Here is a 144,179-nt window from a genome sequence, read left to right on the forward strand (position 1 = left end):
CTCCCCCGCGAACGGCCGCCCGACCCGACCTTCCGTCCCCTGTTCCTTTCCCCGCGGCTCGATGGGGTCACCGTCTACCCTGGAAGTCCCGGATCGAGCAGTGAAACAGTTTCCTGCTAAATTGATGACGGAACTCTGATCTCAGTCTCTAAGTTGCACGGACTCATTTGGGTTGACAGGAAGGCGAGACCAAGCCCGGGCCCTGACCCACCCTCGGTGGGGCCCTCACAAGTGCTGGGCGCCGGGTGCGGCGAGACCCCGTCCTCCCTCCCGGGCCCGGGACTCTGAGAACCCGGAGACAGGGCGCCCGGGACGTCAGGCCGGGGGCGTGGCGTATGCAGATGAGCATGCGCGCAGAGGCTGCCGGTCGCACTCCGCCGGCGCCCCCACGTCCCCGCATCCCGAGATGGACGCGCCCCCGGGGTTGCTGTCGCATCGGGCGCGGTTGCCGCTCGGGTCCCTGGGGCAGCGGGGGCGCCGCGGCGTGTTGAGGGTAGTGAGCGTGTGTGAAGGGTGTGTGGCGCGTGGGGGTTGGGGTGTGGGCGGAGGCGGCAACTCATACTTACCTGGCAGGGGAGATACCATGATCACGAAGGTGGTTTTCCCAGGGCGAGGCTTATCCATTGCACTCCGGATGTGCTGACCCCTGCGATTTCCCCAAATGTGGGAAACTCGACTGCATAATTTGTGGTAGTGGGGGACTGCGTTCGCGCTCTCCCCTGGTCTCTGCGGTTTCTAAGAATAGAAGCGGTAGGATGCTGTTCAGGCCTTGTTGATACCGGCGTTCTTACTTCTTTTTCTGCGCTACTTGGTGGTGAGTTTCCAAACAAGGGGAGCTGTGAAGTAGGTGAACGGGGTGTGAGCAGTCAGCTCCATCCGAGTCTCCCGCTCTCATTGTTCCTCACCTGTAGTCAGAGTCAGACTAGGTTTCCTTCCCCCGTCGCACCTGGTTTTCACGTTCCGCGTGAACAGAACAAGGATGGGCGCGGGTGGAGGCGGCCTTCCAGACACAGTTGGAATCTAGAATCGCACTCCTTGGCTTAAGGCCCTGAGTAGCTCGCTCCCTGTTCCCCAGGGCACTTTTCTTTTTAAACCCTTGTCGCGTCTCCCATTTCACTGTTCTCTGCAGAGTGCCCCACTTAAAAACGGTCGCTTTGAGCCCAATTCCTATAGTTTTACTACAAAACATCAAGGATATTGAATAAGGGTTTCCAAACTAGGTATCACCAGTGTGAACCTCAGTGGTCTACTGGTCTACAGGCCTGATCCACTTACTTTGTTAAGAGAGAGAGAGAGAGAGAGAGAGAGAGAGAGAGAGAGAGAGAGAGAACCAGGCATGTGAGACCCATCAATTGCTGGCCTGGTGCGCGATTCCCGGCGGGGCGGGGAAGGAACCTGCAGTCAAGGGAGCGCCCCGACCGGGATCATTGACCCGGGGCCCTTCCACGCTCCACGGCTGAGCCCTCGGCCGGGGCCGGACCTGCTTCCTTCTGCAGCCTCTCCCCCTGCTTCCCTCCGCTCGCGGGGAACCAGCCCCTCGCCGCACAGCCCCCCGGTTCCCTCCCAACTGCTGACTCCGCCAGACCCTTCCGGGTGCTGGGCCGCTCCTGTTCCTCCTTCTCAGAGCACAAAGCACCGGTTTTTAACCTTTTTTCATCTCGCGGCATACAAACTTACTAAAGTTCTGCGGCACACCATAAAACAGATTTTTTTGCCAATCTGACAAAATAGAAATAGGTATCATTTTGATTCATTCACATCCATGGCTGTTATTTTGTTTGTTGGCTGTTGTCTTATTTTTATTTATTTATTTTGACGATCTAAGGGAAAGAGGTCAGTGCCCCTGAATAAACAGGCAGGTATTAGATGTTTTAAAAACTCTCGCCACACAAGTGTTTGGAAATCGCTGGCATAAAGCATCACCAGAGGGACCCATAGACCATCCGTATAGGGCTTTGATCCCTGCCAATAGGTGTCTTTTCTTTTCTTTTTTAAAATTTTTTTATTGATTTCAAGAGGGAAAGGGAGAGAGAAACATCAACATTGATGGGCTGCCTCCTGCAGGCCCAATGGGGGATCTAGCCTGCAACCCGGGCTGTGCCCAGACCAGGAGTAGAACCGTGACCTCCTGCTTCATAGGTCGATGCCCACTCACTGAACCACGCCCGCGGGGCAGGAGGTGTCTTTCCTTCTGTGTCACTGTTGTGTCCCACAGTCAGAGATGGTCTACAGATGCTTTATCAATGGCACACAACTCATCGCAGCGAATCCAGGGCTGCTGTTTTTATCAGGGACAAACAAGCATTGAGCTGTGGAATAACAAATGTTTGTTCTGGAGATGCAAAGTAGAATCTTTCCTTTGTATGTCCTCAGCGAGTAACATATTCTTTACCTCATTTGTAGGGTTTGTCTGTGAGAAGACCCTTGCAAAGTGTGGTAGTCAGATCATTTCTATATGAAGTATCCCTCCCCGCTCCCCCACACTGCTGCTTCCAGCCGACCCCCACCCCCAACAAGTACTCTACAAATGTAAGAGGCCAAGGGAGGTACCATCCACGCTAACACCTCCCCCCAAAGGCCACCGTGGTACAAACAGATGAACCGTTGGGTATGTATAGCTTTTTGCCCTGTATCTGCCATTTCTTGGCATTTACAGAGCATCTTCACATTTCCCAAGCACTGTACCAACATGTATTAATCCTCACAACACCCCAGTGAGGTAGGTCAATGTGTCTCGTGTAGTAGAGAAACCGAGGCAGAGAGAGAGGTCAAGTGAACCTGCCTGAGGCCACAGGGCACCCCGTGAAGGAAGCCACCCCCCCCGAGTCCTGAGCTAGGGCTCTCCATCCCACGTTCACCCGCTTGGTGAGCACTGCATGGGCAGACTGTCACCAGTGAAGGTGACCCGAAGGACAAAGCACACAGATCTCCCGGTCAACAGAACAGCCAACAGCTCACATGGCACCGGTGAGCAGAGTGACGGAGAGAGATCTTCACCAGCACAGCAGCGAGGCCGGGGGAAGGCGGAATCCTCCGGGCTAGGCGTGGGGCGTAGGCCAGGCCTTCTTCAGAGCCCACCCGGCGGTGACCAACCCAAATGCCTGTGGTTTCCAAATGGGAGAAAACCCAGAAAAAGACGGTGGGAAAAGCCAACCACTCAACCTAATTTTAAATAGGCATGGCATAGTGTTCACCCACATTAGGAAGGCCAGTTTGTTGGTCATGTAACTACTGACAATTAGTAGCCTTTATGGTACCCAAACTTTATTCCACCTGTTTCTATTTCTTTTCCACCAGCACGAGTTGTTCCCTACAGCAGACCTCTCTCTCTCTCTCTCTCTCTCTCTCTCTCTCTCTCTCTCTCTCCCCCCTAATCTATTACTGGCATAACTACCAAGTACGGGCTCAGTGGCATATGTCACGTGGTTCATTGGCGAGCTAGGGACGGAATCCAGGAAACCTTAGCAGGCCATATTCTCAGCTCCTGGATTTTAGAAACAGCTGTCTCTAACCGGCCTCTGCCCACTCCATCCTCTAGGAAGTGCCAAAGCACAGCAGCAGCCCATGGTTTGTGAAGGGATGGGTGAGCCTGGCTCACTCTGTCACTCCGAGGGAAGGAAGGGAAACTGAGACCTGCTCTGTAAGAATGAGGGAGGAGCAGATTCAGTAGAGCTACCCCAGATGTCAGTGATGCAACGACCACAGAGTGAGAAACCATCCTGTTATCACCGTTTATTTGACAATAGTTGGTTTAGTCTACAAGTTTAAGGCAAACATACTAACGCATTTGCTTTTCTTCAGAAATCATACTTAGAAAGATTACATAAAGTCTGTCCCAAAACTTCTAAGAAATATTCATTAATTAAAAATAAGTCTGATTAAGATGCTTTACCAGGATACATGAATGAACTAAGGTGGTATGCCATGTTTCCTTAAAAACAAAATTCAAAAAAGGTAGTGGCAATCTTTATCTTGTTTGAAGAATATATTTTGAAAGGGTTAAACTTCAGAAATGACTGAAAGGTAAGTAAGATTGGCAGCCATAAGGAATACTATTCATAAAATAACAGAGCTATAGAGGCTACTGTAGGAAAGGACTGAACTTTGGGCTTTTGAAGAGGAGGAGCAACCCCCGCCCCGGGGAGCTGCAGGTGCGGGAGGCAGGAGGGCAGTGCCCACCACAGGCTGGGCTGGCAGTGCCCGTGGGCCGCACCGCTCCCTGGTTTCTCAGAAAAGAGGTGAGTAGGTGCACGTTGTCAGCTGTTTCTTTTGTTTCCAGTGAGCAGTGAATGCCGAACATCATGAAGAAAACAAACGTAAAATCTGAAGGAAGGCAGCCCTTTTTGACCCCGACGGTGGGGTGTGGCTTATGTGTCTCCATTTAACACTGCCAGGCAGTTCTGCAGCAACTGGAGGTTACCCTAAACAGGAAGGGAGAGTCAAGTATGAAGTTCAAATAGTTTGGGAGAGACTCACTCAAAATATAAAGTATGAAAAATCGCCCAAATTTTAATTTGTTACAACACAGGAAGTTTGGATACAGCTACTTATTATACACAAATAGCCAAAGCATTATAGAATTTGTTTCATGTACAACATTTTCCACATACTACGTTCTTCAGTAAACTTCCAGCTAGACCAATGTTAATGCTTTGATCTGGAATGTTCGAATGAAGGAGGAAGTATGCCCTTTGTGTCCAGGTTAAATTACTGAACACTTTCTGGCTGTAAGATAGGTTCCTCTCACTGTCCTATAGCCATTAACAAATACACTCACATAGATATATAGCGGTTTTGATAAAAATGGTAAGATTACAGGCAACAGTATTGTATGAAGTTCATACCTAAGCCCCATTTGTAAGGGGCCAAGGGATGTACCATCCACTCTAAGTATTGCAGTTTTGATAAAAATGGTAAGATTACATACAAAAGTATGCAATTCATACCTAAGTACCCATTGTAAAGCATGTACACTGCCATCCAAATTTGGAGAGTTGTAAAGGCAAATTTAAGTACAGGGAGAGGCAAAAGTAGGTTTCCAGTTGTGAGTATGTGAAGAACAGTTTATTCTGGTATTATTATTATTATTATTATTACTTATAATTCTTGTATTATTTTCTAGACAAACAAATGGAAGCCTACTTTTGCCCCAATATTTAGGTTACATAACATATAAAATGGGGGTGAAAGAAACCCCCTCCTTCAAGTAGAAAGTCAACCGAAATGTATAAAGGATGATGGAATTAGAGAATGACCACTTGGCAACCATCATATTAATATCAAAGTCAGGCAAAAATCATGAGTAGATGATAAAAACTGTATGATGCTAAGATGCCAATGCTGTAGCCATTAGCTATGTGCAGCTACGTAAAATTTACATTTCTGCTGGTCAAAAGTAAACATGCACTGGAGGGGGGAGGGGAGTCAATTGGGGAAAAAGGAGACATATGTAAAACTTTAGACTAGTGGTTCTCAACCTTGGCTGCACAGGCGATTCTAATGTGCAGCCAAGGTTGAGAACCACTGCCTTAGACAAATAAAAACATTAAAAAAAAAAAAAGTGAACATGCACTGGCTGGTGTGGCTCATTTGCTTGGGCGCTGTCCCAAGAACCGAAAGGTTGTGAGGTTTGAGTACTGGTCAGGACACATGCCCAGGTGGCAGGCTTGATCCCCGGTAGGGGTTGTACATGAGGCAGGTGATCAATGTTTCACTCTCACATTGATGCTCCTCTGTCTCCCTCCCTCTCTCCCTCTCTCTCCCCTCCTCCTTTCCTCTCTCTCTAAATATCAATATTTAAAAAATAAAAAAAAAATTTAAACATAAATAAGAACTCAGTTCCTCATTTGCACTACCCACATCTCAAGTGTTTGATAGCCACACGAGGCTAGTGGCTACCACACAGGGGAGTGGTGGCTGAGCCATGGGTATGCACGGGAGGCAACCAATCGATGTGTCTCTCTCGCATCAATGTTTCTCTCTGTCTTTCCCTCTCTCTTCTCCTCTCCCTAAAAATCAATGGAAATTATCCTCGGGTGAGGATTAACAACAACACCACCACAAAAATTAGCCTTTCTTGGTGCCATGTACTTTTATAATTAGATTAACAAATATTGATTCCTTTTGGTGCTGGATCAATCTTTTACATTAAAATTTAGATGAAGTTATAAAAGGGAAGTTCATACAAATTACAAATGTCCACCACTATGTAGGAATAATTAGTTTAATAGTAAATTCTATGAGATCAAATCCATAGTTTTAAAAGATATGAGTGCTCTAGGCTAAAACTAGCAAACTAAACTCTAACAGCTGTAAATGTAGCCTGCAATTACATTTTAAAAATTAAATGCTCAAAATAAAAAAATCCGAGAGAACCAAGATGGTGGCATAGGTAAACACCAGAGAATGCTGCCTCGCACAACCACTTCAAAAATACAACTAAAAGACGGAACGGACATCATCCAGAACCACAGGAAAGCTGGCTGAGGGGAAATTCTTCAACTAGAAGGAAAGAGAACAGCATACCGAGACTCAGAGGAGGCACAGTGTGGAAAATACAAAGGTGCGGAGGTACGCGGAGCAGGTTGGTGGCTGAGGGCGCGGTTGTCGTTTTCAATTGGGAGGGAGGCTCAGGCCCTGAGCTCCAGTTCTGGGCGAGTCTCTAGGGACCCAGACTCATACAGGAGAAGTGGGACTGTCTGGCATTGGTCGGAACTCGAGGGAAGCTTTCTCTCAGGTTTGCAGCGGTTGCTGGGACTCTGAGAGGCAGAGCCTCTGGGGACGGAACTGAGAGCAGCCATAACTGCTCGCTCCGCCCGCCCTGTAGATCCTCGGGACCGCCCCGCCCAAGCCCTGCACAGAGGCATTTGCCGGATAGCCTTAGGCAAATGCTAGATTAGCACTGCCCTAGAGATCCAGCACAGAAGTTCTCCCACTGCAGACACAGCTGACTCTCATAGCTAGTTAGCCTGGAGGTCAAATCACCCCCAGTATTGCCAACAACAATCAAGGCTTAACTACAACAAGACTGCGCAGAAAGACCACAAGGGGGTGCACCAAGAAAGCATAAAAAATGCAGAGACAAAGAAACAGGACAGAAATGGAGGATATAGAGCTAAAAAACGCACTTTTAAGGTCTTTCAATAATTTTCTAGAAACTGCCAATAAATGTAGTGAGATCCTCAAGAAATCTAATGAGACCCTCGATGTTGTGATAAAGAACCAACTAGAAATTAAGCATACACTGACTGAAATAAAGAATATTAATCAGACTCCCAACAGCAGACCAGAGGAGCGCAAGAATCAAGTCAAAGATTTGAAATGCGAAGAAGCAAAAAACACCCAACTGGAAAAGCAAAATGAAAAAAGAGTCAGAAAATACGAAGATAGTGTAAGGAGCCTCTGGGACAGCTTCAAGCATACCAACATCAGAATTATAGGGGTGCCAGAAGATGAGAGAGACCAAGATATTGAAAACCTATTTGAAGAAATAATGACAGAAAACTTCCCCCACCTGGTGAAAGAAATAGACTTACAAGTCCAGGAAGCGCAGAGAACCCCAAACAAAAGGAACCCAAAGAGGACCACACCAAGACACATCATAATTAAAATGCCAAGAGCAAAAGACAAAGAGAGAATCTTAAAAGCAGCAAGAGAAAGAAACTCAGTTACCTACAAGGGAATACCCATATGACTGTCAGCTGATTTTTCAACAGAAACTTTGCAGGCCAGAAGGGAGTGGCAAGAAATATTCAAAGTGATGAATGCCAAGAACCTACAACCAAGATTACTTTATCCAGCAAAGCTATCATTCAGAATTGAAGGTCTGATAAAGAGCTTCACAGATAAGGAAAAGCTAAAGGAGTTCATCACCACTAAACCAGTATTATATGAAATGCTGAAAGGTATCCTTTAAGAAGAGGAAGAAGAAGAAAAAAGTAAAGATACAAATTATGAACAACAAATATGCATCTATCGACAAGTGAATCTAAGAATCAAGTGAATAAATAATCTGATGAACAGAATGAACTGGTGATTATAATAGAATCAGGGACATGGAAAGGGAATGGACTGACTATTCTTGGGGGGGAAAGGGGTGTGGGAGATATGGGAAGAGACTGGACAAAAATCGTGCACCTATGGATGAGGACAGTGGGTGGGGAGTGAGGGAGGAGGGTGGGGTGGGAACTGGAAGGAGGGGAGTTATGGGGGGGAAAAAAGAGGAACAAATGTAATAATCTGAACAATAAAGATTTAATAAAAATAAACAACAACAACAAAAAAAATCCTAGAGACCTGTTGCACAATGTGAACATACTCAACATGACTGAACTGTACACTTAATAGTTCTTACAGATGGGCCCTGGCCTGTGTGGTTTGGTGTTTAGAGCATCGCTCCCAGTCAGGGCACATACCCAGGTTGCAGATTCAATCCCTGGTCAAAGTGTGTATGGGAAGCAACCAATACATATTTCTCTCTCTCTCTCTCACCACCCCCTCCTCTAAAATACATGAAAACAGCCCTGGCCAGTGTGGCTCAGTTGGTTGCGTATTGTCCTATGCACAGAAAGGTCACCAGTTCCATGCCTAGGTTGTGAGTTTGATCCCTGATAGGGGTGAATGCAGGAAGCAGCCAATCAATGATTCTCCTCACTGATGTTTCTCTCTCTCTCTCTCTCTCTCTCTCTCATCAATAAAAATATATTAAAAATTATTTTTCAAGTGATATCTGTATATATTTAGAAAGATTATTTGTTTATTAATCCTTACCCAAGGATATTTTTCCATTTATTTTTTATTTTATATTTTTCCATTATTTTTTATTTTATATTTTCCCCCCATTTATTTATTTATTAAAATATATTTTATTGAATTTTTACAGAGAGGAAGGGAGAGAGATAGAGAGTAAGAAACATCGATGAGAGAGAACCATCGATCAGCTGCCTCCTGCACATCTCCCACTGGGGATGTGTCCGCAACCCAGGTACATGCCCTAGACCGGAATCGAACCTGGGACCTTTCAGTCCGCAAGCCGACGCTCTATCCACTGAGCCAAACCGGTTTCGGCTCCCCATTGATTTTTTAGAAAGAGTGGAAGAAAGGTAGAGAGGGAGAGAGGGAGAGGGGGAGGGAGGGGGGGGAGAGGGAGGGAGGGGGAGAGGGGGAGAGAGAGAGAGAGAGAGAGAGAGAGAGAGAGACAGACAGACAGACAGACAGACAGACATAGACATCGATTGGTTGCCTACTGAACACACGCCAACCAGAGCTGGGGATGGAACCTGCGACCCAAGTACATGCCCTTGAGTGGGACTCAAACCAGACCCTTCGGTCTTAGGGCTAAAGCTCTAGCCCCTGAGAAAAACTGGCCAGGGCAGAAAGATTTATTATTTTTTAAAAATATATATTTTAATTTTTATTGATTTCAGAGAGGAAGGGAGAGGGAGAGAGAGATAGAAACGTCAATGATGAGAGAGAATCATAGCTTGGCTGCTTCCTGCACGCTCCCCACTGGGGAACGAGCCAGCAACCTTGGCAGGTGCCCTTGACCAGAATGGAACCTGGGACCCTTCAGTCCGCAAGGCAACGCTCTATCCACTGAGCCAAACCAACCAGGCGAAAGATTTTTTAAACAACTAGTCAAAAAAAAAGAGAAAAAGACACTGGTTTCTATATTAGATACCAGAGTCATGCAGAACTGACCACCAGAGTCATTATAGATATTATTCTTGTTTGAATGACATCAGTTAAGAAATCTCTCTCAATTCTAAGATTCTCTTTTAATATTTACTGTAAGGTTTGCGCTAAGTTTTATGTTAACTACAAGAAAGAACTTAAGAGCTGTAAAAAACTCTGTAAGAGGATAATACTAAAACCAAATATTTTAAAGGAGTGAAATAAATGTGGAAAATTTAATTTCAATTCAGTAATATTTCTTTACAGTATCCTTTGGAATCAGTTTTATAACTGACTCCTTTGTAAATTATAAGTTCCTGAAATTGTTAACCCTTTATGACATTACCTTTGCATGCTTTAATTCCAACTCTGCCAATTCCACTAAGTTTTTTCTGAATGCTGCAACTCTTCTTGTCTTAAAATCTATAAGTTCTGTGAACAAAAGAAATTAGGATTATTTTATTTACATACTAGTATAAAACATACCTACCTTATTAAAGGATAATGTAACAGTACCTTGTTTTGCAGACTCTGATATTTTTTCAAATTTCTGACAACATAATTGTTGGGACGTTTCTGCCTGTAAAACATCTTTATTTTTGGCTCTTGCTTTATCCAGTGCTTTATTAGCATTTTCATAATCCACTAGTGACCTAGATCTTCGATAGAGGAGATCCTATAAAAGAGAATGCTTTACAATAATAGATGCTGCACATTTCTGGTAGCCACACTCAACCACCTCCACCACTTCCACCTAATCTTCCTCAGAGATAACACTTACACTGTGAATACCACATGCCAGCTACTCTTGTATTTTTTTAAATAACAGCTTTAGTGGGATATAATTCATATACCACATAGCTCACTCATTCAGAATGCACAGTACAATGGTTTTTAGGATGCTCACAGAGTTGTTGAACCATCATTACAATCAATGTTAGACTATTTGTTGTCACCCCCAAAAGAAACCCCATATCCATTAATAGTGACTCTCCATCCTCAACCTCCACTCCAAACATTAATGGTTTCTTTCTCTACAGGTTTGTCTATTCTGGACATGTCATTAAAAAGTGTATGGCTTTTTTTTTTAAAGTATGTTTTTATTGATTTCATAGAAAGGGAGAAGGAGAGAGAAACTTCAATGATCAGAAAGAATCATTGATTGGCTGCCTCTTGCATGCCCCCTACTGGTAATGGAGCTGAAAATTTGAGTGTGTGCCCTGACCATGAATTGAACAGTGATCTCCTGGTTCATAGGTTGACACTCAACCACTGAGCCACACCGGCTGGACTTTCATATGGCCTTTTAAACTTTGCATAAAGTTTCAAATTCATCTGTGTTACAGCATGAATCAGTACCTTCCTTTTTATTGCTAAACTAGAAGCCTGGTGCACGAAATTTGTGCATGGGTAGGGTCCCTAGGCCTGGCCAGCGATCAGGTTGGATTTGTGGGGTGACTGGTGGGGTGATTGGGGTCCCCACTCATACCCGGCTTGGCCTGGTGCTGCCTGCTCGCTGGCTCCACCCTCTGCCATGGGCCACAGAGTGACTGATGGGGCGATCAGGGGGCCCCCCACTTGCACCTGCCTTGGCTGGCCTGGTGCTGCTCACTCGCCGGCCCCATCCCCTGCCGCCGCTGGTGGGGGCCTGTGGGCAGCTTCTGTGTTGAGCGTCTGCCCCTTGGTGGTCAGTGCACATCATAGCGACTGGTCGTTCTGCCATTGGGTTGATTTGCATATTAGGGTTTTATATAGATAGACTAGAGGCCCGGTGCACAAAAATTTGTGCACTCGGGGGGAAGGGGGGGTCCCTCAGCCCAGCCTGGGACCCCTTGGGAGATAACGACCTGCTGGCTTAGGCCTGCTTCCAGGTGGCAGAGGGCAGGCCTAATCCCTAGATGCAGACCCTGGTCGGGCTCAGAGCAGGGCCGACTGGGGAGTTGGGGCGCCGCCCCGTCATGCACAGAGCAGGGTGGATAGGGAGGTTGCGATGCCACCCTCAGTCACGCTCAGGGTAGGGCTGATTGGGGGGTTGGGGCACCGCCGCCTGTCACACTCAAGGCAGGGTTGATGGGGAGGTTGCGGCGCCACCCTGTCACACACAGAGCAGGGCCAATCAGGGGGTTGGGCGCTGCCCTCTGTCACGCACAGAGCAGGGCTGATCAGGGGGTTGGGGAGCTCCTCCCTGTCATGCACAGAGCAGGGCCGATCAGGGGGCTGGGAAGCTCCCCCATCACGCACAGAGTAGGGCCGATAGGGGAGTTGGCACACCGCCCCCTGTCACACACAGAGCAGGGCGGATCAGGGGGTTGGGGTACTGCCCTCTATCACCCACAGAGCAGGGCCAATGAGGGACTTGGGGCGCCGCCACTGTCACACTCAGGGCAGGGCCAATGGGGAGGTTATTGCTCTACCCCATCACACACAGAGCAGGGCCTGTGGTGGGGGGAGGGGGGTTGGGGCGCCGCCCTCTATCACCCACAGAGCAGGGCCAATCAGGGGGTTGGGGAGCTCCCCTGTATCAGGCACAGAGCAGGGCTGATCAGGGGGTTGGGGTGCCTTCCCGTCAGGAACAGAGCAGGGCGGATAGGGAGGTTGTGACCCCGCCCCCTGTCACACACAGAGCCGCAGGGCGATCAGGGGGTTTGGGCGCTGCCCCCTGTCACGCTGACCCCGGTGCCGGGAAGCATCTCAGCTCCGCTGATCCCAGTGCTGGGAGGCATATTACCCTTTTACTATATAGAATAGAGGCCTGGTGCATGGGTGGGGGCTGGCTGGTTTGCCCTGAAGGGTGTCCTGGATCAGGGTTGGGGTCCCCACTGGGTGCCTGGCCAGCCTGGATGAGGGGATGATGGCTGTCTGCAGCTGGTCACACACCCTTCAGGGTGGGGGTCCCCACTGGGGTGCCTGGCCAGTCTGGGTGAGGGGCTGAGGGCTGTTTTCAGGCTGGGACTGAAGCTCCCAACTGCTCCTTTTTTTCTTTTTCTTTTTTTTATTCTGGGCCAGCTTTAGCTCTGAGGCTTGGCTCCAGCTCTGAGGCCTCAGCTGCTGAAAACAGGTATCTGGTTTGTTTCGGTTCTATAATCGAAACTCTGTATCAACTCCAGCTCTGAGATCCCAGCCGGCTGAAAGCTGGTTTCTGGGGTTTTGTTTAGCTTCTATATTTGTTACAGTGTTTCTTAAACTGCAAGCTCAGAGGCCGGCAAGGCAGGCGGGGAACGTTGGAATCCTCTGTCACTGAAGCAAGCAAACCTCATGTTCAGTTTAAGCTGCCTGGCTGCCGGCCGCCATCTTGGCTGGCAGTTAATTTGCATATTGCCCTGATTAGCCAATGGGAAGGGTAGCGGTTGTACGCCAATTACCATGTTTCTCTTTTATTAGATAGGATTATATATATATACACTAGAGGCCCAATACACAAAATTCGTGCACTTGGGGGGGGGGGTCCCTCAGCCCGGCCTGGTCCCTCTCACAGTCCAGAAGCCCTCGGGGGATGTCCAACTGATGGCTCCTTAGTGCTGCCACAGAGGCAGGAGAGGCTCCTGCCACTGCCGCTCTGCTTGCCAGCCGTGAGCACGGCTTCTGGCTGAGTGGTGCTCCCCCTGTGGGAGCACACTGACCACCAGGGGGCAGCTCCTCCACTGAGCGCCTGCCCCCTGCTGGTCAGTGAGCATCATAGTGACCGGTTGTTCTGCTGTTTGGCCGATTTGCATATTAGCCTTTTATTATATAGGATATTTAATTCCCATCTGAGGATATGTTTTCTTTATTGATTTTAGAGAAAGGAAAGGGAGAGTGAGAGAGGGAGGGAGGCAGAGAGAGACAGACAGACACTGAGGTGAGAAACATGGATCAACATGGATTGGTTGCCTTCTCCATGCACCTCGACTGCACAGGACAATGCTCTAACCAAGGGAGCCACACTGGCCAGGGCCATTTTGAGTGCATTTTTATATGTGATGTGAGGAAGGGGTCCAACTTTATTCTTTCTCATGTGACTATTCAGTTGTCCAATATCATTTGTTAAAGTCTTTCTTTTTTTAAAAAAAATACTTTTATTGATTTCAGAGAGGAAGGAAGAGGAAGAGATAGATAGAAACATCTATGATGAGAGAATCATTGATTGGTTGCCTCCTGAAAGTCGCACCAAGCTTGCAACTCAGGCATGTGCCCTTGACTGGAATCGAACCCAGGACCCTTCAGCCCACAGGCCTACGTTCTATTCACTGAGCCAAATCAGCTAGGGCAAAGTCTTTTATTTTCTCCACTACACTGTGTTAGCACCCTTGTCAACAATCAATTGACTGTCTCAGAAAACTAGGAATAGAAGGAACTTCCTCAACTTTATAAAAACATCTACTAAAAACCTACAAGTAATATCAGATTTAATGGTGGGAAATTATAAACTTTCCTACTAATATTAGGAACAACACAAGGATGTCCAATATCACCACTCCTTCTCAACATCGAACTGGGAGTCCTAGCTAATGCAATCAGAAAAGGAAATAAGAAGTATACAGATTTGGAAGAAATAAATAGATGACATGACTGTTTATGTAGAAATCTGAAAAAAAACAAAAACCACATAAAAAAACTTCTCCTGAACTAATAAATAAGAATAATAAGGTTGTAGGATACAACATTAATAAACAAAAGTCAACTGCTATCTTATATACCAGCAATGAACAAGTAAAATTTGAAATTAAAAATACAATACTATTAGCACTCCAGAAAATAAAATACTTAGGTATCGATCTAAGAAAATATATACAAAACCTGTAGGAGGAAAACTGAAAAACTGATAAAAGAAATCAAAGAACTAAGTAAATGCAGAGATATTCCATGTTGAAGGATAGGGAAACTCAATATTGTCAAAATCAATTCTTTCCCACTTGAGATTTAGATTCAAATCAGCTTTATTTGTAAAAGCTGAAAACTTTTTTTTTGTAATTATCAAGAAAATGGTCCTAAATTTTATGTGAAGAGGCAAAAGACACAGAATAACCAACACAATATTAAAGGATAAGAACAAACTCTGAGGACCGACATTACCTACTTAAAATTGAAGCCTTACTATTGTGAGAATAAACAAGTAACTTTTTCTGTCAAAGAACAGTTTAGGCCCTGACCGGTTTGGCTCAGTGGATGGAGCATCAGCCTGCAACTGAAGGGTCCCAGGTTTGATGCCAGCCAAGGGCATGTACCTTGGTTGCGGGCACATCCCCAGTGGGAGGTATGCAGGAGGCAGCTGATCGATGTTTCTCTCTCATCGATGTTTCCAACTCTCTATCCCTCTCTCTTCCTCTCTATAAAAAATCAATAAAATATATTTTAAAAAAAAAAAAAAGAACAGTTTAAGCAGCTGCCATGCTGGTCGCATGGCTTGCAGCTCCCCTGGGGGCCGCCACCTTTAAATGGCAAAGGTCGCCGAGACCGGTTTGGCTCAGTGGATAGAGCGTTGGCCTGCGGACTGAGGGGTCCCGGGTTCGATTCCGGTCAAGGGCATGTGCCTGGGTTGCGGGCATATCCCCAGTGGGGGATGTGCAGGAGGCAGCTGGTCGATGTTTCTCTCTCATCGATGTTTCTGGCTCTCTGTCTCTCTCCCTTCCTCTCTGTAAAAAATCAATAAAATATATTTAAAAAAAAAATGGCAAAGGTCAATCCCTCCCTTCAAATTAGCCAATCGCGAAAGACTGTGCGCCTGAGCTCCAATCAAGAGTGAGGGACAGGTCACGTGTGTCAGAATTAAAAAGCCAAGTAGACAGCCTGCTCAGTGTGCATGTGCTTCTAGACCAGTGGTTGTTAACCTTCCTAATGCTGCGACCCTTTAATACAGTTCCTCATGTTGTGGTGACCTCCAATTTCATTGTTACAAATTGAACATAATTAAAGCATAGTGATTAATCACAAAAACAATATGTAAGGAGAAACTAAGATGGCGGCATAGATAAACACCGGGAAATTGCTGCTTCCCGCAACAATTGATAAATGCATCAAAAACACAAGGTGGACATCATCCAGAACTACAGGGGGGCTGGCTGAGCGTAAATTCTACAACTAGAAGGAAAGAAAAGCACACTGAGAGCCAGAGGAGCTGCGGAGGTGGAGTGCAGAGGTACGGGGGCTCGCGCGCGCGGAAAGGGTCTGGCACCTGAGGGCGCGGCTGTCTTTTTGAATCCGGAGGGAGACACAAGCTCCCGACGGCTCTGAAATCCGGTTCCGGGAAGTCTCTGGGGACCCAGGACTCATACGGGGAGAAACTGGACTTTCTGGCAGCGGGCGAGCTTGAGAGCCGCTTTCCCTCAGAGGTGCTTGCAACCATTGCCGGGACACTGGGACTCGCGACTCCTTAGGGCGGGGCTGAGGCTCCGACATAGCTGCTCTCTCCGCCCTTTGATTCCTTGAGACCCCGCCCCGCCCAGGCTGCGGCAGAGGCTAACAAACTGCAGCTGGGCAAGACAGACCCAGAACTTCCAAGAGAAGGCCCAAGGCCCCACAGCGGGTTGCATTGCTTCACAGCTGAGCCTCATCAGGGCACCTCCAAACTCCAAAAAAGGAAGGGGAAGCTGCAGTTCTCTTCATAGCTCCTGCTGTGTAACCTCAGGCAGAGGCTAAATTAGCACCTCCTTAGATCCAAGAGCCACTGTGCCCAGTGGTCAGAGGGGGGCCATCCAGATCACAACTCCTCAGATCCATAAGGGACACACTCAGGGTGCAGTCTCAGTGAGCACCAAAGCCCCACTGAAGCAAGTCTTGCCCCAGAAGGGTGTCTCCAGCACAGAAGTTCTCCCACTGCAGACACAGCTGATTCTCACTGCCAATTGGCCTGGAGGTCAATTCCTCCCAGTGATCCTGCAACAACCAAGGCATAGCTACAACAAGACTGTGCACAAAGCCCACAAGGGGGTGCACCAAGAGTGTCCACCTCAGGTAACTGGGGAGGCTGAGCCACTGGGCCCTACAGGACACCTAGCACACAAAGCCACTCTATCAACACAGGGAAGCAGCCAAAATGCGGAGACAAAGAAACAGGTCACAAATGGCAGAAATGGAGGAAAGCAAACAACTGGATATAGAGTTCAAGGCCACGTTTATAAGGTTTTTCAAGAATTTTATGGAAACCGCCGATAAATTTAATGAGTCCCTCAATAAGTATAGTGAGACCATGGAGGACATGAAAAAGGACCAACTAGAAATTAAGCATACACTGACTGAAATAAAGAATAATCTACAGAGATCCAACAGCAGACAAGAGGATCCCAAGAATCAAGTCAAAGATTTAAAATACAAAGAAACAAAAAATACCCAACTGAAAAAGAAAAAAGAAAAGAGATTCCAAAAATATGAATATAGTGTAAGGAGCCTCTGGGACAGCTTCAAGCATACCAACATCAGAATTATAGGGGTACCAGAAGGAGAGAGAGGGCAAGATATTGAAAACCTATTTGAAGAAATAATGACAGAAAACTTCCCCTACCTGGTGAAAGAAATAGACTTACAAGTCCAGGAAGCGCAGAGAACCCCAAACAAAAGGAATCCAAAGAGGACCACACCAAGACACATCATAATTAAAATGCCAAGAGCAAAAGACAAAGAGAGAATCTTAAAAGCAGCAAGAGAAAGACAGTCAGTTACCTACAAGGGAGTACCCATCCGACTGTCAGCTGATTTCTCAACAGAAACCATGCAGGCCAGAAGAGAGTGGCAAGAAATATTCAAAGTGATGAATAGCAAGAACCTACAACCAAGATTACTTTATCCAGCAAAGCTATCATTCAGAATAGAAGGTCAGATAAAGAGCTTCACGGATAAGAAAAAGCTAAAGGAGTTCATCTCCACCAAACCAGCATTATATGAAATGCTGAAAGGTATTCTTTAAGAAGAGGAAGAAGAAAGGAACTCTTACCATTTGCCACAGCATGGATGGAACTGGAGAGCGGATAAATACCACATGATCTCACTCATTTGTGGAATATAATGAACAACATAAACTGATGAACAAGGACTGATCCAGAGACGGAGAGGCATTGATTGGACTGGCGGGCTTTGGAGGGAGGGTAGGGGAGGGTGGGGGTAAGGGGGAAAGATCAACCAAAGGACTTACATGCAGGCATATAGGCCTAACCAATGGACACGGACAACGGGGGGGTGGGTGAGGGCATGAGCGGGGGGGGGGGGTAGAGGGTAACGTGGGGACAAGGACACATATGTAATATCTTAATCAATAAAAATATATTAAAAAAATTAAAAAACAACAAAAAAAACCAAAAACAAAACAATATGTAATTATATATATGTTTTCTGATAGTCTTAGGCGACCCCTGTGAAAGGGTTGTTTGACCCCCAAAGGGGTCGCGACCCACAGGTTGAGAACCGCTGTCCTAGACCATGTGCTGCGCATCCTTCTATGTAGAAGTGAAGATGTTTGCCTTGCTGCTTGGCTCCCAAGTATGTTTTGTGTTCTACCAGGACCCCTGAATTTGGGGGCTCACCTTATTTCTTACACTATAAAGCTACAATAATCTAAACAGTGTGGTACTGGTAGAAAAAAAGATAGACAAATAGATCCATAGAACAAAATAAAGCCCAGCACTAGACCTATAGTCAACTGATCTTTGATAAAGGAGCAAAGGCAATACAGTGGAGAAAAATCTTTTCAGCAAATGGTGCTGGGAAAACTGGACATTCACATGCAAAGAAATAAATTCATAGACAGAACTTACACCCTTTACAAAAATTATCTTAAAGTAGATCACAGACCTAAATGTAAAAGGTAAAACTACAAAACACCTAGAAGATAGTGTAGGAGAAAATCCAGATGATCTTGGGTTTGGTGATCACTCAAGGCATGATCTATGAAAGAAATAATTGATAAGGTGGAGTTCTTTAAAATTAAAATTTTCTGCTATGCAGCCCTGGCTGGGTGGCTCAGCTGCTTGGAGTTTCATCTCGTACACCAAAAAGGTGCAGGTTTGATCCTTGGTTGACAACTGATGGATGTTTCTCTCTTTCTCCCTTCCTCTCTCTCTAAAAATCAATAAAAATATTTCCTTGTAAGGATAAAAAAAGTTTCTGCTATGCAAAAGACACTGTCAAGAGGATGAGAAGACAAGCCACAGACTAAGACAAAATATTTACAAAAGACATATCTGATAAAGGATTGCTACCTAAATTATACAAAGAACTCTTATGATTCAGCAGGAAATGATTTCAATTTAAAAATCGGCCAAAGGGCAATTTTAAATACAGACACTTCACCAAAGAAGATACACAGATGACAAATATGCTTCACATCACTTGTCATCAGGGAAATGCAAACTGGAACAATGAGATACACACCTTTTAGAATGGCCAAAAATCCACACTGACAACACCCAATGCCGGTAAGGATGAGAAGCAACAGGAACTCTCGGAAATGCAAAATAAACAGCTACTTTGGAAAATGGTTTGGCAGAACTAAGCACACTCTTTTCATATGATCTAGCAATTGTGTTCCTTGGTATTTACTCAAAAGAGTTAAAAACTTATGTCCATCCAAAACCTGCACATGAATGTTTATAGCAGCTTTATTCATAATTGCCAAAACTTGGAAGCAACTAAGATGTCCTTCAGTAGGTCAGTGGAGAAATAACCTTGGTACATCCAGACAATGGAATACTACTCAGTGCTAAAAGGAAATGAATTATGAAGCTATGAAAAGACATAGAGGAAACTTACATGCGTATTACTAAATGGGAAAAGCCAGTCTGAAAGGCCCAACTACATGACATTCTGGAAAAGGCAGAACTATGGTGACAAGTATAAAGACCAACAGGGGTTAGGAGGAAGGAGGATGAACAGGTGGAGCGCGGAGGATTTTTAGGGCAGAGAAACTATTCCGGATGACACTCATAACGGTGAATGCATATCATCACACATTTGTTAAAACCAAGAGAATGTACAACACAGATTGAACTCTAGTATAAACTACGTTCTCTATAGTTTGGCTTTTTTCACCATCTTTTTAAATTCATCCACGTTGCTGCTTGAATGAGATGTTCATTCCTTTTTATTGCTGAGTAACATTCCACTGTATGGCTGGCTATACCACAATTGGTTTATCTACTCACCTGTTGGTGGACATTTGGTTTGTTGTTGCCAGTTTTCAGCTATTACAAATAAAGCAGATGTGAACATCTGTGGGGACATATGCTTTAAAATATCTAAACTGAAATTACTGGACCATAGGGTAGTCTATGCTTACATTTTAAAGAAACTGTTACACTTTTTCAAAGTATTGCATCATATTTCTACTGTGTATGAAAGTTCCAGTTGCTATAATTTTTCAAAATAGTTTATTGATATTTAGAGAGAGAGGAAGGGAGAAGACAGAAACATCAATGTGAAAGCCCAACATTGATCAGCTGCCGCCGGCATGCCCCACACCGGGAATCGGGAATCAAACCAGCAGCCCTTCATTGTACGGGACGACCCCCAACTAACTGAGCCACACGGCCAGGGCCAGTTGCTATAATTTTTGTCAGAATTTTTCCATTTTAGTCATTCTAATTAAAGAGTATGGTGATATGCAATTGTAGTGTGTGTGTGTTTTTTATTCTTATAATTAAGTTTACATTTTTTTAAAAAAAATCATCACCCAAGGATATGTTTTCCACTGATTTTTAGAGAGGGTGGAGGAGAGAGGGAAAGACAGAGAGACATATTGATGTGAGAGAAACACATAGATGGGTTACCTCATGCACGTGCCCAAACCAGGGCCCGGGCCGGGGAAGAGCCTACTATCGAGGTACATGCCCTTGACCTGAATTACACCTGGGACCCTTTGGTTCCCACTGAGCCAAACCGGCTATAGCAAGTTTCAATTCTTTCTTCTGATTACTAAAAAAATTTGGATTTACTTTTAAAGCGATGTTCCATTCTAAAGGTTTTCTATTAACAACTATATATTATAATAAATTAAAAGTCTTCGCCCTGACTGGTTTGGCTCAGTGGATAGAGCGTCGGCCTGCAGACTGAAAGGTCCCAGGTTCGATTCCTGCCAAGGGCATGTGCCTTGGTTGCAGGCACATCCCCCGTGGGAGGTGCGCGGGAGGCAGCTGATCGATGTTTCTTACTCTCTATCCCTCTCCTCTCTGTGAAAAATCAATAAAATATATTTAAAAAAAAAAAAGTCTTCAAAAGTGACCAATTCATTTTATCCTAACCCATCCAATGTAAATCGTTTATAAGACACAATCTGATTTAAAATAATTTTATATGGATGGTATATTTGCAAGTACCCAAGTCCTCAAATTTAAAATAATTCTTTATAATTTAATAAGAAATGAAAGAATGGTGTTCAAAGTACCACTGGTCAAATGAGAATTTTCTGTGCAATATATCAATTGATAAATTAACATTGATTTTGGAGTATTTGAGTCACTAAGTTTTCTATGCTTTTTAAAAAAAATTCTTTATTGTTTAAAGTATTACATATGAATCCTTTCTCCCCCATTGACCTCTCCCCGCTTGTTCCCACCCACCCCCAGCACATGCCCTCACCCCTCCTACTGACTGTGTCCATGGGTTATGCTGATATGCATGCATACAAGTCCTGTTATGGATTGCTTTCCCCCTTACCCCCGTACCCCTGAGGTTGGTTTGTTCAATGCCTCTTTTCTGTGCTTTTAAGATGTTTTTGATAAACATGTTTTTGATTAGTAAGTTTTAGTCTTGTATCTAAGCAGATTTCCAAAAGGAAACTTGAGTTGCCTTAAAATAAAACCTATTCTTGTTTTATGGATCTCTCTTTCTCTCACCTTTAATAGTGGACTTATATAGACCAAATTAGGAATCCTTTAGCTATACAACTGTTATTTTTTTAAAAATATATTTTTATTGATTGCAGAGAGGAAGGGAGAGAGAGAGATAGAAACATCAGTGATGAGAGAGAATCACTGATCAGCTGCTTCCTGCATGCTCCCTACTGGGGATCAAGCCTGCAACCCAGGCATGTGCCCTGACCAGGAATTGAACTGTGACCTCCTGGTTCATAGGTTGAAGCTCAACCACTGAGCCATGCCTGCTGGGTTATTTGGGGGTTTTACTTTTGTCTTTGCAGGCATTTTTCTGGAATAAGTATACCAAATTCATAAAAAAAGTTTTAGACTATATTATACCCGAAGTTTACCAAGGAAATTTTTATTTACCCCTGACTTACAATTTCTAAAAATCAGACTTAGAAACATACGTTAGCCAAGACCAGGTATCTCAGGTGGTTAGAGTGTTGCTCTGATAAGCCAAGGCTGTGGGTTCGAATCCCAGTCGGGCACATACAAGAATCAATCAACAAATGCATAAATAAGTGGAAAAATAAATCCATGTTTCTCTCTCCTTTCCTCTCTCTCTCAAATCAATAAATTAAAGAAAGAAAGGAAAATATAATTTAAAATCAAGAGATAAATCATCTTTGACAATCTTAAGTCTAACAACTTTAAAGAGATGGCTTTTTGTTAAATAGTTCATTTAAAAAAAACAATCAACAGCCCTAGCTGGTTTGGCTCAGTGGATAGAGTGTCGGCCTGCCGACTGAAGGGTTCTGGGTTTGATTCTGGTCAAGGGCACATGCCTGGGTGGCGGGCTCGATCCCCAGTAGCGCAAGTGCTGGAGACAGCCAATCAATGATTTTCTCTCATCACTGATGTTTCCCTCTCTCTCTCCCTTCCTCTTTGAAATCAATAAAAATATTTTTAAAAACCACAAAAAAACAAAAACACTCCAACCAACAATAAAGTTACCTTAGCAGCTTGAGATTCTCTTAAGTAATATTTTAAAAGGTCCGAAAGTTTGAGGTCCTCGTCAGCAGACACTCGTGCTTCTATTTTCTGAAAAAGGGGAAGAAAATTGGCATTTATTCATCACTTATATTCTACACTCAGTGTTTTCTTTCTTAATTACTGTAAATAATTAAAGGTATAACTATAGTTAAAATAAAAAAACCCCTGCACATCCACCAGAATAGCTAAAAAAAAAAAAAAAAAGTGCCAAGTATTACAAGCTTGTGCAGCAATCCAATGCTCATTCCTTCTGGTGGGAATGTAAACTGTTACAATCACTTAGAAACAGTTTGGCAGTATCTACAAAATCTTTTCACATGGACACCCTGGGACCCACCAATTCCCCTTCTAGTTATGTACACCCAACAGAAAAGTGCACTATGTTCAACTGAAGATATACAAGAATGGTCTTAGCAGTACCATTTGTAAAGAGCTCCAAACTAGAAACTACCCAAATGGTCTACCAGCAGGAGAACAGATAAGTTTAAGTATATCCTTGCAATAGCATACTATACAGTAGTAAGAGTGAAGGAAATACACCTACATGTAATGACATGGACAAATCTTATGTACATAATATTGACTAAATGACACTAGACATAAAAGAATGCATACTGCATTTATAGAAAATATGAAAATGAAACTAATCTATGCTGTCAGAAGCTAGGATAGTGGTTAGCCTTACAGGAATTGGTAGCTAGGAAGGGCATCCGGGTTGCTGGTAGTGTTCATTACATAGATGTGTTAAATTTGTAAAATTTCACTGAGATGGGGAGGGAACTAGGTGGGTTGGGAGGTAAAGGGCAGACATCTGTAATGCTCTCAACAATAAAGGTTAAACAAAAATTTCACTAAAAAGTACACTTCTGATATGTGCTGTTTTCTATATGTATAATATACTTCAATACAAAGTTCTGAAGTTTCTAAATAATATTACTTTATGGAGAAATAAATGTAGTAAACTTTGTAACTCAATAGATAAAAGCATAGACACAAAGAATATCCAAAAGTGATGGAGATATATCAATTTAGACAGATTGAGATTACATGCTATATGGATGCTGGATGCTTTTAAACAAGCTCTTCTTACATTAAGAAGTAAGGTATGTGCCCGTCCCCTGAATCTGAGCTCTGAGACTGTTTGACTGACACAGAAGTGATGCTGTGGCAGTTTCCAGGCTTAGGTCTTATTAAACTAGCAGCTTCCACTTCCCACCATTAGGGATGCCCTCTTTCCCCTCCCCTCCCCTCTTCTTTTCTTTTCCCTTCCTCCCTCCTTCCTTCCTTCCTTCTCTCTCCCTCCCTCCCTCCCTCCCTCCCTCCCTCCCTCCCTCCCTCCCCCTCCCCCTCCCCCTCCCCCTCCCCCTCCCCCTCCTTCTTCTTCTTCTTCTTCTTCTTCTTCTTCTTCTTCTTCTTCTTCTTCTTCTTCTTCTTCTTCTTCTTCTCTCTCTCTCTCTCTCTCTCTCTCTCTCTCTCTCTCTCTCTCTATTTCAGAGAGAAAGGGAGAGAAAGAGCTAGAAACATCAATGATGAGAATCATTGATTGGCTGCCTCCTGCATGCCCTCCACTGGGGAATTGAGCAAGCAAATTGGGCATGTGCCCTGACTGGGAATTGAACCATGGTTTCCTGGTTCATAGGTTGATGCTCAACCACTCAGCCGCACCAGTTGGGCTGGGATTCTCACTTTCAGAACCTACCCATTATGTTGTGAGGAAGCCTCAACAATTCCTTGGAAAAGCCATGAGTAGGTGTTACAGCTAATAGCCCTAACAGAAGTCTCAGCTGACAGCCAGAATCAACCCCAGACATGAGTGAAAGAGCCTTCAGATGATTCCAGTCCCCAGCCTTCATATCTTCCCTACTGAGGTCACCATGGAGCAGAAGCACCCCATCAGGGATATGCCCTTTCTGCATTCCTGACCCAAAGAATTCATTAGCATAATAAAATGGTTCAGGATGCTTTGTCACACAGCAAGAATAACCAGAATACCATGCAAATACTAAAAGAAATAAGGATTGTGGTGGCTATGGAAATGCACCACTCAGATCTCCTTCAAGAGAAACTGCTTACTCCAAGGAGCATAGTTGACTAGTAGTCTCAACTGCAATTTCTCTGGATCCAGAACCAGGTTCGTACCAAGGCAATCTGCCATCCTCCCCTTCTTGTCTCGGCTGTACCCAGACACTGACAAAGCACAGTGGGAAGTAGTGCCAGTCCATTTTTGCCTGACGCAAAATTCCTTAAATGGGCAACTCTGGCTCAAAGACTCCTCCTCTCTGACCTGGACGGAACATTCTTAGAACTCTGCTACAATTTGGAACTCTTCCTACCTAGTCCTCTTTCCTCTGCTCTCTTCTTTCACAGGTGTAGACCTGCATTGTGGTCTGTAGGCTCTTCCTGTTTATTCTTGCTCCTTCCTCTTTGATCCTCACAATAAATCTCCTGCACATCTAATCCCATCTTGACATCTGCTTCTAAAAGAACTGACACATAGCCAGGCCGGTGTGGTCCAGTTGGTTAAGTGTCATCCCATGCACCAGGAGGTCGCTGGTTCAATTCTAGGTCAGGACACATGCCTGGGTGGTGGGCTCCATCCCCAATAGGGGGCATGCAGGAGGCAGCTGGTCCATGTTTCTCTCTCATTGATGTTTCTCTCTCTCTCTCTGAAGTCAATAAAAACATATTAAAAAAGAATTGACATACAGCCCTTTCCGGTGTAGCACAGTGGTTAGAGCATCGGCCCACGCACCAAAGGGTCATTGGTTCGATTTCTGGTCAAAGGCACATACCTGGATTGTAGGTTTGAACCCTGCCTATGGTTGGGGTGTGCAAGGGAGGCAACTGTTGGATGTGTCCCTCTCGCATTGATGTTTCTGTATCTCTCTCTCTAGCCCCTCTCCTTCCCTCCCTTCCACTCCCGCCCCCCTCCCCGCCCCAAAAAATGGAAAAATATCCTCAGGTGAGAATTAACAACAAAAAAGATCTGACATAAGGCTATTTTGATACAGATCCCTATTCTTATGATGTAAATGCACACACAAAAAAACCTATCTTCCGCCGAAACCGGTTTGGCTCAGTGGATAGAGCGTCGGCCTGCGGACTGAAGGGTCCTAGGTTTGATTCTGGTCAGGGGCATGTACCTGGGTTGCAGGCACATCCCCAGTGGGAGATGTGCAGGAGGCGGCTGATTGATGTTTCTCTCTCATCGATGTTTCTGACTCTCTGTCTCTCTCCCTTCCTCTCTGTAAGAAATCAATAGAATATATTAAAAAAAAACAAAAACAAAAAAAAAACCTATCTTCCTAGAAAATGTTCACTTGTACAAATAGCAAGGGCAGAATAATGGGCTCTATGGATCCCAGTATAACGACATTTATATATTTAAAAACTTTTTCCAAAAAAATAAAAAAAATAAAATCTTTTTCCTTTGTGAGAGAATATCTTCTTTTCTTTTACTCGTCTCTACTACATTATCACTCAATTAAAAAGGTCATGTTGCCGAAACCGGTTTGGCTCAGTGGATAGAGCGTCGGCCTGCAGACTGAAGGGTCCTAGGTTTGATTCCGGTCAGGGGCATGTACCTGGGTTGCGGGCACATCCCCAGTGGGAGATGTGCAGGAGGCAGCTGATCGATGTTTCTCTCTCATTGATGTTTCTGGCTCTCTATCTCTCTCCCTTCCTCTCTATGAAAAATCAATAAAATATATTTAAAAAAAAATAAATAAAAAGGTCATGTTGAAATCAGATTTCTACAATGGACTAGACACTACCACTCTCAGCTAAATACTATTAATCATCTAATAAACATTTTCATTATTCTATCAAGTGATAAAAATGTGAAATATTATATATAGGACCAATCCTTGAAAACCAAGATTATGTCATTATTAAATTACTACTACCATGAATGAATCCTTCTGCAGTTGTGTGTGTGTGTATATATTTTTAAACTGTACATCATTTAAAAAAATATTTTTATTGATTTCAGAGAGGAAGGGAGGGGGAGAGATAGAAACATCAATGATGAGAGAGAATCACTGATCAGTTGCCTCCTGCATGCCCCCCAGTGGGGATCGAGGCCTCAACCTGGGCATGTGCCGTTGACTGGAATCGAACCTAGGACCCTTTAGTCCGCAGGCCGACGCTGTATCCATTGAGCCAAACCAGCTAGGGTTGCATTTGTATATTTGATACAACTCACTTTAACCAATGTGTCAAGGGGGATCAAAAGCATTATAGTCTTGGTCAAGGTACAATGAATCTAACTTTCTTCTAGCTTACAAAGTCCCAGGGAAGGGTCATTCTTCATGAAAATAAACCCAGTCTTCTGATAAACATGTTTTCTGATGGAATACAGACATCTACATAAATACCAAAAGGCTGTAACAAAAACCAAGTTTCCTGAAAAACTCCAATTTTCACATCTAAATCTGTTGCACAACTCTTCTTCCTCAATAAAGCTAAATAAGTTAAGCACAGCTGTATGCAGAGGTGTGGATTATCAAAGGTTAATTAACAGTACTTACTCTCGTTTTATCAAACAGTTCTGAAACTTTGAGAAAAAATCTGGAAGAGAAAAGTATTTAATCAGAAGCTACCTTTAAATAACTTTCTATTTCAAATGTTCAGAGAATACATAATGCCCCAAACCAAATGAATAATGAACATTCTTGCCTCATTACAGTAATATTTAATGGTCTTATTTTCTTCATTTAACAAAAATATCTTTGTACTTCCACCCATAACAAATTACTTGAATTCTGTTGTTACAGAAAATCTTCCCATTTTAAGATAACAGTCTAAGTCATACAATAAAACCTAAAAACTTTGTATTGCTATTCTTTAGTAATATGCTCCATAATACTAAATGAAACCCATACCTTCACATTATTACAGAAGTACAAAACAATCACATCCAAAGAGACAAAAGGCTGATTTAAAAGGAAAACAATGAAGGTGGAGTAGTTTTTGAAGATATCTGATAGCTATGTTTTAAACATTTTCAAATAGAGCTGCTTTGTTTTGGAAAACAACAGAAATCAGTAACCAACTTCTATTTTAGAATTCACTTTCACTTTTAACTAAACAGCCTCTCACGAGTGTTAACCACCAACTGAAAAAAACCCAATGCAGCCCTAACTGGTTTGGCTCAGTGGAGTGTTGGCCTGCGGACTCAGGGGTCCCAGGTTCGATTCTGGTCAAGGGCATGTACCTTGGTTGCGGGCACATACCCAATAGGGAGTGTGCAGGAGGCAGCTGATAGATGTTTCTCTCTCATTGATGTTTCTAACTCTCTATTCCCTCTCCCTTCCTCTCTGTAAAAAATCAATTAAAAAACAACAACAACCCAATGCAAAACTACTAAAGGGTATTCTGTAAAATATGTAACTATAGATGGCACTATAATCGGATTAGGGCAAATACTATTGAAAGCTAAAACACAATTCCATGAACGTCACTTTACTTCAAAGAACTTGCTTTGACAAGTTTCTGTCAGATAACACTTGGCAAAGTTGCCTTTTCTTGTTATCAAAGAATTAAGAACTAACTCTTTGGGAAGGCAGCATGTTAATTAGTGTAAGCTATGGTACCTTGCTTTGCTGAAAAACTTGGATCTTACATGTCTACTGAGAGACTACGTTAGAGGAAAAGTTCAAGGATGTGGTTTAGAGAAAGGCATGAACAATGAACATAGTTTTCTCACTTAACATTTAAAAAGAAGTGCATTATTTTTCACTGAAGAGTTGGGTTAAAACAATATTATAGAAGCAACTAAAATTAAGTCCCGTTAGATTAAAATTAAAGTGAAAAACTAGCATACCGTAAAGGCATGTGTAGGCAAACTTCCAGAGGGTGATTTTACACTAACATGCAAACACCTTCCTCATCTGACTGCCTTAACATTCACTAAATTATAAAAACTACAATAGCCAGCCTCTTTAAAAAGTGCAAACTGATAGCATTAAATATCACTTTAAAAGTCAATTTGGTGCCCTACCTGGTTTGGCTCAGTGGATAGAGCACTGGCCTGTGGACTGAAGGGTCCAGGTTAGATTCTGGCCAAGGGCACATGCCCGGGTTGTGGGCTCCATCCTCCCCAGTAGGGGGGCGTGCAGGAGGCAGTCAGTCAATGATTCTCTCTCAATGATGTTTCTATCTCTCTCTCCCTCTCTGAAATCAATAAAAATATATTAAAAAAAAAAAAAAAGTCAATTTGGGCCCAGAGTGGCTCAGTTGGCTAAGCATCCACTGTCTTGTGCACTGAAAGGTTGATGGTTAGTCAGGACACATATGAAAGGCAGGTTCCAATCAATGTTTCTATCTTCTCACTTTTATGTGTTTCTCTCTCTCTCTCTCTCTCTCCCTCCCTCCCTTCCTCTTTTTAAGCATGTCCGCAGGTGAGGATTAAAAAACAAACAAAAACATGAACAAAGTCAATTTGGCCCTGGCAGGTGTGGCTCAGTTGGTTGGAAAGTCATCCTGTATACTGAAAGGTGGCGGATTAGATTCTTGGTCAGGGTACACACGGGAGGCAACCGATCAATGTTTCTCACATCAATGTTTCTTTTTCTCTCTCCCTTCCTCTCTCTAAAATAAAAAAAAAAAGTCAATATGGCCTTCTATGAAATACATGTATGTAATTCCAAACAGCATTTTAAATTTATAATAAACATTATCAAAACCTAAGAATATTTTGACATAAAGTCTGTCTCTCCATCTCACCCTTATACACACACACACTGCCCATTTTCATCAAGTGAAACTTTATAAAGTTAAAAAATACATACATTAAGGTCCATTTTTATTTTCCAGATTTTAAAAATTGACACGGACTTAGAAAAGCTCCTTGTTATCAATGTGTTTTGAGAAAAATATTCTAAAATGTCTACTGGGTCTGAAGTACTGTGTGTGCCCAGCCTGCCAACAAAATTTTGTTTTATTTATATTTACTGTTTTTTATTTTTATTTTATTTTTTTAATATATTTTATTGATTTTTTTACAGAGGGATAGAGAGTTAGAAACATCGATGAGAGAGAAACATCGATCAGCTGCCTCCTGCACACCCCCTACTGGGGATGTGCCCGCAACCAAGGTACGTGCCCTTGACCGGAATCGAACCTGGGACCCTTCAGTCCACAGGCCGACGCTCTATCCACTGAGCCAAACCAGTTAGGGCTATATTTACTGTTTTTTAAAAATCAGAATCCTTACTTGCATATATCTGTAGAATCCTGAGTTCCTAAAGCATATAATGAAGAACCAATTCTATTGTAATCGTCTGCAGCACCTATGGAAAAAGGTTCAAGAATTTAATATATTTATTCATTAATTAAAAAATATTGAGCATCTACCTGCCAAACAATGTGTATGTAATAGGTGATAGTGAAGGAAATGAGAAAAACTATAATACAATATGATGAATATTACATTAGAAGGAGGTACAAACTACTATGGCAGCAACAGAAACAGATGATTTCACCTGAGTAAGTCAGAGAAGGATTTACAGACACTACAGAATGAATTTGCACTTGTAGGATGAGCAAATCTTTACTAGGTAATATGTAAGAAAGGGAATCCTATATAATAAAGAGGCAATATGCAAATTAACCCTCACACCCTCACAAAGATGGCTGCCTACAACCAGGCTGGCAGGGGGGTTAGTGAGGGACGACCAAATGACTGAACAGCAGGCTGCATGGGGCGACCGGGCCGGCAGGGGGTTAGTGAGGGATGACTAAACAACTGAACAACAGGCGGTGTGTGATGATCAGGCCAGTGGGGAGGCAGTTGGGGGCAACCAGGCTGGCAGGAGAGGCAGTTAGGGGAGACCAGGGTGGTGGTGGGGGTTGCAGTTGGGGGTGACCAAGTCAGCGGGGGGGGGGGGGGGCAGTTGGGGTGATTAGGCCAGTGGGAGGGGGCAGTGAAGGGTGACTAGGCCGGCGGGGGAGGGGGGGCAGTTTGGGGTGACCAGACCGGCAAGGGGGGGGGCAGTTAGGGGCGATCAGGCAGGCAGGCAGAGGCAGTGAGGGGCGACCAGGCAGGCAGGTGAGCGATTAGGAGCCAGCGGTCCAGGATTGTGAGAGGGATGTCCAACTGCTGGTTTAGGCCTGATCCCTGGCAGTTAGACATCCCCCAAGGGGTTCTGGATTGGAGAGGGCGCAGGCTGGGCTGAGGGGAACCCTCCCCCCTGCACGAATTTCATGCACCGGGCCTCTAGTTTCAAATAAAAAGGGCAGAGCATGGATCAAGGCCTGAGAGGCATAAAAGAACATAGTATATTCAGAGAGCCTTCTGGGACTATGGCACTGAAGGGTGCAGAGGGAAAGTAGATGGAGTTGAAGATGAAAAAATAAATTGGAAGCATCTTGGGGAAAAAGGGTTTTTGTAAGCCATGATAAAGTCTGTATTTGGTCTTGTAGAAATGGGTGTTATTAACATTTTACAATCAACCTGATAAGTATGTTAGTTTTTAAAAAAATACTGTTGCCCTAGCCAGGTTGGTTCAGTGGATAAAGCATCAGCCTGTGGACTGAAGGGTCCTGGTTTTGATTGAGGTCAAGGGCACGTACACCAGTTGCAGGCTCGATCCCTGGCCCCAGTTGGAGCAGTTTTGGGAGGCAACCAATGGATGTTTCTCTCTCTCCCCTCTCCCTTCCACTCTCTTTCTAAAAAACAAAAAAAAAAAGACAAATATTCTTGGGTGAGGATTAACAAAAGAAAAAAAAAATACTGTTTCCTGGAATAAAGACTAGAAGTGCAGAGACACAGAAAACAGAGTAACCAACCTAGAAACTGAGGGCCAGGATCAAGATAGTGGGAACAGTGAGAGCACAGAGGAACTAACAAAGCTAAATAATATTTAGGAAATGTAATAGGGAGGATTTATAAACAGTATACCTGACGTAGGAGGGGAAATTATGGAGCTTGGGAAGCTAGATAAATGGTGCCACCATTACTCTGGGGTACTAGAAGCAAAGTACCAAATTTCAGTACAACACTCTTCCTAGGGCTTGTTCCACAGGACAATGCACTTGTTGAGAAAAGACTGTATATAACAGATGCTTCTATTTGGTTCAGAGAAAGGATAGTAGAATGCTATGGTTAAGAGGCTGGACCTACAACCAAACTGCCTAGGACCCAATCCCATCTTCCAAACTCACCAGCTACGTGACCTGGGACATATATATCACTTAACCAGTCTATGCCTCAGTTTCCTCATCTGGAAATGGGGAGAATAATGGTACCCACCTCATATTATTATTTGGAGAATTAAATATGTTAGTAAATGTTACTATATATCTGGCATATAGTAAGTATAGTACTAATTAATGAAATCCAAGACACTGCCTAATGTATGAAAATTTCCACTTATACTAGCAGTATTTTTATAAGGCTTTAATGTGTTTATTCCCTAATGAAACAGTAATCCTTACATTATACTTTACTATATCAATTAAAATTACATTAGCCCTAGCTGGTTTGACTTAGTGGATAAGAGTGTCGGCCTGCGGATTGAAGGGTCCCAGGTTTGATTCCTGTCAAGGGCACGTACCTTGGTTGCAGGCTCGATACCCAGCCCTGGTCGGGGTACATAAGGGAGGCAACCAATCAATGTATCTCTCTCACATTGATGTTTCTCTCTCTGTCTCTCGCTCTCTCTTCCACTATCTCTAAAAATTAATGGAGAAATATCCTTGAGAATTAATAAAAATTTAAAAAACAAACAAACCCAAAAAACATTAAACCCATAAAGCTAAAATTTAACTTTTAAAAGGGAAACTTTGACCTGACTGGTGTGGCTCGGTGGTTGAGCATTGACCTATGAGCCAGGAGTCTGGTTTGATTCCTGGTCAAGGCACATGCCTGGGTTGTGGGCTCAGTCCCAGTAGGGCGTGTGCAGGAGGCAGCCAATCAATGATTCTCTCTCATCATTGATGTTTCCATCTCGCTCTCTGAAATCAATAAAAATATATTTTTTTAAAAAAACCCATTCAGAAAACTAGTAATTTAAGAGAATTTTCTCAACCTAAAAAAAGTCATCTAGGAAACCTACACCTAACTTCACAAATAATGGTTTAAGACCAAATACTTTCCCAAGAAGATAAGGATCAAGGTAAAGATGCCTGCCCTCAACACTTCCATCAGCACTGTAGTAGAAGGTAGTGTACAGTACAATGGTGTAAGGAAAAGAAGGAAATGGCATCTAAACTGGAAAGAAAGTATAATTATTTTTATTAGCAGATGACCATTTATTTAGAAAATACTAAGGAATCTACAAAATAGTTACTAGAACTAGTGAGTTTATTTATTTAGTAAGGTTGCAAGATATAAGATCAATATTGAAAATACACTGTATTTCTACACATTAGCAAAGAACAACCAAAATCTGAAAGGTAAAAAACACATCATTTACAAAGCATCCAGAAATAACCAGGGATCGATCTAACTAAAGATGTAAAAGATCTGTACAATGGAAACTATAAAACATTGCTGGAAGAATTTAGAGACCTAACTAAATGGAAAGTATGCCATATTCATGTATAGAAGATCAATTTAAAATGTCAATCCTCCCCAAATTGATCTACAGATTCTATACAATTCCAATTATAATCTTAGCTGGCATTTTTGTAGAAAGTGACAAGCTGATTTTAAAATCTGTATGAAAATATAAACTACCTAGAGGGGCCAATACAACTTCAAAAAATATTTTTATTGATTTCAGAGAGGAAGGGAGAGGGAGAGATAGATAGAAACATCAATAATGAGAGAGAATCATTGATCGGCAGCCTCCTGCACTCCCCCTACTGGGAACTGAGCCTGCAACTGGGGAATCGAAACTAGGACCCTTTAGTCTGCAGGCCGACACTCCACCTACCGAGTCAAACCAGCCAGGGCCAAAACAACTTTTATAAAGAAGAATAAAATTGGAGGACTTACACAAGAAAAGATGTTTAACATCACTGGTTATTAGAAATATGCAAATTAAAACCACATCAAGACACCACTATTCTTATTAGAATGGCTAAAATTAAAAAGACTGATTATCCTTCTTTAAAAAAATATATTTTTATTGATTTCAGAGAGGAAGAAAGAGGGAGAGAGAGAGAGAGAAACATCAATGATGAGAGAGAATTATTGATTGGCTGCCTCCTGCATGCCCCTTACTGGGGTCCAAACCTGCAACCTGGGCATGTGCCCTTGACCAGAATCGAACCTGGGACCTATTCAGTCTGCAGGCTGACGCCACTTGAGCCAAACCAGCTAGGGCCTGATTATCCTTCTTAACAAGGATGAAGAATAACTCTCACGCACAACTGATAGGAATGTAAAATTGTATAATCATTTTGGGAAAAAGTTTGGCATTTTTAAAATAAGTTATACTTTACCACATGACCCAGCCATTCTATTTCTAGGTATTACACAAGAGAAATGAAAGCATAGGTTTATAATACTTACATAAAATGGCTCATGTAAGCTTTATTCACAATAGCCAACAGCTAGTAACTCAAATGTTCACCAACAGCTATATAGATAGCAATCATAATATATCCATAAAATGGAATACCACTCAGCAATAAAAAGTAATGAACTATTGATATGCACAACATGGATGAATTTCAAAATAATTTTGTTGAATTTCAAAGCTAGATAATAAAGTGTCCATACTGTATTATTCCACTTGAAACGCAAACTGATCTATAGAGACAAAGAGCAAAACAGTGGTTGCCTGGATACATGAGTGGGACAGAGGGATTGCAAAGGGTCACAAAGAAACTTTTGGTGGTGATGGATATATTCATTTAATTTTATTGTAGTGATTATTTTAAACATATGTCAAAACTTATCAAATTGCATACTTAGAACATTGCATCTTATTGATATCAATTATACATCAATAAAGCTGTTAAAAACCATTAACCTATCTTGCATTTTGAATGGATCGTTTACACACACAATTTTATAACATCATGCATTTAGAAAGTATTGGTTCAACAAATGATGCAAATCTTGACATACTTGAAAGTTGACATATTTCAGTATACAGTATCAAAAATATCATTAATCTCAGACAAGTCTTTATTTTTTTAAACTCTTACCAATTATTTTTTATTGGCATTTAAAAAATAATTGATATAGAGAAATAGATGTAAAATAGAACACACCATGGAAGCAAGTGGAAGAACACAGCATTTTTAAACAGTTTATATAAAAATCAAGAATGGAATTTCAGACAAGTCTTTAATTATTGTGATGCAAACTCATGGTAATGAAAACAAGTTTTCCGAACTTCTAATTACTGCTGAATAACTTGACTTTTATCATTGTCCACAAATACTGCCAGTTTTCCTCAAAGTGACAGACTCACTTAGTGAATTTTTAAGAACATGTCTAACAAACACTAAAGTCTGAATAATCATAGTTTGTCAGCCATTCTTTCAAGTAAAAATGGTGTCTTATGAAAAAAGTAGCTAGGTCAGTTGGAACTCAATCACTAAAATGCTTTACTAGAGAGAACCATCATACTTCAGTATACAAAGTGCTTTATGCATACCTCCCATTTTACCACATAAAGGATGAAAAAAAAAAAAGTGTACTCAAGGACATTCTTAAATGAACTTTGAGGGAAAGAATATAGTGATTATTAGTACAGTTTGATGCCACTGCCTTGATTTGTGCTAAGGTACCAGCAATTTTATTCATCACTAGAGGCCTGGTGCACGAAAATTCATGCACGGGGAGGGGGGAAGGTGGTTCCTTCAGCCCAGCCTGTGCCCTCTTGCAGTCCGGGAGCCCTCAGGGGATGTCTGACGGCTTATGCCTGCAGTCTGGCCTCCCTCTTCGGGAGGCGACCAGGCGGGCTGATCAGGGGACAGCACCAGCCGCCCCCCCCCATTGCCCCTCCTCCGCTGCCAGTCGCCACCGCCCCCCCAATCGCCATCCCATCCCTCTGCTCGCTGGCATGTGCCTTGGCTGGCCTGGCGCCGCCTGCTTGCCGGCCCCGCCTCCCGCCAACCAGTTGTTCCTCCGTTTGGTTGATTTGCATATTACGCTTTTATTATATAGGATGGCTTTTGCATCATGAATATAAATGTTGCCCTAGCTGGTTTGGCTCAGTTGATAGAGAGTCAGTCTGTGGACCAAAGGGTCCCAGGTTCGATTCTGGTCAAGGGCATCAAAAAAATAAAATAAAATAAAATAAACATCAACATGATAAAAAGGCAAAAGGCATCATAGTATTATTATGAAAATGGTTTTGACATCACAGACTTGCTAAAAAGGGCCTCAGAACCAAGGCTTCATAGACCACAGTTTAAGAAATGCTGCTCTATATCAAGACTTTTACAAACTATAAATAACATAAGTAAAACCTTACTTTTGTGGGATCTTGTCATCCTATCAGATTTAGCAGATGCATCTTTAACTCGGTTATGATATTCTAAAAGGAATGTTCGTTCATGCTCAAAGAAATCATCTACATCCTATAGGATCAAAAGAAAATATGAACTTTTTTCAATTGTTTGCTTTAGTGTAATATGTAAACCATTTTGTTATCATTATAATCACAAAAGATCATTAGTAAAACAGCATCCTATCCTTAATAATCAGATGTTATATTGATTTCACCAACAAGTTCAGACTTTAATAAACATGAATTTCTATCTATCAAGTAAGAGATCTTCTATGGTTTTGCAGCTGAAGGCTTAGAGCTCCCCATATGGTTCTCTGAAACGTGTCCCTACTCATGCTCTGCCTTTACATCCCAATAAGTACATTATTGTCAGTGGGAGTGACCAATTGTTTTTGAGAAATAAAGAAAAAATTCTGATGGACAAGTAAGTCTATTTCTCTTGGTTTATTATGTATATTATGGGCCATTTCAGAAGGCTGGGAGCAATTACTATATCAACAACTGTCTTCGATTTTTTTTTTTGGGAGCAATGTTAGATACACATCAAAATAAAAATTATTAACAGTACTTTCCTCCCTTCTAAGATGTTCATTGTTTATTGAAAAAGCACCAGTTGAAATGATGTAATTCAAGATCCACATCAACAGAAAACTAGAAGCCAAATACTGACAAAACGACATTTAAATCTGTAATTCAGGTGTAACAGTTCTCCTAACTGTAAAAATGGGGATAACATTAACTTGCAGGATTATAGTGAAGATTAAATAAGAAAATGTGGGCTATCAAACATCACATTGTAAATGTTAAAATTTTAGTTACTACTTTATCAAAACCCTAATCAAATAGTGGTTTACACTAAATGCTAAGAAAAATGTTCAATATTAGTGCATAAGCAGCATCAAAATGGAAGCAGGCTGAGTCCTTATTAGAAAGTAGCCATAGTACATGCATAGTCAACATATAAATTGACCTATCTCTGAAAAGTCAAAGTATAAATCAAATAAATAGTACTTTACACCTAAGTTTTATTGTAGATGTACCTATAAAACAGGTAACGATGAGAAAGCAGCATTATTTATACCTTAGTAATTGCTTGATAATGTAATATAAGCATTTTACTCTTACATTTAATGGTATGAGTCTTCAGACAAATTAAGTCTTATATCATTTAGGACACCATTAAGAAAAAGTTAGGTGTTATGTAGGCAAATAATTAACTTTGTAAGTATTTTCACACATATTATCTCATTCAGTCTTTCTAACAATCCCGTGAGCCAGGCGGTTTTATTAACTGCATTTTGAAAGTGGAAAACAGATTCAGAGAAAGAGACTTTTCTCAAGATCATATAGCTACTCTGAGACAAGACCAAAACATCAACTTAGCTCTTCTAATTCCCAATGTGAATCCAGGCCTGTTCCCAACATTTGTAAGGCCAAGGGCAAGTGTAGAAATGGAAGGAGTCTTTTTTTATTTTTAAAGATAAACCTTTTCTTTAATTAATTAATTAAAGAGGAAGGGAGAGGGATAGAGAGATAGAAACATCGATGAAAGAGGAACATCATCAATCGGCTGCCTACTGCACACATCCCTACTGAGGATTGAGCCCCCAACCCAGGCATGTGCCCTTAACAGGAATCGAACCAGTGACCTCTTGGTTCCTGAGCTGATGCTCAACTGCTGAGCCACATTTATGTCCCACCCTGCAGGGCATCCAAAGGGATTTCTTGTGCATGTGGCTGGACAGTCCATCCTGTATACTGATTTTCTCCCCTGTGCCTTCCCTCTACTCAGCTGTCCTATAGACACCCCTTGATCACCCACAGAGTGCACACACCAGTAGCACTGTCTACCCACTGGAGGATGGACTCAGGGAAAAAGCCCATGCAAGACCTGGAGGTAGGCTTGGAATTTGGCTAAAGATATCTAGGGTTGCCGAAGCCGGTTTGGCTCAGTGGATAGAGCATCGGCCTGCGGACTGAAAGGTCCCAGGTTCGATTCCGGTCAAGGGCATGTACCTGGGTTGCGGGCACATCCCCAGTGGGAGATGTGCAGGAGGCGGCTGATCGATGTTTCTCTCTCATCGATGTTTCTAACTATCTCTCTCCCTTCCTCTCTGTAAAGAATCAATAAAATATATTTAAAAAAAAAAGATATCTAGATAACTGGAGCACGGTCTGGTTTGGAGGAAAGGGCGTGGGGTTCAGGTGGGCAAATTCCCTTGGACATGTAAATCTCTGACCCTTGGAGAAGGAAGCTCTAAAGCAGTGGCTCTCAACCTTCCTAATGCCATGACCCTTTAATACAGTTCCTCATGTTGTGGTGACCCCCAATTTCATTGTTACAAATTGAACATAAATTAAAGCATAGTGATTAATCACAAAAACAATATGTAATTATATATGTGTTTTCTGATGGTCTCAGGCGACCCCTGTGAAAGGGACATTCGACCCCCAAAGGGGTCGCAACCCACAGGTTGAGAACCGCTGCAAGAGTGTACCCAAGGTAGGGGGTCCAATTTCCTAGGCCTAAGGATTCTAACTGCCCAAATTTCTCTTTTACTCGAATATAATCTTTTACACATCTAAATTTTCAGTCTAGCTTCCTTTTAAGAAGAGTAAATTCTTGCCCTAGCTGAATAGAGCATCTATTATCTCTGAAATCAATAAAAATATATATATTTTAAAAAGGAGTAAATTCTTAAACAAATACTCTTATTAATCAAATAAAATCTTACCTTTACTCCTGAAACAATTACTCCATCTGCTGATTTAACCATGTTTTTAAAGAAATCTTCAAGTTTCTCTTTTTTATTTTTTCCTCGCACACTCAACTGAAAGAAAGGTAAGTAGAAGTTAGCAATTAAAAAAATTACAAATGAAAATTAATACCTTTTTTACATTTTGATGTTAACAGGGCAAATTCAAAAGGATCCCAGTTTTTAAACTTAATAAAGTAGTAATTTCATCATGTATATTAACGATTTTCAAACTTCAGGGAATTAAAGAAAAGTTTGGCCTCACCTCAAAGATTCAGATTCAGCTGATCTACAAAAAGACCTAGATATCTCAGTGTATATTTAATAATTCTGTTCTAAGTAGACCTCTCATCATATCCTATCTAGCACTACTATATAATGTAAAGATAACTAAAATGTTAACTCAGAAGTTCCTTTAAACACAAAATTTATTGGTGTACAATATACCATCATACGCTTCTGTAAAAGGTCTGAAAATATATTCTGCACATTCTTCAGTCTAAATTCATTCAAACATCATCTACTGTCCTGTTTTTGGTGTCAGCAACTTCTAGTTCAAGGGACACAAAAGATGACTTAGAGTGGCATGAATGGTTATCTAAGGCAAAACTGAGAAGCAGCTAATAACTCTGACTTTACCACTTGCTACATTAGGGTGTCCCTTAAAGGAGGATCCTATCTAACTTCCTTATCTACTGGCATGGCTTCAATGCTCACCTTTATGTAAATAACTCACAAATCTCTATCACTACCCCTCAGCTTTTTCCTGATTCATAGATCCAACTGCCTATATCGTATCTTTTTAAAAAAATATGTTTTTATTGATTTCAGAGAGAAAGGGAAAGAGAGATAGAAACATCAATGATGAGAGAGAATCACTGATTGGCTGCCTCCTGCACGCCCCCTACTGGAATCGAGCTCACAACCTGGGCATGTGCCGTGGACTGGAATCAAACCCAGGAACCTTCAGTCCATAGGCCGATGTTCATTCTATCTACTGAGCCAAACCAGCTAGGACCCTATGTATATATCATATCCTTACATGGAGATTATGCTAATCTCATATCACACGAGCCTAAGACAGTACTCATTATACGCTCTCCACAATCTAACCTCCAAATTTTTCCTCTTCCTGTTCCGTATTCGTGGCTCTCCATCCAACTAGTCTCTCACACTCCTATATACTCCCTAAAACCCCATACCTCTCATTAAAATTCTTTGTAATCTACAATTTCTTTCTCTCACAGCTCAAATTCTACCAGCAAATGTCTGATATCTGTTCTTTATATTAACAACTATAATGGGAATAGGGAAAAAGAAAGCTAGAGGACAGAAGGCTATGTTTGGAATCCACAATAATAGTAACCAGCGTTTAAGAACTCAGAAGGCAAAGTCCAGCATGTGATCACTGATGAATTATCAAGAATTTAATGGAGGTTGGGTGTTAAATAGATTAAATACTGAATCTACTGTTAAGTAGACTCAAACTATCTTTATTTGAAACAGAAGGTAAAGTCACATAAGTAAAGCAATACCAAATGCAATCATTCCTCACAGCAATTACTATTTCTCATACAACTAAATGCTGAAACAAGCTTTTCTAGGCCTCACAGATGCTCTGTGGTCTTTTTTAGACTTCAGATACCCTAGCTCTACTTCAAGCTTATCAGTACCATGGCCCTCTGAAACATAGATAACAGAACAGCGCATACCGATTTCTTTTCCAGCGCCACTGAACTGAATAAAGATCTGAGAAACAGCATTAGAAACAAGATTGAGCCCAGCTGGTGTGACTCAGTGGTTGAGCATTCACCTATGAACCACGAGGTCACAGTTCCATTCCCGGTCAGGGCACATGCCCAGGTTGTGGGCTCGATCCCCAGTAGGGGGCATGCAAGAGGCAGCTGATCAATGATTCCCTCTCATTGATGTTTCTATCTCTTTATTCCTCTCATTCTGTGAAATCAATGGGAAAAAAAAAGAAAAAAAGCCTCTCCCTCCCCCGAAACAAGACTGAAGAAAACCTTTTCTTTTGGAGCCTATAATCTACAACCTATTAATAATACTTGCTGTTAGTTAATTAAAGAATATTTCCAAAACACTTCAACTCCATCTTTTATCTCTAAAACATGATTACGGATATTAAAAGGGTTATTGTAACACATTACCACCATCTTTATTAAGCATACTAGAGGCCCGGTGCATGAAATTTGTGCATGGGGAGGGTCCTGAGGCCTGGCCAGCGATCAGGGCTGATCAAGGCATTCCAGTTGCTGGCAGGGCCTCCCTTCCCTGGCTGCCAGCTGGGGCCTCCTTTTGTTCCTCACCACCCCTTGGTGGTCAGCGCATGTCACAGCGAGCGATCGGTCTCCTGGTCGAACTCCCGTGGAAACAATTTGCATATATATATATATATATATATATATATATATATATATATATACACACACACACACACACACACACACACACACACACTAGGTGCACAAAACTCATGCATGAGGGTGGGGGGTCCCTCAGCCCAGCCTGCTCCCCTGCCGGCCTGATCGCCCCTAACTGCTTCTGCCTTGGCCCTGCACCCGGGACCCAGGATTCCCTCCCTCTGGCCGGCCGCAGCTTTGCCCGGGCCCAGCTTTGTCAGAAAGGATGTCCGGAAGGTCGTCTGGTCTAATTAGCATATTACCCTTTTATTAGTATAGATAGATACTAGATTTTAAGAAAAAAACCCACAGAATAGGTAAACACTGTACTGACTCCCTTCCATAAACACTTCAAAATTACAACTAAATTACAGAACCATCATTGAGAATTGCCTGAAGTCTAGTTGAAGAGAATTCCTATAACCATGGATATACAGAAGAAGCCATGTGGAGACTAGTAGGAGGGGTTGGAGATGTGAAATGGGCTGGTCCCACAACCACATGTGGCAGATAAAAATCGGGAGGGATATTTTGGCTGTGGAGGTCCCCCCAACGAGCGAGTAGTCCCAGACCCACACCAGGTTCCCCTTACCAGGTTTCCAGTGGCAGGAAGGCTTCTGGCTGTGAAAACCAGAGGAGCTTATGCTGAGTAAGATGGTGGGCTACTGGAGTCCAGGTATCCCCCCCCCCCCATTTCTTTATGTTTTTAGCAGGTATTCCTCTTAAAGGGCCCATGCATGGAATTACTCCTTCGCTTTGAGCTCCAGCACTGGAGCAGCAGCTCAAAAGGCACTAGGGACTAAACTGAACAGGGAGGAACTGAACAGTCTGGCTTTGGGGCGAGAGCTGGAGGGACAGCTTTCTCCCAGACAGAAGTGCTGGCAGAAGACATTGCTCCTTTGCTGAGCCCTCTTCTTGTAGACAAAGGCTGGTGCCATATTTGGATATTCATCAACCTGTCTAACACTGTTCATAGGGCCCTGGTGACTCCCTGAGAGCCTGCCCCATCCAACTTGTGGGCCCACTCAAGCTACTGCCAATGGCTTTTCCATACAAACAGCCTGTCTTGGCTTATGCAGCAGACTTTCAAAAAAATCTCTCAAAGGTTCATGAACCACAAACAAGCAGCATCTGGCCATAGTGTGCCCTATACCTCTTACTAAGCAGCCCCAAGCCCAGCACTAGCAGTGGCCAAACTTGGTTCACAAGTTAGCCTCTCCCAGGCACTTCCAAACCCAGGACAAGTGGCAACCATCTGGAGATCATTTGTAGCTCATACAAGGTGGCCCCTGGCCAGGGCACAGGTAGCAGCTGACCTTGGCCTACACCTCCCAAGTGCCCCAGAACTAACACACCTGGTGGTCATCTTCCAACCAAACCAGACCACTCAACCCAACTACCTCCACAAACGACACAGCCAAAGGGCAGACTTAGCAGGCACTGAAGCCCCACTAAAGTGAATTCTGCTATGCAGTGTCAGCCCCTCCATTATAGTCATCGCCATCCTTACAACCAGTCAGCCAGAGGGTTAACCCTCCAAACAGCAAATAAGGCTCAACTACCAGAGGAGGGCACACATCATCCACACAAGGGGCATACCTGGACACCTGGCTCAGGTGACCAGGGAGACTGCACCACAGCGCTGCCAGGACACCTACCACACAAGGACTCTTTACCAAGACCAGGAGATATAAATGGGGAGACAAAGAAACATGCCACAAATGAGAGAACAGGAGGAATTTCCAGAAAAAGAACTAAATGAAATAAAGGCAAGCAATAGACTTGATACACAGTTCCAAACAATGGTTATCTATATATATAAAACCCAAATATGCAAATAGACTGAAGAGCAGAACAACCGGCCGCTATGACATGCACTAACCATCAGGGGGCGCACATGGAACATGATGGGCATTGGCAGCAGGCGGCAGAGCGCAGAACATGGCGGACATTGGCTGTGGTGGGATGGTGGAGCAGGTGAGTGGGGGCGCCGGTCGCTGTCATTGGGGTGAGCCTCTGGTGGTTACTTAAAATTCTTTGTTCCCGCATGCCACAGTCCCACCGGGTACTTGCACCCGCTGCTGGTGCTGGAATGGCCTCTTGTACCCGCTGCCGGCGCAGGCCCTGATCGCTTGGTGCCCTTAGCGGGTGCGAGTGGCGGCTGTAGTCCCTGATTGCCCCTCAGGGCTTCTCTACCTCCCCCTGCTCCTGAGGGGCGATAGGGGCTGGCAGCCGCCTCTTGCACCCGCTGCCAGCAACGACTCCGCTTGCACCCGCTGCCGGTGCCACCACTTGCACCCACTGCCGGCGCTGGCCCCGCTCATACCTGCAGGTCCCGATTGCCCCTATTGCCCCTGAGGGCTTCTCTACCTTTCCCTGCTCCTGAGGGGTGATCGGGGGAGCAGCCGCCGCTTGCAACACCCGCTGACAGCGTCAGCCCTGCTCGCACCTGTTGTTTGTGCCAGTCCCAATCGCTCTGCGCCGTCAGTGGGTACGAGCGGGACCAGTGCTGTCAGCACATGGTGGTGGAGCAGGTGAGTGGGGGCGCCGGTCGCTGTCATTAGGGTGAGCCTCTGGTGGTTACTTAAAATTCTTTGTTCCCGCATGCCACAGTCCCACCACCACCACAGTGGTGGTGGCAGAAGCAGGGCTGCCGGCAGATGGGACTGGGGGCCGTGGCGGAAGGGGCTGGGAGGGGCGTGGAGGATGGGCCGAGACCTTTCCCTGTGCCCACTGTAGCCTCATAGCCCACAGTTCCTTTCAAGGTGCATAAATTCGTGCACTAGGCCCCTAGTAAGGATTATAAGAATGCTCAAAAACTTTGTGAGAACTTCAATAGCATAAAAAGAACACAGAAATCATAAAAAAGAACCAGTCAGAATTGACAAATGCAATAACTAAAATGAAGAGCACATTATAGGGAATTAACAGTGAAGCAGAGGATCGAATCAGTGACTTGGAAGATCAAGGTAGCAGAAAACACCCAATCAGAACAGCAAAAAGAAAAAAGGACCCAAAAAAATGAGGATAATTAGAGGGGCCTCTGGGACAATGCCAAGTGCACCAACATTTGCATTATAGAGTTACCAGAAGGAGAAGAGACAGAGCAAGGAACTGAAAACCTCTCTGAATAATGACAGAAAACTTCCCTCACCTGGTAAAGGAAAAAGACATACAAGCCTGGGAAGCACAGAGTCCCAAACAAGATGAACCCAAAGAGGCCCAAACTAAGACACATAATTAAAATGCCAAAGGTTAAAGACAAAGAATGAATCTTTTTTTTTTTTAATATATTTTATTGATTTTTTACAGAGAGGAAGGGAGAGAGATAGAGAGTTAGAAACATCGATGAGAGAGAAACATCGATCAGCTGCCTCCTGCACATCTCCCACTGGGGATATGCCTGCAACCCAGGTACATGCCCTTGACCGGAATCGAACCTGGGACCTTTCAGTCCGCAGGCCGACGCTCTATCCACTGAGCCAAACCGGTTTCGGCAAGAATAAATCTTTTTAAAAAATATATATTTTTACTGAGTTTAGAGAGAGGAAGGGAGAGGGACAAAGAAATAGGAACACTGATGAGAGAGAGGCATTATTAGCTGCCTCCTGCAGGCCCCATAATGGGAATTGAACCTACAACCTGGGCATCTGCCCTGACTGGGAATCAAACTGTGACTTCCTTGTTCATGGGCTGAAACTCAACCACTGACACACTGGTCATGCCAAAGAAAGAATCATGAAAGCAGCAAGAGAAAAGCAGTTAGTTATCTACAAGTGAGCTCCCATAAGATTGTCAGCTAATTTCTCAACAGAAACTTTGCAGGCCAGAAGGAACTGGCATGAAATATTCGAAGTGATAAAAAGCAAGGATCTACAACCAAGATTACTCTACCTAGCAAAGTTATCATTTAGAATCGAAAGAGAAATACAGACCTTCCCAGCCCAGCCAGTGTGGCTCAGTGGCTGAGTGTCAACCTATAAACCAAGAGGTCACGGTTTGATTCCCAGTCAGAGTACATGCTCAGGTTGCAGGCTTGATCCCCAGTGGGAGGCATGCAGGAGGCAGCCAATCCATGACTCTCTCTCATCATTGATGTTTCTTTTTCTTTTTTTTTTTGATGTTTCTTTTTTAAATATATATTTTTATTGATTTCAGAGAGGGAGAGGGAGGCATAGAAACATCAATGACTATATATATATATTTTCCCAGATAAGAAAAAGCTAAAGGAGTTCATCACCACTAAACCAGTATTATAAGAAACTAGAGACCCAGTGCATGAAATTTGTACACTTGGGGCAGCGGGAAGGGGGGGGTCCCCTCAGCCCGGCCTGCGCCTTCTCACAGTCTGGGAGCCCTTGGTGTATGTCCGATTGATGGCTTAGGCCCGCTCCTAAGCCGGCTGTTGGACAGCCTTAGCGCTGCTGTGGAGGCGGGAGAGGCTCCCGTCACTGCCATTGCGCTCGCCAGTTGTGAGGTCAGCTTCTGGCTGAGAACTCCCCCTGTGGGAGTGCACTGACCACCAGGGTGCAGCTCCTGCATTGAGCGTCTGCCTCCTGGTGGTCAGTGCGCATCACAGTGACCAGTCGTTCTGCTGTTTGATTTGCATATAAGCCCTTTATTATATGGGATTATTATTTAGGATGTTAAAGGGACGTTTTCAAGAAGAAAAAAAAAATGAATAATAGCCCTGGTTGGTTTTCTGAGTGGTTAGAGCATCGGCCCTGAGATTGAAGGATTTCAGTTTCAATTCCTGGTTAACAGCACATACCTGGCTTGCAGGTTTCCATCCGCGACCCAGTCAGGGCACATGTGGGAGGCAACCAATTGATGTGTCTCTCTCACATCAATGTTTCTCTCTCTCTCTCTCTTACCCCTCTTCTAAAAACCAATGGAAAAAATATCCTCAGGTGAGGACCAATAATCATCATCATCATCATCATCATCATCCTATCTAATAATAGAGAAACATGGTAATTAACTGTAGCTCCGACACGCTTCCCATTGGCTAATCAGGGCGATATGCAAATTAACTGCCAAACAAGATGGCGGCCGGCAGCCAGGTAGCTGAAGCGAACAGGAGGCTTGCTTACTCCAGTGATGGAGGAAGCCAAGGTTCCCCGTCTGCCGCTGCTGGGCTCTGAGCTGCACTCTAAGAAACAATGTTGCAAATATAGTAGCTAAACAAACCCCATGCTTTCAGCCAGTCGGCTGAGCTGGAGTTGCAACAGTGTTTCAATTATAGAACCCAAACAAACCAGATACCTGCTTTCAGCAGCCGAGGTCTCAGAGCTGGAGCCAAGCCTCAGAGCTAAAGCCAGCTCTCAGTTCCAGTGACAGCCATACAAGGTAAATAAATCCCAGAATAAAAAAGATAAAAAAGAAAAAAAGGAGAGGTTGGGAGCTTCAGTCACCCGCCAGCCTGAAAACGGCCCTCAGCCCCTCACCCAGACTGGCCAGGCACCCCAGTGGGGACCCCCACCCTGAAGGGGGTGTGACCAGCTGCAAACAGCCATCATCCCCTCATCCAGACTGGCCAGGCACCCTAGTGGGAACCCCCACCCTGAAGGGGGTGTGACCAGCTGAAAACAGCCATTACCCCCTCACCCAGGCTGGCCAGGCACCCAAGCGGGACCCCCACCCTGATCCAGATCACCCTTCAGGGCAAACCAGTGGGGCTCCACCCGTGCACCAGGCCTCTATCCTATATAGTAAAAGGGTAATATGCAAACTGACCCTACCAGCAGAAAGACTGGGAATGACTGGTCACTATGACACACACTGACCACCAGGGGGCGGATGCTCAATGCAGGAGCTGCCCTCTGGTGGTCAGGGCGCTCTCACATGGGAGGAGCTCTGCTCAGCCACAAGCTAGGCTGATGGCTGCCAGTACAGTGGTGGTGGTGGGAGCCTCTCCTGCCTCCTCAGTAGTGCTAAGGATGTCCGACTGCAGTTTAACCCTGCTCCCCGCTGGCAAGTGGACATCCCCTGAGGGCTGCCGGACTGCCAGGGGGATGTCTGATTGCCAGCTTAGGCCCAATCCCCGGGGGAGTGGGCCTAAGCCAGCAGGTGGTCATCCCCTGAGGGGTCCCAGACTGCGAGAGGGCACAGGCCGGGCTGAGGGACCCCCCCTTCTCCCCCGAGTGCATAAATTTTTGTGCACCGGGCCTCTAGTAATAATAATAAATGGCAATAACTACATATCTATCAACATTACTTTAAAGAGGTAGATGGAGTAAATGCTCCAATCAAAAGATATAGGGTGGTTGAAAGGGTAATAAAACAAGACATATGCTGTCTTCAAGACTCACTTCAGATCAAAAGACACACAAAGACTGAAAGTAAAGGGATGGAAAAAGATATTTCATGAAAATGGAAATGAAAAAAATAAGCTGAGGTGGTAATACTTATATCAGACAAAATAGACTTTGAAACAAAGACTATAACAAGAGACAAAGAAGGTCCCAGCAATTCCACTTCTGGTATTTATTCAAAGAAACCCAAACCACTAAATTGGATATATACATCTATGTTTATTTCAGCATTATTTATAATGGACAAGACATGGAAGCCACCTAAGTGTCCATCAATAGACGAATGAAAGAAGCGGTGCATATATACAATGGAATATAACTCAGCCATAAAAAAGAATAAAATCTTGCCATCTGCAACAACATGGATGAACCTAGATAGAGAGCACTGTGCTGAGTGAAATAAGTCAACAGAGAAAGACAAATGCCATATGATTTCACTTATATGTGGAATCTAAAAAACCAACTAAATGAATAAACAAAATAAAAACAAACTCACAGATACAGAGAAAATTTTGACAGTTGCCAGATGGGGCATGCATGGGGGTCGGAGGAATGGGTGAAAAAGGGGAAAGGATTAAATAGCGCAAATTTGTAGTTACAAAAGTCATATCATAGTAAAAAATAAATCTACCTTGGTGGGAGAAAATTTATGAAATCCTGAGTTCTGAAAACTCTATTTATAAAGATGATCTAAACAATAATCTTTCACTAATTATTTTAACAAATGTTAATTTACATCTTAATTACCAGGCTCTATTCTAAAATAGTGAGGATATGGTGGTGAAAAATTAAAATCTTGTTCTCAGAAAGCCTACATTTTAGTAGACGGAGATAGATAATAAATATATAAACAAATTTTAAAAGTACAGAGATATAATTTCAGATAGTTTTAAGGCTGTGGCACAGAGTGCTTGGAACATAAAGCTGCTGCTTCTCTTGCTCAAGTGGCCTTGAACTGATACTGCCATGCCTCACTTTATACCTATGCAGTCTACCAAATTATCACTAAGGTTTTAGTACAGGCCATAAGTAAGGTCCAGCAAAAACAAACTCATAAAGGTAAAAAAGTGATAACATTTTATATGTGTTTTCCACATGTTGTTTAGCAACCCTATTCATGAATCATTTTTAGCTTCTTATAAGTCACTAGAGGCTCGGTGCACGACATTTGTGCACGGGGGTGGGGGGTGGGAGGGAGGTGTCCCTCGTGATCCCCAGTAGAGGGCATGTAGGAGGAAAATCAACAGTCACGATGACGGGGGGTGTCCCTCATCCCTCAGCCTGGCCTGCACCCTTTTGCAGTCCAAGAGCCCTTGGGGGATGTCTGACTGACGGCTTAGGCCAGCTCCCCCCCAGCCTAAGCCGTCAGTCAGACAGCCTCAGTGCTGCCGTGGAGGTGGGCTGCTGCGCTCCCCCTGTGGGAGCACACTGACCACCAGGGGGCAGCCCCTGCGTTGAGTGTCTGCTCCCTGGTGGTCAGTGTGCATCATAGTGACCGGTTGTTTTGCTGTTTGGTTGATTTGCATATTACCCTTTTATTATATAGGATGATATAGCTAGCATTCTTTACAATTTATAAAAGACCATATGACAGTACCACATATCACATTTATGCTTGTGAAAGTACCCATGCTTAAGATGCTATACTTCTGTGATCCTGAGTTACTTCATACCCTGTTAAAATTTTTCATTTTTCTCTACTGCTAGACTTTATTGTCATATCTATTAAAACCAACTGGAAGGGCAAATGTACACACACAATTTCTTTTGATCTTGATGTGCTCTTGTAAGCAAATACACACCATGCTATATTTGTTTTTCACTAAAATTATGAGTTAATCTTGTCATCCAAAATAGATAATAAGATCTGTAACACCCACCCACTAAATTTTTTTTTTGCCAGCACAATGAATGAAGAAATCTTTAAAGCTCAACTGCTTCAATCTCTCTTTCTGCACTAAAATAGAGTTTTTTATTCTTCTCTAAAACAGAGTTTTTAGGCAGGGAGGGAAGGAGAAAAATTAAGAGTGATCAGCACGAAGGTCAGTTCAACAGATTAAGAGTCAATAATTAAACCAAAGGTAAACTAGAACTCTTTAGCTCAAGCACCTCCCTGGAATTGTCCATAAGGCTTCAGAAGATACCAAACTCAAATTTAAGAAACATTAATCAATTTTATAACCTTATTTTTCTTTTAAAAAAAAAATACTTTTATTGATTTCAAAGAGGAAGGGAGAGGAAGAGGGAGACAGAAGCAATGATGAGAGAGAATCACTGATCGGCTCCTCCTACATGCCCTCTACTGGGGATCGAGGCAGCAACTCAGGCATGTGCCCTGACCGGGAATCAAACTGTGACTTCCTGGTTTATGGGTTGACACTCAACCACTGAGCAACACTGGCCAGGCTAACCTTATTTCTTAAAAAGTTCACAATTTAGGATGAAAATCAATGTCCCATGTACTGACATGATATACTGTCATTTCTTCAATTAATCTACTGAAGTTCTACTGAAATACTGCCCTGCCATTGAAAAAGTGTCACTTTAAACTGCCTTTCTTGAAAAATAAGAACATTATAAATGAAGACCATAAGCCTTTTTAAACTACTGCCTACCTTTTCCAATGACTCTTTAAAAATAAGCCTTGATCACTACTTTAATCAATTCAATACTCACATCTTGATTATATTCCAAGAAGACATGGAAATTTAAATCTTTTCTCAAAATAGGATGTGCTGCCACACGACACAGGAATACTTCATGCATTGCAACAGTCTTCTTGAATATTGCCAAGTATTCACTAGAAACAATACACAAAATTAAAGGTAAAACACTGCATCATTTAGAAAATCATCTGCATATTTTCAGCAAGTAATCTTTAAATTATTCTAAATGCAAAATTAGAGATATAATCCAAGTAAACAAAGGTTTTAGTTGAATTGTTAATATATAAAACCCAGCTCTGAAAAGACTTCATGCTAGTTAATAGTACTTATTATAGTTAAATGTTAATATTTTTGGTTTTATGAACCTTTCTTCCTATGCAAGTTGATTTTAAAGATAACTATAGGGATGTTTGTTTTCAGCTTCAGAGAAAGTATACTACAAATTATTGGGTACAATTTTACTGATTTAATTTCTAGATTTAATTACTACTTTTAAACACCTTCATATAAAAAAATATCAAAACCCAAATCTAAGTAAGCATATTTTCAACATTAATACATATTTTCTTCTAATGACCCAGAAACACAAGAAAGAAACACACCACACAGACTAATTTTTATCATTACATTGAAGAACTGTGTTTAAAATATTTTAATATCAGTGAATCACAGCGATCATACAGTAATACATGTCAGTTTGAAGAAAAAAAAAAAAAACACTTAAGGAAAAGGCCCAATATTCTTGCTTCAACTACGTGCAAGGAGGATAAGTTTTACATACCAGCAAACCAGCAGGACCAGTGTTGGGAGAAGTTTGATCTCTGTGAGGGTAGTCATTCAGTGAAGACAAAAAAGAAGGATGCAGAGGATGGAGGTAGCAGTAGAATAAACCCAAGGTTCTCTGTTATCCAACCCCTAACCAGACCACAAAAGAATCATGATCAGGGCCACTGGAAAACCACAGATTCTTCAATATTAATGTGCTCTGCTAATTTCCAGTTTTCAGTCTTATAAACTATAAAACTATGTATCTTCTATCAGACTATTTGCTTGTACCCAGCATTGACAGAATTCTTAAAATATCTGTCGCCATATACTTGGACAAAGAAGAGCTATTTTGCAATTTATCTTGTCAAGAACTTAGTATTCTGAAAAGGACTCTAGCAGCAGTGTGAATATATGCTTATAACTGAATCTAAGTGGAAGAAGAGAAAGGAAAAGCATGAAGAGGAGAAATAACCAGAAAAAGAATGATGAGGGGGATGACAATGCAAGAAAAATTATTTCCCTGTAAGATTCTCAAAATACAGAAAAACAATATACAGCAAATCCAAAATTACTTCAAATATTTAATAAAAGGGGAAAGTATTTTGTATTTTCAACAAATATGCTAAAAATGAAATGGAAAGCCCAGCCAGTGTGGCTCAGTGGTTGAATGTTCACCTATGAACCAGGAGGTCATTGTTCGATTCCCAGCCTGGGCACACGTGAAGGTTGTGGGCTTGATCCACAGTGTGGGGGGCACATGTAGGAGGCAGCCAATCAATGCTTCCCTCTCATCATTGATGTTTCTCTTCCCCTCCCTCTCCCGCTTCCTCTCTGAAATCAATAAAAATTTTTAAAAAAAGGAAATATCTCAAATTTTCAAAGATTTAATACATTTCTAATATATATGGAGCTAATTATTATATAACAAAAAAAATTTTTAAACTACTCTTTTGTTACTTTCCTCCTGTTTTATTCTCTTCAGCCAGAAGCTATAGGCAGAGAAGAGGGGAGAAATCTGTCTCTCACATGCACACTTAAAAAAAGAACAGAATGTATGCAGAACTGCTCAGTGTATACTTCTATGAGAAATAGAAATTTTGGTAGTATGCACATGTCGAAAAAAGATCACCAGGTTGCCCTAGCCGATTTGGCTCAGCGGATAGAGCATTGGCCTACAGACTGAAGGGTCCCTGGTTCAAGCCTGGTCAAGGGCACATGCCCGGTTTATAGGCTCAATCCCCAGTGGGGGGTGTGCAGGAGGCAGCCGATCAATGATTCTCATCATTGATGTTTCTATCTCTCTCTTCCTTCCTCTCTGAAATCAATAAAAATATATTTGGAAAAAAAAATCACCAGGTTGCTAATGACTAAGACCTTATAAATAAAAAACTAGCTTATTCTGCTTTAAAAAGTCATTATTTTTCATAAAGTTTTGAACCCTCCATTACTAATTTTCAGTTCTGTTTGAACCATTAATTTAAAGAATTTTACAATGTAGACAATTATTCTATAATTTTCCTGTAGGCTCTGATCATGACTATTAACACTGGTTGTGTGACTTAAACTTGCATCTTCCAGAAAGGGTCACTGTAGTGAAATGATTAAAAGGATGGGATATTGGAGAGCACACACACACAAAAATAAATAAAATTAAAAAGGGGATTAAAACAAGCACAATCAACAAAAGCAACAAAAATCACATACGCTTCCAGTTCCTGTTTCATCTTTGTGAATTCCTCCTTTGTCATGGACCCTTCTCCTTCTCCAAGCTTCTGTAGTTTTTCCCTTGAAGCATCAAAATCAGGTCTTGGTGGTGCTGGTGGGATCTGTAATAGAACCAAATCTAACTTTAAAGACTATTTTATTTCTTGCAGCAGTTCACTATAGTCACCATAAAAGACTTTGTGAATGAGAAGTGGGCACCAGTAATATCCCAGGTCAGGTTAGAGAATTTTATTAGGTCTAGAAATTCAAATCCTTGAAACCATTTATACCAAGAAAGAAATATAGCAGGGCATTATTTTCTAGTATTAGAACAGTAGTTCGTATGGTACATAAAGCTCTGATTACACACTAAGTAAATATGTATAGCAAATATGCATATCGTTTTCAAAAGTATATGAATGGTATAATACAAATACATTTTTAAAATTAATGAATTCATAGTACCTTTATGCTATTCTGTGTTTTTAAAAATTAATGAATGCTAACAGTAAGATCAAGCAAGGGATATTAAAGTGGGTTCCTGGATTGGCGCAGTGTACTAGAAGCAGAAAACACTGGCTTAAAAACAGGAAGAGAATAAGACACACTAATCTCATTCTATTCACTCACAGTAAGGGGTAAATAGGCACTTACCTTAACTGGAAGAGAAATATCACTCAAGAAAGGGTATAAGGCCGCAACCGGTTTGGCTCAGTGGATAGAGCGTCGGCCTGCGGACTGAGAGGTCCCAGGTTCGATTCCGGTCAAGGGCATGTACCTGGGTTGCGGGCATATCCCCAGTAGGAGATATGCAGGAGGCAGCTGATCGATGATTCTCTCTCATCGATGTTTCTAACTCTCTATCTCTCTCCCTTCCTCTCTGTAAAAAAATCAATAAAAAATATTTAAAAAAAAGAAAAAAAAAGAAAAAAAGAAAGGGTATAAGAAAAAAGGAGGGCCCTGGCCGGTTTTGCTCGGTGGATAGAGCGTTGGCCTGCGGACTCAAGGGTCCCAGGTTCGATTCTGGTAAAGGGCATGTACCTTGGTTGCAGGCACATCCCCAGTAGGGGGTGTGCAGGAGGCAGCTGATCAATGTTTCTTTCTCATCCATGTTTCTAACTCTCTATCCCTCTCCCTTCCTCTCTGTGAAAAATCAATAAAATATGAAAAAAAGAAAAAAGGAGGAAAGGCCTGTAAGAACTGTTAAGGAGAAATGATGGAAATTAAAGAGAGCAGGTAAGATAAAAGGAAGAAAAATTAAGTAAGGTAAAAGTTAAATAAAAATGACTGCAAGAAAATGATTATATCAAGGAAAACAATAGGGGAAGAAGCATCAAGTATAGTCAAGCACCTGTTTGTTCATGCTTGCACATGGCATCTACTATGTGCCAGGCATGATGCTGAGCAATGGACATATAAAAATATGTCCAGTCTTGATCTTTGAGGAGTGTTTAGTCTCTAGAAGGAGAAAGTAGTAAGAAAATGCCATCAGACAAGAAGATGAGAGGGGAAAAAGGTGGAAATAGGACAGGAAGAGAAAGAGGAGCTTCCAGGTTGGTGAACATATTGACATGCTAGGAAGAGGGAAGGAGGGGCACCTAGAGAGGGCCTGAAAGCTCTGTGCCCACCCCACATCCCCATACCTTGTCCTCTAGATGTCTTCCATTTGGTTGTTCCTGAGTTGTTGTATACTCTCTATAAACTGGTAATTATAAACAACAACAACAACCCCCAAAAGAATGCACTGCCAATTGTAGAAAGGGAAGCAAATGACTGAGGAGTGGTCATGAGGATGAAGATGGAATCAGGTCAGGATGATTTCAATGGCATTTGAGTGTGGTTAACAGCTAAGGCACAACATATGGTACATATTTAAATTAGATAACCTCTTAAACAGCCTCCAACTCTAAATTTAATCTACCTACCTAAGGGTTCAAAATTAGTATGGTTTGTAACACCCCCTTAATGAATCCCTAGGACAAGCCCATTACAATTCCAATATACAGTAAGAATTTAAGTTTAAATAAGGTAGCATAACATATCCACACTCCCAAACAAGACAATTCAGAATTAAAGGTGGTAACCAATTAGGTTTTGTAACTGGCAATTTTTGAAAATTACATTACTTCATTAAAAATGCTAAATACGATTTCAACACAAAGTATCTAAAACACTCCTAAAAATGGGATTAAAATGGAACCTCAACACTTACAATGTAACCTGCATAGTCTTCATTTTCAACAAAGGAATCATGAAGCCAGATAAATTCCTCATGTTGTCGAACGACGGAAAACTCATTTTGTTTAAAATTTGGCAATGAACTCTGCAAAGACAGAAATTCTCTTGAATAAAAATTAAAATTACACTAAAAAGCTTTTAATAAACATTTCATTGTTACTTAGAAAGTTATTCATTACTAGATATCAAACTCAACTATGCAAACAAAAGGAAATAGATCTACAATCTGAAAATGTGCCTGAAAGCTGAAATTTAAAATGAAAATAATTTATAAGACAGCAATTTGATTAACTAAAGGATCACAACAAAACTGAAAACAATACTGACAATATAATAAAAGCCCAGCAACTGAAACAGAACAATCAGAATGACCAGAGACCAGAACGACCATGGCCCCTGGCCCTGGCTGGCCCTGCCACCCAGCTAGCTGTTAGGGGCGATGAGGCAGGCAGATGAGTGGTTAGGGGTGATGAGGCAGGCAGGTGAGTGGTTAGGGGCAATGTGGCAGGCAGGTGAGTGGTTAGGGGTGATGAGGCACGCAGGCAGAGGCAGTTAGGGGCGATGAGGCAGGCAGGCAGAGGCAGTTAGGGGCAATGAGGAAGGTAATACGAGTGGTTAGGGGAGATCAGGCAGGTGAGTGGTTAGGAGTGATCAGGCAGGCAGAGGTGCTTAGGGGTGATTAGGCAGGCAGGCAGAGGTGGTTAGGGGCGATAAGGCAGGCAATACGAGTGGTTAGGGGAGATCAGGCAGGCAGTCAGGCAGAGTTGTTAGTGGCAATCAGGCAGGCGAGTGGTTAGGGGCAATCAGGCAGGCAGGCAGAAGCGGTTAGGGGAGATCAGGTAGGCAGGCTAGCAGTTAGGGGCCAGTGGTCCCAGACTGCAAGAGGGATGTCTCACTGCCAGTCGGACATCCCCCAAAAGGTCCCAGATTGTGAGAGGATACAGGCCAGGTTGAGGCCCCTCCTCCTACCCCCTGCACGAATTTCATGCACCAGGCCTCTAGTATAATAAAGTCTAGAGAAAATTAAATTTGCATTATGTCTAGGTCCTATGATTCATTCTTTTTGTGAGTATGTGTGTTCCAATAAAACTTCATTTATAAAAACAGGAGGTAAGTTAGATTTGGCCTGAGGACCCTAATTTGATGAGTCATCATCTATAGTAATATCTTTATATATCTTCTCTTCACAATAGGTTGCCAAAGGAGTGAAGTGAATAAACCACATTCAGAATAACACACCTTTTCACAGGAAGTAGAGACTAATGCGGGAAACATCATGTTGACCCTTTAACCATCACAGACTCTACTACATGTCAATGACAATTGAGAGGTGTTTGCTTAGGGATGAAAGTTCTTCTATTAGCATAATAAGTGTGCGCTGTGTCTACATATTCAAACACTCAGAATTTTACTACAAGCTCTGTCTCTATGCAAATGGCATTGTTTTGTTTTTTTCAACTACTCATGTAAGTCACTTTTAATTCCACACCTGAGGATATGTTTTTATTGATTTTTGTTTTTTCAGAGAAAGAAATAGAGGGGTGTGGGGAGGGAGGGAAGGAGATACCCAAGGAAGAAGCATCAATCTGTTGCCTCCTGACTGGGGATCAAACCTGACTGGGGATCAAAACCGAAACCTTTTAGTGTATATGGAACTATGCTCTAACTAACTGGCCACCAGGCTAGGGTGTAAGTCACCTTTCATAGTCTGTGTAAAACTCACCTGGCCAGTGCTGCTCAGTGGTTGAGCATTGACTTATGAACTAGGAGGTTACGGTTTGATTCCCTGTCAGGGCACATGCCCGGGTTGCGGGCTCGGTCCTCAGTGTAGGGTCTGCAGGAGGCAGCTGATCAATGATTTTTCCTATCTCTGATGGTTCCTATCTCTCTCTCCCTCTTCCTTCCTTTCTGAAATCAATAAAAATATGTTTTTGAAAAATAAAAACATGCTTTAAAAATTGTGTAAAAGCATTCTAATTAGATATACACATGTATGTTTTAGCTCCCTCCACAAACATGATTTATATATATATAATGTTGAGAAATCTTAAGAGGCAAACTCCGCAGCAAATTCTTAAGTGTATCAAATACAATGCAAGATTGAAACCTAGTTAAAATCTTAGAAATGTTGTAGTCCCTTTAGGGAGAAAAAAAGTCATTATTTTATTGTGTGTGTGTCTGCTTATTACTGTGAGTCACTTGGTTTTGACTACTCATGCAATTCATATAGTGGATTTTGTTAGTGCTGTGCACTAAATATTCCTAGCATATAGCAGAATTGCACTCTGTGCCCCCTTGAAAGAAAAAAAAAAAAGAACTTTAAATTTCATTTTTTCAATTACTGTTTACATTCATTATTATTTTACATTAGTCTCCGGTGTATAGCATAGTGGTTAAACAATCATATATACTTTACAAAGTGTTTCCCCCGATATTTTTAGTGCCCACCTGGCACCATACATATTTATTACAATACTAGAGGACTGGTGCACAAAAATTTGTGCACCCGGGGGGGAGAGGGGGGTCCCTCAGCCCGGACTGTGCCCTCTCGCAGTCTGGGACCTCTCAGGGGATGACCACTTGCTGGCTTAGGCCCGCTACCTGGGTGATAGGGCCTAAGATGGCAATCAGATATCCCTCTGGCAGCCCAGCAGCCCTCGGGGGATGGCCACTTTCCAGCAGGGAGCAGGCCTAAACTGCAGTCGGACATCCTTAGCGCTGCTGAGGAGGCAGGAGAGGCTCCTACCACCACCGCTGTACTGGCAGCCATCAGCCTAGCTTGTGGCTGAGCAGAGCTCCTCCTGTGGGAGCACACTGACCATCAGAGGGCAGCTCCTGCATTGAGCGTCTGCCCCCTGGTGGTCAGTGTGTGTCATAGTGACCAGTCATTCCCAGTCTTTCTGCTGTTAGGGTCAGTTTGCATATTACCCTTTTACTATATAGGGTAGAGGCCTAGTACACGGGTGGGGGCTGGCTAGTTTGCCCTGAAGGGTGTCCCGGATCAGGGTGGGGGTCCTGCTTGGGTGCCTGGCCAGCCTGGGTGAGGGGGTGATGGCTGTTTGCAGCTGGTCACACCCCCTTCAGGGTGAGGGTCCCCACTGGGGTGCCTGGCCAGTCTGGGTGAGGGGCTGAGGGCCGTTTTCAGGCTGGCGGGTGACTGAAGCTCCCAACCTCTCCTTTTTTTCTTTTTTCTTTTTTATTTTGGAATTTATTTACCTTGTATGGCTGTCACTGGAACTGAGAGCTGGCTTTAGCTCTGAGGCTCGGTTCCAGCTCTGAGACCTCGGCTGCTGAAAGCAGGTATCTGCTTTTGTTTGGCTTCTATAATTGAAACACTGTTTCAGCTCCAGCTCTGAGGCCTGGATGGCTGAAAGCAGGTATCTGGGGTTTGTTTAGCTTCTATAATTGCAACATTGTTTCTTAGAGTGCAGCTCAGAGGCTGGCAGCGGCAGGTGGGGAACCTTGGCTTCCTCCATCACTGGAGCAAGCAAGCCTCCAGTTCGCTTCAGCTGCCTTGCTGCAGGCCGCCATCTTGGATGGCAGTTAATTTGCATATCTTGCTGATTAGCCCATGGGAAGGGTAGCGAAGTTATGGTTAATTACCATGTTTCTCTTTTATTAGATAGGATTATTGACTATACTAGAGGCCCAATGCACGAAATTCATGCAAGGGGCTCGGCCCTCGCAGCTGTGGCTTCATCCGGAAGCTTGTTCAGCTGTCCCATCTAATTAGCATAGTATAGTTTTATTATTATAGATTCCCCCCATAAGTAATTTGTAACTACCAATTTGTACTTAATCCCTCCACCTTTTCACAAAGTCCCTCAACTCTCATTCGCTATGGCAACCATCAGTTTGTTCTCTGAGTCTCTTTCAATTTTTGTTTGTTTGCTTATTTTTTTCTTTAGATTTCACATATAAGTGAAACCATATGTGACTTATTTCATTTAGCACAATACCCTCTAAGTCCATCCATGCTGCCGCAAATGGTTAAGGTTTTACTCTTTTTATGATTCATTCTTAATGTTAATCTTTAAAAAACACATTTCCTAAAAAAAAAACCATTTACTATTGCAACAAAAAAATTAAGATACCTAGGAATAAACTTAACTAAGGAGGTGAAAGACCTGTACTCCGAAAACTACAGGATACTAAAAAAAGATAGAGCAAGATATAAACAAGTGGCCAAAGCCGGTTTGGCTCAGTGGATAGAGCATTGGCCTGCGGACTGAAAGGTCCCAGGTTTGATTCCGGTCAAGGGCATGTACCTGGGTTGCGAGCACATCCCCAGTGGGAGATGTGCAGGAGGCAGCTGATCGATGTTTCTAACCCTCTATCTCTCTCCCTTCCTCTCTGTAAAAAATCAATAAAATATATTTAAAAAAAAAAAAGATTCTGCTCAAGCTTCTCCTCAAAGCTGGAAACTCCTTTATCCTGGGATGGAAATACTACCCGGAATGAAAGCCTCTGCAGCCGGCAGCCGCTGACCAAGTGCATGAATATTTGACTCCGTTTCTGCAGTTAATGGCTGACTGGAAGGCCACGTGCAGAAACCGTTTCATGAAAAAAAAAAAAAAAAGATATAAACAAGTGGAACAATATACTGTGTTCATGGATTGGTAGAATCAACATAATTAAAATGCCCATACTACCCAAAGCAATATATAGATTCAATGCAATTCCCATTAAGATACCAAAAGCATATTTTACAGAGCTAGAACAAACTCTGCAAAAATTTATATGGAATAAAAAAGAGCCTGAATAGCCACAGCAATCCCGAGAAAGAAGAACAAAGTTGGAGGGATCACAATACCAGATATTAAGCTATGTTACAAAGCCACTGTTCTCAAAACTGCCTGGTACTGGCACAAGAACAGACATATAGACCAGCAGTTCTCAACCTGTGGGTCGCAACCCCTTTGGCAGTCAAATGACCCTTTCACAGGGGTCGCCTAAATACATCCTGCATATCAGATATTTACATTATAATTCATAACAGTAGCAAAATTACAGTTATGAAGTAGCAACGAATATAATTTTATGGTTGGGTCACAACATGAGGAACTGTATTTAAAAGGCCAGAAGGTTGAGAACCACTGATATAGGCCAATGGAACAGAACAGAGAACCCAGAAATTGACCCAAGCCATTATGCTCAATTAAAATCTGACAAAGGAGGCAATAGCATACAATAGAGTCAAGAGAGTCTCTTCAATAAATGGTGTTGGGAAAATTGGACAGATACATGCAAAAATTTGAAACTAGATCACCAACTTACACCATACACAAAAATAAACTCAAATGGATAAAAGACTTAAATGTAAGACAGGAAATCATAAAAATCTTAGAAGTATCCACAGGCAGCAAAACAACAGACATATCTTTAAAAAAAAACAACAAAAAAAACCAAACAGACATATCTTGTAGCAATATCTTTACTGACACAGCACCTAGGGCAATGGAAACTAAGAGAAAATAAACAAATGGGACTACATCAAAATAAAAAGCTTCTGTACTGCAAAAGAAACCATCAACAAAACAAGAAGAGAGCCTACTGCATGGGAGAACATATTTGCCAATGTTATATCGGATAAGGTATTAATCTCCAAAATATATAGGGAACTCATACAACTTAACAAAAGGAAGACAAACAATCCAATAAAAAATGGGCAAAGGACCTAAATAGACACTTTTTAAAAAAGTATATATTTTATTAATTTCTTACAGAGAGGAAGGGTGAGGAATAGAGAGTTAGAAACATCGATGGAGAGAGAAACATCAATCAGCTGCCTCCTGCACACTCCCTACTGGGTATGTGCCTGCAACCAAGGTACATGCCCTTGACTGGAATTGAACCTGGGCCCCTTGAGTCCGCAGGCCAATGCTCTATCCATTGAGTCAAACCGGTTAGGGCAATAGACACTTTTTGAAAGTGGACATACAGAAGGCCAAGAGACATAGGAAAGAATGTTCAAAGTCACTAATCATCTGAGAGATGAAACTCAAAACGATGATGAGATACCATCTCACACCTGTCAGAATGGCTATCATCAACAAATCAACAAACAAGTGCTGGCGAGGATATAGAGAAAAAGGAACCCTCATACACTGCTGGTGAGAATGCAGACTAGTGCAGCCACTATGGAAAACAGTATGGAGTTTCCTCAAAAAAATTAAAATTGGAACTCCCATTTGACCCAGTGATCCCACTTCTACGAATCTATCCCAAGAACTTAAAAACACCAATCAGAAAGAATATATGCACCCCTATGTTCATAGCAGCACAATTTACAATAGCTAAGATTCAGAAACAGCCTAAGTGCCCATCAGCAGATGACTGGATTAAAAAAACTGTGGTACATCTACACAATGGAACACTACGCTGCTGTAAAATAGAAAGAACTCTTACCATCTGCAACTCTAGGATGGACCTAGAGAGCATTATGCTATGTGAAATAAGCCAGTCAGAGAAAGATAAATATCACATGATCTCACTCATATGTGAAATGTAATGAACTACATAAACTGATAAATGAAAATAGATACAGAGCCCTAGCTGGTTTGGCGTCGGCCTGCGGACTGAAGGGTCCCCGGTTCGATTCCAGTCAGGGGCACATGCCCAGGTTGCAGGCTCGATTCCCAGTGTGACGTGTGCAGGAGGCAGCCGATCAATGATTCTCTGTCATCATTGATGTTTCTCTCTCTCTCCCACTCTCTTCCTCTCTGAAGTCAATAAAAATATATTTTAAAAAAATAGTTACAGCCAGAACCGGTTTGGCTCAGTGGATGGAGCGTCGGCTTGCGGACTGAAAGGTCCCGGGTTCGATTCCGGTCGAGGGCATGTACCTGGGTTGCGGGCACCTCCCCAGTGGGGGATGTGCAGGAGGCAGCTGATCGATGTTTCTCTCTCATCGATGTTTCTGGCTCTCTATCTCTCTCCCTTCCTCTCTGTAAAAAATCAATAAAAAATATATTTAAAAAAAAAAATAGTTACAGAGACATAGACCATTGAACAGACCATCAAAGCTCAGGGGGAAGGAAAGGGAGTGGGTAGGTGGGATAAGAGATCAACCAGAGGACTTGTATGCATACATATAAGCACAGCCAATGGACACAGACAGTAGTGGGGTGAGGGCAGGTGCTGGGGGACAGGAGAGGTCAATGGGAGGAAAAAGGAGACATATGTAATACTTTCAACAATAAAGAATTAAAAATAAAATACATTTCCCTAAAACATTTTTGTGAAAATAGCACCAGTGAATTATAAATGAAAATAAAAACACACACACAAAACAAATTTCATTCTAACTATGTTCAAAACCAAAGTTCTAGTCAATATATTATTACATATGTAACATTAGCACAATAAATGCCTAAAATAATACAAGCACAAAATCACATTTACCTTTGTGTGAACAGTGAATTTTACTTTATCTCTTTCACTAAGAGCATCAGAAATGTCCACTTGCAGAGCAGCATCACTTTGAAGATCTACATTTATTGCTTTAAGCTAGAAAAAGAAAATAATGCCTTAATAAAAATTCTGTGGGCTTTTATATTATTTCATTCTTCCCCCAGATAATTAGATAATGCAAAAACAATACTAAAGTAACAAAATACTTTTAAATCTAAAAAATACTCAATTTCATTTAATCTATATACATATTTTGGGGCAGTTACTTTGGGCATGCTATTATCCTAACTAATTTTCATCTATACCATTCAACGATGCTTTGTATGAGTTAATGTATTAACTATAATTGATTCTTTAGTTTCACCCCAAAAGTAAACTGTCTTCCAAGATGATGTTTCATTAAAATTCAAATGTTTTAAAATTAAGAAATGTACCCACCTTTAAGAACAAGAAGAAAAATAAAAAATAATGGCTAATAATTTTGACTCTATTATTCTAATTCAAGAATACACAATGAAACTATTAAATATAGTTAAATATGTTACAGATATGAAAAGTGATAAAAAATGCTAACATACAGCACTCAATAACTCCTGTGATATAATTTCACATCTTACTCTGCAAGCTTTAATACATTAGAAGAATTGGATATGCTCTCCATTTACTTGTCTATTCATTTTTTTTTAAATCCTCATCTGATCATATGTGTCTATGTGTGTGTTTTTTAAAATCGATGCTTAGAAACAGGAAGGGAGAGAAACATTGATTGGCTGTCTCCTGTACACACCCTGACCCCGGATCAAACCTGATACCTAGGTATGTGCCTTGGTCGGAAATCAAACCTGCAACCTTTTTTCTTTTTAGTGTACGGGACGACATTCCAACGGACTGAGCCACCGGGCTAGGGCTCCACTAACAATTTTTAAGTTTCATTAATTTTTCTTCCCCTTTAAACAAATGAGCATTCTAACATGGTTGGGAAGTTTGGAGACTTACAAAAGAATCAAATACACTAAAAGAGAAATAAATCTCAGCCAGATGCAAAGATATGAAATTTTTAAAGTCTAATTAACTAACCTACTTCAAATACTCTAGTTGTAAAACCCAGAACTTACTTTGCCAATCTCACTTAGTCATTAGCATTCCAAATTTCACTTACAATGTAAATGGAAAAAATGATGGAAACAAAATTGTTTGTACTTTAGAATTAATTATATTTTAAAAAGTCCTATTAATAAAAGCGTACTATGCAAATCAACCAAACGGCGGAATGACTAGTTGGCAGGGGGCAGGGCCAGTGAGCAGGCAGGGCCAGGCCAGCCAAGGTGTGTGCCAGGGGGCAGAGGGAGGGGACAGTGATGGGGGTGGGGGGTTGGTGGTGATCAGCTGTGGCGGAGGGGCAATTGGGGCAGGGCAGGGCTGGCTGCACACTGGCCAGCATCATCCCCTCATAGACCTGTCCAGTAGCCTCCCGCAGAGGGAGTCCACCAGTGGTGGTGGTGGCAGCTGAGGTGGTGGTGGGGGGGGCAGGGCTGGCCTGGTTGCCTTCCACAGAGGGAGGCCAGATAGTGGCTTAGGCCCGCCCCTCACCAGGCCTGAGGGACTCCCCCAAGTGTATGAATTTTCGTGCACCAGGCCTCTAGTGTATACATAAATGGCTTATAAGAAATACAACAAAATGTGAATAGCAGTGGATTTTCTTTACCAATATATATTCTTTTATTCTCCCAATTTTCCAAAATATGCATGTATTACTTTTATAAACAGGCAAGAAGTAAACCCTCCAAGAAGGAGAACTTTCCCACCAAACACAACATTCAGACTCATAATTTCTCTTAGTAATCCGTCTATGGCATTTACAGCATGACTGGATGCCATGGTGCATTCATCAATAATGAGAAGTTGGGCCTTTTTAATAGTTTTAGCAACTTCACTCTTTATATTAAGTCTAGAAATTGAAGTTTCATTTAATGGAATCGGTAATTTATATTGGGAATGAAAGGTGCTTCCACCGAGAAGTAAATTTGCAGCAATTCCTGTAGACACTGTGGGTAAAACAGTACCACCACGGCCTCTAATATAATGTATTAAAACTTTATAAAGATACGCAGGTGAATAGGATTCCTAGCTGGCGGGCCCCTGATAGCAAGCTGGCCACCTGTCGATTTCGTGAGGAATAGGGTTCCCTCCTCCCTCCTGTCAGGGTCTGGGGTGCAGGTGAATGGGGTTTCTGGCTGGCAGGCCACTGACAGCAAGCTATCCAACAGCAGATTCTGTGAGGAATGGGGCTGCCTCCTCCCTACTGTCAGGGTCTGGTTTGAAGGCCGGACTCAGTACTTCCACGCTCCGCTCCGAGGGCGGGTTCCTGCCTGAAACCTCGCCCTCTGGGAAACAGCTGGGGGAGGGCCCAGCCGTTTCCAAGACGACCCCTGCAGGACTGACTTCCTTCCGGTTGGTCGAGCTTCTGGACATGTTACATCCGGAGTTTTTATATAAGTAGACTAGAGGCCCAGTGCACGAATTCATGCACAGGTGGGATCCCTTGGAGTGGCCTGCAGGGATTGGGCCCCAGCTTGCACCCCCAGCCTCGCAGCCCCACCTGGCACCTGCCTTGGCCTGGCGCTGCCCCCTCACCTGCTCCACCATCCTGCCTGCGGGGTGATCAGTTGGGGCCGTGCCCTGTGGTGCGATTGGTGGGGCAATCAGGCCCCCGCTCACACCCGCCTTGGCCTGGTGCCACTTGCTCACCTGCTCCACCATCCCGCTGAGGTCCCACTCTCGTCAGGGCCCATTTGGGTCGGCAGTGCCTCCACTGCTGCCCACTGCCAGCACCGCGTCACTGACACCCGCCATGTTCCATGCCACCCCCTGGTGGGTAGCGTGCATCATAGCGAGTGGTCGAACTTCCAGTCGGACAATTTGCATAGTAGGCTTTTATTATATAGGATTCCTTATAGAGCCACCAGAATGATCCCATTGAACTAGAAATCATTCTTTTGCTCAAAACCCAAGAGGTTCCCACTTGGAGAAAAGCCAAAGTCCTTACAGAGGCTCACCAGGCCCCATATAGTCTGCATCTGACATGGTCCCTTATTAACCTACCATTCCTCTGGCTCACTGAAGCTTGGCCATAGGATCTTGTTGTTGTTCCATGAACACACAGACATGCTGCCACACCAGACACCTATCTACATGGCTCACTTAATCATTTCCTTTGTCTTTATGAAGTATCACTTCATAAAAGCTTTGCCTGGCCCCCTATGAAAAATGCAGCTACTCCCAAACCCCAACAATCCCTTTCCCTACGTCATTGTTTTCATAGCACTTATTCACCATCTACTATATTTTATTTATTGTTTTTTAATGGTCTTCTCTGACTAGAATGCCAGTTCTTCGAGGACAAAGATTTTGGGGTAGCTCTTAACAAATATTTGTTGAATGGAAAGAAAGAAAGTTGGCAACCGTAACAGGACTAAGAAACTGTTTTCAGGTAATTATGGTACAATCAATTAAAAAAGTCCCAAGAGGTTCTTCAATAAATCTCCATCTTTGCTATAAAATTAAAAAAAAAAAAAAGTCCCAAGAGAGCCCAGCTGGTGTGGCTCAGTGGTTGAGTGTCAACCTGTGAACCAGGAAGTCATGGTTTGATTCCTGGTCAGGACACATGCTCAGAGTTGTGGGCTTGGTCCCCAGTGTGGGGTGCACAGGACACAGCTGATCAATGATTCTCTCTCATCATTGATGTTTCCATCTCTCTCTCCCTCTCCCTTCCTCTCTGAAATCAATAAAAAATATTAAAAAAAATCCAAGAGAGAGACAGAAGTAAATTCTGTTAAACTCACTAATTCAGGTCAAATTTAAAATCTATTTAACTCCTAGCCCAGTTATGATTTTGGAAGTTCTGTATACCCAGCAGTCAAATCAATGGTTGATTATACATACACTAGAGGCCCAGTCCACAAAAATTTGTGCACTGGGGGGTGGGGGTGGGGGTCCCTCAGCCCAGTCTGTGCCCTCTCACAGTCTGGGACCCCTCGGGGGATGTCCACCTACTGGCTTAGGCCCACTCCCCAGGGGATCAGGCCTAAGCTGGCAGTCAGACATCCCTCTGGCAGCCCGGGAGCCCTCGGGGCATGTCCACTTGCCAGCGGGGAGCAGGCCTAAGCTGCAGTTGGACATCCTTAGCGCTGCTGAGGAGGCGGAAGAGGCTCCCGCCATCACCGTTGTGCTGGCAGCCCTCAGCCTGGCTTGTGGCTGAGCAGAACTCCTGCTGTGGAAGCAAACAGATCACCAGGGGGCAGCTCTTGCATTGAGCATGTGCCCCCTGGTGGTCAGTGTGTGTCATAGTGACCAGTCATTCCCCTGTTAGGGTCAATTTGCATTTTACCCTTTTATTATATAGCATAGAGGCCTGGTGCACGGGTGGGGGCTGGCTGTTTTGCCCTGAAGGGTGTCCTGGATCAGGGTGGGGGTCCTGCTTGGGTGCCTGGCCAGCCTGGGTGAGGGGTTGATGGCTGTTTTCAGGCTGCCCACACCTCATTCAGGGTGGGGGTCCCTGGCCAGCCTGGGTGAGGGGCTGATGGCTGTTTGCAGGCTGCCCACAGCCCCTTCTGGGTGGGGGTGGGGGTCCCAATGGGGTGCCTGGCCAGCCTGAGTGAAGGGCTGAGGGCCGTTTTCAGGCTGGCCACGGCTGCGGCTGGAAGCAGGTATCTGGGATTTATTTATCTTCTAGAATTGAAACTTTGTAGCCTTGAGCGAAGCTCAGGGCTGGCAGGGCAGGTGGGAAGCTTGGCTTCCTCCACTGCCGGGGGCAACCCAAGCCTCATGCTCGCTCCAGCTCTGTGGCCGCCGCCATCTTAGTTGGGTTAATTTGCATATTTGCTCCTGATTGGCTGGTGGGCATGGCTGGTGGGTGTAGTGGAGGTACTGTCAAGTTGCATGTTTCTCTTTTATTAGATTAGACTAGTGGCCCAGTGCATGAATTCATGCATATTGAAAGGAAATTACTTAGAAGAAATGTTTTAATATTGCTATTCACCCTTTTTCTATAATAGGAGTGTCAAACCAAATTCACAATTGACAGTGACAGATCGAAACACACTAGTGTGATTGGCGCCAGTGAGAGCTTTATATGTATCATGCATGCGCGAGTCAACCTAGCCTTTTACAGAGATAGTTCAAATTTGCTTAACACATTGTATGCGGGAAACGTATTTATACGTTTTACGTATTTATACGTTCTACCAGTGTAGTAGAGCGCAGGACACGTATTAATACGTTTTTTATAGACTAGCGGTAGAATGCAGGTAACGTATGAATACGTAAACTAAAGTTATCGTAATTTTACTGAATGTTGCCATTTGCGCAAAAAATTAGCAAAAATGGCCCGTGCCACCTGTTAGCGCGCGATAAAAACTACCTGCAAACAATGTGTTAATTAGACCTGCTTTCTGATGCAGCTAAACTTTTTCCAGCCCAGTGAAGCACCCCAACTTCTCTTCCAGGTAATTGTCAGCAACACAGCAGTAAATATCAACACGAAGCAGATTTTTATTGTAGATCACGCAGAGAGAACAAAGGGTAAAATATTTGACTGCAGCAGTGTTTGACTATATTCTGAGCAGTGAGAAAACCTGAAGTCATTTTCAAGGTCCACCATTTCTTACTTCTTTTCAGTCGGGACAGGTTTCTAAGCTTTCTAAGTCTCCATTTTCCAGCTAATGAAAAGAAAATATGATTCCACCGAGTCTCCTATTTACCTACTCCAGGATTTCTGTGAGGACCAAATGAGATGAGGTACATGAAAATGCTTCCCAGACATTTGGTTAAAGTGTAAAATGTTTCCACCAGGCTGTAAAGCAAATCGTGTTCCTGGGCTGAAGAAACTGCAAGGAGGCTAGTTGCTAGCGAGAGGAAGCCAGGCGTTGCTACGTGATGTCATTACCCGGATGGACACTTAGCATAGCCTTTTATACACACAGATCTTCTGGAAACTGGCACTTGCAACCAGATTTCCTCTCATATACCATACCAGATACAACAAAACATTACTAGGGTCCCATGATAGGTCACTCCAATGTTTTTCTTGCTGGTCTCAACTCCCACTGCTCTTTTGTCATAACTGACTTGCAAATTCATACATATAGGATCAATTCAACCATCAACTTTTTTTACATTTTGAGATGCTGAAGGTGGCTAGAGAAAAATCATAATTGGCATTTGCAACTAGATTTCCTCTCATGGACCATACCAGAAACAATAAAACATTACTAGAGTAGTACTAATGGTGTCTTGCTATGTGTTCCTTCCAGGTCAAAGTTATATTACTGGTAGTACACATATAAACTTTTACTCTTTAGACAATATACTGATATGAATTTATTCAATAAACTTTTTTTTTTTAGCACTTATATGCAAACCACTGTCCTAGGCCTTAGGTGGAGGATATAAGGGGAAGAAAAAAACCTTGCCTTCAAGAAATTTGTAGTAGTGAGGAAGACAGTATCTATACTAATAAATGGGTAATATGCTAATTAGACCAGACATCTTCCAGATGACCTTCCGGACAAAGCCATGGTGGCGGGGCCGAGGTAGAAGTGGTTAGGGGCAATCATGTCAGCAGGGGAGAGCAGTTAGGGGGATCAGGCCAGCAGGCATGTGAGCAGTTAGGAGCCAGTGGTCCCGGATTGCGAGAGGGATGGCCAGGATTGGAGAGGATGCAGACAGGGCTGAGGGACCCTCCTCCTCCTCCTCCTCCCCATGCACGAATTTCATGCACCGGGCTTCTAGTTATGTAATAAAGCACTCTCCCACCATTTTAACTGTGTACAATCTGACCTTATCAATCCTTCCAGCCTTGTGAATTTTCCATATATTTCCAGTCTGTTAGTCCCCTTGCTGCTTCCTTCCTTTTCTAATCCACTCCCTATGTCACAAATATCTTTCCAATACCTTTCTTACTGGTCCTGTCAACTTGAATTGCTCTTGTGCCATATCTGGCTTGCAAATTCCCACACACAGGATCTGCTGACGATCAACTTTCTTTTCTTTTTTCTTAGAGAGAGGGAGAGAGAGAGGGAGGGAGGGAGAGAGGAAGAAAGGGAGGGGGAGAGACAAAGAGAAACACCAACTGGTTGCTTCTGGTACACACTTGGTTGCCTTTGGTATTCACCCCGATGGTACGTACACTGACCGGGAAAAAACCCAAAACCTGGGCATGTGCCTTGACTGGGAATAGAACTGGAGACCTTTTGGTGCATGGGACAATGCTCAACAAACTGAACCACACTGGCCAGGGCAACTTTCTTTTCTTTTTGAGCTGCTAAGTGCGGCCAGACAAAACTCATAATTGTTTATACTGATCCACTACAAATTACTGGTCTCCAAATTGCATTAGGCTCTTCAAACTTTTGGACAATCCTGAGCAGATCTGCTCAGCTCCCCTTCTGATTTCCTTCAGCAGCTACTCCAAACTTTTACCAACTCAACACTTTACGACATATCCACCTCCACTCTCAACAAGTGATCTTGCCTCTCACATCCCAAAGAAATAAACACTAGCAGCTGTTTTTCCCTCAGATGCACCAATAAACCTTTCTACAAATAAAGCTAGCCTCACCATCTTCTCCACATTCTCAGAAGTGCTGTCCTGTGTAGGGCCAAAATGTTTGTCCACCTGAGCTTTCAATCTTCCTGTCTGCTCCAGGATCTGCTCATACACTTCTCTTCTAGTCAAGGTAGCCTTGGTCTCACAAAACCTTCTTCACATACTGAGTACCTAATATCCAAATCCAGTAATTTTTAGTCTTCTTGACCTCTCTGCACTATTTGCCTTGGTGATCATTCTGGCCGCTTCTTTACAACTCTTTTTTCTTTTTTTCAATCCTCACCCGAGGATATTTTTCCATTGATTTTAGAGAGTGGAAGAGAGTGAGACAGAGAGAAATATTGATGCGAGAGAAACACATTGACTGGTTGCCTTCTGCACACGCCCTGACCAGGGCCTGGGCCAGGGAGGAGCCTGCAACCAAGGTACCTGCCCTTGCCTGGAATTGAACCTGGGACCCTTTGGTCCGCAGGGTGAGGCTCTATCCACTGAGCAAAACCAGCTAGGGCTACTCTTAACTTCTGGGGCTCCTCTTATTCTGCTCTTATTCCCTTCAGCTCCACCAATTATCCATTTTTTCCCCTTGGGCTTTAAATGTTGGTTTCCCCTGGGTGCTATTTGGCTTTGGCAATCTCAGCCATTCTTTTTTGTTGTTGTTAGTCCTCACCCAAGGATATTTTTCCACTGATTTTCAGAGAGAATGTTAAGAGAGGGGGAGAGACAGAGAGAGAAACATCGATGTGAGAGACACATTGATTGGTTGCCTCCTGCATGCTCCAGCATCCTCCATTGGTGTGGCCAGGGATGGAGCCTGCAACTGAGGTACCTGCCCTTGACCAGAATTGAACCCAGGATGCTTCAGTCTGCAGGCCAATGCTCTATCTACTGAGACAAACTGACCAGGGCAGTCATTCTTTTTTTTTTTTAATTATATTTTTGTTGATTTCAGAGAGGAAGGAAGAGGGATAGAAACATCAATAATGAGAGAGAATCACTGATTGGTTGCCTTCTGCACACCCCATACTGGGGATCGTGCCCTGACCGGGAATCGAACTGTGACCTCCTGGCTCAACCACTGAGCCATGCCAGCTGGGCAGGGCAGCCATTCTTGACTAATTACTCCTAAATTATTATCTTCAACTCAGACCTCTTATTTTAAGTTCCCAATCACAATTTCAAGTTACCAACCAGACATATCCCCCTGGATGTTTTCACTTATTGAACAACCTAGTATCTTCAATGTGCCAGCCACTGTCCTAGGTGCTAGGAATAGAGCAATAAAAAGACACAATCCTCACCCACACAGACCTGACATTCTAGTTTAGCAGGTAAGAGATTAGATGCCTCATAGGCACTTGAAAGCTAACATATCTGAAACCAAACTTATTATCTACCTTCTAACTCTGTTCTTCTATATATATATTCCTCATTTTCTCCTTCTCCTCTGCCCAGCCCATGTATTTATTTAGTCACGATGCCTTGTCAATTCTATCTCCTAAATATCTCTTTGTTATGTCCCCTCCATCCTCTCTTCCACTGCCTTAGTTCCACCTCATCTGGCATACTGCAATGATCTATTGACTGGTTTCTTTGCTTTCTGAAAAAGTCAATTCACCCCCTCCCCCCCTCCCCCTAAATATCAGAGCATTTGCAATGCTAATTTCACTTGGGCATAGGTATTACCCAGGTTCAAATCCCCTGGACTTCCCACTGCTTGGAGCCTTCATCATTATGTACTTTACACTCTACCTGTAGTATCCATATCTACCCTGCTTCCAGTAAGAACAAGTGCTCCAGGTGGGACCAAATTGTCTACATATATTAGCAAATTTTCCCACAAAATTCCTGATCAACATTTAAGGATTAGCTTCTATAGGTGATGGTATAATGGTTACCCCAGAACTTAGAGTTAGGCTGCCTGAGTTTGAATCCAGCTCATACTGGCTATGTGACCTTGGGCAAGCTAATTTAAACCCCAGTTTTACTTTCCAAAGTAGGAATAATAGTAGCAGCTACTTCACAGGGATGATAATTAAATCAATATATCAAAGTCCCTGGCAAGTAGTAAATGTTATATCGTATGTGGTTATCATTAGATCTTCACTACTCCCCCTTCAACAAAGTTAAGCACGTTCTCGTAAGTTCCTCATTACACTGATGGTCTCAGGGCAAAAACTTTCTCCTTTTCTCTGCCAACATTCATTCATCTTCTTATCCTCTGCCAACACAATCTATGTCACATTTTTACCTAAAATAACTATCAATAAACGTGGAATGTATTCAAGCTAAATGCTGTGCAGGTACAAAAGAAAATGCAAATATCTGGGCCAAGTCTTGAAAGATAAATCAAGTTTCAAGTGGAAAAAAAAAAAAGGGTGAGGAAAAAAATAAAGCACTTCACAACACTGAAAAGCATGCACAAAGCAGGCATTAAAGTGTAGACAACCCTGGTGGGGTAGCTCAGTTGGTTCAAGCACTGTCCTGATGTGCCAGGGTTGTGGGTTCGATCCCAGGTCAGGACACATACAAGAATCAACCAATGAATGCATAAATAAGTTGGACAACAAAAATCAATGTTTCTCTCCCTCTCCTTTCCTCTCTCTAAAAACAATAAAAAAATAAAAATAAATAAAAAACAAATTAAAAAAAAAGTAGACAAAAACAAGAAAGTGCAGTCCTAGCTGTTTTGGCTCAGTGGATAGAACGTCAGCCTATGGACTAAAGGGTCCTGGGTTCGATTTCGATCAAGGGTACACACCCGGGTTTCGGGCTTGACCCCCAGTAGGGAGCGTGCAGGAGGCAGCCAATCAATGATTCTCTCTCATCAGTGATGTTTCTCTCTCTCTCCCTTCCTCTCTGAAATCAATAAAAATATATTAAAAAAAACAAAAACAAAAAACAGTAAAATACAGAGAAAGATGCTTGGGCAGTGACAAGTAGATGAGACTATGCCTAGAGTGTGTGTATCTGGAGGGACATACTGAGAAATGAAGCCAGCCTTAAAGGGTTATGATGAATGGTGTTTAATGCTAGCCTAAGGAGTTTGGACCTTGTTGCAAAAAGAATTGGGTCCACGTTTTTTGGCTAGTGGTGCTATATGATTAATTATTTTAGTTAGGTAACTAGAAGTAATGTGAAGACTGGATTTAAAAGTAGTAAGACTGCAGACAGACCAATGACATGTACTGCCACAATCTAGGCAAGAAATAGCAGAGACCTTCACTGGGGCCATGCAAATGAAAGATAGGACACACATTTGGAAGATAGGATACAGAACATTTCAGAGGTGAAATTAATTTGCCTCAGTGACTGTTCTGATATGGGGATGGAGGATATGATTCAGATTTTTTGCCTGCATGATTGGAAAATGATGACATTATGAAGAAATACAGAGGGAGGAACAAAGCTAGGAGTCCAGGAGAGATGCAGATACTCCACCTGAAGTAATTTTGAAACAATAAACATATTATTTAAATTCAAATCAAGTGCTAAGAGAATTATTTCATCACATAGGCATCCACTGCTCTTATTTAACAAGCACATCAGAGCAAATGTGTCAAGTTCAAAGGGCTCATTTCTTTACTATATAATGTTAAATTTAAAAGGCCTTCATTTGTGAAAAATCAAAAATCCCCTATTATGTAGAGCCATGGCTAAAGAGATTCATGTGACCAATTATTTTTGTTATTGTGTATTTTCAAGGTCTTTTTTTGAGTTTCTACAAAACAATATTTTCTTGAGACTGTAAGGTTCTCTTCTATTTCAAATATCATGATGAAAATTCAAGGCTGCTTAAAAATATATTTAAACATATTGACTTTAATTTTGCTTACTTGCAGCTCTGTATGAAATGCTTACATTATTATTTTTGAATCTGTGATGTCCCCTCTGCAATTTGTATCAAATATGCACTTCATGCTTTTTCTCTATCAAGACTATTAAAAGGCTGAACAAGGTAATCCAAAACATAGGTGCAATGTCTAAAAATTCTGATTATGGCAATCTATTTCTATCAGAACAAGTACAACACAAAGAAATTTAAAAGGCTAGATAGTTCTATTCCTGATATGAGGAAACAGCAGGATAACTTTATGCAGCTATAATCAACCTTCAGTGCACAGCGGAATCTTCTTGGGTTCTTGTTTAAAAAGTAGTTTTCTGTCCGTCTCCCTTAAGAGACTGACTTACTTATGAGGGCACAGACCCGAAAACTTGTTTTTGAAACCCCTAGGACCTAGGCGATTACCATGCAAGTGTTTCAAGGCCCCTTTGAGAAACACATGCACTGTGTCTGATGTCAGAAACATGGGTTTGAAGTCCACCTCTCTCATTCCTATCCTGGCCATGTGATCTGAGACTACTTACTTTCTCTAAGGTTCATATTTCTCATCTGTAAAAGGGGAATACTAAAAGCTTGACAAGGATAAATGAGATAATATAATGAGATAATGCCTCGACAGTGCTTTAACACAGTACCCAGCTATTATTATTATTGTTATGATGATTTATCAATTCCACAGGACAAAAATAAGGAAGAACTGGACATACATCCATATTCATCATGGCATTATAAGTGCTTTCTAATTCATGGTAATGTTTGTCTATTTTCATATGAGATTCTACAAGAGCCTCTTGGTCAGGCATGCTCTTTGTCCTCCTCTACCTTTAATTTTATAATACATGAAAAAAGTTTTTGGACACATTACTTAAGTGGTTCCAGTTCTATAAGCAAATCTTACCAAAGGCATAAAGCCAGGACCACAAATATTCACTGGAAAATACTCTACATCAATATAAATACTAAAAAAATTGAAACTTTTACTGAACATTAGTCAGATTTTTACCAGGAAGCAAATCGTTTGCTTTTCCTGGTAGACCACAAAAATATGATGAAGCTGTTATCTAAATAAGTAAAAGGCCATATACTTCATATTTGAAAACAGTCCGGTAGGGCACATGCCAGGGTTGCAGGCTCCATCCCCAGCAGGGGGCGTGCCGGAGGCAGCCAATGAATATTTGATGCATAGGTGTTTCCATCCCTCTCTCTGCTCTCCCTTCCTCTGGCTCTAAAATAAAAACATATTTTAAAAAATAAAATACAAAATATAAGTGGTCATCTAACTCCACTATCTTATCCCAGAAGATATATAAACACATTTACACACACACATTTTAAAATTAATCAAACTACAATTTTTAGAAATAACCAGAAATACTATATGAGGCTTTTGCGCTAAAGTTTTAAATGATGCTTTTGTGTAAACTGAGAAATTCATTAATTCTTCATCTAGCAAATAAAAGTATGCAGCACCTTCTGCATCTGTCTTATCATTTACAAGCTTTATAAAGGTCATCAGCGAATGCTACCTATTATTAAAAAAACACCAATAATATCCTAAAAATATTTCATCACCTGCCCAAAATCGACTAACAGATGTGTCTCTCACATTACCTAAGATGAGTAAGTAAAATCAAAATGGAAAACCAAAGTGCAGGCTGTTAAAGGTGAGTGAACCACGGAACCTTGCTGAGCTGCAATCATCATATATCAATATTTTCCAAGTGTTCACTTGCACAAGGCACTGTAACGATCACCACCCGTCACCACCCGTCAGCAAAGGCAAAGGGGGGTGGGGAGGGTGGTCGGGAGAAGTCGGAACCCCGAAGGTCCTTTCTGAAGTGGAATGCAATTCACTTCAAAACAAGGTTAACTCTGACAAGGGTTTTTTGGACATTAAGAAAAGTGCTACCAGCACTTTGCAAAATCTGGTAGGATAGTGGAGAAGAGTTGAGATTCGGTGCGTGCAGCATCCCTCGCAAAGAATAATTTAGAAAAGCCCGTACTATTTATTACCAGTTTTAGAGAGAAAGAAGGGTGGGCGGGCGCGGGTTTAAGAGGTCCGCACGGGGAAAGTGAGGGTGCCGCCAGGAAGGTCTGAGCACGGGTTTTCATCGCCCCCCAAAGTGGCGAGGGGAGGGAGTCCCGCTCCGGCCTCCCGCTCCTCACCTACGCCCCGACCCGGGGGGAGGGGGAGGAGGTCCACTGCGGGGTCCGAGTCGGGGCGGGGACCAGACAGGGGCCGCGGGTCTCCAGGAAATCAGAACCCAGCGTCCCCGAGGGAGGAAGGGCTGCAGAAGGGCGGGGCGCGGGGTGGCGAGGAAACTGAAAGGAGGCCGGCGAGGAAGGGGTGGCGCGCGACCCCGGACCCTTCCGCGTCCCACACCCCCGGGCCACGGCGGGGGAGGGAGGGTCCCGCGAACGAGGAGGTACAACTTACTCCGCGGTCCTCCTCAGAGAGGAAGTCGGGGCCGTCGTCCAGGCCTTCCTGCGAGGTCGGAGGGGCCCGGCGCGCCCGGGGAAAGGACGGAGTGAGGGAGACACAAAGGGAGACATTAGTGCCAGGCCGGCGGGGCCCCCAAGCCCGCCCCGCGCCCACGGCCCCCACCGCGCGCCGGGGGCTCAGCGCCGCTAGAGAACACCCACCATCATGGCTGCTCCGAGGCGAGGGCCAGCGCAGGCGCGCTCCGCACCGCGGGGCCGGAGGGAGACCACGGCGGCGGGAGGGGCGGGGCGGGGCGACCCGGGGGCGGGGCCTCTGCGCAGCCCCGCCCACCGGCGCCGGGGCTGGGGTCTGCCGGCCCGGAGGAAGGGAGGCGGGGCTTTCTGCCAAAGATCGGAGCACCCGAAGGCCGAGACCCACTGGCGGGGGACGGCTAGAGGACGGCGGGCTCTGGCCCCGCTGGGCTGAGGGCCCCTGGGGGAGCTGTCCAGTTCTCTTTCCCTGAGGGCTGCGGCGAAAAACCAAGCAAGCACCCTCCGGAAGCCGCAATAAGTCATCTAATCTTTGTCTTGTGCCACAGGATAATTAATCACAATTAATATTTTGCCGGAGAAGTTGTGGGAGCCAAGGGCCTTAACAGTCAGCAGGCAGGCTGTAATCAAGTTTTTACTGCTGGCAAGGTAATAAATAACTACCTGAGAGTTTGGGGCGCTAATGGTTGAGCGCTATAAAAATGAGCGCTCCTTTCCTTTACACCAAGAAATGTCCCCACACCTACTTCAGCTGTCCAGCTGTGTAGATCACACGGGCGTCCACAGGCAGTTCAAGTAACAAGGCAAAACCATTCCTTAACATCGGACCACTTTACCTATACACACACACACACACACAAGCAATCCTGTGCTTCCATTCAAATAATGGCATCTTTAGGTGTTAAAGCTAGAAAGCTCAAAGTCCAATTCAAATCCTGCGTCTCCTTCATTACACCATCTAGTAACCAAATGCGATTGTTTCTGTAATTGATTATCTGCTGTTACTTAAACTGGTCCCATTCCTCCCCACAACGTCCTTCCACAGCAATTGCCCTCAGCGTATCTCCTCTGGATCTTTGCAAGATTCTCTTAACTTTTTTTAATTTCCATATCTCTTTCCTCCATTCCACACACTGCTGCCCGTTTTCCTCCTGAGATACAGATATTATTGATGATTACACTACTGCCTGTTCAATAATCGTTACAAGTCTCTATATGTAAAAATCTAACTCCTCAGCCGATGATTCCAGGCCCTCCACATTTTATTTTCTCTGCGTTTTGCCAGGCCCCTTGTTCTATCCTACTGAATGGAAGCTCTCAAAACAATAATATTAAATTTACTAATTCTTCCATGAGAATTTTTAGCTTTCATTTTGTATATAAGGAGAACTGAGGCATAGAGAGATTAAGTTACTGCCCCAAAAGGGTTATTTTCCAATATTAGGTGGATGACTTTATTTTTTGTCTTTTGTTTATTGTTACCCAGTGCATTATAATAAGTACTAGAGTAGTGTTTTCCATTGGGAGTCATGAAGCATCATTCAGAATAAGTGTAGTGTGGTGAAATGTCAGAAGGAATGTTCCAGTAATTTGTTGCTTATAAAAAATGCCAATATGTCCTAATGACCTATTTCTGGATTGAAGATAATGCCTGTAAAGCTCCACTTCCTAGATGAAGAGAGAAGAGCGGTGCTACAATTAATGTGTACAACTGATGGGAGGATCAGGTGTGTCCTTGTGGACAAAGGTCAAGAAGTGTCATATAGGACCACCTCAAAGAGCTCTGATCATTAATTAAGGGCTTTAAATTTCAATATTTAAGCCAAGTCCAGAAACATTGAAATTCTCAAATGCTAAATTTAAAAATTACTAGTTATGAAAAAGGACATAATTTAAAATATGTGTAGCCAACTAAAATGATTTAATAAGGCATATAGTAGTTGCTGTCATTAAAATCAGTAGCTGAAAACTCATGAGAACACAACCTTGAAATAATTAAGTAGCTCTTTAATACCTGAGCCTTCCTTTCTGAGCATAGGTCTCAAGCTATCTTTTGTCAATGATAAAAAGGAATTATCAGTAATAATACTAACAGCTATCAAAAAGCCAGTTACAATTAAGGAATATCAAAAGAAAAGAAATTAAGATAAGCTCACGTAACAGATTTTTCTACTACTTATAAAATAAATCAAGAAGATATTAAAGCTGAACCACTCCTCTAATACTTTTAACCAATTAATCAATTTTTATCTTGTTTTGATAGATTTCTCTAAAATTATCTACTTTTATATAAATTTAAAAAGAAAGGTATGTTGAGTCACAATCTGATTACTTCAAAGATTTAGCTACATGAACATAAAATGCTATAATTTCAAATAGTTTACCAACAGTGTGCTTCAAAAACAAGTGACTGGAAGATTTAGAAAATAGTAAAATTTTAGAGAATAATTAGAGTTACTTTTATTTATTTATTTTTTTAAAATATATTTTATTGATTTTTTACAGAGAGGAAGGGAGAGAGATAGAGAGTTAGAAACATCGATGAGAGAGAAACATCGATCAGCTGCCTCCAGCACATCTCCTACTGGGGATGTGCCCGCAACCCAGGTACATGCCCTTGACCAGAATCGAACCTAGGACCTTTCAGTCCTCAGGCCGATGCTCTATCCACTGAGCCAAACCGGTTTCGGCAGAGTTACTTTTAAATTTTGGAAATAAAAAATTGTATTTGCCTTGAACATTTTGCCAAACAAAAATCAATTTTTATCTAAAGAAATACTTTAAATGTATGAAATAGCCCAACTGGCATTGCTCAGTGATTGAGCATCAACCTATGAATCAGGAGGTCACAGTTCATTCTCAGTCAGGGCACATGCCCAGGTTTGTAGGCTCGATCCCCATTGCGGGGTGTGCAGGAGGCAGCCATCAATGATTCTCTCGCATCATTGATTTTCTATCTCTCTCTCCCTCTTCCTTCGTCTTTGAAATCAATAAAAATATTTAAAAGTTTGAAATAGTAATTATTTAATTACATGGAGAAGAAAACTTTAATTCCTTTTATCATGTTCTGATCAAAGAAATTTTCACCAAGACATGTTTTTATCAATTCCTCACATTCTCAAATCTAGGAGACCCTATTCTGTTTTGGATGACCTTTGGGTCCTAATTTTTCCTCCTTCTTCCTGGGAGTTATGCTACAAAATTCTCTACAGGAAGATTGCAGAACCCCATTTTCTTCCAGGATGTGCTATATTATTAGGATGCCTAATGTCAAGTAACAAAAGAGTCAATTCAAATAAACTTGAGCAGTAAGGAAATTTATTATCTCACAATAAGAAAGTAAAAAAAATAACAAGTCTACAGGAAGAGTACAATCAGTAGCTTCCTGGTGCCAGCAAAGACCTAGATGCCCTCCAACTCTCCAATCTGCCACCTTCAGTGACCACCTCATTCTAAAGCTGGTGGTACTCCTCATGATCCAAGATGACGGTGGCAATTTTAGGTTTCACATATGGACATAATATTCACAAAAAATTTTGTGAAAAAAATTTGTTTAGAAAATTTCCCTCTCTCCTGTAGACCTCTCATATTTCAGTCTAATGCTCGATCTCATGCCCACCTTTAAAGGGGACTGTTATAACTAAGATTAGCTTAGAGCAGCAATTTTCAAGTGATGTGCTACAAGAATTTTAAAAACATGCAATACTTGACTTTTTAATCAGGGGTACTGACCTCTTTTCCCTTAGATTATCAAATAAAAAAGTATCAACAACCAGTACAACACTAGCCATCCGGTGACTTTATTAATTAGTTTATGTGTGCCATGAAATGGAAAAGGTTGAAAATAGTTGGCTTAGCCCTGGCCGGTTTGGCTCAGTAGATAGAGCGTCAGCCTGTGGACTGAAGGGTCCCGGGTTCGATTCCGGTCAAGGGCACATGCCCAGGTTGCGGGCTCGATCCCCAGGAGGGGACGTGCAGGAGGCAATGAATGGTTCTCTCTCATCATTGATGTTTCTATCTTTCTCCCCCTCTCCCTTCCTCTCTGAAAGCAATAAAAATATATATTAAAAAAAGAAAATAATTGGCTTAGTTAGCATCTAAACCTTAGACCAACCCTAGCTGGTTTGGCTCAGTAGATAAAGCATCGGCCTGCAGACTGAAGGGTCCCAGGTTTGATTCCAGCCAAGGGCACATGCCTGGGTTGCAGGCTTGATCCCCAGTCGGGGGCATGCAGGAAGCAGCCGACCAGTGATTCTCATCATTGATGTTTCTCTCTTTCTCTCCCTCCCTTCCTCTCTGAAATCAATAAAAAATATTTTTTAAAAGCAAGGCATACTTTATTAAAATGTATCAATAAGCAAACAAGCAACACAGATACCATATAGGTAAAAAAATAAAATAAAAATGAAAGTCATGTCTCAGCAGGTTGAGGTGGAAAGGCTAATGTTCCAGAGATAAAAGTTACTCTTAAGAGAAACAATCAACTCCCACTTCTCTGGGATTCAGATCTGGGAATCAGCACCAATGGTGAATCAGCTGGTCTTGATCATGGTGTCTGAGGACCAAGAGAAGAAGTGACACGACTTCTACAGATCCAAGGGCACGTGCAGATTAATTGATTAATATCAATAATTCTAATCTGTTTGGAAGAATTCTATTTGGAAGCCAAAGATTATTGAACTAAAGTCTAGCATATTTCCTTTTTCTTATTTTTAACATGAGTTTCTAAAGGAAGAGACATAGAGGACAGTTTAATTTTGCTCCATGCTTAGAACATTAGCAACACATATGCTAAATTTTCTGTTACATTTTGATATTGATAATTTGAAGACCTCATTCCTCCATCACAGAACTGCAGTGCAGGCACAATACATAAAGCCTGGAGGGAGCCTGGCCAGGGTTTCTCAGTGGTTGAGCGTTGATCCTTGAGCCGAGAGGTTGCGGTTCCATTCCTGGTCAGGGCACGTGCCCAAGTTACAGGCTTAATCCTCATTAGGAGGCTTTCAGAAGGCAGCCAATGGATGATATTTCTCTCTCTTCGATGTTTTATCTTTCTATCCCACTCCCTTCCTCTCTCTCTAAAAATCAATATAAACATTTTTAAAAAAGAAAGAAAAGAGGCTATAAAAATTCACTCCTTCCTTTTATATATATTAAAAAATCCTGGCCGAAACCGGTTTGGCTCAGTGGATAGAGCGTCAGCTTGCGGACTGAAAGGTCCCGGGTTCGATTCCGGTCAAGGGCATGTACCTGGGTTGCGGGCACATCCCCAGTGGGAGATGTGCAGGAGGCAGCTGATCGATGTTTCTCTCTCATCGATGTTTCTAGCTCTCTATCTCTCTCCCTTCCTCTCTGTAAAAAATCAATAAAATATATATTTAAAAAAAATCCTGAAGGAAATATGGGACAGTGCCTGAAATATGACACTCATAAGTGGCCAGAAAAATTAATATTGGGGCTAAAATTTAAGATTCCCTAACTCACTAAGCCCAGATGTAAAATGCCTTAGGATAAGGGAAACCAAGCTCTATCTAGATATATTTTCTTTCATCTTTTGTCATATTCCATATTTCACATGAGGATTCAGGCCTTATAGAAAACGCAACAAGAACTCAAATCTTTCAGTTATTTGAAATAAAATATCTGACTTAATTCGCATTCTAGATTCAGTGGAGCAGACTAAGAACCGTACTGTGAGAAGAATTCTACCCAGAGATCATTGTGATTTTTTTTTTTTAAATATACTTTATTGATTTTTCACAGAGAGGAAGGGAGAGAGATAGAGAGTTAGAAACATCGATGAGAGAGAAACATCGATCAGCTGCCTCCTGCACATCTCCCACCGGGGATATGCCCGCAACCCAGGTACATGCCCTTGACCGGAATCGAACCTGGGACCCTTCAGTCCTCAGGCCGATGCTCTATCCACTGAGCCAAACCGGTTTCGGCTCATTGTGATTTTTAAAAAAAATATATCTTATTGGTTTTTTACAGAGAGGAAGGGAGAGGGAGAGGGATAGATAGATAGAAACATCGATGAGAGAGAAACATCGATTCAGCTGCCTCCTGCACGCCCCCTCCTGGAGATGTACCCGCAACCCAGATTCATGCCCCTGATGGGGATCGAACCTGGGACCCTTCAGTCCACAGGCCGACGCTCTATCCGCTGAGCCTAACCGGCTAGGGCTCATTGTGATTTTTTAAGTCAGAAAACTTTCAAACATCTAAAATATTTAATTTCCAAAAATTAGATTTTTACTCAAATTTTCAAGAACACACTTTTTGTGCAACATGAGATGAAGCTGTTTTTTTTTTATTAGCTCATAGAAAAAGATGATTTAAAAATATTTTACAAAATTATTGGATTCTATGCAGCATGTAAGTTAATTGTTTTTCTAGTTAAGAATTACTACTTTCAGAATAAAAATATAAGATATTCTATTCTTCTCTAGGGTTCCCCCTCCTTCTTTCTTTTGTGTGAGAAGCTTTTTCACTTCCACTTTTCCCTATATTTTGGAAGCTGAAGTATTTTTTTTACAGTTCTGGTCTGCAAAGAATGCTGATGACTCAAGATGTCTCCAGAAAAAGTGATTAACCTCCAAAACAAAACTTAGCAACTTCTAATCATTTTTGGATACTCCCTCTACTCACAGTGCACTGTCATCAATATTGTATATTTTCATCTTTGGAAGATTGAAATCTTAGGAGTTGAGATATGTCTTCTTTTAATCATATCACAATCACATTAACGTTTAGAGCTAGATCCTTTATTATTTTGGTCAACTAATAGATAATAAATCTTAAAATTGACAATTACATTCACTATGCGGACAAATAGGGCTTTTCCCCCCCAACACCAGATGAGTTCTGAATAAAATTTCAATTTGGTAATTGGATCGTGCAATCTCTTGTGCAACAGTGAGTGAGGCACTGCAGCTTTAAAAAAGTGGGACTATTAACAGATCTTAAATTTAAAAAAAATTTTTATTTATTGATTTAGAGAGAGAGAGAGAAACATTGATTTGTTGTTCCATTTATTTATGTATTCTATGGTTGCTTCTTGTATGTGCCCTGATGGGGGATCAAACCCACAACCTTGATGTATGGAGACAATGTTCTAACAGAGCTACCCAGCCAGGGCTATTAATAGGTTTCTGTAAACATACTTTCTAAACTATTTGTCACAAAATGTGCTCTGCTGGATTTGTTTTTCTTTATTGACCTCCTACCCCATTTCATCTTTCCCCTACCTCTCACCTGTGCAACTATAAATATGTTCTCTGTATCTAGGAGCTCCATTTTTTGTTTTCGTTTTTCAGATTCCACATATAAGTGAGACTATATTTGTCTTTCTCTCGCTGACTTATTTTACTTTGCATAATGACCCCAAGGGTCCACCCTTGTTGTCACAAATGCAAGATTTAATTATTTTTTATAGATATGTCATATCTATATCATCGTACTGTATTTTCTTCATTCATTCATTTATCCATGGAACTGAGGTTGTTTCCATATCTTTGCATTACTTTCTAAAATATATTTTTATTGATTTCAGAGAGGAAGGGAGAGGAAGAGAGAGATAGAAACAACAATGATGACAGAGAATCATTGATTGGCCGCCTTCTGCATGCCCCTTACTGGGTATCAAGCCCACAACCTGGGCATGTACCCTTGACCGGAATCGAACACGGGACCATTCAATCTGCAGGCCGATGCTCTATCCACTGAGCCAAACCAGTTAGGGCCAGCCTATGATATTTTGTTACAGCAGCCCAAATGGACTAAGACACTATCTTTATAATTTCTCTAAATTCATTCCAAAATAAAAAGTTTATTAAAAAAATATACTCTGAGAAGGGATTCAGGCATCCATCGCACAAAATGATTAAGAATGCCTGTCCTAGCCTGGCTAGTGTGATTCAGTGGTTGAGTGTCGACCTGTGAACCAGGAGGTCACAGTTTGATTCTTGGTCAGGGCACATGGCCTGGATGCGGGCTCGGTCCCCAGAAGGAGGCATGCAGGAGGCAGCCGATCAATGACCCTGTCTCATCATTGATGTTTCTATCTCTCTCTCCCTCTCCCTTCCTCTCTGAAATCAATAAAAAAAATCTATACTAATAAAAGGGTAATATGCTAATTAGACCAGACAGCTTCTGGATGTCCTTCCAGACAAAGCCACAGTGATGGGGGCTGAGGCAGAGGCATTTAGGGGTGATCAGGCCAGCAGGGGAGAGCAGTTAGGGGTGATCAGTTCAGTTGGGGAGAGCAGGTAGGGGGCGATCAGGCCGGCAGGCAGGGGAGCAGTTAGGGGCATCAGGCTGGTAGGCAGAGGCTGTTTAGGGTGATCAGGCAGGCAGGGAGGCGAGTGGTTAGGAGCCAGAGGTCCCAGATTGTGGTATCGGACATCCCCCAAGGGGTCCTGAATTGGAAAGGGTGCAGGCCAGGCTGAGGGACCCCCCCTGTGCATGAATTTTGTGCATCGGGCCTCTAGTATATTTATAAAAAAGAATGCCTACCCTAGAGCCTCAGATACTATTGAACAAGGACAGAGAGCACCAGCATTGAGTTAGGAAGCTTTTTAATCCAGGCCTGTTTGCAAGAGCATCTCCTCTGCCCACATTCAGTCATGTGGCCTGTTCTGGCCCTAGGAGGTCTGCGAAATGACAGTAACTCCTGGGATAGGCAGCAACAACTCTGCACTATGCAAGGGTACACGACTCAGCTAGCCACCTGCCACATGAGTTCAAGCAATTGAGTCACATATGTCCTATTAGTTAGGATTCCAATAGGAAACAGATGTCTCACTCAAATGAAGAGATTCGAGGAGGGTTCATTACTCGGGAAAAAGTTCAAAGTTGAGTGTGGAGATAACACAGGACCAGGGCCAGCAAAAGCCCAAAAGATTTAAATCTTCTTGAGGACAGGGATGAGTCCACCATGGCAGGAGCATAGGAAGGAGTCCTTAATAGATCCTCGGCAAAGTTTTAATTACATTGAAATAAATGGAACTGAAAAGCTGGAAATTATATTACAAGGCAAGCTGACGAGCAGAAAAGTTAAAGAATTACTTCTTCAAGTGCAAAGACGTGAGTCAGATAGAACTGCATTTGAGTCCAAGCTTTGCTACTAAGTGAAATAGGACTTGTTTTTGTAAATATTAAAACACTGAATATAAAAACATCCCCCCAAAAGACCAAAAAACAAAACAAAGAAAAAAAATCCCAGATTGTGTTTTCTAGCTTTCCATCTCTGGCCTGAGTCTAGAGGTTTACTGTCCCAGAGCAAGAGAGAGCAGTCACTTGCCCTTGTTTGTAGAACACTTGGATGGTGGAGTAGTTAGAACATAGTGGTTAGAGCTTCCCTGACAGTGTAAACATGATATATTCTTGCCTGCCGCTGAGACCTTGTCATGAGGCTGGAGTGGAGACAGAGACAGTAGGGTCAGCTCCTTTTAGCTTTGGGGCGAAGGGGAAGCCAGAGAAGAGGGGGCATGGACAGACACATGGATCTTGATTTCTTCTCTTTAGAATTTAGGTCTAGAGGGGATCAGAGTGGCAGAGGCACTGAGGCACATGCTGGTGATAGGGAGACACACTTGCTCTTGCTCACTTTTAGGATTCTGAGATGAATTGTCCAGAGGGATGCCACTTGCTAACCTAGCAGTTCAGCCCAATCAGGCAGACAGAAATCTTGAGGATTAGCTTTCCTTGGGGTATGATTGATGCCCAGATGTTTCCCAACCTTAAGCTCTTCCTCAAAGTCAAAAGCCAGCAGGTCTTCCACGTGTAAGGCACCTAGCAGATGTTGTCAGCTATGTAGAGATGTTTTGGGGTCTCAGACAAAACTTTGAAAGGATCTATACAACTTTCTCTGTTGGAACAGAACAGATCATACTCCCTATGTTCATACTTCCTGTGTTCATTCTTCCCAATCTCCTCCCAACCCCCACCCTTGCCTTCTCAGAGTTGGGAGAATTGGGCCAAATTACCTTTTGAGGTCTCTTTGTGCTTTTTGATTCAGAAAATGTACTGAATTATTTACTCTTTTATATTCTACTAGAGGCCCGGTGCACAAAAATTTGTGCACTCGTTGGGGAAGGGGGTCCCTCAGCCCGGCCTGTGCCCTCTCACAGTCTGGGACCCCTCGGGAGATAATGACCTGCTGGCTTAGGCCTGCTCCCAGGTGGCAGAGGGCAGGCCCAATTCCTAGGTGCAGCCCCTGGTTGGGCTCAGAGCAGGACCGATTGGGGAGTTGGGGCGCTGCCCCCTGTCATGCACAGAGCAAAACGATTGGGAGGTTGCGATGCCACCCCCAGTCACGCTCAGGGTAGGGCCGATTGGGGGGTTGGGGCACCGTCCCCTGTCACACTCAAGGCAGGGTCGATGGGGAGGTTGCGGCGCCACCCCCTGTCACACACACAGCAGGACCCATCAGGGGGTTGGGGCACCGCCCTCTATCACCCACAGAGCAGGGCCAATCAGGGGGTTGGGGCGCCGCCACTGTCACACTCAGGACAGGGCCGATGGGGAGGTTATGGCTCTACCCTGTCACACACAGAGCAGGGCTCGTGGAGGGGGGGTGTTGGGGCACCGCACCCTGTCACACACAGTGCCGCAGGGCGATCAGGGGGTTGGGGAGCTCCCCGCATCAGGCACAGAGCAGGGCTGATCAGGGGGTTGGGGCGCCTTCCCCTGTCACGAACAAAGCAGGGCCAATAGGGAGGTTGTGGCCCCGCCCCCTGTCACACACAGAGCCACAGGGCGATTAGGGGGTTTGGGCGCTGCCCCGTCACGCTGATCCCGGTGCCGGGAGGCCTCGCGGCTCCGCTGATCCCGGTGCTGGGAGGCATATTACCTTTTTACTATATAGGATAGAGGCCTGGTGAATGGGTGGGTGCCGGCTGGTTTTCCCTGAAGGGTGTCCTGGAACAGGGTTGGGGTCCCCACTGGGGTGCCTGGCCAGCCTGGGTGAGGGGTTGATGGCTGTTTTCAGGCTGGGGTGACTGAAGCTCCCAACCGCTCCTCTTTTTCTTTTTTATTCTGGGCCAGCTTTAGCTTTGAGGCTTGGCTCCAGCTCTTAGGCCTCCGCTGCTGAAAGTAGGTTTCTGGCCTTTGCTTACAATGTTGCGATCCTGCTGGCTGAAGCCCAGCGGACTAAAGCAGGTTTCTGGGGTTTTGTTTAGCTTCTATATTTGTTACATAGTTGCTTAGAGTTGCAGCTCAGAGGCCTGCAGTGGCAGGCGGGGAACATTGGAGTCCTCCGTCACTGAAGCAAGCAAGCCTCATGTTAATTTCAAGCTGCCTGGCTGCTGGCCGCCATCTTGGCTGGCAGTTAATTTGCATATCACCCTGATTAGCCAATGGGTAGGGTAGCGGTCGTATGCCAATTACCATGTTTCTCTTTTATTAGATAGGATAATCACATTTTTTTTTACTTACTTCTCTGACCTTGCTATTTACACCATTTCCTTTTCCTTTTCTAAAAAGGAAAGTTAGAATGCGTATTTTCATTTTAAAGGCCTCTTGGCAGCATACACTAAATTCTAAATTATTAAAGATATTTCTTTCCCACTCATGCATTTAACTGAATTGGGACCTTGTACAAACTTGATATGGGAGGGTCTCAGAAATTTGGGTAAAAACTACCATCACCTGCTACAGGATTCACTGAAAGACTGAGACTGCAGTAACTGATAAGGCCTGGTGTGGGGCCAGAGCGTGGAGCTCTTGGAGTGCTAAAAGGTGATCTGTGGACTGGTGGGGTCCATGGTTTGGAAGCTTCCATGAAGAGCTGTGGAGGAGACTGGCTAGACACTCACCAACTGCACCCCCTTTTTTTGGTTCTGGCCAGTCAGAGAGACTGCATTCCTCAGACCCTGTAAAGATAGGTGTGGCTATATGAATAACTTCAATAGGATGTGAGCGAAAATGATGTGCACATGAAAAACCTCTTATGTAATTGCATTAGTTTCCTATTGCTTCTGTAACAAATCACCACAAACTTAGTTGCTTAATAAACACAATTGATTTACTTATTTATAGAGGCCATCAGTCAGGGTGTTAGCAAGGCTGGTTCCTTCTGGAGACTCTACTGGGGAATCCATTTCCTTGTCTTTTTTCGCTTCAGGAGGCCACTTGCATCCCTTGATTCACATCTTCTTCTTCTTCACATCACTCCATCATCTTTCATCTTTACTTCTCCTATTTCCTTCTTTGACCTTTTTGCCTCCCTCTTATATGAGAACTCTGGTGATTACATTTAGAGTTCCCCAGATAATCCAGGATCATCTCCCCATCTCAAGACCCTTAATTACATCTGCAAAGTTCTTTTTGCAACATAACACTCACAGGTTCTGGAGATTAGAACTTGGATATCTTTGGGGGCCATTAGTCAGCAGACTATAAGGAGCCTCCACACTTCGTCTCTCTTTTCATATTTGCAGAGAATGATAAAGCCAAAAGAGATGGGAGACACATAATAGAAGGAAGCTGGGTCACTCACTGAATGACTGGGTAGAGCCGAGTTTCCCTACTGACCACACTGGACTGTGAAATGAGGGAGAAAAATCTTGTTGTATTAAGCCACTGTGGTTGATTGAATTACTGCCTCAGTGCTTCCATACTTCCTGCGTCCACACTTTTGCCAAGGCCCCTTGTACTTCCTGGCTCCTTGGCTTTGGGCCTGACTATTAACGTGCTTTGGCCAATAGCGTGCGAGTGTAAGTGTGTGACAGTGTGCTTAGGCTTTAAGATGTCACTGTACTTCTTTTGACTGCACTCATGTGTCTCTGCCATCCCAATGAGCCCAGTCTAGGTCACCCAAACTCCAAATGACCTACAAATCTGTGCTTCATAATGAATGTTATTTTTTTCAAATATATTTTTATTTATTTCAGAGAGGAAGGGAGAGGGAGAGAGAGATATAGAAACACCAATAATGAGAGAGAATCATTGATTGGCTGCCTCCTGCACACCCCACACTGGGGATGGAGCCTGCAACCCAGGAATATGCCCTGACATGGGGATCAAACTTCAACCTCCTGGTTTACAGGTCGATGCTCAACCGCTGAGCAACACTGGCCAGGCATAATGAATATTATTTTAACCTAACAAACTTTCGGGCGATTTACTAGATAGTAATGGGTAACTAATATAAATACTAAGATTTTAATGTGTTTATTACAGCAGTTAGACTAAGATGGGGACTGGGAGAGTGAGTGAGGGAGCTGGAAGAATGGAACACTGTGGGGGGTTGGAACCTATTATTCCAGTGGGGTAGCAGTTCCCGGTGACAGCAAGATCCAAGGTGTAATCATGGGAGAGAGTAGATAAAACTGAATGAAGAAGGTCACTTGAGAAGAGCAGATCAAAGATAATGACAGAACTTGAATTGGAATGGAAGATTAGAAGCCCGAGCCACCACTGAGTAAAGGAACTGGTCTTGAAATTGAAAAGCTAAACTTTAGGTAACTTTGGAAAGAAAATTTAAAATTGCTAGAATGACCCTGTGAATAATAAATAGGAATGGGAGACCTCCTCCTAATTCCTCTTGTATGGAAATAAGGGAAAGGTGAAGTAGCATTTGGGAGGTGAGATCTTGGAAAGATAAGCTGTCTTTGATCTCAGTTGTCTGATTCATCCCCAGAAGAGAAGAAAGACAGTGGGGATGGGAAGTCTCCATTAAACCATAGATGTTGTGAGACTATATGGAAGCTTCTGGTGAGTGGATCAGAGAGCTATGGCACTGGCTAGGTACTTCAACAAGGCCCAAATTAAATGCAAGTGAAAAAGTGTCTTTCACTAGCACATTTTTTGATAATTGCCTTTGTACCAATTGGCTCATTTCATTGTTTCATAAATTTTAAAGGGATGAGAAATAGCATGAGAGTATTCTGCATGTCCTTTGTAGAATTTAAGTTTGCTGATAACAAGACAATCCTAGGATAAATGGGCCTTTTGTTTGAGTACTCCTCCAAAGGATCTGGAAGTGCTCAGAAACTTACTTTTCCCTGCAGCTTTAAAGACATCTACGGATATGAAATTCACTTTCCAGCAAAGTTGCCCAAGGCTTCCTGTCCTCATTACAGATGATTCTAATTCCAAATAGTCTACATGGTATGGAAGGCAGAATAATGCTCCCCAAAGAGATCCCACAGAGATCCGTGCCTTAATCCCTGGAACCTGTGAGTATATTACCTTACTTGGCAAGGGGAAATTAAGGTCGCAGAAGGAATTTAGTTTGTTAATCAGTTGATTTTGGGATGGAGAGATTATTGTGAATTGTGTGAGATAGTGTGAGAAATACTCAGCCCGACATTTCTAGCTTTGAAGATAGAAGAAGGCCACAAGCCAAGGAATGTGACCAGCCTCTAGATTACAGTGGTTCTCAACCTTCTAATACAGTCCCTCATGTTGTGGTGACCTTCAATTTCATTGTTACAAATTGAACATAATTAAAGCATAGTGATTAATCACAAAAACAATATGTAATTATATATGTGTTTTCCGATGGTCTTAGGTGACCTCTGTGAAAGGGTCATTCGACCCCCAAAGGGGTCTCGACACCACAGGTTGAGAACCGCTGCTCTAGAAGCTGGAAAAGGCAAGAAAATATATTCTCTCCCACAGCCTCTAAGGAACACAACCCTGGGCCACCTTGATTTTAGCACCACGAGACTCTATTTCACTTCTGACTTACAAAACTGTCAGATAAAATATGTGATTTTAAGCCACTATGTTTGTGGCAATTTGGTACAGCAGCAATAGGACACTAAAATGCATGGCATTTCTCAATTCTGTGAGCTATTCCAGGATCCTTCTAACAAATCCTTTTTACTTGAGCTAGTTTGAGTTGGGTTTCCTCTCCTGCGACTCAGTTTACAAAGATGACTCATTATAAAATAGTATTTCTCATTAGGAATAAAAAACAGGTCTCCAGAAATAAAACACATAGGTAAACCTTAAAGATGTCAAAGATTACTCTTGCATGATGATTGGGCAGAAAAAAAAGAAGGGCTTTGAAGAAATGTAATAAATTAGCATTTGAGGGGTAAATTTCTTTTACTAAATTGAAATGTAAAGAGCCGCATGTTATAATTTCTCTCTGATTTCCTCTTTGACCCATGAGTTATTTAGAAGTATGTTGATTCGTTCCCAAATATTTGGTCATTTTCCAGTTATCTTTTTGTTGTTAACTACTAACTTAATTTTATTGTGGTTATAGAACATACCTGGTATTACTGAATCTTTTAAAATATATTGAGACTTGTTTTATGGCCCTAGAATATGGTCTGTTTTGATAAATGTTCTAGTGTGTCCGTAAGACAGGATGTGTATTCTGCTTTGGTTGGGTAGAGTGTTAGTGTGCACTAGGTCTCATTGATAATAGTGCTGTTCAAATCTTTCTAACCTTCATGATCTTTTTGTTTACTTGTTCCATCAATTATTGAGAGAGATGTTGAAATCTCTTCCTATAATTGTGGATTTATTTCTCATTGTAGTTTTCTCAGTTTTTTGCTTCATGTATTTCAAAACTCTTTTACTGAGTGATATTTTTGCTGATTATAGTATTGTAGGTTGACAGTTTTTTTCCCTTTCATTCATTTAAAGATATTGCTCTACTGACTTCTCAACTGTATTATTTCTTAATAAATGTATATAGTCATTCTTATATTTGTTTCTCCATATAAAATGTTTTTCTTTCTGACTGGTTTTAAGATTTCTAAAAATCATTGTTTTTAACACATTGGTTATGATACTCTTTGGTGTAGTTTTATGTTTCTTCTGCTTGATATTTGTTGAGCCTATTGCATAAGATCTATAGAGCTCATAAAATTTAGAAATTCTTCAGCCATTTAGTCAGATATTTTTCTGTTTTCCCCCTCCTTTTGGGACTCGAATCTAATGTATATTGGACTTCTGTTCAGTCTTTTTTCTTCTGTATATTTCTTTTTGGATAGTTTGTTTTTGTTTTTTCCTGTTAATCCTTACCTGAGGATATTTTTCCATTGATTTTTAGAGAGAGTGAAAGGGAGGGGGACAGACAGAGAGAGAGAAACATGGATGTGAGAGAGACGCATGGTTTGGTTGCCTCCCGCACACACCTCAACCAGGGCCAGGTATCAAGCTTGAAACAGAGGTATATGCCTTTGACTACAATTGAACGTGGGACCCTTCAGTCTGTTGGCCAAGACTCTATCTGATGAGCCAAAGTGGTTAGGGCTTGGATAGTTTCTTTTGCTATGTCTTCAAATTCACCAGTTTTTTCTTCTTCAGTGCATAATCTGCAGTAATACCATCCAGTGTATTTTTTATCTCAAATATTGTTTTTTTCCACCTGTAGAAGTTGGATTTGAATCTTTTTTATACTTCCATGTCTCTCCTTACCATGCTTATCTTTTCTCTACCATTTTGAAAATATAGAGTACAGATGTCCCTGACTCATGATGGGTTGACTTAGGATTTTCTAGCTTTATGATGGTATGAAAGTGATACACATTTACTAGAAATTGTACTTCAAACTTTGAATTTTGATCTTTTCCTAGACTAGTGAAAGGTGGTATAATACTCTCTCATGACTCTAGGCCAGTGATGGCGAACCTTTTGAGCTCGGCATGTCAGCATTTTGAAAAACCCTAACTTAACTCTGGTGCTGTGTCACATATAGAAATTTTTTGATATTTGCAACCATAGTAAAACAAAGACTTATATTTTTGATATTTATTTTATATATTTAAATGCCATTTAACAAAGAAAAAAATCAACCAAAAAAATGAGTTCGCATGTCACCTCTAACACGCGTGTCATAGGTTTGCCATCACTGCTCTAGGCAGTGGCAGAGAGCTTCAGCTCCCAGGCAGTCGCACGATCATGTGGGTAAATAACCAATACTCTACAGTGTATTCCTTGTGTTGGATTATTCTGGCCAACTATAGGTTAATGTAAGTGTTCTGAACATGTTTAAGGTAGGCTAGGCTAAGCTATGATATTTGATAAGTTAGGTGTATTAAATGCATTTCTGACTTAAAATATTTTCAACTTATGATGGATTTATCGGGATGTAACCCCATCGTAAGTCAAGGAGCAAGTTTATATTTGCAATAGATGTTTTAATGTCCTTGTATACTAATTACATCATCTATTTCATTTCTGGATTTCTTTCTATTGATTGATTTTTTTCTCTTCAATATTGATTATATTTTCTTCTTTGCATGCTTTGGTTAGATATCAAACATTGTGGAATTTTATATTATTGGGTGCTGGACTTATCTAAAAAATATGTTTTTATTGAATTTAGAAAGAGGAAGAGGGATAAAGAGACAGAAACAACAATAATGAGAGAGAATCATTGATTGGCTGCCTCTTAATCCCCCCAATCCAGGCCCCCCCCAACCAGTATGGATTGAGTCTGCAACCCCAGCATGTGCCCTGACCCAGAATCAAATTGGTGAACTCTTGGTTCATGGGTCGATGCTCAACCACTGAGCCACACCATCTGGGCTGTGCTGGACTTTTTTGTGTTCCTTTAAATATTTTTGAGCTTTGTTTGGGTACACAGTAAAATAACTAATTTTAGAGGCTTGTTTTTAAGCTTTGTCAAAGCAGCCTTTAATTTAAGGTTAAATGATCTCATTATTATTGAGGCAATAAATAGCCTCCTGAGTACTCTAACTGATGACCTGATTATGAGGTTTCTTCAGTTTGGTTTTTGAGAATATATCATTATTAGTCCTGTGTGAGCTTCAGCAATAATTTTTTTGGTGGTTATTTCCCCAGTAGCAGTACACAGTTGAATACTTAAGGGGAACCCTCTTCAGATCTTTGGATCTCTCTCTCTCTTTCCCTCCCTGCTCCCCTCAGCCCCCGAATTAATCTATTACTCTACTCTGCAAATTCCACCCACTGAATTTTCTCAAACTTTTAACTCTGTCTCCTCAACTCAGGGGGACCTCAGGGCTCTACCTCAAGGAGACCTCTCTGTGCTACAGCCAGGAAATTCTCTCCAGGCAACCAAGGAGATTATCTCTTTTGTTTCCCTTCAAGGATCACACTCCTATGCTGCCTGTTGTCCAATGTCTGAAACTGCTGTTTCAAAAATTTTCTCCAGTTTCAGTTTTTTAAGGAAGGCAGCAAATTTAGTTCCTGTTACTCTGTCAGGCAGAAAGCAGAAGTCCCAGGAACCATATTTTAGTAACAGATGTGCCATTTTTCCCTGAGCAAGTTAGTTAACCTTTCAGACCTCACTTCCTCAAATAAGACATTTTTTTTTTATTTTTAAATTTTTATTTTAAGATGTGTGTGTGTGTGTTTAATTCCTCTGGTAGCTAATTGTATTCCCTCAAACCATGCCACTAATTTTTTTTATATATATTTTATTGTGTTTTTTTTTTACAGAGAGGAAGGGAGAGGGATAGAGTTAGAAACATCAATGAGAGAGAAACATCGATCAGCTGCCTCCTGCACACCCCCAACTGGGGATGTGCCTGCAACCAAGGTACATGCCCTTGACTGGAATCGAACCTGGGACCCTTCAGTCAGCAGGTTGACACTCTATCCACTGAGCCAAACCAGTTAGGGCTAATAAGATTTTTTTGTTTGTTTGTTTGTTAATCTTCACCTGAGGATATTTTTCCCATTGATTTTTAGAGAAAGTGGAAGAGAGGGAGGGACGGAGGAAGGGGGGGGGGGAGGAGAGCGATAGAGAGAGAGAAAGAGAGAGAGAGATAAACATTCTGGGATCAGACCTGCAACTCAGGTATGTGCGTTTGTTGGGGTCCAACCCCAGCAGGTCCAGGGGTTCCCAAAGATATGGACGGAGTCAGCAAAGAAGGAATGACACAAAGACAGAGTTCAGATGATCAGCAGGCTAGCTAGGTTCTCTAGCCAGGATCTCCAGCCAAGTTCTGTTTTTATTGTCTTGTTACATCTGTATTTATACCAGTTGATTTTAATCCTATCAATTCTATTCCAAAGGTTAGGGCATTTCTTATCTCCATTCCAAGGTTTACTCTATTGTTCTATTAAACTACAAGGAAGTAACTGAAGGAGATTATCCTAAGTAAAGATTATGTAGCTTAAGCCTGATTGTTGGTAGTTAAAGTGATTAATTACCCGCCTGGCACTTAGTTAAGGTGTTTTATTCCCTCCCTAACTCCAGGGGAAAATCCTCACCTGGGGAAACAACCTTTCTTAGGGAGGTGGTCCTGTTTAAAACCCATAGCATTAAGAAGGGGAGCAAACATATGCCATATATGCCAGGTCCCTTGAGACATAAGCTGTGCAGATGTTTTTCCCCTGCAGCGACTGTGTCAAGCAGCAAGGGTGGATCAGCTTCTGGCAAATGTAAAGGCATGGGAGAAAGTAGACCCAAGGAGCCTTATCCTTAACCCCACTGCAGCCTTTCCACCCTGGGAAAGTGCAGGATTGGCAAGCTCTCTCTGGGGTGATAGATCAGGACTCAGGTAATAGCGGAAAGCGCCAATCCTACTCTTAAAATTGATACAAGAGAGCATTTGGGTTTTTTTTTTTTAATGCCTGCTTTGGATTGAGTAAATGCATTTTACTTAGTTTTAACACATCAAAGTTAGCTCTTGACACAAAAAGAAAAACTGACAATTCCATCAATATAAACGTTTTCTATCAAAACAAAAAAGGGGGAGAATGTTATATGTTAAATTTAAAAAATAAATAAAATAAATACAATGCAGAGGGTTGTACAGCAGCCAAAAGGCCTCCTGTACAATAGCCTCTGCCGACTCAGCCTGGTAGAAGGATACACAAACCAGACAAGAGTTTTACCAGATCTGGTGATGATGTGGGGAAGAGGTATCCTTTTGGCTGCTGACAGGCCGTTCCTCCCTTGTCCTGTATTGGCCCCTCTTGCCCTTGTGCCAAGAGGGACCCTCTTCTCAGTCCATTTGCCCACAGCGGTTGCCTGGGCTTTCTGTTCACACTGAGGTTGAGGCCTCGTGGTGGCCAGTGCCATGGATCTGTCTCTCGCCCAATGGTGTGAGCTGGGCCCTCCCTGGAGAAGAAACCTGGGCTCCCCAAGATATGTGACCAAAGCTGGGGCCCCGCCAGCAGGCGAAGGGAGCCCAAGGCAGGTGCTGGGTGTGGAGGTCATGGGGGCATAGGCTACCAAGGAGACAGAACTGAACCTCTTGCAGGGGGGCGCTCATTCGCACACCTCACATAACCCTGCTTGGCCCCGGAGGATGGCTGGTTAGCCAGAGACATGTAAGATTCCTCAGGGAAGGAACAACCTAAGACAGGTACAGTCGCAGAGGGGCCATCAGGAGACAACTTGGGGGTCAACAGAGGTGGGGCACAGACTCTCACCCCCCCCCAACTTTGCAGAGGCCTGAATCCTCACCCTTCTGAGGAAGGTCTCCTGCCCTCATGGCTGCTTCGCTTCCCACGCCCAGCTCAGATCGGGACCCAGGTAAAGACAGAGACTGACTGACAGCAGCTGCCCTCTCACTGCAACAGGACTTGTTTCCCATTTGGACCACAGGGAAAGGGGCAGCTGAAGGAAAGGGCTGTGTCAGAATGCTTCCTTCTTCCCTTTCTTCTCCCTCTTTTTTCTAAAGACTTCCATGCCTTGTAGTTCTTTTGCTTTCTCTTCTTTTTCTCTCTACTACCCTCTGTCTCCGCCTCCTCCTCCTCCCCGGTATCATCCATATCAACAGACCCAGAGGGCACAGCTGACTCCTCCCCGGACACCGACACCACCATCAAGCACGGCCCTGATGGATCCTTTGATCCAGTCCTTCAACGTGCTGATACTTCGGGGAGCCCATAGCCCACAACACCGCCCACTAGCCAGATCAACGAGGACAATCAAACCACCGACTTGGGGACAGCTGAAATCCCTTGACTGAAAAGGCCAACAACCTCTACAAGGCTCTGTGTGCACTCCATCCACTATGTTTATTGCTATGCTCACTATCATTGCTTGTCAGTCTTCTTCCGAGTCTTAAACAACCCAATCCGAGAGGTGGCCGCTGATTTACACGCGCTGCCATTTAAAAAATAAAAATGGGGGAATTTGTTAGAAGCCGATCCACCCTTGCTGCTTGACACAGTCACTGCAGGGAAGAAACATCTGCCCAGCTTATGTTTCAAAGGACCTGGTGTATATGGCATATGTTTGCTCCCCCTCTTAATGCTATGTGTTTTAAACAGGACTACCTCCCCGAGAAAGGTTGTTTCCCCAGGTGAGGATTTTCCCCTGGAGTTAGGGAGGGAATAAAACCCCTTAACTAAGTGCCAGGCGGGTAATTAATGACTTTAACTACGAACAACAATCAGGCTTAAGCTACATAATCTTTACTTAGGATAATCTCCTTCAGTTACTTCCTTGTAGCTTAATAGAACAATAGAGTAACCTTGGAATGGAGATAAGAAACGCCCTAACCTTTGGAACAGAATTGATAGGATTAAAATCCACCGGTATAAATACAGATGTAACAAGACAATGAAAACAGAACTTGGCTTCAACTGAAGAAAGCTATCTCCTGGCTCACTCTGTCATCTCCTTCCTCAGAGAGCAGCTCTTCCAGATTGCACCTTCCCAAGGACTGCTGGACCCAGACTCCACAGAGAACAGAAGGGAGAGGACTTCAGCCTCTTGGAAGATGTTCAGAGCTACCATGACTCCTTGGCCTGAGGTGGAAAATGCCCAGCCCAACCCAGGTAAATACATTGGAGGCATCACGAGCCAACAGCCCCCCATGGATGGGAAAGGAAAGGAGACCAACAAAAATGTCACCGGGACCTCTGAAACCAAGATTGAACTTCTGCCATCCCACTCCACCGCCACCCCGGTAGAGGAGCCCACCGACATAGAAGACCCCTGGGACCTGCCCGAGCTTCAGCACAAGGGGATCAAGTGGACAGAGAGAGACACCAAAGGGAAGAGTCTGTGTATCTTGCAAGGGATCGGGAAGTTTCTTCTGCTCCTGGGATTCCTCTACCTGTTCGTGTGCTCCTTGGATGTCCTCAGCAGTGCCTTCCAGCTGGTTGGAGGGAAAATGGCCGGGAAGTTCTTCAGCAGCAGCTCTATCATGTCCAACCCGCTGGCGGGACTGATGATCGGGGTGCTGGTGACAGCCATGGTGCAAAGCTCGAGCACCTCCACATCCATCATCGTCAGCATGGTGGCCTCCTCACTGCTGACAGTGCGGACTGCCATCCCCTTTGTCATGGGAGCCAACATTGGGACCTCAATCACCAACACCCTCGTGGCGCTCATGCAGGCAGGAGACCGGAATGTGTTCAGAAGGGCTTTTGCCGGGGCCACCGTCCATGACTTCTTCAACTGGCTCTCTGTGCTGGTGCTCCTGCCTGTGGAGGTCTCCACCCACTACCTGGAGGTCCTGACCAACCTGATAGTGGAGTCCTTCCATTTCAAAAGCGGAGAAAATGCCCCAGAACTTCTGAAAGTTATCACGAATCCTCTTACAAAGCAAATTATCCAGCTGGATAAAAAGGTTATCAACCAGATTGCAATGAATGACCCAGCAGCTCAGAACAAGAGTCTGATCAAGATTTGGTGCAAAACTGTGACCAATGTGACTCAGATGAATGTCACTGTCCCCTCGATTCAGAACTGCACCTCCCCCAACCTCTGTTGGGCAAATGGTTTCCACACCTGGACCATCAAGAATGTGACCCGCCGGGAGAATATTGCCAAGTGCCAGCACCTCTTTGTGAATGCCAACCTCCTGGATCTTATTGTTGGCATCATCCTGCTGGTCACCTCCCTGCTGGTGCTCTGTGGCTGTCTGATCATGATCGTCAAGGTCCTGGGCTCTGTGCTCGAGGGGCGAGTAGCCGTTGTCATCAAGAAGACCATCAACACCGATTTCCCTTTCCCCTTTTCCTGGCTGACTGGCTACCTGGCTATCTTAGTGGGGGCAGGCATGACCTTCATCGTGCAGAGCAGCTCAGTGTTCACGTCTACTTTGACCCCACTGATCGGTGTCGGTGTGATAAGCATTGAGAGGGCATATCCACTCACGCTGGGGGCCAACATCGGCACCACCACCACCGCCATCATGGCCGCCTTGGCCAGTCCAGGCAAAACCTTGAGGAGCTCACTCCAGATCGCCCTGTGCCACTTTTTCTTCAACATCACGGGTATCCTTCTGTGGTACCCAATCCCGTTCACCCGCCTGCCCATCCGCCTGGCTAAGGGGCTGGGCAACATCTCAGCTAAGTACCGCTGGTTTGCCGTCTTCTACCTGGTCATCTTATTCTTCCTGGTCCCGCTGTCCGTGTTTGGCCTTTCGCTGGCTGGGTGGCCAGTGCTGGTGGGCGTGGGGGTGCCCATCGTCCTCGTGATCCTTCTGGTGGTGGTGCTCAAGCTCCTGCAGGCCCGCTGCCCCCACATCCTGCCCAAGGTGCTCCAGACCTGGAACTTCCTGCCCCTGTGCATGCGCTCGCTGAAGCCCTGGGACATTGTGGTCTCCCTGGCCACCGGCTGCTGCATGAGGAACTGCTGCTGCCGCATCTGCTGCCCCACGTGCTTCCGCTGCAGCAAGTGCTGCCAGGACCCCGTGGAGGAGGAGGCCATCCACATCAAGGTCCCTGAGTCCTTTCGTAGCCTCTCCATGGTCGTGGAGGCCCCGGACGGGGTCCCCAAGTCCAAAGCGGACGCCGTGAACACAAACACCACCTCCAGCCTCACAGCCTTGTAGGGGCTGCCCCCGAGGTGGGAGGAGGTGCCCCAAGTCTCCCTCGGTCCCTCCTGGTTCTGCAACGCCGTTCTCCACTTTGCTGAGAAATGGCATCAACATCAGCTCTGTCTCTCATTCCCCTTTGCGCGTGTGTCAGCCTGTGTGGTCGCTCGCTCTGTCTCCGCCCCGGCTCCCTGGTCTCTCACTCCCAGGAAGGCGCAGAAAGAGAATTCGACAATGAAGCCTGGCTCGATAATGGATCCCCTCCACCCACCCGCTCCTGCACACAGATGGGTTGGCCAATGGGACTTATTTTCAGACGTAACCATCTTCTGAAGTCCCAAGGGAGGAATTTATGGAAGGTTTCAAAGATGCACACACACATATATGCTTCTCTTATTGCAATAAAATGCTCCTTTACCAAAATCAACTGGTATAAATACAGATGTAATAAGTCAATAAAAACAACTTGGCTGGAGATCCTGGCTAGAGAACCTAGATAGGCTGCTGATCAACTGAAAGCTGTCTTTGTGTCATTCCTTCTTTGCTGACTCCGTCCATATCTTTGGGAACCCCTGGACCTGCTGGGGTTGGACCCCAACATATGGCGCCCTGCCAGGGTTCATGTCCCAGCATCAAGAAGGGTTCAGGAATCTGGAAAAGGGGCTGTGTGTAGATGACATCGGAATCCAGAGACTAATAAAGAATCTGGAGACGAGATATAATTTTGAAAGGCATTGGGGGTCAGAGGACCTTCAGCTAATGGAACTAAAGAGTCCCCTCCTTGTCTAGGACCCTTGCTTTTATTAACACAATTGTCCTAAGGCAAGGTGGAGATAATACACTTCATAGGGTAAGGTTTCAAAGGGTACAGAAGCATTGCCAGTTTGGGGAATAGCCTACGGCTGTTCAGGTGTTTGGCCAGTAGGAGGCAATAACATGTAGATTAAGATGCCTTTTAGCTGTCTGGCAGGCACAATCAGTTTACTATTCAGGTTTGGGGAAATGCCTTTAGCCATTTCCAACAGGTGACTATATGTGTGACTCAACCCTGTTGAGTCCCCAAGTCTCATCAACCTTTTGATGAAACTCTTAAAATTATGACATGCTGGAATTGGTCTATGGCAGCGTCCGAACAGGATTCCCCTAGGTAAGCCCCCTCCCCACCCCCATTGAGAACTCCCACACTCGGGACGGATAGGACTCCACCAGGGTTCTGCAGACCCCCCTATGCGTTGATGGGAATCGAACCCATGACTCCTAGGTTCACCGGCAGACTCTCTAACCACTGAGTGATAATGATGGTAATGATGAAGATATGACTATAGCCCTTAAGTAAATATGCTTAAGTTATTATATGAAGAGAAAAATGGTCTCTTCCAGGAAAATCAATGGTAATTTCTTTGACATGTAAGAGATTACATATTATACCCGTTTCCTACAGAAATCATAGTCTGTAAAGTGCTTTAAGCTCTCAAAGTTAAAAATGCTTAACTCTGCAGATGCATTTTGTCAATGTGCATGTATACAGGAAGCCAACAAGTTCCTGGAAGACAATAGGGTGTCAGCCCAGCTTTATAAAGCATATGTATTGTCATAGTCATCACATTCTTTACCAGACCATGGGGAAGCAAGAGACATGAGCCATATATTTGACATAAGGTATTTCTGTAACTCTAAGATGCACCAGCAGCACTTGGGGGAAACAGAAATTACAGAGTATTAAATGTTCACACCAATGATAAGCTATGTTTTTTAAAAATTATTTTTATTGATTTCAGAGAAGAAGGGAGAGGGAAAGGGGGATGGAGAGAGAGAGAGAGAGAGGGAGAGAGAGAGAGAGAGAAACATCAGTGATTGGCTGCCTCCTGCACGCCGCCTACTGTGGAGCCTGCAACCCGCGCATGTGGCCTTGACTGGAATCAAACCTGGGACCCTTGAGTCCTCAGGCTGATGCTCTATCCAGTGAGCCAAACTGGTTAGGGGAATAAACAATATGTTTAAGACATTGGTATATAATCTGATTTTAAAGAGCCAATTTACTTAAACTAAATAAAAACTGAAACATATACCCATTAAGAAGTTAGCCAAGAAAAAAACACTAACATTAATCTCCTAAGGTTTTTTTTTTTTTTGAGTTTTCTTTTTTACTTTGGAGAAATCTTATGGGAATTACTAGTTCTTATCTCAAAAAAATATTTATCTAAAGTTCGCTAATTCCTTCCATTTTACCTCAGCTCTCCCCTTGGAACGAATACGTGCCTCTGGACCCCCATTATGACTTTGACTCTAAGCAAGGCTCTCCCTCTTTGCTTGGGCAATGCTTTGAGGGATTTCCCAGCCACCTGTGTGGACTTAAGAAATTATAACACTTTCTCATGTAAAAATCCCTATATATGAATTGCATCAAAAATATAGAGGGCAACAGGTCACAGTAAGATTAATTCCAGGGTGGGCTGTGTTGAGTTGAGGACATTTGGGAAAGCTCTCTCCCAAAGAGCTCTTGCCCTTGGTTTTCTCTCAGAACCTGAGACCCCCACTGTGGACAAAAAAGGGGCCACATACTAACCCTGACAAGCTCCGCAGAGGCCTGCATGGTGGGCCTTAGAAACTCAGAGACCGCAAGCGACGGTGTGAGTCATGGCAGGTGGTCACGTCCTAGGCCGGTAGCTTCCTTGACAAAGGTCAGCCTTTACCTTAAGTGCGTGTGCCTACTGTCCTTTTGCATCTAAGATAACAGACCTTTGAAATGCCAGAGCAATCTTTGCCAGAATCTAAGGCAGAACGCTGATTCCAGAGCAAAAGAGCATAGGACCCTTCACAGTTATCTTCTTTCCTGCACACTATCTCTGTGTGCTGTAAATGTTAATTGTTAACTATCCTGTACCCACCAGTGTAAAAGAAGTGTGTTTCTCCATTTTGCTTTTTATCCATTCTTAGAGATTTCCCCTCCCTTTGCTTTCTCCTGCCCCCTTAATCTACCACCAATAGATTTCGTGTAACCTTGCTTAGGTGTCCTTTTATTCTAATGTATAAAATAAGCGGCAAAAGTCCTATTCTTGGGTTCATTTTCTCAATCCATTGAGATCTTGCTTCCTGGCAGTTGCCATCATTTTGGCTCAGATAAACTTACAAAAATTCTCTAGAGTTTGGATACTTCTTACGTCAATGCAATACTTAGATGAGTATGATTCTGTCACCAATTCTTTCTACACCAAGCAGTTCTTTGACACCAGCTGGGTGTCCTACAATTTGATCAATTCTGACACTGTGTATTTGGAGTTAGTATCAGATCCCACCGGATACGGGCTCAGTCCTAGTAAGACTGCCCCCACTTCAGATGCCAATTGCAAGTCCAGGTTGTTGCCTGTTCTTCTGACCGTCTGGCTATAAGTCAGAGGTTTCCATGACCCCTTTCTTGGGTTCAATTAATTTGCTAGGGTGGCTCACAGAATTCAGAAAACTGGTTTACTCACTAGATTACCAGTTTATTACAAAGGATATTTAAAAAGATCTTGAACAAAAGAGCTTCTGTTCTAATGGAGTTTGGGGCCTGGCACAAGTGATATCATATGGTTCTTGACTTTTTCTGTCTGACTTATTTCACTTCACATGATATTCTTAATCCACCCATGTTTTTTATTTGTTTATTCTTTTTTTTTTTTTTTAATAAAGAAGATTCAAATCCTGTCAGTCTAAACTGTGATGCTGAGAAAGGGGGTTCTACTGACAAAGGAGTGACTCAAGGTCATATTGATCACTTTGAATTAAAGTTACTTAAGAAACATCCCATGCAAGAAGAAACCCTGACCTCTCTGTCCCCCTAACCAGGAGACGGATCCCCCACCTGACAGGCGCCCTCCCTGCTCCTGAGGCCTCAGAGACAACCTTATCATAAGAGTTAAAAGAATCTAGAGTAGAAAGCTTATATAGGTAAACCTTGTACTGCCTTTGCTAATTTACTCGTAAGCCCAAAATTTGTTTAGATTCCTTACTAACAGATACCCAAACCTTGCCTAGATTCTGTTCTAAGGAGTCTAATGAGATTGTCTTTGTCCTGTCAATCTCTCAAAAATTTATTGTTTCAGTCTAACACATTTAAAGAGGTGCCTGGTTTGATTATTTATTTGAGCTTCATTTTATGACCTGAGCATCATATTGTGATTCCCCTATGCACATATATTAAACTAGAGGCCTGATGCATGAAAATCATGCATGGGGGGGGGGGGGAGGGGGTTTCCTTTAGCCTGGCCTGCATCCTCTCCAATCTGGGACCCCTTGGGGGATGTCCGACTGCCGGTTTAGGCCCCCTAACTGCTTGCTCCCCTGCCGGCCTGATCGCCCCTAACTGCCTCTGCCTTGGCCCCCAGCACCGTGGCTTTGTCCAGAAGGAAGTCGGACATCCAGAACATGTCCTGTCAACCTGGTATAATTAGCATATTACCCTTTTATTAGTATAGATTAGCTTTTCTCCTGTTAATCTAGGCTTGTGTCAATTTTATCATTTTATTATTAGTCCAGCCATGAAAACTAAAGAAGGATATAGGGAAGGAGTTATCCCCCTCCCCATCAAGTTTCAGATTAGCAGTTTACAACACCTCTGAGCCTCATCTGTAAAATAAGCGTTTTAAAATAGAACTGTGGCTTTCAATCGGTAGTACACAAACCCCCACAGTTCCACAGAGGTACCTCAATTTCCACCAACCTGGAAGGGGAGAGATAGAAGGAAAGGGCAGGAGGAAAGAGATAGAGCCCCATCCCTATTTCAAGCTCTGCTGTCTGCTTTATATGGAACAAGATAACCAAGGATGTGACTGAGGAGTCCAAATCAAGGACAGGCTACTTTGTTTTAGAGATTTCTCAGGTCATGGATGCAAGACGGGGTATTGCAGCTGCCAGTCGGCAAGGGAAAGGTGGGTTCTGGGCTATGTGTGTGTTTAAAGAGCAGTTTGGGATTTCTGCCCTTTGTGTGCTTTAACACTGGGTGGGGAAGAACACTATCCCTCCCTCTTCTAGTTCCCATTGCAGGTTTCTGTGATGGGGAAAATCAAAGGCAATGCTGGGAGCAATAGATACAAGTTGAAATCTAAGTTCTATACTTCATTCAGTGACCAATAGGCAAGCCAAGAGAAGGACTGGGTCCCAGACTCAGTCTGCTCTCTGGAGTTTATGATTTATTACAGAGAGGAATTCTGTGGAGGGAAAGGAGAGAGAGAGAGAGAGAGAGAGAGAGAGAGAGAGAGAGAGAGAGAGAGAAAGAGAGAGAGAGAGAGAGAGAGGGATTTTTAATGTTAAAAGGAATGTGATTATATTTTAGAACTTTCTGGTAGAAGTGACATGTGTTCATGACATATGGACAGTGTGTAGCACAGAATAGGTGCTCAATAACTGGAATAAATGAATGCATGGACAAATGAAAAGTAAATGAATTCTGGGTAACATTGCTTTAAAAGGCAAGGATTCTGCTTTTTAGCACATGTGTGAAAAGCAGTGAGTTAGTTCACATTAGAAGTCTAGTTAGCTCTTATTGCCTATGAATGGGGCATACCTGCTCCTGCTGGCTCCTTGCAGCTTCATCCAGGATTATCAGGAAGGGCCACTGGCTACCAGCAAAAGGAGAAGCAGGGAAAGAGAAAGAAGAGAAATTTCAAGTGATGCACATTTCTCTATCTTTGTCATTGGCATTTTCTTTCCTTTATGGTCCAACTAGCTCAAAGAAATATTTAAAGATTTAAAGTTGCAAAGTAAAGTCACCAAATTTTTTTTTAAATATATTTTATTGATCCTCTACAGAGAGGAAGGGAGAGGGACAGAGAGTCAGAAACGTCGATGAGAGAGAAGCATCGATCAGCTGCCTCCTGCACATCCCCCAATGGGGAAGTGCCCGCAACCCAGGTACATGCCCTCGACCAGAATCGAACCCAGGACCCCTCAGTCCGCAGGCCGACGCTCTATCCACTGAGCCAAACCGGTTTCGGCGTCACCAAATTTTTTTAAAAAAAACTTTTTGTTTTGAAATTATTTTAGATTCACAGGGAGTTTAAAAAATTAGTACAGCCCGGCTGGTGTGGCTCAGTGATTGAGCACTGATCCAGGAACCAAGAGGCTGCTGGTTCGATTCCAGATCAGGGCACATGCCCAGGTTGCAGGCTTGATCCCCAGTAGAAGTGTGTGGGAGGCACCCAATCGATGTTTCTCTCTCTCTCTCTCTCTCTCTCTCTCTCTCTCTCTCTCTCTTCCTTCCTCTATCTCTAAGGTCAATAAAGGTATATTAAAACAATTTAAAAAAACAACAACTAGTAGCCCTAACCGGTTTGGCTCAGTGGATAGAGCATCGTCCCAGGTTCGATTCTGATCAAGGGCATGTACCTTGGTTGCGGGCACATCCCCAGTGGGGAGTGTGCAGGAGGCAGCTGATTGATGTTTCTCTCTCATCAATGATTCTAACTCTCTATCCCTTTCCCTTCCTCTCTGTAAAAAATCAATAAAATATATTTTAAAAAAACTAGTAAGAGAAATGAGTTCAGCCTACAACAAAATATATTTTTAAAAGGTAAAATCAAGTTAAATATTTTTGGGTCACTTTATTCCATTCAATTATTCTTCTGAAATGCAGATTACTTTATTTATTTTTTAAAATATATTTTATTGATTTTTTTTACAGAGAGGAAGGGAGAGGGATAGAGAGTTAGAAACATCGATGAGAGAGAAACATCCTGCACACCCCATACTAGGGATATGCTCTTGACCAGAATCGAACCTGGGACTCTTCAGTCCGCAGACTGACACTCTATCCACTGAGCCAAACTAGGTAGGGCTGAAGTGCAGATTACTTTAGAACTCAGGATACAACAGACATAATTGATCACATTTAAAATGGTATCTCAGACACACTTCTGATTAAGGAATCAAGTTGGTACAAAAAAAAGTCACTACCCTCTCTTTCAAACAATAAGCCTTCAGAAGAGGGTCACTCAATGGGGAAGGTACAGAGAGAGAAAAAAGATTATATTTACAGTGTTTCAAAACTTTGAGTCCTCTGTGAAACCACTAGCTGCCTTGCTTTCTGCAAGGTAACCAGTAGGGGGTACTCTAGGCTTCATAGGCGGCGGGAAAACGCTCTTGGATTCCCCCAGAAGCCTTAATCTTTCACCTCCTGCAACATACTTTAACCTTATTAAGGGCTTGCCTATTCGATGATTGCAGAATAGTTTTCTTGGTGATGAAAACCAAAATTTCTGAACTCCCAAATAGTCATGTTAATATTCCACAAATAACTTAAAAATAACCCAATGTTCTTGCACCAGTGTTCCCAAACTATTCAACTTGCTTCTTTGAATTCATCATTTAATGATTCAGAATTCTGGCAAGTAAGACACCCAGGATGATCAGGATTTCTTAATCCCTAACACCCTTGCCTTTATCCATATACGGGGTGGGTAAAAGTAGGTTTATAGTTGTGAGTATGTGAAACACAGAGTGTATTCTTGTATTATTATTTATTAATTATTGTATTATTTGTATTACAACTGTAAAGCTACCTTTGTCCACCCCTGTACATAGATGCAGACCTATTTCTAATCATCCTGTAATTAACCTGTAAAACACTGACATGTTCTGAGGAGCTTGGCAGGAGAGCAAGGCACGCTCTTTTCCACTGTTGATAAACAATGTACATAGTAGAAGTATAAATGTCCTCATAGATACGCAGGCATAGCTAGAACGTCACTGGAAACAAGCCAAAGTGTGCTTTATTTGTGTGTGTGTGTGTGTGTTATTAGGATTTAATAAGATAATCTGAATAAAGCACATCTGGCACTGGTAAATGTCAGGGGGTGGATACACATACACAAATGCTTTTTAAATACTATTACAGATATTAGCTATTGTTTTTTTCTTTTTTTCTCTCTTTATTGATTAAGGTATTACATATGTGTCGTTATCCCCCCATTACTCCCCACCTCCCACCCCCCACTCATGCCCTCACCCCCCCTGGTGTCTGTGTCCATTGCTTAGGCCTATATGCAGGCATACAAGTCCTTTGGTTGATCTCTCCCCCTTACCCCCACCCTCCCCTACCTTCCCTCTTTTAAACAGTATTCAACAAAGATCTCACAATATGGAGCGATCTAGTTTATAAGGAACTTGAAGATAAGTATGTCTGTGGCTGATGTCTGGCACAAAGTGTGCTTTAGATGCAACGAAGTTCCTCTGGAAGTGGGAGGAACACTGACATTTGCCAAAGACCTCGTATAAATCAGGCCCTTGTGAGGTGTTTCATACACATGATGTCATCTCATGCTCCTATTATCATGCCTGCATTACAGCAGGGGAAACTAAAGTTGCCCAAGGACAGCAACTAGCTAGGGGCAAGGTAGAAGCAAACACAGATATTTCTGGCTTTGTGTGCCCTTTTTTCAGGAGAGCTACCCTGACCTGTGTTCAGTCACTCCGTGACTGATTTTCCCTGGCGCTTTCTGGGACTCCACTCCACAGGGAGGTTCATTTTCAGTGATTCCTGATTGTCTGTATTTTGGAATTTGACTGTTGATTGCCATGTGCCATCTGTTGTTATGAAACTGCCCCAAAGCAGGAGAATAGAAGTTTAAAACAAGAAAAGAACTTTTTTTTTCTTCCAAAAAAGGGTCTGAATAATGGGAGAAAGGAGTTGTGAAGGGAGGCTTTTGTTTGCAATCTATATACTTCTGTATGTTTGAATATTTTACGATCAGAACATATTCATGCATTACCTTTTTTATAGAGAAGGAAAAAAGAAGCTTTTCAGAAACATGTGAGAACAATTTGGAAAGAGCCACAATGCAGTGTATAGTCTATTTTATGATATATTTATAGTAATTTGAAGATAAAGGCCTCTTTTGAGAGAGGAAAAAAGAGGACCAAGGTTTCATTATATAGCTATTTTCTTCTCTTTTTCCCTCACACCCTACACACAGAAACACAAACAATAGCCTATTATTGTTTCCTCTCATGGAACAGCGATGACTAAGTGAATAAATTATCCAGTCACTAAAACTTCATTCCCAGTCATTTGACACCATTTAGGGAATACTATGCTGGAAATGTGCAGCTGTTCGAATCTCCTCCAGCACCACCCCCAAGGGTTAGAGGACTGAGCAGCAGGAAAGAAGCAGCCTGTGCCACAGTCTCCAAATGAAACTATGGCTGTTTCACCTCTCCAGTCAGATTATTAATCTGGGAGGGAAAATACGCTTTCCCCTTTCTTCCTCATAACTCCAGCACTGACTATTTTCATGGTAAATGTAAGGAAATGAGTTTGAAAGTTTTAGAGTTAAATTTGCAAACTCGAGCTTAAGTCCATTCTCGGTCCATAAACGCTAAGGTAAGGTTTGTAGAAATAAACTGAAGTGCGTGGGGTTAATTTCTTAGACACAAAAAGGGTTTAATACTCTTCCCCTGTTGAGTCAGGATCTGCTGGGAAGAGTTTATCGGAGAAGCACGGCAATGGAAACAGTGTTATGACACTTCCCCTCCATTACTCACACCGTCTGAAACCTTATGAAAACGGGTGTGTTGTGAAAGCTCTATTAATTCTAGTTACTCTGACAACAATTCCCTTGTTAGGTGGTAAGAGCACCTCAAACTTCTTTAGTGGCCTGGACCTTGCTTTTTCTTGTTTGCACCACCTGAGAAATAAGAAATGCTTACATGTTCATCAGGGCTTCCTGTGCGGGAAAAATTTTGTGTATACACATACACACATATAGCATGGACATAGATGTATATATCTATATATGTGTTGTGTATATATGTGTGTAAAACCATATATACACATGTATACACACATGTGCATATACACATATGTAGTAATGTGCACCTGTGAGCATGTATTTATATGTCTTGTCTTTAGCAACTGAGGGCCTATATGGCAGATTTTCCTTTGCCTGCCTTTCTGGTTTTTCTCTTTGATCTTTTATAATCACCGAGTGACTGGCTGATAGGCTTATTCTCCATGAACTTCCAAATATAATCATGTGTATAAGATCTATTTAAGGAGCTTAGTGAGCTTGTTGCCGTCATTGTGACTATGTTATGTTCACCTATTTGATATTTTTACTTAATTCTCTTGGTTCTTAAAAGTTCTTGGTAAATATGCTTTTTAAGAAACTTTTTTAATTCATCGATTTAGGTTGCCTCTTGCTTTTTCATGGCACAGACGTTTATTATTTCACGTAACAAGAAGTCCAAAGGTGGGGCAGTTTTGGAGCTGGTTAATTCAGTGGCTCAATATGATCAAGGACACACATTCTTCCCGCTTGTTCCCTGGCCGCCCCAGCTGACTTGGCTTTTGTCCCCCAGCTTGTCCCTTCACGGTCTCCTCAGCAACTTCTCTTTCTGATGATTATTCTTGAACTGTGTCTCCAGTGTTATCTGAAGGAGTTTTGCCTCAGGAGATCTGAGTGGGGGCTTTGCACCTCTAGCCTGGCCTCCACCCTGATCCACAAGAAGGTTGACTGATCCAACTCCAGCTGTCATCGCTCCAGGCCGGAGGGCCTCTCTCCTGGCCTGGTCCTGAGAATTAATTTGCATCTGGAACTAAAAACCGTAAGTGGCTCAGGGTGAGATTCATTGTTTCTTCCTCATTACCTGGTCACCTCTCTCCTTTGCCTCCCAGGACACCCCACTTCCCTGGATCTTCTGGGTCTCCAGCATGCCAGCTGGAGACTCCAGCTCCTTCCCCTCTGGCCTGAAGTCTCCCAAGGTTCAGATTGACCCTTCTCGTAGAATAGTCTCTCCCTTAGGAAAGTCACCATTCTGTGGCTCCCCCTCTCACCTCTCTGTAGGTGACTTTCTTTACCTTACGACCTAGGGAGAGATTCAGGTTCCCATCTTCAATCAGGACCTATTTGTCTTGTCACCTGAATATTCTGTCATTACCTTGACTTGAATGTGCCCCAAACTGAATGCCCTGTTCCTCCCCTGCCCAGACCTGTCATTGTGTAGATGCTGTTAACATTTGTTATTCTATTTTAATATGGTTTAAAGCTAAGAACTGAAACATGGTGGGGTTATATTTAGTACAAAGCACTTTTTTTAAAAAAAGCATATGGGTCAGTAATGAAGATGACCACAGGCTGAGTAGCTCAGATGGTTAGAGCATCATCCAGATATGCCAAGGTTGTGGGTTCGATTCCTGGTCAGGGCACATAACAAGAATCAACCAATGAAGGTATAAATAAGTGGAACAACAAATTGATGTTTCTCTCTCAAAATCAATTAAGAAAATAAAGATGAGAAATTGCTGGTTTTAGTTTTGAGGCCCATTGATGTAAAGGAAAATTAAGAGGAAAACAATTAGCTCTAGTTCCAATGGGAGAAGGGCAGAATTTCAGAGTAACTGGATGAGACAATTAAGTGCCACGTGTGAATTTTTTTCTTTTGAAGTATGGATTTTAAAAAACACCTATAAAGGATATTTCTAGGACAGCTGGGAATATTTGATTATGGGCTGTATATTAACAACACAAGGGCATTAATGTTCAATATTCTATGGCTATATAGGAGGACTGTCCTTGTTATGAAATACACTCTGAAGTATTTTGGGATGAAGTGTCACAGTGTCTATAATTAAATCTTAAATGGTTCAACAAAATATAAAAAATAAAAGAACAGAAAGGAAGAAATGAAATGCAGTGAAAGTCAATAGATAAATCTAAGTGAACAGCACATGATATTCATTGTGCTACTTGCAACATTTCTATATGTTTGGAATTTTTCAAAATAAAAAGTTGGGGAAAAGCCATCACTCTTCTGATTCAAGGATTGCATGTGTGTGTGTGTGTGTGTGTGTGTGTGTGTGTGTGTGTGTAGGGAGTATCATACTTTAAGTTTATATTTAGAAATTTCAGAGGTGGCCCTGGCCTGGTAGTTCAGCTGGTTAGAGCTTCGTTCCAATACACAAGGGTTGCTGGTTCATCTTGGGTCAGAGCACATACAAGAGTCAACCAATGAATGCGTGAATGAGTGGAACAACAGATCGATGTTTCTCTCACACTCTCTCCTTTTCTCTTTCTAAAAATCAATAAATAAAAATGTAAAAAAATGAAAAAAGAAATTTCAGAGGCATAATCATTCAAGAAAGCAAATGTGACCATTACCTATTCAAAACCATTAACAGTTTGAACTATTCTATTTGTTGCTAGGCTGGTTAGGCATGCTGCTTCCTGAAGACAGGGGTTGTGTCAGTCCCTCCCTAAAGGCCTCCACCACTTGGCAAAAAGCCCTGCTCACTGGACGTAGGTCCCATGAAAGACATGGGCTGCACGTCTCACTGCTCAGACATCGGCACGGTGTGCTTGGCTCTGTCTTGCGATTGACTTGCCACGGGAGGGGGAAGTAACTCATTGATCCTTCCAGTCGGAGGCTCTGTTCTAGGCTTTCACATACATCATTGTTTTCATTTGCACAGCCCTCTGGTGAGGTAGGAACCATCAGTCTTAGCTACAAGTGAGAAAACGAAGTTCACGAGTGGTTGTTGTAGCTCCAAATCATAAAACAGGGTAGGTGGTGGAGCTGAGATTGAAAACAGGTCTTTCCACTAGAGCAGCGGTTCTCAACCTGTGGGTCGCGACCCCTTTGGGGGTCGAACGACCCTTTCACAGGGGTCCTAAGACCATCGGAAAACACATATATAATTACATATTGTTTTTGTGATTAATCACTGTGCTTTAATTATGTTCAATTTGTAACAATGAAAATACATCCTGCATATCAGATATTTACATTATGATTCATAACAGTAGAAAAATTACAAAGTAGCAACAAAAATAATTTTATGGTTGGGGGTCACCGCAACACGAGGAACTGTATTAAAGGGTCGCGGCATTAGGAAGGTTGAGAACCACTGCACTAGAGAAAACCTAACAAGTGTTACAAAGTTGGTGTCCCTGACTCTCCACTGCCCTGACTGGAGCATGATGCCCAAATCTTGGCTAGCTTACAAATTATCAACCTGATTATGGAGCCAATTTGCCAGTTTTGTATGGAGAAGCTGATGTCTTGCAAGTCTGTGCTCACTGAGTAGAGGGTTATCCAGACTTCAAAGCTGGCCCCTATGTTGTTGACACAAGTCAGTTTGACTAAATTATGTCCTGCCCGAAATCATGGTATTAACAGCTCTGAGGGGCTCAGCTGTAGCAGCTGCATTTCAGTATATGACTCCATTCGATGCTTACTTTCTCACCTCTCTTTAAGCTGGCAACATCAGGGTTTTGTTTTTGCTTTTAGAAAGTGACTCAGGAATTGTTTCCTGACATTCAATTATCTTGCTCCCTACAGTTGCTCCTCCAGGTCCTGCAGTCCTTCACATTTTCAAAGTTCTGGTGACTTTAAACTCATTTTTTTCTTTTTGAAAATATACTTGAAACTAGATGTGGGTTTAATCTTTGTTTCTTTTTTTCCAAGAAAAAGTTTTTTTTTGTTGTTAATCCTCACCTGAGGATATTTTTTCCATTGATTTTTAGAGAAAGTGTAAGGGAGCGGGAGAGACAGAGAGAGAAACATCGATGTGAGAGAGACACATTGACTGGTTGCCTCTGGCATGTGCCCCAACTGGGGCCGGGATTGAGCCTGCAACTGAGGTACATGCCCTTGACTGGAATCAAACCCAAGCCAAACCGACCAGGGCCCAAGGATAAGATTTTTGAAAATTTAAAAGTGACATCTTTATCAGGTCAAAATCTGTAACAAGATTTAGCAGAAATTGTGCTAAGTGATTCATGTGCATTGTAGCATTTGCTTCTTGCAACAACTTGTTGGTAGGTATTCTTCTGAGCCTTAGGGGAGGTTGAGTAATATGCCCAAGTCACTCCGCTACTAGGTGGCAGAGGTAGAGCCGGAACTGGAACTTAGACCTGGCTAACACCAAAGTCCATATTTTAATTATAGCTGCCTCCCAATTACAAAAACATACATGACTATTGTAAAAATACCTGGAAAATACAGAAAGTTTGAAGAATAAATAAATCCCCCTGAAATCCTATCTACCACAACAAATCACCAGTAACCTTGTTATCAATTTCTTTTTCTTTACTACCTAGTAGTCCACTGCTATTCATGGGGGATATGTTTCAAGGCCCCCAGGGGATGCCTAAAACCATGCGTAATATCAAATTCTATATATACTATGTTTTTTCCTATACATACATATCTATGTTAAAGTTTAATTTATGAATTAGTCACAGAAAGAGATTAATAATAATAATAACTAATAATAAAACAGAAACAATTATAAAAATATATTGTAATAAAGTTATGTGAATGTGGTCTTTCTCTATCTCTCTCAAACTATCAACATGTACTATAATCACCTTTCTTGTGATGGTGTGAGATGATGGAATGCCTACTTGATATGATGAAGTAAGGCGAATTATGTAGGCATTGTGATGTTGCGTTAGGCTACTATTAGGGTTACCTGAATACAAGCACTTCGATACCAGGGCAGTCTTCTGACAACCTAGGTGGCTACTAGCTGACTGACAGGCTGGTAATGAATGTGGTATATTTAGTTGGATAGGGATGATTTGTGTCTGGGGAGGGATGGAGAGAACTCATAATATTTCATCACACTACTGGAGAGAACAGATGGAGAGAACAGAAGAGTGTGCAATATAAAATGTATGAATTATTTATTTCTGGGATTTTCCATTTAATATTTTTGGGCCAAGGTTGACCATGTGTAACTGAAATCGAGGAAAACAAAACTTAGGATAAAAATACATGGAAATGATAAATGGGACTCTTACTCCACATTCATCATGTTTTTCACTAGTATATCTAACATTACATAATGCATGCTTTTCAATATAATTAAATGTTACTCAGTAACGTAAGTTTTATTTATTTACTTTAGTTTTTTATTAAATTTAGTGGGGTGACATTGGTTGAACACATCATATAGGTTTCAAGTGTACAATTCTATGACACATCATCTGTATATTGCATTGTGTGCTCACCACCCAGACTCTCCTTCTGTCACTATTTTCCTCCCTTTACTCTATTCTTCCCCACCATTTATCAGCAGGATTCCCCCACCCCGTCCCAGAAACATGATTTTTTAAGTGCCTACATATTTCATTGTATAAATGTCCTATAATTTAACCTCTATATTGATTCTTTTTTTGTATCATAAAACTGTGGTGAACACCTACTTAAATTTTTGTTCCATTCATATGAATGGAAGTATACATTGAGCTTCTACTATGTGTCAGCTACTGTGCTAGGCACAAGAGAGACAATGGTGAGTAAAAGAGGCACGGTCTCATCCTTCAGGGAGTTAGCAGTCTAATGAGGGAGATTAACTCACATTAATCCACAGATCATAAAATAAAATTGTAAATACATACTGTGATAAAAAGGGAAGGCACATGTTCTCTTGGAGGAAGTAATATTGGGCTTGAGTGAAAAGTTGGAGCCAGATGAACAATGAAGCTGGACAAGCGCATTCTAGGCAGTGGTGCCAGTGAATGCAAAGGCCCATTTGAGGAACAGTCTGGAGTAGCTGTAGCCCAGAAAGCAAGAGAGGTGGGGGTTGGGCCCTGGAGGCCTCATTGTAGATCTTGATCTTTATCCTAAAATGAAAAGAGATTGAAGGATTGTAAACAGGATGAGCTCTGAACTTGGGAAAGACTCCTCCACCTGCAGTGTGGAGGACAGGCTGAAGTGGGGTGAGACTCTGAGGAAATTTAACAGTAATCCTGGTGAGAGATGATGGCAGCCTGCACTAGGGAACATGGAAAGAAGTGAACAAATCTGAGATATTTTAGAAGGTAAGATTTGGAGGACTGGCGATGGATTGGTTAAGGAGGGGTGAAGGAGGGGAAGGTGTCAGGATGCTGCCTGGGTTTTTGACTTGCTGAACTGGAGGCATTGTCTCTACATCAGGAATACCTGCAAGGAAGCAAGTTTGGAGGAGGGGCTACAATCATGAAGCTGAATTAGACAATCTTTTTTTTTTTTAAAACCTCACCTGAGGATATTTTTTCTATTGATTGCTTAGAGAGAGTGGAAGGGAGAAGGGGGAGAGAGAGAGAGAGAAAGAGAAAGATTGATTAGTTGCCTCCTGCTTGCGCTGGGACTGGGGAGGGCGGGAGGATTGAACCTGCAACGGAGGTACCTGCCCTTAGCCAGGAATCAAACCTGAGACCCTGTGGTCCGCTGGCTGACGATTTTTTTTTTCTTTTGTAAAGAACCAATCTTTACAGTCTTGATTTAATTGAAAAAAATTAGGAGTTATTTAATTTCCACGTCTTAGTGGATTTCCTAATTTTCTTTCTATTATTAATTTCTAACTTCACTCCATTGTGGTCATAAAACATGCTTGTTTCAATTTACTGATTAAAAATGGAAAAAGAAAGACAATTCTTTATTTTGTTTTCCCTTTAATGTTCCAGAACTAGGAAGATTACTGCACAAGGTGACAATAAATAGAAGGATCAAAGTATCACTCCAATGATTAGTTAACTGGTCATAGAGAAGGCAAAACTTTGTAATGGTAGGGATCAATCTTGGCCGCATTATCAGGCAACCACGTACTATTATGTGTGCGCCCAATGTGATGTAGTACGAAGGACACAGCATCACTTGTGAAATATTCTTACCACCATGTTTAACCTGAATCTAACTAACCTTTTAGACGTAACTGCCAGTTTACAGGGAATAGAGGAACAGGGTAATGACATCACAAGGAAACCATCAAACAAATACAGAAAGTGGGATATTCTACTGAATACACTGACTTTCTTTAACAACTCAATAGCATTAAAAATAAAGGTGTGTTTGCCTTGCTGGTTTGGCTCAGTTGGTAGAGTGTAGGCCCACAGACTGAAGGGTCCTTGGTTTGATTCTGGTCAAGGACACGTACCTCGGTGTCAGGCCTGCTCCTGAAAATCAATGGAAAAATGCCCCCGGTTGAGGATTAACAAAAGCAAAATAAATTACAGGTGTTTTGGAGACTATTCTAGATTACAACAGACTCATAAAAATAAAACCAAATGCAATGTAGGGACTTTGTAGAACCATGGTTTGAACACACCAGCTGTAACAAGGTATTTTGGAGGCAGCTGGTGAAATTTTAATATAGTTCAGGTATTATATTATATTAAGAAATTGTTAGTTTTGTTAGGTGTAGTAATGGTCTCTCTCTGATGCATAGCCAGGACTCAGAATCTCAGGGCCAGGCCCAGTGGGACTCAGGCAGCAGACCTGGCAGCACATGACCCTACTTCTCACCTGCTCACATTACTCTTCCTGTTGGCATTTTTGGTAAAACTTCAGCTTTAGTCACTTCTCTTTCACAGCCTCTTCCTCATGTCCCCACACAAAATGTGAGGATGTGAAAAGTCCTGAATTAGTAAATAAAATTTCTTACTTTGTTTTAGGCTTATTTGTATAGCATATGAGCTAAAGCTCCTGCTACCTTTAAAAACACACACAGTTGTGATGGTTTCAATTAAAAAAAATATTTATTGATGAGAGTATGATAGATGTCTCTCCCCACCCCCCACCCCGTTGTTCCCCTTCAGCCAGTTCCTGCCCCTCCCCAAGCCTTCACTATCCTACTGTCTGTGTCCATAGATAAGATCTTTGGTTAATCTCTTCCTACTCCCCTCTCCCCAACCCCTCTACCCACTTCCCTCTGAGATGTGTCAATCTGTTCTATGCTTCCTTGCCTCTGATTCTGTTTTATTCATCAGTTTATTCTGTTCATTAGATTCCTTGTTTGTTTATTTTGATTTTTAGATTCAATTGTTGATAGATATGTATTTATTGCCATTTTATTGTTCTTCTTTTTTTCCCTTCCCCTTCTTAAAGAATTCCCTTCAACATTTCATGTAATACTGGTTTAGTAGTGATGAACCCCTTTAGCTTTTGTTTGTTTGTGAGGTTCTTTATCTGACCCTCAATTCTAAATGAGAGCTTTGCTGGGTAGAGTAATCTTGGTTGTAGGTTCTTGCTATTCATCACTTTGAATATTTCTTGCCACTCTTTTCTGGCCTGTATAGTTTCTGTTGAGAAATCAGGTGATGGTGGTATGGGTGTTACCTTGTAGGTAACTAACTGCTTTTCTCTTGCTGCTGTTAAGATTCTCTCTTTGTCTGTAACCTTTGGCATTTTAATTATGATGTGTCTTGGAGGGGTCCACTTTGGATTCCTCTTGTTTGGGGTTCTCTGTGCTTCCTGGACTTATAAGCCTATTTCTTTCAACAGGTTGGGGAAGTTTTCTGTCATTATTTCTTCAAATAGGTTTTCAATATCTGGCTCTCTCTCTTCCCTTTCTGGCACCCCCGTAATGGGAATGTTGGTACACTTGAAGTTGTCCCAGAGGCTCTTTATACTATCTTCATAGTTTTGGATTGTTTTTTTTCTTTTTGCTCTTCTGATTGGATGTTTTTTGCTTCCTTATATATTCCAAATCATTGATTTGATTCTTGGAATCTTCTACTCTATTGTTGAATCCCTGTAAATTCTTATTTATTTCAGTTAGTGTATGCTTAATTTCTGACTGGTCCTTTTTCATATCTTTGACATTCTCACTAAGATACTTGAAAGTCTCACTAAGTCCCTTGAAGCTCTCATTAAGATCCTTGAGTGGGAGAAACTAAGATGGCGGCATAGATAAACACCGGGAAATAGTCGCCTCCCACAACAATTGAGAAATATCCCAAAGGACGGAGCAAACATCGTCCAGAACAACAGGAAGGCTGGCTGAGTGTAATTTCTACAACTAGAAGAAAAGAAAAGCACGCTGAGAGCCAGAGGAGCTGCGGAGGCTGAGTGCAGAGGTACGGCGGCGGCTCGCGCGCGCGGAAAGGGGGTGGCACCTGAGGACACGGCTGTCTTTTTGAATCACAAGCTCCCGACTGCTCTGAACTCCGGTTCTGGGAAGTCTCTGGGGACCCAGGACTCATACGGGGAGAGGCTGCTCTGTCAGGCGGCAGCGGGCGAACTTGAGGGCGGATTTCCCTCAGAGGTGCTTGCAGCCATTACCGGGACACTGAGATGCACGACTCCGGGCGCGGAGAATCAGCCATAGCTTCTTTCTCCGCCCTTTTGACTCCCTGAGACCCCGCCCCACCCAGGCTGCGGCAGAGGCTTTTGCATGTGAATGTACCTAACTACAGCCCAGCCAAGCAGACCCGGAACTTCCAAGAGAAGGCCCAAGGCCCCGCAGCGGCTTGCATTGCTTCACAGCTGAGCCTCTTCATGGCGGCTCTGGCTGTGTGGCCTCAGGCAGGGGCTGAAATAGCACCTCCTTAGATCCAGGAGCCACTGTACCCAGTGGTCAGAGGGGGACCATTCTCCCACTTCAGACACAGCTGCTTCCCACAGCCAATTGGCCTGGAGGTCAATTCCTCCCAGTGATCCTACAACAACCAAGGCACCAAGAGTGCACCAAGAGTGTCCACCCCAGGTAACTGGGGAGGCTGAGCCACTGGGTCCTACAGGACACCTGGTGCGCAGGGCCACTCTATCAACACAGGGAAGCAGCCAAAATGCGGAGACAAAGAAACAGGTCACAATTGGCAGAAACGGAGGAGGGCAGACGACTGGATATAGAGTTCAAGGCCACGTTTATAAGGTTTGTCAAGAATTTTATGGAAACCACCGATAAATTTAATGAATCCCTCAAGGAGTATAGTGAGACCATGGAGGACATGAAAAAGGACCAACTAGAAATTAAGCATACACTGACTGAAATAAAGAATAATTTACAGAGATCCAACAGCAGACAAGAGGATCCCAAGAATCAAGTCAAAGATTTGAAATACAAAGAAACAAAAAATACCCAACCGAAAAAGAAAAAAGAAAAGAGATTAAAAAAATATGAAGATAGTGTAAGGAACCTCTGGGACAACTTCAAGCGTACCAACATCAGAATTATAGGGGTACCAGAAGGAGAGAGAGGGCAAGATATTGAAAACCTTTTTGAAGAAATAATGACAGAAAACTTCCCCCACCTGGTGAAAGAAATGGACTTACAAGTCCAGGAAGCGCAGAGAACCCCAAACAAAAGGAATCCAAAGAGGACCACACCAAGACACATCATAATTAAAATGCCAAGAGCAAAAGATAAAGAGAGAATCTTAAAAGCAGCAAGAGAAAGACAGTCAGTTACCTACAAGGGAGTACCCATCCGACTGTCAGCTGATTTCTCAACAGAAACCATGCAGGCCAGAAGAGAGTGGCAAGAAATATTCAAAGTGATGAATACCAAGAACCTGCAACCAAGATTACTTTATCCAGCAAAGCTATCATTCAGAATGGAAGGTCAGATAAAGAGCTTCACGGATAAGAAAAAGCTAAAGGAGTTCATCACCACCAAACCAGCATTATATGAAATGCTGAAAGGTATTCTTTAAGAAGAGGAAGAAGAAAAAGGAACTCTTACCATTTGCCACAGCATCGATGGAACTGGAGAGCGGATAAATACCACAAGATCTCACTTATTTGTGGAATATAATGAACAACATAAACTGATGAACAAGGACTGATCCAGAGACGGAGAGGCTTTGATTGGACTGTCGGGCCTTGGAGGGAAGGTAGGGGAGGGTGGGGGAAAGGGGGAAGGATCAACCAAAGGACTTACTTATATGCAAGCATATAGGCCTAACCAATGGACACGGACAACGGGGGGCGGGGGGGGGGGGAGTGAGTGGATGAGCGGGGGGGGGGGGGGGGATAGAGGGTACACATATGTAATATCTTAATCAATAAAAAAATATTTAAAAAAAAAAAAAGATCCTTGAGTAACCTTATAACCATTGTTTTGAACTCTGTATATAGTGGTTTGCTTGTGTCCATTTCTTTCACTTGTGATATGTTTCTTTGTCTCCACATTTTGGCTACTTCCCTGTGTTTGTTTCTGTGTATTAAATAGAGCTACTGTCTCCTGGAATTGGTTGAGTGGCCTTGTGTATTAGGTATCCTGTAGGGCCCAGTGGCTCAGCCTCCCCAGTTACCTGAGTGAGCACTCTAGGTGTGCCCTTGTGTGGGCTGTGTGCACAGTCTTGTAGTTGAGTCTTGATTGCTGTTGGTGTCTCTGGGAGGAGTTGCCCTCCAGGCCAATTGGCTGTGATGACCAGCTGGAACTTCAGTGGGAGAGCAGCTGTGCAGGAGGCGAGACCCACCTGTGAAGCAAGGCAGGCTGGTGCTAGTGCTGGGTCTAGGGCCTTTTATTGATAGGTTTGGAGCACACTGTCACCAGTTGCAGGTTGTTTGAGAGATTTTAGCAAAGTCTGATGCCTAAGCCAGGACAGGTCATTCATATGGAAAAGCCACTGCAAACAGCTTGGGCTGCAAATTGGATGGGGCGGGTTCTCAGGGAATCCCCAGGGCAGAGCTAACAGTGTGCTCCAGGCTGATGGAGACTCAGATATGACTGCCAGCCAGACCTGAGACAGGGGAGGTCCCAGCACAGGAACAATGACCCCTGCCAGCACCTCTGCCTGGGAGAAAGCCACCCCTGAGTTTCTGCCCTGGTGCCAGACAATCCAGTTTCTTTTGGTATATGTCTGGGTCTCCAAGAGCAGCTCGGTGCTGGAACTCAGAGAAAGCAAGTCCGAGTACACTCGTGTGCTAACATACACACACATGATTTTTACATAGCCTTTTATACCAAAGTGATATTATTTATTTGAAATTCCTCAAACTTCTCTAGCTTGATCATCTGACATAAAAGGAATCCATAAGATCACCATTTGGCTTTGTGAGAAACAAGCAGACTTTCCCTCTATTCATGTGGTATTTCTGAATGGCCATGGGCTGTTTTTACAGCCAGGTTAATGGAATTATGTATTACCTAAGTCAGTGATTTTCAACCTTTTTCATCCTATGGCATACATCAATTAATTACTAAAATTCTGCGGCACTCCAAAAATTTGCCAATCTGACGAAAAAAAAAAAAGGTATAATTTTGATTCATTCACACTGAACAGCTATTGTTGTGTTGGCTGTCATTTTTTAAAACTTGACAACCTAAAAGAAAAGCGGTCAGCCTGGCTGGCATGGCTTAGTGGTTGAGTGTCAACCCTTGAACCAGGAGGTCACAGTTTGATTCTTGGTCTGGGCACATGCCCTCCTTTTGGTTTGATCCCCAGTAGGGGGCATGCAGGTGGTGGCCCATTGATGATTCTCTCTCGTCATTGATGTTTCTATTTCTCTCGTTCCCTCTCCCTGAAATCAATAAAAACATATTTTAAAAAAGAAAAGAGGTTAGTGCCCCTGACAAAATAGTCAAGTATTGCATGTTTTCAAAATTCTTGTGGCACACTGGTTGGAAAATCACTGTTTTAAATAAGTACAGTACTGAACACTTTCCACCTTGTGTTATGGCTATTGACATACAGTTCTTCTGTTACCAGCCAATGCCCTTTAGCACAGTTAAAGGTGTTAAACATAGAATGTATTCACTAGATTGTTTTTGAATGAATGAACAAACACATGCAAGCCACACACTTCAGCAGTTATTGCTCTAATGTAGCAATAGTTTTTTCCTGCAGATGTGTTCTTTGTGCTAAGGACCAGATGAAAAACAAGACTTACAACTCAAGAGTTATGGTCCTCTCATCCCAGAATTGAACAAAAAGCCATAATAACCCTATTGATTAAGCTACTAGTATATAAACAACTACTTCTTATCCTCCAAAGTACTGAAAGTTCCCATTTAATCTCCTTTATGTACTTCACTCCCCAAACCGTACACACATACACAGCTAGGATTTTCCTGCTTTTCCTTAAACCTGTTAAATAATGCCTGCCTAAGTTTAACAATCTAGTATAGGATGTCTGGAGCTATATAAGCCATCTACATGTGAAAAGACCTTCCAACTGCCGTGGGAAACAAGTCTGGCTGAATTCTTAAATATAGAAGTCTAGCCTGACACACCCAACTGGACCAGAGGGAAATTACATGCCCGGCACGCAGGGCTGTGTCTGGCACATACTAAGCATTCAGCAAATGTCTCTTGTATGAGTGACTGAAAGTGTCCGCTTTGCTTTGGCTCCTATTCATAATGTCCACATTTTATATTAGAATTCTCATTTTTGTAGGTACAGATTTAAGTTCCACTGTGTGGGCTAGGGGCAATGCTATAGATAAGAAAATAAGAGGAATGTTTGAAAATAGTCCAATTAGATCGCTTCTCGGCCTTTTGGCTAAGATCAAGTGTAGTCCAATTAGAAAAAGAGGAAAGTGAAGAGGTTTACAAAAAAACCAGAGTTCTTTTACACTAAACTATTATTTTAGGTTTGAGCTCTGTGCAGGTCAATCAGTTCTCTCCCTTTTTTCTTGTAGCGGAGAGTGTGTACGCAGTCCCCCCCCCCCCCCCCCACCACAAATTATGCAGTCAAGTTTCCCACATTTGGGGAATTCACAGGGGTCAACATATCAGAGTGGAATGGATAAGCCTCGCCCTGGGAAAACCACCTTGGTGATCATGCTATGTCCCCTGCCAGGTGACAATTCATTTCTCTTTATCCTGTGGCCATATTATAGTCCCAAACCTGCTTAGTGTTTTGTTAATGTATGCCCTTGAAGAGGAAAGGGAAGGCAAGGCAAGAGGCAAATTCACTACCAATTTTGAGAAAACAAACAAACAAATGAAACTCAAAGCACAGGTCCTACTAAGTAAAAGTAAGTGATTTCAGCTTTGAACACACAGAACAGAGCTTTAATGCACTCAAAGACTGGGAAGGTTATGGGCCTCCCTGATAATTCCCTGACTACCAGTAAAATAAATATCTAGCAATTAAATGAGCAGGATCTCCTACTGTAAAATCTGGAAACACAGGACCTCTTAAATCCTCCACAGTGCACATAAAATTTCATTAATTTGTTCAACAACTATTTAATTTAAATGCTTTCTATGTATCAGGAACTATTTAGATGGGGGAGATCCAAGTTAAGGGCTGAAAAGAATGTGAAGCATGAAGAACATTAGGAGATAGTCAGAGGGAAAAGTTGCAAGAAATAATATTGGTAGAAACTTTCTCTCAACCCTATTATGCCCCTTAGAGTATTGGCTATTCTCTCTTCCTTGACAAATAAGCTCCTTGAAAAAAATAGTCTATACCTCTACCACTGAATAGAATTAAGAATAAGCATTTAGAACCTCTTATGGCAATTTGACATGGCCACAGCATAAAAGCCTGCCATCAGCAGACTTGTCTTGTTGAACAGAATATATACCAGCTTGGTTGTCATCCAAATCTCAGGGAACCTTGCCTCTGCCACAAGTGGCATACTGGTCACAGAGCGGGGCTGTTGTTAGTCCAAAACAGATTAGAAATTACAGATATTGTGCTTCACCACAAAAGCATACGGACTCCACTTCATCTCTTGTTCAGTCTTCAAACCATTTCAATCTGGCATCTGCCCTCCTCACTCTGCTAAAAATGCCGCTGACCTCCTATGGCCAAGTTTGGTGATTTTTCCCCCCTCATCACATGAAACATCTCTGTAGCATTTGACACCCTTTGCTTCTGTAACATTATGTAAGTTGTGTTCCCAGACGTACCTTGCCAGAAGCCGGTCCATCCTTGCTGCTTGACACAGTCGCTGCAGGAAAGAAACATCTGCACAGCATATGTTTCAAGGGACCTGGCGTATATAGCATACTGTTCTTAATATGTTTGCTCCCCTTAGCGCTGTGTGTTTTAACCAAGGTCACCTCTCCGAGAAAGGTTGTTTCCCCAGGTAGGGATTTTCCCCTGAAGTCAGGGAGGGGATGAAACTCCTTAACTAAGTGCCAGGCGGGTAGTTAATCACTTTAACAACAAACAATCATGCTTAAGCTACATAATCTTTACTCCCTGGAATGGAGATAAGAAACGCCCTAACCTTTGTAATAGAAATTGACAGGATTAAAATCAACTGGTATAAATACAGATGTAACAAGACAATAAACAGCAGAACCTCTCTGGAGATCCAGACCAGAACTTGGCTGGAGATCCTGGCTGGAGATCCTGGCTAGGCTGCTGATCAACTGAACACTGTCTCTGTGTCCTTCCTTCTTCGTCGACTCCGTCTACGCCTTTGGGAACCCCTGGACCTGCTGGGGTTGGACCCCGGCAGTACCTGTCAACTCCTCCTTCCTGTCTTCTTTCTAGGCGTCTCTTCTGCCTACTCCTTGGCCTATTTCTCTTCTCATGCTACACTCATACAGATTATTGCTGGACAATCTTATTGATTGATGTTCCATGGCTTCAACTATATACTGTTGACTTCTAAATTTCTATTTCTGGTGTTATAAACTTGATGGTACACTAATGTGCTTAGAAGATTTATAAAAGAAACCTAGGGAGAACCAAGATGGTGGCATAAGGTATAAACCTGTGCGTGCTGCCCCCCACAACAACATCGAAACTACAACTATAAGACAAAACAGCTATCATCCAGAACCATGGGAAAGCTGGCCGAGTGGAAGTTCTACAACTAGAAGGAAAGAAAGAAGTGTATTGAGACCAGGTAGGAGGTGCAGAGGCACCAAGAACAGAGGTACAAAGGCATGCGTGAGTGGGCTGCATCTGGATGGCAGGTTCTTTCAATTGGAAAGAGATACAAGCTCTCGAATGCACTGAGCTCGTTTAAGGTGAGATTCTGGGGTCCCAGACTCCTACGGGGAGAAACTGGACTGTCTTGCAGCGGTTTGGAAAGTGAGGGCGGCTTTCTCGCAGAGCTGCTTGAAGGGATCATTGTTGCTGTGGGGGCGCAGGACTGTGGAGACTCAGAGTCACGGAGATGTGGAGACGCGGAGATGCTGACGACAGCCATTAGTTTGCTCCGCCCTGGTGATTCTCCCGCCCCACTCAAATTACATCCCCTCATAAGCTGTGCTCAGCGGCGAAAAGGAATCACCTCAGCTTTTGCAGCCTAATCTAACTGCAGCTGGGTCAGAGAGCTCCAAAACTTCCAAATCCCAAACAAAGAGGAGAAATCTGCTGATATTGCTGTAGCTCCTGCTGGGTGGACTCACACAGTGGTTGACTTGGAGATCCAGGACCCAGTGTACCCCTGGTCAGATACCAGATTTCAACTCCTCACATCCATAAGGGACACACTCAAGAGGCAGACTCAGTGAGCACCAAAGCCCCACTGAATCAAGTCTTGCCCCATAAGGGTGTCTCCAGCACAGCAGTTCTTATAGACACAGTGGGTCCTCGAAGTCAGCCAAAAATGCGAAGACAAAGAAACATGTCACAAATGAAAGAAATGGAGGAAAGCAAACTAATGGAGGACATAGGGTTCAGAACCACAGTTATAAGATTACTCAAGAATCTTCTACAAACCTTTGAGGAACTTAGTAAGACCTACAAGGATCTTAATGAGAATGCCAAAAAAATGGAAAAGGACCAGTCAGAAATTAAACATACACTGACTGAAATAAAGAATAATATACAGAGATCCAACAGCAGACGAGAGGATCCCAAGAATCAAGTCAAAGATTTGAAATATGAAGAAGCAAAAAACACCCATCTGGAAAAGCAAAACGAAAAAAGAATCCAAAAGTACGAAGACAGTGTAAGGAGCCTCTGGGACAACTTCAAACGTACCAACATCCGAATTATTGGGGTGCCAGAAGAAGAGAGAGAGCAAGATACTGAAAGCCTATTAGAAGAAATCATGACAGAAAACTTCCCCTACCTGATTGCCGGGGTCCAGCCCCAGCGGGTCCAGGGGTCCCCAAAGGTGTGGACGGAGTCGGCGAAGAAGGAATGACACGAAGGCAGCGTTCAGTTGATCAGCAGCCCAGCCAGGATCTCCAGCCAGGTTCTGGTCTCGATCTCCAGAGAGGTTCTGCTTAGGATCTCCAGCCAGGTTCTGTGTCCATGTTCTCTTGCTAGGTTCTCCAGGTTCTCCAGCCAGGTTCTGTAGCCATGTTCCCTCGCTAGGTTCTCCAGCCAGGTTCTGTCCAGGTTCTCCAGCCAGGTTCAGTCACCAGGTTCTAGTCAGGTTCTCTTGCCAATTTCTGTAGTCAGGTTCAGTCCAGGATCTTTTGCCATGTTCTCTCCAGCGAAGTTCTTCTGTCTCTAGAGAACGTTCTGTGTAGGTTCTGTGCCTAGGTTCTGTCTGTCTCTCTCTCTCCTCAGTTCTGTGTCTTGCTGTCTTATTACATCTGTATTTATACCAGTTGATTCAATCCTATCAATCTCTATTACAAAGGTTAGGGTGTTTCTTATCTCCATTCCAGGGAGTAAAGATTATGTAGCTTAAGTATGATTGTTCGTAGTTAAAGTGATTAATTACCCGCCTGGTACTTAGTTGAGGGGTTTTATTCCCTCCCTAACTTCAGGGGAAAATCCCTACCTGGGGAAACAACCTTTCTCAGAGAGACCTTGGTTAAAACACATAGTGACAAGAAGGTGAGCAAACATTTTAAGAACAGTATGCCATATATGCCAGGTCCTTTGAGACAGCAAGGATGGACCGGCTCCCGGCACCTGATGAGAAATAGACTAACAAGTCCAGGAAGCGAAGAGAACCCCAAACAAAAGGAATCCAAAGAGGACCACACCAAGACACATCATAATTAAAATGCCAAGGGCTAAAGACAAAGAGAGAATCTTTTTTTTTTTTAATTAAATCTTTATTGTTCAGATTATTACACTTGTTCCTCTTTTTCCCCCCCATAACTCCCCTCCTCCCAGTTCCCGCCCCACCCTCTGCCCTCACTCCCCACCCACTGTCCTCATCCATAGGTGCACGATTTTTGTCCAGTCTCTTCCCGCATCTCCCACACCCCTTTTCCCCCCAAGAATAGTCAGTCCATTCCTTTTCTATGTCCCTGATTCTATTATAATCACCAGTTCATTCTGTTCATCAGATTACTTATTCACTTGATTCTTAGATTCACTTGTTGATAGATGCATATTTGTTGTTCATAATTTGTATCTTTATCTTTTTATTCCTCTTCCTCTTTTTAAAGGATACCTTTCAGCATTTTATATAATCCTGGTTTGGTGGTGATGAACTCTTTTAGCTTTTCCTTATCTGTGAAGCTCTTTATCTGACCTTCAATTCTGAATGATAGCTTTGCTGGATAAAGTAATCTTGGTTGTAGGTTCTTGGCATTCATCACTTTGAATATTTCTTGCCACTCCCTTCTGGCCTGCAAAGTTTCTGTTGAGAAATCAGCTGACAGTCGTATGGGTATTCCCTTGTAGGTAACTGAGTTTCTTTCTCTTGCTGTTTTTAAGATTCTCTCTTTATCGTTTGCTCTTGGCATTTTAATTATGATGTGTCTTGGTGTGGTCCTCTTCCTTTTGTTTGGGGTTCTCCACGCTTCTTGGACCTGTAAGTCCATTTCTTTGACCAGGTGGGGGAAGTTTTCTGTCATTATTTCTTCAAATAGGTTTTCAATATCTTGCTCTCTCTCATCTTCTGGCACCCCTATAATTCGGATGTTGGTACGCTTGAAGCTGTCCCAGAGGCTCCTTACACTATCCTCACATTTTTGGATTCTTTTTTCATTTTGCTTTTCCGGTTGGGTGTTTTTTGCTTCCTCGCATTTCAAATCATTGACTTGATTCTTGCGCTCCTCTGGTCTGCTGTTGGGAGTCTGTATAATATTCGTTATTTCAGACAGTGTATGCTTAATTTCTAGTTGGTTCCCCAATATAAGATCGAGGGTCTCATTAGTTTTCTTGTAGATCTCATTAAGTTTATCGGCGGCTTCTAAACAGTTCTTGAGAGACCTTAAAAGTGTGGTTCTGAACTCTATATCTTCCATTGACAATTTTGTCCTGTTTCTTTGTCTCTGCATTTTGTTATGCTTCCTTGGTGCACCCCCTAGTGGTCTTTGTGCGCAGTCTTATAGTTAAACCTTGATTGTTGTAGCTAATACCAGGGAGGGTTTGACCTCCAGGCCAAGTGGCTGTGAGAATCAGCTGTGTCTGCAGTGAGAGAACTTCTGTCCTCTAGGGAGGTGCTAATCTAGCCTTTGCCTGAGGCTATCTGGCAAATGCCTCTGTGCAGGGCTTGGGCGGGGCGGGTCGCACAGGATCAACAGGGTGGGCCGGAGAGAGCAGTTATGGTGGCTCTCAGTCCTGTCCCCAGGGGCTCTGCCTCTCTGAGTCCCAGCAATGGCTGCAAACCTCGGAGAGAAAGCTGCACTCGCTCTGACCGAAGCCAGGCAGTCCCGCTTCTCCCGTTTGAGTGTGGGTCCCTAGAGACTCGCCCGTATCTGGAGCTCAGAGTCTGCGACTCCCTCCCGATTGAAAACGCCAACCGCGCCCTCTGCCGCCAGCCCGCTCCATGCACTCCGCACCTCAGAATTTGACTTCAGCACTGCGCCTCCTCTGAGTGTCTGTATGCGTTTCTCTTTCCTCCTAGTTGTAGGCCTTCCACTCAGCCAGCGTTCCTGTGGTTCTGGGTGATGTCTGTTCCGTTTTTTAGTTTCACTTTTGAAGTAGTTGTTCAAGGCAGCAAACTCCGGAGTTAACCTATGCTGCCATCTTGGTTCTCCCAAAGAGAGAATCTTAAAAGCAGCAAGAGAAAAACAGTCAGTTACCTACAAGGGAGTACCCAAACGACTGTCAGCTGATTTCTCAACAGAAACCATGCAGGCCAGAAGGGAGTGGCAAGAAATATTCAAAGTGATGAATACCAAGAACCTACAACCTAGATTACTTTATCCAGCAAAGCTATCATTCAGAATTGAAGGTCAGATAAAGAGCTTCACAGACAAGAAAAAGCTAAAGGAGTTCATCACCACCAAACCAGGATTAAATGAAATGCTGAAAGGTATCCTTTAAGAAGAGGAAGAAGAAGAAAAGGATAAAGATAAAATCTATGAACAATAAAGTGACAACAAATAAATACCTATCAACAAGTGAACCTAAAAATTACGTCAGAATAAACTGGTGAATATAATAGAAGCAGGGGCATAGAAAGGGAGTGAACTGACAATTCTTGGGGGAAGGGGGTGTAAAGGGTGTGGGAAGGGATTGGACAAAAATTTTACACCTATGGATGAGGACAGTGGCCGGGGGTAAAGGCATGAGGTGGGGTGGGAACCAGGTGGAGGGGAGCTATGGGGGAAAAAAAGAGGGACAACTGTAATAATCTGAACAATAAAGATTTATTAATTAAAAAAAAAGAAACCCAGCTTAAGCTAAAAAGGCAAGATAAACAGAGAATCATTTATAATTTTCAAAATTATACATTATTTAGCCCCAGAAACCTTTTTTATTATTGTTGCTAATCCTTACCTGAGGATATTTTTTCCATTGATTTTTAGAGAGAGAAAGATGGAAGAAGGGAGGGGGGGAAGTAGAGAGAGAAACAGCAATGTGAGAGAGACACATAGATTGATTGCCTCCTGCATGACTGGAAATCAAATCTGAGAACCTTTGAGCTGTGGGCCAATGCTCTAACCATTTAGGAACATCAGCCAGAGCCAAGAAACCATTTAAAAAACATCTTTATTGTTGAGAGTATTACAGATGCCCCCCTTTTTCGCCCCCGTTTGCCCCCCTCCATCTGGTTCCTGCCCCGCCCCAGGTCTTCACCACCCTATTGTTTGGGCCCATAGGTAATGCATATCTACTTATATAAAAACCCTGGGTGTAACATCACATCTGGAAGCTCGACCAACCGGAAGGAAGTCAGTCCTGCAGGGGTCGTCTTAGAAACGGCTGTGCCCTCCCCCAGCTGTTTCCCCCGCAGGGCGAGGTTTCAGGCAGGAACCCGCCCTCAGAGCAGAGCATGGAAGTACTGAGTCCTGGGTTGCCTTGCCAAGGGTTGCGCCCTCTCCAGCCTGTTTCCCTCGAGGCCTGAGGGAAGAACCCACTCTCGAGTGCCAGGAGCGTCCTGCAGCAGTCAGTCCTGGGTTGCTGAGGCAGAGGCCACAGTGTGGTAGAACTCTGGGTCTGACCCAACAGGGGGCGTGGCCAGCCTTAAAACCAGACCCTGACAGTAGGGAGGAGGCAGCCCCATTCCTCACAGGATCTGCTGTTGGATAGCTTGCTGTCAGTGGCCTGCCAGCCAGGAACCCCATTCACCTGCACCCCAGACCCTGACAGGAGGGAGGAGGAAGCCCCATTCCTCATGGAATTGACAGGTGGCCAGCTTGCTATCAGGGGCCTGCCAGCTAGGAATCCTATTCACCTGCATATCTGTATTAAGTTTTAATACATTATATTAGAGGTCGTGGTGGTACTGTTTTACCCACAGTGTCTACAGGAATTGCTGCAAATTTACTTCTCGGTGGAAGCACCTTTCATTCCCAATATAAATTACCGATTCCATTAAATGAAACTTCAATTTCTAGACTCAATATAAAGAGTGAAGTTGCTAAAACTATTAAAAAGGCCCAACTTCTCATTATTGATGAATGCACCATGGCATCCAGTCATGCTATAAATGCCATAGACGGATTACTAAGAGAAATTATGAGTCTGAATGTTGTATTTGGTGGGAAAGTTCTCCTTCTTGGAGGGGACTTTCGACAATGTCTCCATATTGTACTACATACTATGTGATCGGCCATAGTACAAAGAGTTTAAAGTACTGTAATGTTTGGGGATGTTTCAGAAAGTTGTCTCTTACAACAAATATGAGATCAGAGGATTCTGCTTAGAGTGGATGGTTAGTAAAACTTGGAGATGGCAAACTTGATAGCAGTTTTCATTTAGGAATGGATATTATTGAAATCCCCTGTGAAATGATTTGTAATGGATCTATTATTGATTCTACCTTTGGAAATACTATATCTATAGAAGTTAAAAATATATCTAAATGTGCAATTCTTCATTCAAAAAATGAGCATGTTCAAAAATTAAATGAAGAAATTTTGGATATATTCGATGGAGATTTTCACACATATTTGAGTGACGTTTCCATTGATTCCACAGATGATACTGAAAAGGAAAATTTTCCCATTGAATTTCTGAATAGTATTACTCTTTCGGGAATGCCATGTCATAAATTGAAATTGAAAGTGGGTGCAATCATCATGCTATTGAGAAATCTCAATAGTAAATGGGGCCTTTGTAATGGTACCAGATTTATTATCCAAAGATTATGACCTAACATTATCAAAACTGAAGTATTAACAGGATCTGCAGAGGGAGAGGTTGTTCTGATTCCAAGAATTAATTTGTCCCCCTCTGACACTGGCCTCCCATTTAAATTGATTTGATGACGGTTTCCCGTGATGCCAGCATTTGTGATGACTATTAATAAATCACAAGGACAAACTCTAAACAGAGTAGGCATATTCCTACCTGAACCCGTTTTCGCACATGGTCAGTTATATGTTGCTTTCTCTCGAGTTTGAGGAGATGTGTCATTACAGTTAAAGTTCTAAATACTTCATCACAAGGGAAATTAGTCAAGCACTCTGAAAGTGTTTTCACTCTTAATGTGGTGTACAGGGAGATAGTAGAATAAGTTTAATCACTTTATCAGTCATTGTTTGCATCACTGTTGTTTTCATATCATGTTTTTGTCATTTTTATATCATGCCTCTGTTGTTGTTATATCCTTTTGTTACTATTTATTTATTAATAAATTTATATATTATTTTCATATACATTTTACTAATTTCCTTTCATATCTCACACTTCTATTATAGAGAAAGGGCAAATAGCAATATTAAAATATCTCCGCTAATTAATTCCTGTTTAATGTGCACGAATTTCATGCACCGGGCTACTAGTATGCATATAATAAAAGCATAATATGCTAATTAGACCAGACAACCTTCTGGATGAAGCCAGGGTTGTGAGGGAAGCCCAGGTCCTGGGTGCTGGAAGCTGGAGGGAAGCCAATGCTGGCAGCCAGGGGAAGGAAGCCCTACTTTTGCATGACTTCATGCATTGGGCCTCTAGTATGCATATAATTATTTGGTTAATCTCTTCCTGACCTCTCCCTCTCCCCTTGCCTCTGAGGTTCATCGGTCTGTTCCATATTTCTGTGCCATCTGGTTCAATTTTATTTACCAGTTTATTTTGTTAATTTGATTTCTTGTTTATTTTGATTTTTTAGATTCAATTATTGATAGATATGTATTTATTGCCAGTTCATTATTTTCTTCTTCTTCTTCTTCTTCTTCTTCTTCTTCTTCTTCTTCTTCTTCTTCTTCTTCTACATTTCATGTAATACTGGTTTGGTGGTGATGAGCTCCTTTAGCTTTTTCTTGTCTGGGAAGCTCTTTATGTGACCTTCAATTCTACATGATAGCTTTGCTGGGTAAAGTAATCGTGGTCATATGTCCTTGTTTTTCATTACTTCAAGTATTTATTGCCACTCCCTTCTGGCCTGCAAAATTTTTGTTGAGAAATCAGGTGGCAGTAGTATGGATGCTCCCTTATAGGTAACTAACTACTTTTCTCTAGCTGCTTTAAAAAACAAACAAAACAAACAAACAAACAAAAAATATATATATATAGTTTCAGAGTCGAAGGGAGAGGAGATAGAACCATCAATGATGAGAGAGAATCATTGATCAGCTGCTTCCTGCATGCTCCCTATTGGGGATTGAGCCCCCAACTTGGGAATTCTTGAACAGAATCGAACCTGAGACCCTTCAGTCTGCAGGTTGATGCTCTATCATCAATAAATTAACAGCCTAGCCAGTGTTGCTCAATGGTTGAATGTTGATTTATGCACCAGGAGGTCACGGTTCAATTACTGGTGAGAGCACATGCCTGAGTTGTGGGCTTGATCCCCAGTGTGGGGTGTGCAGGAGGCAGCTGATCAATGATTCTCTCTAATCATTGATGTTTCTATCTCTCTCTCCTTCCTTCCTCTCTGAAACCAATAAAACAAAATAAAACACAAATCAACAAGTGACAAGTGCTGGCGAAGATGTGGAGAAAAGGGAACCCTAGTACACTGCTGGTGGGAAGACTGGTGTAGCCACAGTGGAAAACAGTATGGAGTTTCTTAAAAAAATTAAAAATGGAACTCCCATTTGACCCAGTGATCCCATTTCTAGGACTATATCCTAAGAAACCTGAAACACTAATAGGAAATACTGTATGTACCCCTATGTTAATAGCAGTACAATTTACAATAGCTAAGATTTGGAAACAGCAGATGAGTGGATAAAAAAGCTATGGTACCTTTATACCATGGACTACTATGCAGCAGAAAAAATAAGGATCACATACCCTTGAGACAGCATGAAGGGACCTAGAGAGTATTATGCTAAACGAAATAAGCTAGTCAGAGAAAGACAAGTATCACATGATTTCACTCATATGTGAAATCTAATGAACAAAATAAACTGATGAACAAAATAGATCCAGAGACATAGAACCATGAACAGACTTATGAATTTCAGACACAAGGTGGGGTAGAAGGGTGGGGAAGGAGAGATTATCTGGGGAACTTATATGCATATATACATAGCCCATGGACATAGACAATAGTGTGGCAAAGGCTTGGGAGGGGTGAGTATGGGAAGGAGGGGGTCAATAAGGAAAAATAAACAGATAAAGCAGACAGCTGTAATACTTTCAACAATAAAGATAAATTAAAAAGAAAAGATCCTGGAGCATAATTATAACCATTGTTTCGAACTCTGTATCTAGTAGTTTTCTTGCTTCCATTTCATTTAGTTCTTTTTCTGGAGAGTTCTTCTGTTCTTTTATTTCTGACATTTTTTTTGTCTCCACATTTTGGCTGTTTCCCTGTGTTCATTTCTATGTATTAGGTAGAGCTCCTCTGTCTCCTGGAATTGGTAAAGTGGCCTTGTGTAGAAGGTTTCTATAGGGCCCAGTGGCTCAGCTTCCCTAGTCACCTGAGTTGGGCACTCTAGATGTGCCCCTGTGTGGGCTGTGTACACTGTTTTGTTGTAGTTGAGCCTTGATTGTCGTTGGTGTCACTGGAAGGAACTGACCCCCACACCAACTGGCTGTGTGAACCAGCTGTGACTACAGCAGAAGAACTGCTGTGCAGGAGATACCCTTATGGAGCAGGACTTCCTTCAGTGGTGCTTTGGTGCTTACTGAGTCTACCCCTTGAGTGTGTTGCTTGTGGATATGTTGAGTTGTAATCTGGCATAGTCTGAAGCTGTCTACCAGGTGCACTGGCTCTGGGGTCCCCCTGGGGTGCAAAGTCAGCCATTGCCTGTGCCCTGCCTGGGGCTCCCATCAGGAGCTACAAAGTGATCTGCAGATGGCTACTACTGTGTTGGGCTTGGGAGTGCCTAGGAGAGGCTAAGCTGTGAAGCAAGGCAGGCTGCTGCTAGTTCTAGCCCTGGGGCCTGTTATTGAGTGGTATGGGGTATGCTGATGCCAGCTCCTGCTTGTTTGAGAGATTTTAGGAAACTCTGAAGCCTGAGCCAAGACAGGCCATTTATATGGAAAAGCTGCTGCAAACAGCTTGGGTGGGGCTGCAAAGTGGATGGGGCCGGGTTTTAGAGAATCACTAGGCGGGAGTGAACAGTGTGAGCCAGGTTGATGGAGACTTAGAGCTGCCAGTCAGCTCTGCTGTGGGGAAGATCTCAGCATAGGAACAATGATCCCTGCAAGCCCCCTCTATTTAGGAGAAAGCCACTTAGTTCTTGCTCTGATGCCAGACAATCCAGTTCCTCCCTGTATATCCTGGATTCCCCAAGCCACTGCCCCAGGGCTGGAGCTCAGAAGTAAGTCCGCGCACCCGCCCTTTAAGAGGGACTACCTGGGTCACCAGCAGCCTCCTTGTCACTCAGCTGCAATCCTCACTGGTTTTTACAGCCCAAAGTTATAGACTCCTCCTCCTGGCACTGAAACTCTGGGCTGGGACCCCTTGTTTCTCACTGGAGGCCTCCACAGCTTAGATATCCCTCCCGATTTAAAAAATGCCACATGTGGGTGTCTAACCAGCTCGCTCTGCACCACCATCCCTCCTACCAGTCTCAATGTTCTTTCTTCTTTACTTCTCTAGTTGTAGAGTTTCCATTAAGGCAGATTTCAGGCGGTTCTGAATGATGGTTGTTCTGTATTTTAGTTATAATTTTGATGTTGTTGTGGGAGGTGTGGAATACCACGTTTACCTACGCTGCCATCTTGGTTTTCTCGCCCAGAAACCATTTTTATTCCAAATGAAATCTTATTACAAAACAAAATAAATACAGCTTCTTTGAAATGGATCTTTTACTTACCAGGGCTTCTCAGGTAATTGCTAAACTGATAATGGATCCATAGAAATAATTCAGGGAACCCATGAAAACAGGTATACTCAGTGAAGAAAGAACCTCATGTCAAAAAATAATTCTGTATTTGAAGGGAAAATGTCTTGACTTTTAAAAAACATTTATTTTCTCTAAGTTCTATTTAAAACTGTCTTCTAGGAAATATTTTCCTTTGATCCTTCAGTTTTCCTGCATCCCCATAGTGCTTTTTCAGTTGCTTGTCACTGAATATTTATTAGTTCACAGGTCTATTTTGTCTCACCAAGTGGATTATAAAAGTGCCCTTGAGAAACTTATTTCTCAGGATGGCTAGAATAGTGTTCTACAAATAGACACTCAATAAATGCTTCCTGATGAGTGTAGGACTTTCCAGAAAAATAAATTTACTTACCATAACAGCAACATTAAAAATTAATAAGGCTAAGTAATTTTTTTTCAAGGTGGTGAAAAAAGAAGAATCTTTGATTCTGGATAGTGCTTCTGAAAGGAATTAAGACACATTTATAAATAGCTTTTATTTACTAGTAGGAATTAAAAATCTTTTAAAATAGAAAGTGATCTTTCAGATGACCTGAAAATTCCAATTTCTATCACCAGCAGAGTGGCCAGGCTTTCTCTAATGAGCAGACAGATTATGTGATGAAAAACATTGCTAAATTCCTTCTAAAATATTTGATCCAGGAATTTAGCCATGGCTCATATGTGGACAAGATTTTTATGACAAAAGCTCACACAGAATAATGGAATATACAACTGTGATTTTTAAAACTATAGGATATTCCATTTCAAAGATGCTATAGCTATGGTAGTTTTAAATTTTCTTACCCATTGAAACCAGTTATATGAAAATTACTGCAAATCTGGGTTGTAAATCTAAATTCACATACCAGACCTGTGATTTTTTAGTTAATGATTTGTTTCATGCTTTCAAAATGTTACTACTGTCATTAAAAATGTGTTTTCCCCCCCTTTCACATTTACAGATTTCCTGTTGTCTTCTTTGAGCCAATTTGATGCTTAAGTGACTTTAAATATTAATAATACTAAAAATATAGCTAACCTTTTGCAAATAATGATTAAAGCTACACCTTTCATTTAATTATAAAATTAATGAAGTCCTATCAATTCTACATTCCTCTCAAATATATTCGCTCCAAACGTACTTTCCACTGCCTTAATAAAGCCTCCCCTCCTAACTGCCTCCAATTTCCTCACCCTCCCATGCATTCTCAACATGGTCAGGTTTGTGGTTCAGAAAGATCATGCCACTCCTCTGCTAAAAACTCTGCTCTGGCTCCTCATCATGCAAGGTCCTGGGTTTGATTCCAGTCAAGGGCACATGCCCGGGTAGGGGTTTTCATACCCAGTAGGTTTTCATGCCCGGGTTGTGGGCTCAATCCCCAATGGGGGGCATGCAGGAGGCAGCTGATCAATGATTCTCTCTCATCACTGATGTTTCTATCTCTCTATCCCTCACCATTCCTCTCTGAAATCAATAAAAATATATTTGAAAAATTAAAACAACAAATCAACAATTTCGTTTTACTCTAAAAAAAGCAGTTAAGCCTTAAAAAAAATCAGATACATTGTAAAATCTAAATATATTTCAAATTAGGAAAATGGCTAACACCAGTTTTGTTAACTCATCCCCTTCCCCCTCAAATAAGACTTTTTGAAAGAAAGACTATGATTTCTATACATTTCTAACACAATTAACAATAAGCAGTAATAAATCTTTGATCAATAGCTATTTTACAAAAAAGGTATAAACCATTTAATTTAACCCTTATGTACAATTCTTTCCCACTTATTTCATGAAGTCTACATCTCTTTCATATATATATATACTAGAGGCCCGGTGCACAAAAATTTGTGCACTTGGGGAGGGGGTGTTTCTCAGCCAGGCCTGTGCCCTCTCGCAGTTTGGGATTCCTCGAGGGATAACCACCTGCTGGTTTAGGCCTGCTCCCCGGGGGATTGGGCATAAGCTGGCAATCAGACATCCCTCTGGCAGCCCGGCAGCCCTCGGGAGATGTCCACTTGCCAGCGGGGAGCAGACCTAAGCTGCAGTCAGACATCCTTAGTGCTGCTGAGGAGGCAGGAAAGGCTCCCACCACCACCGCTGTACTGGCAGCCATCAGCCTGGCTTGTGGCTGAGCAGCGCTCCCCCATGTGGGAGCATACTGACCACCAGAGGGCAGCTCCTGCATTGAGCCTCTGCCCCCTGGTGGTCAGTGTGTCTCATAGTGACCAGTCATTCCCAGTCTTTCTGCTGTTAGGGTCAGTTTGCATATTACCCTTTTACTACATAGGATAGAGGCCTGGTGCACGGGTGGAGGCCCACTGGTTTGCCCTGAAGGGTGTCCTGGTCAGGGTGGGGGTCCTGCTTGGGTGCCTGGCCAGCCTGGGTGAGGGGGTGATGGCTGTTTTCAGCTGGTCACACCCCCTTCAGGGTGGGGGTCCCCACTGGGGTGCCAGGCCAGTCTGGATGAGGGGCTGATGTCTGTTTTCAGGCTGGCCACACCCCCTTTAGTGTGGGGGGGTCCCCAATGGGGTGCCTGGCCAGTCTGGGTGAGGGGCTGAGGGCTGTTTTCAGTCTGGCCAGCGACTGAAGCTCCCAGCCTCTCCTTTTTTTCTTCTGGGATTTATTTACCTTCTATAATTGAAACTTTGCTGCCATCACTGGAGCTGAGGCTCCAGCTCTGAGGCTACGGCCTGCTGAAAGCAGGTATCTGGGTTTTTTTTTAGCTTCTATAATTGAAACTTAGTTGCTTTCGGAGCTCAGCGCTGGGCCGTGGCAGATGGGGAACCTTGGCTTCCTCCATCACTGGAGCAAGCAAGCCTCCTGCTCGCTTCAGCTGCTTGGTTGCGGGCCGCCATCTTTGTTGGCAGTTAATTTGTGTATCACCCTGATTAGCCAATGGGAAAAGTAGCGAAGGTACGGTCGATTACTCTTTTGTCTTTTATTAGATAGGAGATATATATATAAATTTATCCTTACCGGAGAATATGTTTTTATTGATTTTAGAGAAAGGGAGAAAGAGAGGGAGAGAAAGATACAGTGATACTCTAGCTGGTTTTACTCAGTGGGTAGAGTGTCGGTCTATGGACCAAAGGGTCCTGGATTTGATTTGGTCTAGGGTACATACCTCGGTTGCAAGCTCCTCCCTGGCCTGGGCCCTGGTCAGGGCTCATGCAGGATGTGTTTCTCTCACATTGATATTTCTGTCTTTCCCTCTCTCTTACACTCTCTAAAAATCAATGGAAAAAAATTTCCTTGGGTGAGGATTAAAAAAAAAAATACAGGGATATGAGAGAGAAACATCAATCAGTTGCCTCTCAGCGCCCCAAATGAGGATCAAATCCTCAACCTTTTGGCGTAGTCGATGTTCCAAACAACTAAGTCACCCAACCAGGGCTTATATCTTATTTCTTGTGTGGTATAGCAAAGCTTTATGATTTCTAGAACATAATAAATACTGTTGCCATTTTTACAAAACTGTGTCTAACTATGCTAACATAAGAAATGCCTTTCTTTTTATCTGTTTATTTAGTTTGCAGCTAATAATAATAAAAAAAAGTCTCCATCAGCTCACAGGAACACATAGAAGGCTCTGGGCCATATGCCCAGGAATTTTCTGATTCATTCCGTAACTATCAACTTCCCAAAGGAAATATTTGAAATTCCACTATTAAAAAATATATAAAACAAGCCAGGCTGGTGTGGCTGTGGTTGAGCCTTAATCCATGAACCAGGAGATCACAGTTTGATCCTGATCAGGGCACATGCCTGGTTTGTGGGCTCGATCCCCAGTGTGAGGTGTGCAGGAGGCAGCTGATCAATGATTCTCTCTAATCACTGGTGCTCTATCTTTTTCCCTCTCCCTTCCTCTCTAAAATCAATAAAAATATATTTAAAAAAATGTTTATATAAAATCAGAAATAAAATGATACAAGAAAATGGTATCTATTAAAATAAGTGCTTTTTCATTTGTGAGAAAATTATACATTTGAACAAAAATCTGCTCCAAAATTTTGTCAAATAAACTAAAATGTTGTATATATATAATCAAATTAGCTGTCAGAAGTCAAGAATAAAAAAAAGTATTTTTATATCTAGATGAAGAGTAACTACAACTACTTCTTAAGTCAACATGTCTAGGGTGCATGTAAGAAAAATCTAATAGGTTAAAAAGAAGTCAACAGGTATTTTACATTTTTTAAGATTATTCTGCTTATCTTTCAATAATTAAAAAAAAGTTGATCAAGAATAAACCTTCTTTCTCTTAATAATAGAAACTAATTCCTTTGTGTGCCTTTAATGATATAGGTACAGTCAAAGGTAAATATGACTTGTTTAAATATTAATGACATTTTAGATACCTCTCTAAGATACAGTAATAGCTCCTTTACAGCTCAGCTATCTTACATACTTTATTTATAAAGAAACTAGTGCAGTGGTTCTCAACCTTGGCTGCACATTAGAATCACCTGGAAATCTTTTTAAAATCCTGATTTCTGGGCCTCATCCTCCGGAAATTCTGTTTCTTTGTTATGGGGTGGGGCCACAACGTTAGTAACAAAATAACAGAATTTCCGGAGGATGAGGCCCAGAAATCAGGATTTTAAAAAGATTTCCAGGTGATTCTAATGTGCAGCCAAGGTTGAGAACCACTGAACTAGTGGCTTGGTGCACAAAATTTGCGCACACTGAAAGGAAATTAGAATATTTAAATATCACTATTCGCCCTTTCTCTATAATAAAAGTGTGAACCAAATTCATGAGTGACAATGACAGATGAAAACACATGTGTGCAATTGCCGCCAGTGAGGGCTTTACAGTATATGTATCGTGCATGCACAAGTCAATTTAACGTATTATAGATATAGAACAAACTTGCTTAATTAGACCTGCTTTCTGATGTAGCTAAACTTTCCAGCCCAGTGAAGCACCCCAACTTCTCTTTCAGGTAATTGTCAGCAACACAGCAGTAAATATCAACACGAAGCAGATTATTATTGTAGATCACGCAGGGAGAACAAAGGGTAAAATATTTGACTGCAGCAGTGTTTGACTATATTCTGTGCAGTGAGAAAACCTGAAGTCATTTCCAAGGTCCACCATTTCTTACTTCTTTTCAGTTGGGACAGGTTTCTAAGCTTTCTAAATCTCCATTTTCTGGCTAATGAAAAGAAAACAGGATTCCACCGAGTCTCCTATTTACCTACTCCAGGACTTCTGTGAGGATCAAATGAGATGAGGCACATGAAAACACTTCACAGACATTTGGTTAAAGTGTAAATGTTTCTACCTGGGTACAAAGCAAGCTGTATTCCTGGGCTAAAGAAACTGCAAGGAGGCTAGTCATAGCTAAGGAGAGGAAGCCAGGTGTTGCTACTTGATGTCATTACCTGGACAGAGGGAAGGACACGTAACATATTAGCCTTTTATATAGATAGATAAAACCAAAACCCAAGAAGTACACCAAAGTTCTTTACACAGACAAAAGGAATGTTAGGTCACATTCTCAGGCATTTTGCTCTCAAGGTAACTTACTCTGAATCTATTCACTTTTTTATACAGAATTCTAACAGGCATGGATTTCCAAATCCACATGAGATGAAAAGCAACAATTATGAGCCCTAGCCAGTGTGGCTCAGTTTGTTAGGTGTCCTGATGTGCACCAAAAGGTTGCTGATTCGATTCTGGGTCAGAGGCATGCAGGAGGCAGCTGACTGATGTCTCACTCTCACATTCTAAGAAAACCCTCCAAAAAATAAAAAAGCAATTATGAGAAGCTACTATAGACAAAGCATACCAATAATAGCAAAATGCAGTATCTGAAAGTTTATAAGTATGAAAATCAAAAGGAAAGCTATTAAAAAAAAGGCATAAAAGGCCAAAGTTGACCCTTCTAAGGTTACTTAAGAGTAATTTTACTTACTTCAGAAGACTCTCAAGTCAGCATGCTAGTACTTTATATAATTGAAATTAATGATGACCTTGAGTCTTCAATACAGTTCCTTCTGTTTAAGTCTTACATTTTGTATCAGCCTACTTCTTGGTAGGGTGACCACATCTGGTTTGGTTGGGATCGTCCCAGCTTAAGACTGTTGTCCTGGCATAATTATTACTAGCTCTCCCCTTTAAGCTTCAAAGTGTCCTGGTTTGGGAGAAACCAAGATGGCGGCATAGGTAAACACAGGAAATTGCTGCCTCGCACAACCACTTCAAAAATACAACTATAAGACAAAATGGACATCATCCAGAACCACAGGAAGGCTGGCTGAGGAGAAATTCTACAAATAGAAGGAAAGAGAAAAGCACACTGAGACTCATAGGAGGTGCGGAAGTAAAGTGCAAAGGTACGGAGGCGCACGTGGAAAGGGCTGGCAACTGAGGACACGGTTGTCTTTTTCAATCAGGAGGGAGTCTCAAGCTCCTGACTGCTCTGAACTCCAGTTCTGGGCAAGTCTCTAGGGACCCAGACTCATACTGGGAGAAACTGGACTGTCTGGCATCGGGCGGAACTCGAGGGCGGCTTTCTCTCAGAGGTGCTTGCAGCGATTACCGTGGGACACTGAGACCCCGGGCCTCTTAGGGTAGGACTGAGGATCAGCCATCGCTGTTTGCTCCGCCCTGTTGATTCCCCGAGACCCAGCCCCACCCAAGCTGTGTGCAGAGGCTTTTGCATGAAAGGCCTGCGCCTTTGCAATCTGAAAATTACCTAACAAACTGCAGCTGGGCCAGAGAGACCCCGAACTTCCAAAAGAAGTCCCAAGGCCCCACAGCAGCTTGCATTGCTTCACAGCTGGGCCTCATCTAGGCATATCCAAACCCCAAACAAAGAAGAGGAATCTGCAGATCTCTCCATAGCTCCTGCTGGGTAGCCTCAGGCAGAGGCTAAATTAGCACCTCCTTAGAGATCCAAGAGCCAGTGTACCCAGTGGTCAGAGTGGGACCATCCAGATTACAACTCCTCAGATCCATAAGGGGGCAGATTCAGTGAGCACCAAAGCTCCACTGAAGCAAGTCTTGCCCCAGAAGGGTGTCTCCAGCACAGAAGTTCTCCTACTGTAGACACAGCTGATTCTCAGACAACTGGCCTGGAGGTCAATTCCTCCCAGTGATACCTACAACAATCAAGGCTTAACTACAATAAGACTGTGCACAAAGCCCACAAAGGGGTGCACCAAGAGTGTCCACCTAAGGTAATTGGGGAGGCTGAGCCACTGGGCCCTATAGGACACCCAACACAGAAAGCCACTCTATCAACACAGGGAAGCATAAAAAATGCAGAAACAAAGAAACAGGTCACAAATGACAGAAATGGAGGAAAGCAAACTACAGGATATAGAGTTCAAAACCACACTTATAAGGTTTTTGAAGAATTTTCTAGAAACCGCCGGTAAATTTAGTGAGACCCTTGAGGATATGAACAAGGACCAACTAGAAATTAAGCATACACTGACTAAAATAAAGATTATTATACAGAGTTCCAACAGCAGACTAGAGGATCCCAAGAATCAAGTCAAAGATTTGAAATACGAAGATGCAAAAAACAACCAACCGGAAAAAAAGAAAAAAGAAAAATATGAAGATAGGGTAAGGAGCCTCTGGGACAGCTTCAAGCATACCACCATCAGAATTATAGGGGTGCCAGAAGAAGAGAGACAGCAAGATATTGAAAACCTATTTGAAGAAATAATGACAGAAAACTTCCCCTACCTGGTGAAAAAAATAGACTTACAAGTCCAGGAAGTGCAGAGAACCCCAAACAACCGGAATCCAAAGATGACCACACCAAGACATATCATAATTAAAATGCCAAGAGCAAAAGGCAAAGAGAGAATCTTAAAAGCAGCAAGAGAAAGGAAGTCAGTTACCTACAAGGGAGTACCCATACGACTGTCAGCTGATTTCTCAACAGAAACTATGCAGGCCAGAATGGAGTGGCAAGAAATATTCAAAGTGAACCTACAACCAAGATTACTTTACCCAGCAAAGCTATCATTCAGAATTGAAGGTCAGATAAAGAGCTTCATAGATAAGAAAAAGCTAGGAGTTCATCACCACCAAACCAGTATTATATGAAATGCTGAAAAGTATCCTTTAAGAAGAGGAAGAAGAAAAAGGTGAAGATAAAATTATGAACAACAAATACATATCTATCAACAGGTGAATCTAAAAATCAAGTGAATAAATAATCTGATGAACAGAATAAACTGGTGAATATAATAGA

The 144,179-nt window shown here is 42.7% G+C and overlaps 2 protein-coding genes across 4 annotated transcripts; one reads left to right on the plus strand and one right to left on the minus strand.

The window, feature by feature from the left end:
• Window positions 1-3,243: 3,243 nt before the first annotated feature.
• Window positions 3,244-76,313, minus strand: SNX6 (sorting nexin 6). Of its 3 annotated transcripts, XM_081089993.1 has the most exons (15): window positions 76,272-76,292; window positions 76,066-76,113; window positions 69,133-69,234; window positions 62,173-62,277; window positions 54,743-54,853; window positions 52,531-52,652; window positions 50,069-50,192; window positions 38,638-38,733; window positions 35,867-35,972; window positions 29,704-29,779; window positions 27,017-27,056; window positions 22,449-22,535; window positions 10,189-10,348; window positions 10,019-10,104; window positions 3,244-4,421 (listed from the first exon to the last, which is right to left on the minus strand). In XM_081089993.1, the coding sequence occupies exons 1-15, from the start codon at window positions 76,275-76,277 to the stop codon at window positions 4,368-4,370; spliced, it is 1,323 nt and encodes a 440-aa protein (XP_080946119.1). In that variant the 5' UTR covers window positions 76,278-76,292; the 3' UTR covers window positions 3,244-4,367. The 3 variants fall into 3 exon arrangements, with proteins under 3 accessions (XP_080946119.1, XP_080946120.1, XP_080946121.1); XM_081089994.1 differs by lacking the exon at window positions 69,133-69,234 and having other exon boundaries at window positions 76,272-76,313; XM_081089995.1 differs by lacking the exons at window positions 62,173-62,277; window positions 69,133-69,234; window positions 76,066-76,113; window positions 76,272-76,292 and adding an exon at window positions 57,985-58,392.
• A 21,422-nt stretch (window positions 76,314-97,735) lies between these two features.
• Window positions 97,736-99,799, plus strand: LOC308529440 (sodium-dependent phosphate transport protein 2B-like; the record flags this gene model as incomplete). The annotated part of the gene is made up of 1 exon (XM_081105547.1): window positions 97,736-99,799. One exon carries the CDS (start codon window positions 97,736-97,738, stop codon window positions 99,797-99,799), a length of 2,064 nt encoding a protein of 687 aa, XP_080961673.1.
• Between the last annotated feature and the right edge of the window lie 44,380 nt (window positions 99,800-144,179).

Source organism: Myotis nattereri (assembly GCF_964212035.1).
Source record: "Myotis nattereri genome assembly, chromosome: 1".
Classification (NCBI taxonomy): domain Eukaryota; kingdom Metazoa; phylum Chordata; class Mammalia; order Chiroptera; family Vespertilionidae; genus Myotis; species Myotis nattereri.

Coding starts and splice junctions, on each gene's coding strand:
- SNX6 (XM_081089993.1), bottom strand. Junction 22,536..27,016: donor AACTGTTTGATAAAACGAGA/GTAAGTACTGTT, acceptor CCCCTTTTTCAG/AAAATAGAAGCACGAGTGTC. Junction 10,105..10,188: donor ATCAGAGTCTGCAAAACAAG/GTACTGTTACAT, acceptor TTTTGTTCACAG/AACTTATAGATTTTAAGACA.